Source organism: Electrophorus electricus, chromosome 9 (genome assembly GCF_041902795.1).
Source record: "Electrophorus electricus isolate QZ-2024a chromosome 9, ASM4190279v1, whole genome shotgun sequence".
NCBI lineage: Eukaryota > Metazoa > Chordata > Actinopteri > Gymnotiformes > Gymnotidae > Electrophorus > Electrophorus electricus.
In genome coordinates, this window is record NC_137505.1 from 23,674,163 (window position 1) to 23,817,049 (window position 142,887).

The window sequence follows — 142,887 nt, forward strand, 5'->3', positions numbered from 1 at the left end:
AATGGCCTGTAAAACGACAGCAGTTGTGTCGAAATTATTACAGACTAAACCAGGTGTGTAGGATCTCAAAGTCATGATATACGGTATTTCAGTATTCTCATAGGCTACATATTTTTCAGCTGCCAGCCAAAACCTTTTGATTTCTTGCTGATGGAAATGTGAACGCTTAGTTAATAGTCTGTTTGTGTGCTTGTGTGTGAGTGTGTGTGTGTGTGTGTGTGTGTGTGTCAGATGTAAAGTAACGAAAGTCAATTCCTAGTCACTTTGAATTATTTAATTTGATTGTGTGTCTGCCCAGGACGTCTGCTGCAGTATGTTTTGTTTTAGTTTTTTAGTCTCACATGCAGCGTTGCAGCAGTAGCAAGCCTGCGTGCCAGCAAATCTCTAGGACGAGAAACAGCGGTTTTACTTCCTAATTTGTGGTTGCAGCGGCGCAACATTCACCCTTCAAAGTTAAATTCTAGCACGAATCACAGCACAGACCACTGCAAGGGCATCTCATGTTTATATCAGTATATTATTCAAATATACTAATATAAGACTAAGTAGTGCAAATCGGAACCAATTTTGATGAATGAACCTGCTCCCCTATCGCATAACATAACCAACAGGGGGCAGTGTTTGCGCTCACATACTTATGCTGTGAAATTAACCATTTCAATAATCATCACTAGATAATCAAAGGTTCTATGAATTTTTAATTTCTTTAATGACTTTTGAACAGATGTCTGGTCTTATTTTGCAATTCAAGTGTTTTTATGCACCGTGTTTTATGCAAAACCTTGTAACCTTGGCACCAGAAGATATGGGGAGGTGTTCTCATTATTTTCCATGATTGGTCAGCGTGACTGGCTACAGAAATGGGAAGAAGGTTAACTTTTATTAGACACTGTCAGGACAAGGGAGGCGAGAATGATTTAACTAGGCTCAACTGCTTTTCCTTCTTATAGGTGCATTTAGGTCTAAAGAGGGTCTAAAAACTGTAGAGGTTTTCAGCTGTGTACCACTACTTCAGAATGAAGATTGATATCCATAATCATATTTTGCCCAAGGAATGGCCAGATTTGAAAGAGGTAGGGTTCGGGAAAGCTCCACATTCCGTAAATAGATTATAAAGGAAGGCATTAAATAATGTGAGCTGTACTTATTTGCACGGTTAAATTAGCTATTGTATGAAATCTAGTGTCATGCATGTTTACAAGCCTGCAAATTCTACCATGGCATACAAGACAGAAAAATCAAAAGTCAAAAATTAAAAGGGATACAGCCGTTTTTATTTGTATTCTTGCACTTCACATTTTGTTATGAAATACAAAATAGGCAATTTCCATTTTCTTTTACAAATCATAAGCAAGTAATATTCAATGGAACATTGACCTACAGTAACACACAGTAAGACCAAACTCACTAGGAAACAAACTCAAATGTGCTTCTAAATCTGTGCTCTGGTAAAATATTAATCAGGACTTTGGTTTCTTTTGCTTGCATTAACAGAGCAGACTTAATAGTAATGATTCCCCACATGTGTATGTTGTGGAGATAATCACTCAGTTTATTTTAAAAGCCAGGAGAGCAACTTACCCAAGAATCAGAATCTTTGGATCCATTGGCTCCATAAAATGATTATTTTAATGAGTATATATAAATTAATATATGTATAAATATGTATGAATAAATAAATAAATAGCACAGTTCTGACCAGTGTGCTATCATGTTGGCTTGTATATTTACTAAAAGCCTGTAAATTTTAAAGAAAAAATTCCTTAGATGCCAAACTTTTACTGAGTCCATATACCATGAATCAATTCTTTAGTATTTAGACATAGGTTTTGAATAAAAATAGTCATGAAGAAATCTTACCTTTGGGTCCATCTTATCACTAGTGACCTTTGGATATGAGAACTTACTCTGTATTCGTAATCTGTAACGGTTCTGTTAGCATGCAGTCCTATAGGATTAGATTCTCTTTTAATGTGATTTATACAGATATCCGTGCATGGAATGTAAGCGTGTTGAATTATGAATTTGGCAAATATCAAAACTCTGAATATTGTGAAAGTCAAGTCAAAGACTGAGTTATTTTTATTCTCATACATTAATGTAAGATGTGTCTTGCCTGTTTTTGGCTACATTTGTTTAGCTCTCTCAGAGTGGACAGTTTTGTTTTAAAAAATCGATGTACATAACCCTAAAATGTAAAGTCATATATGCTTTCCTTACTGTAAATCTCATTAATTGATGTCCTTGCTTCTTGTACATTTCTAGAGGTATGGATATGATGGGTTTGTCCAGCTGCACCACCACTGTAAAGTAAGTCAACATAATAGCTAACACACAACAATTTTATTTTTATTTTTTTGCCAGAGACTTTATTTTCATCCTTAATTCTCACACACACACACACACACACACACACACACACACACACACATACACACACATGCAACATATTGCAGTAAGTTGATCTCCTGATCAGGAGGGAAAGACGGAAGGCTCCCTGTGCAGTTGGACTGGCAATGTTTTGGCCCTGCCCAGTGTGGCTTCCTAATAGAACACGCACACAGGAGTCCCTGTGGAGAATGTGTGGGCTACACAGGAAAAGTAGGATCTGAGAGAGGACAGCTAGCCTGCCACAAATGCCACTGGGCCAGATGATGGCACAAGACAAAGGGACAGAAAGGTCATCCATTTACCCACAATGCTCTGGAGAAGGAATGTCCCATTCAGATGTTGAATGGGTGAAGCACTCTGCAGTTTGACGTGCACCTTACCCTAGCAGTTCCCTGCTCACCTCTTGAAAGGCTGGGTAATTAGATGCATGGTGATTCTATGTCATGTGAGGGAAAGCTTTTAGACTCTGTTATGCCACTACTGGACATCTCTGTAGAGCAACTACATCATGTTAGCCTTGTCTCGTATCTCTGAGATGTCACTAAATGATGGCCTAACCTTTGCACTGAGCTTCTGGGCTTTCTTGGCTCACAGTCAGCATGTAGCTGGCAGACAGCACCATTCAGGAAACTGGCTCAGAAAGATACTATTTCCGCCATCTGATCTTATAATAAGTAAGTGAAACAGAATCATCTCTGCCATGGAAGGTCTGTCCACAAGTCAGAAAAGAAAACCATCCAAATGGAGATGTGTCAGTGAAGAAATTTGGTAAAGTTACAGCTGAATTCCAAACCACTTTTTCATTAAATGGCCCATCATTAGAATTCCACCTCCACACACACACACACACACACACACACACACACACACACACACACACACACACACATTGGGAATCATCTGTAACAAAATTACTGATACATCTCCATTTGGACTGATTCTCCTTTCTGAAATGCAGGCAGACCTTTCATATGGGAGATAATATGCTCAGTGTCAGCACAGTTTACTTGGCATGGGGGGGGGGGCTTTCACAAATTACACATAATTACACTGTAATTACAAATGTATTTATTTTTATTTAATTGTTTTAAAACCTAGTAGTAGTTGTTAATAGAAAGCAGTTAATATAGTTAGGAAATTGCATGTATTAACACATACTGGTATATTACAATTGGTAACTTATAGTCTTTCTTTAATTATATAATTATGCTTCTAGTGTCACGTCTAGTACAGTGTTATGCCCATAAATATGTTTATTTCGAACTAATTTTATAGCGTGTTATTGGAAATTAAATCCCACTCACATACTACAGTCGAGTAGGGTGCCGTCAACTGCCCTCTGGTGGTTATAAGTACAAAGTACAGCCTAAACGTTATAAATTCTGGTCATTTCCAGTTTTTTGGCCGAAGTCAGTTTCGCTATAACCCTATGTGGGATTTGGTATAAATTGCCATGCTGTTAACTGTGCAGTCACATGTATGATGCCATAAATATATGTATTCTAGGGAGAGGCCAAAATGATGAAGGATGGGAAAGTGTTCCGTGTCATTCAGGAGAACTGTTGGGATGCAGAAGCCCGGATTCGGGACATGGATAAGCACGGTAAAGGCTCTTTATTAAATGCATTACATTATTAACCTACATGGCTAGTGCTACTAATAATTTATTAGTGCCTGGTGGTAATATTAGTGATTTGCTGGTTAATTGTCTTTCTGTCAGGTGTAACAGTACAAGCACTTTCTACAGTTCCTGTTATGTTCAGCTACTGGGTAAGAGGCACCTGTCTCTTCAGTTAATTGCCAACCTACCTCTGACCAAACAAATTAACCACCATGCCCCATGCAATCACTGTCCATGCCTGAACAGGCCAAGCCTGCCGACACGCTGGACCTGTGTAGGATGCTGAATGATGACCTGGCAGCAACCGTTCGGTGCCACCCCAAGCGCTTTGTGGGCCTGGGCACACTACCCATGCAGGCTCCTGGGCTGGCTGTGCAGGAAATGAGACGCTGCGTGAGGGAGCTAGGCTTCCCTGGAGTGCAGATCGGCTCTCACGTGAACGCATGGGACCTGAACACGCCTGATCTCTACCCTTTCTATGCTGTGAGTCAAGGTTTAGAATGAAGGCTGAGAGCTGGAGCTCAAGTCCCTTTGGTAATTGAATACAATCTTTATAAAGGGTGCCTAGCTAAAGACCTTCTAGCCAGGGAGGAGCTATCTAGAAAAGATACAATTAACTGGTGTTAATTGTGAATTGTTTTTTCAGGTTTTTCCCAGACAGTGTATATGTGGTTCTCAGTTCCAGTGCAGGAGGTGCACTGTTTTGCGCATTTTCTTGCATTACTTTACACCTAATTTCAAATCACACTTTTATTATAATACACAATTGGCCAGTGAGGTGAATGTGACTTATTGAATGAAATTAGCTAAAAAGCAAAGTGAATGGGGTCTGAGTCCCAGGACTGAGAGTGAGAGACACTGCAGTAAAACAAGGAACAATGATACTGACCATCAGCTACTGTAACCTTTTAATACTTGTTGCTGGTGAAATGTAAGGATTAATTTGTAAAGAATGTTTCTGTGTTCTGTGATACAGGCTGCTGAGGAATTAAATTGTGCAATATTTGTACATCCATGGGACATGCAAACAGATGGCAGAATGGCCAAGTACTGGTTGCCATGGCTCGTTGGTCAGTATTTCACTAATTAAGAAACAAAAATAGTCTAATACAAGGTAATACAAGACAATACAATGTAATTCAATGAATACAACATGTTTCCAAGAACTGATGTTTTGAAGCAAATTTATTCTAATTTCAGTCTAAAGAAGAGAGAGCAGAATTGTTTCCTTGCTAGTTCAGAAACTCAGCTGAAGTACTGAGGTCATCTTACCTGTTCGAAGGAGTGATCAAATTGAAAGTGGCAATAATTACTTAAGAAACTCATCCCTCAGTAAAATATCTGTCAATAATACATTCATATATACTACAAGATTATCCAATGATCCGAAGTTATTCATTTTTGAATTATAGTCATTATAGTGTCAAAAGTCCATCGCTCCTGGATTGGTCTGTTTTTTTTAATTACCTATAGGTATGCCCTCAGAAACTACAATGGCAATATGTTCTATGAGCTTTGGGGGTATTTTTGAGAGATATCCAAAGCTAAAGGTCTGCTTTGCCCATGGAGGTATGTTATGAAACAAGAAAAAACATGCTTACTCCAAAATGGACTTTGGTGGTAATAACTGCTATATGAATTAAACCATTTCATATTATTCTATTTAAGGAGGTGCTTTTCCCTATACAGTTGGACGAATTGAGCATGGTTTTAAGGTGCGGCCAGACCTGTGTGCTACAGACAACAAGAATAACCCACGTAAATATATAGGATCCTTTTACACGGATTCTCTGGTCCATGACCCCCTTGCACTTCAGTTACTCATTGATGTAATAGGAAAGGTAGGATTGGTTTTTTATAGATATTTTATTTATCATCTGACTTTTGGCTAATATTTAACTTCACCTTTCTTTGCAATGCATGCATATTAAGAGGGAAAATTATTTTCTAACATATCATGCAATAGTAAAGGAAAGCCAGTCTGTTGTTACAACATGCACTCTGTCCTCTACTACTACAGGATAAGGTGATGTTGGGAACAGACTACCCATTTCCACTGGGAGAGCTGGAGCCAGGGACATTGATAGAGTCAATGGATACATTTGATGACATGCTAAAGGTAACTTCAATCATGAGGCTCATAGAAATTATTAGAAAACCCATATGAAGCCTTCAATGGACCAAATATCAAAATGCTTGCTATATACTTGGATTGTAATGCTCCAGGTTTTGTGTTGCTAAACTGTGTTTTCCCCCCTCTTTTCCAGGATAAACTCCTGGCAAGAAACGCTCTTGAATTTTTAGGCCTTCAGAGGGAACAGTTTGAGTGACATGGTAGAAAATCTGTTGCCTATTTCATGTAAAAATTACATGTGGTCAGAACAAAAAAACAAAAGTGGGATTTTACTACTTTTACCCTTTCAATTAAATAACTTTATGAACATGTGTTTTTGAAAAGATGTTGCATATTAAAAAAAAAAATCAGCTCATGTCTTTAACACATCCACATGTCCACACACACACCCTTTCATGTACACATTTACATAACATTTACATTATACATTTGTTGAATAAAACGTATTTGAGTACAGGGTAGGGTTAGGGTCAGGGAGCAATGCAATGAATAGAATAAAAATAGAATACAATAAAATAAAATATATCTGTTCAGTATATGTGTGTGAGGTAGAACAGTAGTGTTTATGTGCTGTAATTGTTTATGAGTGTGATGGCAAGAGGTAAGGAGCTGAAGTGTTGGGCTTAGCTGGAACAGGTGATAGACAAGGTAATGGTTGACATAATTATTTTCTCTGCACGCTTCCTGGTTCTGGATCAATCATGGTGCACCAGTTTCTGCAGCCCTGATGATGAGCTGTAGTCTGTGTATGCCATGTTTGGCGGAGCAGGGTGTATGTCATTGTGATGGAGGAGGTGATGACAGACTCAGTGATGGCTGTGTAGAACCAGCTGCTGAGGTGGTTGAATTTCTTCAGCTAACACAGGAAGTATATCCTTTACTGGGCTTTCTTTGTGATGGTGTCTAACTTCAAATCTCTTGTATTTGTAGACTTGAAGTACTTTCCATCACACACACTTTTCTAATGAATAACCTACATTTATGTAAATTAAGATGAAGCTTTTATCCAAAGTAGTTTACAATTATGATCAAGTACCACTTCAGCAATTGAGGATTAATGGCATTGCTCAAGAGAACAATAGTGACAACTTGGCATTGGTGGGGCTTGAATCAGCAACCTTCTGATTACAAATCAAGCACCTTAACCACTGAGCCCATCATCTTTTGTTCACATTCAGGTCCAGGTTGCTGTAACTGCTCCAGAGTTCAACCACACTTCTGTAAGCAGATCCATCACCATCTTGGATGAGATTAATGACTGTAATGTCATGGATGAGCAGTTATTAGTGTAAGGAGTAGAGCACTCGGGAAAGCACATCCTTGGGGGGGGGGGGGGGGGCAGTACTAACTGTCTGAGTAATTTTCTCAGACACGCTGAGTTGGGTGAGTTTATTTTGGAGCAGTTATAGGATGATGGCATTGAATGCTGAGCTGTAGTCCAAGAACAGAACTCTCGCATAGGTCCTTGGGTGTTTCCTGTCTAGGTTTGAGCTGCCTGGCAGTATCCTAGTCCACACCCATCGCTGGCGTTGATGGTGTGGCAGTCAGCAGTGGTATTCTGTACCTCTGTTCTACTGTATATATATATCTCTTTCTCATGTTCACTCCATCAAACATGAACCTTTTGGCCCAATATGCAAATGGAAATGCGTTCAACGTGGGGTTTTATTGTCCTTCAGGTGTGCTAATACTAATATCTCAAAGGATTTCATGACCACAGAGGGGATGGGTCTAAAGTAATTTAGTTCCTTTAAAGGTTGTTATTTTTGGGCATGGGAAACAGACAGGTACTCACACAGCTCCGATGATCTGTTGAAGATCTATGTGAAGATAGGTGCATGTTGGTCAGTCAGGAAGGTGAATCACATCTGATGCCTTCCTAACCTACTGTCTCCGGAAGAGTCCACACAGATGCTCTTCATAAATCTTCAGAGTAGGATGAGTGGCTGACTGGATGGCAGTCAGAGTTGGGGGAAGAGGTGCTAATGGCTCTGCTGTGGTTTGAATAAGGAATTAAGCTCATCAGGCAGTTGATGATTACCCATTGTCTGGGAGCATGGCTTAATGCAGCTGGTGATGTATTTCAGGTTTCTCCAGTTGATTGGTCCTTGTCTGACTGCTTACTGCTCATCTTACTGGAGTACCTCCTGTTCATTGGCTGTTTCTGTTTCTTAATTTAAAGTGTTCCATGCCTGATTGTCTATGGCTCTGTCCTACATCTGTATACCCTTTCTTTGGCCAGATGAAGGTGTTTGAGTTTCCATGAAACCAGGGCTTGTCATTATTGTATTTTGTCTGAGTGCTTGTGTGAATAAAACTGTCCTCATGGAAACTGATAATAGATGTCACAATATCCGTGTGATCATTCAGGTTGCTGATTGCATTCTCAAACACACTCCAATCAGTATCTTCCATTTAATCAGTAGGGGAGGTTGACAGCACTATGTATCCATTTTACCTGATAGCAAAAGTAATATTGCAGTTCCAGCTTGAGCATTTGTGTCTTTAGAAACTAGGCTAGTTTATCAAATCGCCTATTTGTTTTTTCCCGTGTAGTGGTCTGTATTTTGTTTTTCTGAACTGTGGATTGTGATACACCTAAATGGTAAGTATTAAATATCCATACATTCAAAGGTCTTTCCATGGCAGCTATTTAAAACGGTGTAAAGTAAATAGAAGAGAGAGAAATAAATATTTTATACCATCTGCTATCGCGAATCTCAGTGAAAAAAACTACAGTTCCCTTCTCGGACATCGCTCACCGGATGACGTATAAGCAAACGCGTCCATCTGTGCGTGCTTACGACATTACGTTCATTGCGTTTCTGGACGACTGCTGGAGTGCAATGGCGGCGCACCGGGGATCGTCGATGAAGTGGTTTTTTACCCGGGAGCAGCTGGAAACGACGCCGTCACGCCGATGCGGAGTAGAGCCGGACAGGGAGTTGTCTTATCGACAACAGGCTGCAAATCTCATTCAGGACATGGGACAGAGGCTGAACGTGTATCCTTCCAGAAGCCAGTGGCTAGTCGATGGAGGATGGACAGACATGGCGGTGCTGTAGGCCACAGTTTCTCTCGCGTATGTCTGCTTAGCTAGTCACGTCTGCTTTATAAATGTCTGCTTTATAAATGTGGTCTCGGCGCTGCGCATGCGATTGTGCTGTGGCCATTTACCCTGCTGGAGACTCCTGATAAACACGTTGGCTGCAGTTTTAGTCATTGGTACCTAACCAGCTACACAACCTCCCTAACTGTGCTAGTAATTGGATAACCTAGCCGCCAATTTCCAGCCTTGCTCGGATGTTAAAACAGCGGGGTTTGTGGCTAGATTTTGACTTGTAACAACTATTGGCTTTAGTGGCGTAGCTAATGTCGGCCTGTGTTAGTTGGTGGACATCTAATTCGTCAGAGCTTTTGTAACAGACTGCTGGGCTAGTCTCTTAGGTTAGCTGGCTCCCTTTCTTTGACTGTTCGTATAATTTCCACGCACAGGGCTTTCATGGTATATACTTAATTAATACTTACTGCTATCTATCTTATGTGTTTTGCCACCAGGGTGTATAGTAACAGTATTCGACCACACTTGAACTGGTCGTGCACATCGGCAACAGAAATAATGTCATAGCAAATTGTGGTTGAAGTTAGGTAACCCCAGGTAAGCAGCTGACTAAGCGTTAGCCACATTTACCCTTTTTGGGAAACAGATTCGTGCTCACGCATGTTAACTAGATTAGGCAACGCTAATTTGCGAAAGTGAAAGTAAATTCATTCCTAATGAAATAACGATTTAAGAATAAGACAAACATGAGACGTTGCTGGTGTGCTAGTTAATGAGTATTTTAAAGCGTGCTCTAATATTAACTAGCAAGCTAGCATTTCAGTTGTTAACTATTTTACATTTGTGTGTTTTGCTAATCTGCTTTACACAGTTAGCCAGCTTTAGTCAAAGAAAAAATGTCTCTTTAATCATCTGAATGCAAGATCCTTAACTCTTGTCCCAGCTCTCAACTCACGATAAATACTGCAATTGTTTACATGCACAGATTTTATATGTACCACTCATTCACCAAATTTCACAGAAATGTAAGTATTGCAAATCTAAACTGCTTAAATTCCCTGCAATCATTTCCCCATAGCTTCTCACATTCCGACTGATTACCTTGTGTTAGGTGATATAAACTGTCCATCTTTTTCCTTTTTCCCCCCCTTCTTCTTTACACAAGATCATCTCTCCAACTACATTATTCCTGGCTGCAAAAGTTGAGGAGCAACCACGAAAACTTGAACATGTCATTAAAGTGGCACATGCCTGTCTAAACCCTCAAGAGCCTCCATTAGATACAAAGAGTAATGTAAGTCTGGGTAATTCTGGGTATTGTACTTTTTTCCCCTCATCACATATTTTAAAACATTTTCCACATACACTCAAATAGTAACTCACTTTGTGTAATGGTAGTCCTCATGGCAACCAAAGCTCAAAATACAGAGAGCTGTGCAATGCACTAAAAAGCAAAATTATTGTTGAATTAGTAGAAAGACAGTGGGGTATAAATAAAAACTAAACACTAAAACTAGCATTTGTATATGTCAACCATACTTAATTGCTGATGCCAAAGCTTTTGGCCCATGAACGGAGCAGTCAGTGGCACTGTCGGTTACAGGAAAGACACATTACAATGATCATGTAATGATTGTCTATTGAACTTTAGGCGTACCTCCAGCAAGCCCAAGAGCTGGTGATACTTGAAACCATAGTGCTACAGACTTTAGGTAAGTGTAAATCTGTCACAGGGTCTGAAGTATGATGGAAAAAAAACCACCACTACCATCTGAAGAGTGAGAGCTTTGTGAGCTCTTTAAGATGCTAAACCCCACACTCAGAGCATTGGATTGAACCATCTGTGTTCAGACTGTCATGGGTGCATGGTCAATAACTTATGTCCTCATGAGCAGGAGGAAATGATGATGCAGATCCCAGTCTAATCTTTTGAGCTTTCAGAAAATTCTACTGTAAGGCTATTGAGTATACTACTATTCCTTAGCCTTAGATTTCGGAGCGTATTCTTTAGGTGTTTTAATTCTCTCTGTTGTCTGAGGCCCTAGCAAGTATTGTATTGCATTCACTGGGAACCATGTATATGATGCTAATGTACTTTCTGTTACAGGCTTTGAAATAACTATTGAGCATCCTCATACTGATGTTGTGAAATGTTCCCAGCTAGTGCGAGGTAGAGACTTCATTCATTAACCCCTTTTTTACAGTCTCTACACCATCCCAATAATGGTAGATATAAGAATGCAGGCTATGTTTGTGTGACAAACCGTTGATATTTGTGCTATGGCTAAGAATGAAGTATAATACAAGGAGAGGTCACCCCTGTATAAAACTACTCAGCATTCATTGAAGTCTTCATTTTAAAACCTAATTCATTCTTCTTTCTCTCTTTCCCCCCCCAACTGTCCCTCCACAGCAAGCAAGGATCTGGCACAGACTTCCTATTTCATGGCTACCAACAGGTTGTTATCCTGAACCTCATTTGTTGCACTGTGACTGCACACTATAGCTTCCTTTACTGCAGGTTCCCCTCATGGTGCCCAGTGCCCTCTTCGCGCCGGTGGCTCCTGGGACGCCTCTCCCTCTCCATGCCCCACCCCAATCCAGGGCCGGGCCAGGGGAGCGGGGCTTCGGCGGTACCGGCCCCGGTCGCGGTGCGGTGTATTGTACGAGGGATCAGTGCTGGCGCAGAGGGGTTGAATGCACAATGCGAAGTGTAGTGGTGCTCTTGAACCTCACGTTTGCTTGGTTACAGAAGTGCATTTGTCTAAAAAAGACACTTTGGTAGCCTGAATAGCAGCTAAAGATTACACAGATGTAAACATTACATAGACGTCCTCAAGGTAAGTGTCTAGACCCCTTTTTGGTTTTTTTTAATATTAATTAATTTTTTTATATATATATATATATATATATATATGTGTATATGTATATATATATGTGTGTATATGTATATATATATGTGTATATATGTGTATATGTATATATATATGTATGTATATATATATGTATATATGTATGTATATATATATATGTATATATATATGTATATATGTATATATGTATATATATATGTATGTATATATATATGTATATATGTATGTATGTATATATATATGTATATATGTATGTATATATATATATATATATGTATATATGTATGTATATATGTATGTATATATATATGTATATATGTATATATGTATGTATATATGTATGTATATATGTATGTATATATATATGTATATATGTATATATGTATGTATATATATATGTATATATATATATATATATATATATATATATATGTATGTATATATATATATATATATATATATATATATATATATATATATATATATATATATGTATGTATATATATATATATGTATATGTATATATATATATATATATGTATATATATATATATATATATATATATATATATATATATATATATGTATGTATATATGTATATATATATATATATATATATATGTATATATGTATGTATATATGTATGTATATATGTATGTATATATATATATATATATATATATATATATATATATGTATGTATATATATATGTATGTATATATATATATATATATATATATATATGTATATATGTATGTATATATATATATATATATATATATATATGTAAAATGATATGAAATTGATATTTTATATACAGTCTGTTTTCCAAAAAACATTAAATATCATTAGTCAGTTGAGGGTAGATTTTGAACCTTTTAAGGACCTCTTTTTTACAAGTCATGGAATATAAATAATTGAAAAGTTAGTAATACATATGCAATTACAATTGGATTTAGATATAGTTCTATCACTACAAACATACTAAATTAATATAATAAAGTATCCTGGGGGTCCCCTGCTAAAGTGAAAAGGTCCTCAAAGGGTTAGTCATAGTGTTTCCTCTGTTTCACAGGAAACTTGTTTTTTTTTTTGTTCAGGATGGCCCTCATATTAGGCTACATTTAGTTGTGGACATCGTGCGGTTTCTAGGCAAATCAATGTTTGGATGCGAGACTTGTTGACATTGGCATGTTCTTATCAGTAATAAGTGTCCCCCCCCCCCCCACCTGATTGTACCATTATTAATTATACACACATTCCCATCCAAAATTCCTTTTGTTGGAACAAAGGTCTGATTAAAATGGTTTAATCTGAAGACCTTTGGATCATTGCTCGTGCCACTGTGAATTGAGTAGCCATGAACAGCTTCATACAGCCAGACTCACTGCCAACACCAGTACAAAAGGTCCCACTGTGACATACACCATTTTAAGTAAAGATTGAATTTAAAATTTAAAAATCAGGTTTAGACCTGTGATTTTTGTAATCAGACTGTATAATCCTGGGGCTTTTACAGTGTTCCTCAATTTTTAGTTTTTGGGGAAAATTACAAGTGTTTTTTTGGGAACACGCAAAAGGTTTTTGTGAAAACATTTGAGAGTTTCTGTAGTCCCTTATCCAAACATTAATGTTATAGGGCACAAGGTTACCATCCAGCTTCTACCATGTTTCTGTATTGTTTTCAGTATTTAGTTGCATTTTTGGGCAGCATTTCAGCCCTCTGTTGTATTTGGTGAGTTAAGAAATATATGGGGGGTTTTTTTACATTTAAATATGCTGATACAAAGAGAAACAACAATGAACCATTTGTATTTGGATTATTACATTTTATAAGAAGCATACTAACTTCATGGAAATTAACTTGTTCAATTTATGATTTGTGGTAAATATATGGATGGTAACTGTATGCTCTCCATACCACCTAGTGTCCTAACCTATGATCTTTTGTCACTTTCAGGGTGTTAATTGCATGACACTGGGAAATTTTATAGAGCATTGTAGTGTTTGACTGTATTTTATACTGTCTTATATAGACTTGATTTTTATATTACAAACCTGTTACTTTCCTTGTGTACTGTTGAAATGACCAAACTGGTTATCCACCTATGGTTTTGTGTATTTCTCCAGCTAATCCCAGATGGCAGTTTTCAGTAACCCGCTGGAGCTTAGTTGCTCATTCCTCTTTTGAATCAGTATTGGATGTATACTATTAAATTGATCAGTGTAAAATTGATTCTGGTCATGTGACGTTAGTTTGGTCAGAAAGCATAGTCACATGCATCTCAGCACGAGTAAGCCGTAAAGTGGCTCCTGCCAGCCGAGCAGTGTCTGTGTTGGCTCTGTAGAGCATCTGGTGCTACAGTATGTGGAAATGTGTTGCTGTGGCCATGTGTTCTCGTTGGCTCATGATGGCCCGCCCTTTCTTTGTCCCCCCTCTTCTTTCCACACAGTCTCCACCTCACCACCTTCTGTCTGCAGTACAAGCCCACCGTCATCGCCTGCGTCTGCATCCACCTGGCATGCAAATGGTCAAACTGGGAGATCCCTGTGTCCACCGATGGCAAACACTGGTGGGAGTATGTGGATAGCTCAGTCACCCTCGAGCTGCTGGATGGTGAGTTGTGTTCTCTATAGTAACCATAAGACCTACTGGTGGTGCTTTGAGTGCAGCCTTTACTGATGCTGCAGTTCTGCACACTTGTGTTGGGTACCTGTGGTCTGTTTGTTAGCACTGCGCAGTGCAAGTCTATAACTCTCGTGCAGTGCTGGTATGACAGCAAGACACAGTCTGCAGATGAGCCTGCCAACCAACTTTGCTATCACCATCCTAAATAATCCCACACCTTGCCTATGAGATTTCCCAGGCTGGTTAGAATAATGCTATTTCATGCTATCTATTTATAGTTAAAATTGCGGTTTCAAAAATGCAAGCTAGTGATGTAACCATGTCACATCAAGCATTCACCACTGTGCTTGTTGCAAAGCTTCTGTCACATAGCAATATTAATTGCAATAAGGTATGAAAGGCCCTTCATTAGCTGTCTGAAATGTCTTGTCTGGGAGCTTTGTGTACTTTACATACATATATGTACATTTTCAAAATGTAGTAAAGTATTATCACGGTGTTGTTTTATTCTTGTAGAACTGACACATGAGTTTCTTCAGATTTTGGAAAAGACACCTAGTAGATTGAAGAGGATTCGGAATTGGAGGGTATTGTCATAGCACAAACGTGCACATTCTTCCTATATGGCGTGGGGGTGTTTTTATAAAAGTTTTCCTTTTTAATTTAAACCTGTGTTTTGGCTGTTGCTAGGCAACGCAAGCCGCCAAGAAACCAAAAGGTGATGGTCAGCCATCGGATAACAGCTCCTTGGGGTGCCCTTCGGCCATAATCCATGACCAGTCCATGATGGACGCCATTCCTGGCATGTCTGCCAACGCCACCTTCCTCAAAGCCTCTGCGTCATTCCCAGTCACCCTGCCTGGCAACCTGGGTGGCTCCCTTTGCCTTGACTCCGTAGCCAATTTGCAGGGCACCTCCTATGCCCTCAGTGGCCCCGGTGACTGGCCCCAGGATCAAGGGCAGCGCTTGGACCCGTACTCCTCCAAGCAGCTGCCCTCGCTGCATGCACTTCGGCCGGACAGAGGCATCGAGTTCAATCCGGTCAAACATGAACAGAAAGGTAACAGCGGTGGGAAGCACACGGCTCCCTCCTGTCTACCGCCGCCTACGCCTGCATCTGCACCTCCCACCCAGAAGATGTCACTGGAGAGGTACAAGGAGAAGCATGCAGCAGAGCTGGCAGCACAGAAGCGCAGACAGGAGCAGCAGCAGCAGGGCACAGACGCCCTCGACATGCATGCAGGCTCTGCACAGGCTGAGCATCGCAAGCACCCCCAGGCCCACACTTATGGGCAGCAGGGCTCCAGCAGTGCCGGACCCTCCTCCACCGCCTCTCCTCTTAAGGTGAAGCTACCCCTGCTGGCCCAGGACAAGCCCCAGGGGGAAAAGCGGGACAAGGGGAGCTCGTTAAAACTCCGCCTCCCCATCCCCGCCCCAGGCGAGAAAGGTTCATCCAGTAGAGAGGAGCTGAAGATGAAGATCAAGGTGTCCTCCGAGCGACATGGCTCATCCGATGAGAGCGGTGGCAAGAGCAAGCGTCCGAGTCTGCCGCTGAGCAAGGAGCGGCACAGGGACCACTCAGCCCACCGACACTTCCACGCACACGGTGGCAACGGGCGCAGCGCACCTGAAGCGCCCTCGCCCGCCGCTGCCCTCCGCAGCCCACCAGGCCTCAGTGGAGAGGGGCCATCTGGATCATCACGCAAGAGGACACACGGCGACTCGGGTCATAACCACCACTCGAAAAAGAGCAAAAGCTCCCGGAACAGTGCAGGTAGTCCCTCTCATTGTTCCTCTGTACAGCAGTGTGTGTCGTCTCCCAGCTCTGATCTTAATCCTCCCTTCCCCTCTCCTCCCCCTGTCACACACCAGGTGGGCTTCGGACAGCTCAGCACCCTGGCGAGACTGGGCAGGAGGCCAGTGGGGAGTCGCGGGCCTGAGGAGGCCGCTTGGACCCCTGGTACTATTGGCCTGCGCACAGACTACAAAGACTCTTTTGATATGCTTGATTCGCTGTTAAGTGCCCAAGGAATAAACTTATAGAACCTACAGACAAGAAAATGGGAGAGAAGCAAAACGTAAATCAATAAATAAAAGAATTCTTGGGTCTCATCCTCACAAAGAAGGAAAAAAAATGAATGTGAGCGAGAGATTAAGAGGACACGAAAAAACAATAATAAAATGCTTCCCGATCTTCTGATCTCTTGGCAGTTCAGTTCAGTCCTGCCCATTTCTGTATGTGTAAAATTGCTGCTTAGTCCTCCATATTTCCAAATGGATTGTGTGTGTGTGTGTGTGTGTGTGTGTGTGTGTGTGTGTGTGTGTGTGTGTGTGTGTGTGTGTGTGTGTGTGTGTGTGTGTGTGTGTGTGTGTGTGTGTGTGTGTGTGTGTGTGAGAGAGAGAGATGTGGCTATCCTAGTGCAAATAAGAATCTTTAATTCTCCACAAGCTAAAAGTATTATGAATGCTGTATGGCATGACATGTGCAATTTCTTTTGTTTTCCCTTCTTTGTAATTTAAGTGATATTTACTTAAACTGTAAGACACTGAAGAAATGCTTCAAATCTGATACATACCCTTTCATTTTGTTTGGATGTGGTCATTAGTGAGGTGCGGATGGGGAGATTTTTAGATATGTAGTTCTGAACACGCTTGCGTATGGATGATGTGCATGTTTCAACTATCAAAGGGATGAAAGAATGCTGTTTACAGAAAGTGGAGATAAATGTACATACATTTTTGTATGTTAAAAGCTATACCATAAATACTCAGGTTTGGAGCTGCTTGTATTACTCTCTCTCTCTCTCTCTCTCTCTCTCTCTCTCTCTCTCTAATTAATATATATATATATATATATATATATATTTGGGTGGGGTAACATTTGTGAATCGCTACAAGAATCAATGGGGATTCTAACTGCAGCATTCCAGTAATGTTTCAGAGCCTGAATTCTGCATGGCTGCCAGGAGAGGACGCCATCCCCCTTCATCTGGGGTAGTCCTGTCCCCATGTCACCTGGCATGTTGTCAGAGGCCATGCACTTTGTACTTTATTATTGTTTATTATCATAAGTTTCATTATTTTTGTTTTGGGGTTTGTTTGTTTTTGTTTTTTTTAAGACCTTGAAGACGACCTTAAGCTGGATGCCAAAGGCTGTGCCTCAAAAAAGGAAAAAAAAAAGTCTAGTACTTTGAAGTTTACATAACCTTTGCTGTGAAGTGCATTTAAAACTTTTCTTGGCTTGATGCTGTAGCCTACATCTACAAAGTTGTAAATCAAAAATGTTCGATCATTACTGATTGTGACTACATTTTTTCCTTCAGTGTTGGAAGCAGATGGTCTAACACAGATTTGTGGTGTCAAGGAAAAAAGTAGATATTGGCTGTCTCACTTTTACATGTTTGGTTCTTAATTTTTCTATGTTGGATTTTCCAGTTTGAGCTAAATGATGGCCAACATTCTGTTCTGACTCATTTTCTTGGACACGCATACAGTTGTTCAAGGAAGGCACGTGCAAATCTGCAAACTAGATTTTTTTGCCCCTTCCAAGTTTAATTTAGATTCTAACAATAAATCCCATGGTTTCCAGTACCTTGACCTACCTTTTGTCTGTCTTGTTACTGACTGTTGTTTTCCTGTCTTACTCAGTGTTAGAATATTAATTTTAGAATGGCATCTTGCTTATTTTTTAAGTTAAACATTTTAAAAGAAACCATGCAGTCAACAAGTGTTTACATGTTTTAATGTAGTACAAGTAAGATTGGTTCAAAATTAGAGGAAAAAAAAGAATGATCATGTCCATTTACTATACTCACTTGTGAGAAATTCAATTCCAGTCATTCATTGAGGTACATACATAGGAAAAAAATCAGTTGACACATTACATTAAAGTAGCTGGAACATTTTTCTGTTTTAACAGCAGTTGGCAAGACGAGCTAAATTGTGTAGCTTGTTCCTTCTGGGCTGTCTGAGGTGAAAGATGAAGGGATGCTTTAATAAATCTGCTGCTGATGGTCGCTGTTTTTGGTCACTGCAAAAAGGAAAGCAAAGGAATAATTGTTTTACGGTTTACAAGTGAGCAGTCCTAAATAGAAAGCTGACCATAAAAAAATTTATTGAAGTATAATTTTTACTTATGCAGACTCTTAAATTACTATTGATGTTTCTTGTAGATTAAGTAAAAGATTCAATATTCCACTGCTTTAGGAAATTCATGAAGGAAGACTATCCAAAAACAGGATCGTAACCTGATTAGGCATGCTTGCACGAAGCCCTTTGCTTCCTCGGAGAAGTCATCAGGCAGTGGGGGCATTAGTCCCTTACGGGCCCCAATGTAGAAAAGAGCTGCCATTTTCCCCATGTGTGCCAGTGGGGGCTTTCCAGTAGCCATCTCAAACACTGTGCATCCAAGGCTCCAGATGTCTGATTTCCTTCCATGGCCAGTCTCATTAATCACCTCCGGGGCCATCCAGTAAGGGGTGCCGTGCACAGACTTGAGATCGCTGCAGCCACCTCCGCTGTGTGACATGCAGTTGAGGCGGCGAGCACAGCCAAAGTCAATCAGCTTGACAACACCGGTGGGCATAAGCATGACATTGTTTCCTTTCAAGTCCCTATGGATCACTCTGTTGGAATGAAGATAAGTGATGCCATCCAATATCTGTACGGTGTAGAGGGTAAACACCTTTTCTGGCAAAGGTCCGAAACGGTTGAGAACACTGGCAATGGATCCTCCTGGGATGAATTCCATGAAGATGCTGACTATGTGTTTGGAAAGACTTGTGCCCAGGAACCCCACTATGTTGGGATGATGGAGGTTCTTCAGGAGATCCACTTCCCTCTCCAGCCGATCATACTCTTTCTCTATGCTCTCTGAATTTGAGATGTCCAGTGTCACCTGTTTAACTGCAATGAGCTGGCCTTGACTAGTAAGGCCACAGTACACCTGCATTTTAGAAATATGGTGCGAAGTGTCATTCCTAATGGACACTAATTCCTTAAAACTGCTCATTAATTAAATTATGTAGACCGGTAAATAAAAATAAGAATTGTGCTAAATTTCTTGATTACATGCTGAAAGTTAGTTTCACAGTCTCTTATAGAGGGTTATACAATACCATGAATATTTATTTTAGGATTTAATTTTCTTTGTTTGTGATCAAATGGATCAGCAACAGTACTTACGGTTCCATAGGCTCCTCTTCCCAGAACCTCACCTTTTGTCCATGTGATCGTATCATCTGCATTGAACTTCTCAGTGCAAGGCAGTTCATCAGAACATGGTGTGCCCTAAGAAAGAACATTAAAAAAAAGACCTTGTATATGCAGCATGTGCAACTTGGTATCTATAAATTCCCAGTATTTTGTTAAGTTGAATATTATTTTATTACAACTGTAAGATTACTTCATTCATGTTTTGATTGAATATCTTTTACCTCACTGAGAACTTTGTTGAATTTCAGTGGAAGGTCAGTTAAGATCCCTTTGCTCTCTGTATTTTCAGTCTTTAGTGTCTCTACATCTTTCTCCTCCAGTGAAATTAATTCTTCTGCCAGGCATCTAAGCAAATCATCTGTTACAGGCCCCTCACCCACTTCATCCATAAATGTCTGGTACACAGGCGACCTTGTCCTATCACTCGTCCATGTGTTCATCATGCCTTGTGCTGGGAACGTATCTGCTACAGATTCCACACCTTCACTTGAGACATCTACCTTATCTTTACAAGCTTCTGTTTTTACTGGAATGATTTGCCTGCTGAGACCAGCTGGCACGACTGAATGAGATGAAGTGGGTAAATCTCTCTGCTTATGATGAATGGTTGTCCGAGTTGCAGAATCAGAAAGAGCTTCTTCAATGGGTGACAGCATAGCACTCTCCACATTCCCCACTCTCATTTGAAAGTCCTTCTTGTAATCCTCAGTGGTAAGAATATCATGTCTACTCAACTGTCTATAACCATCAAGGCCAGAGACGACAACTGCATCCTCTTTATTTATCTGAGCCTGATTGTGGCTTTGTGTTCCACTTGATCGGGTTTCCCTCCTTTTGCGTTGCTTCCCCTTAGCTTGGCTGCATTTCTGTGGATGTTTCTTTCTGTTACATTGTATGGATTTTTGAGCTCTGCGTTGGCCATTTAATTGTTGATTAACTGGGGGAGTTAATGTGACCTGTTCAGTCCTTTCTGCTGAACTGCCTACTCTGAGATTTTCATATATTGGAGTAGCAAACATCTCAAATATGGCTGGTCCTTCCTTCCCTTGATGGATTGCCTGAAACATGTCATTGTAACTGACATAGTCCAGAGCAGACTTTGCTCGATATGACCCTAAAATCCCTGGCTTTTTCATCTGTCTTGCTGTCTTCAGCTCCCGATTGAGAAGTTGCTTTTGACTTTGCGATTTATTTAACATCTTCTTGTCTCCATTAAATCTTACATGATGCAGAGGCTCAGAGGGCCTCCTTCGGTTCAAGGGATCTTTCTGTTTTTGACTTTGCTTTGGGGATACTGTCTTCGGCCAGTCCAATTTGTTGGTCTCCTTACTAATACAACCAAGTACAGGGCCCAGCTCTCCAGTTTTAACTTGAGATAAAATGGATGAATTCCTTTTACTCTTTGTAGGCTTAAGAGTACTCTGTACTGTGCTTCTGTGGGCCAAGATGTTAAAAGATTGATTGGTGAGAAAAGGTCCACATCTTTTTTCCTTGATTTTGGTTGTCATAGTGGGTCTGCCTTTCTCCAGTGAAGTGGGGCGTAACACTGTGATGTTCACAGGAGATAGGTGTTCAGGCTCAGCAGCACCTAAAAAGATGGAGCATTCCTTTCTAACTACAGGTCTGACCAGTGTGGCTAAACCTTCATGTCCATCAAGGGTATTTAAAGACCCTGTTAATTCAACATTTTTGTCCATTTTTGTTAGGTCTGCTGAATGCCTTGTGCCACTGTTACAGTCATTCACAGCTTCACATTGATGCTGCAGGGATGAAGCCCTCTCAGTATTTTTCAACGTTTTGGAAAATTCAATTCTAGAGTCAGTCCTCATTTGTTCTTGAACTTGTCCGCTGCTCTTGATTTGAGATGTGACAGGCATATCAGTATTACTTGGATTTATTTCTTTGACATCCATTATTTCTGAATTCACCAAATGTTGAAAAGAGGATGAGGAGCTGAGGGATCCCTGCAACTCACTCTCTATGTTCCTGAACCTCTGCTGTGTCATACTGCCACTATCATCTTCTTTATCTTCCTCCTCCTCATCCAAGGAGCTTTGACTGCCACAGCTTTCCTCACTGCACCCCCCTGTGCTCCTGGATCCTCTCAAGCTCTCCCTCCTTTGCCTGGACACTGAGCCAAATGTCAAGTGTCTCATGGGCATGTGTGGCAGGTGCAGTGAACTGTGGTGGTTTGAAAGCACAGGGCCACTGCTGGATCCTCTGTCAAGTGGAGCTAAGCGTTTTGGAGTTCGTGTGCACAGAACAGAAGGTGTATCCTAAAGATTAAAGTCCAGAATATAAGTCTTCTAAGATGCAAAAAAAGAGATCATGAGAATGAACTGTAAGACATCAGAGCACTACGTACAATAGAATTACCTTTTGTCCAGAAACATCACTGTCTGTTTCACCACTACTTAGTCCTGTAATTTATTGAAAAGTTAAGTGATTTATACGTAACAAATATTTCGGTTAAAACTGGCAGTTTTTGCCACTTCCCCTGTACTGAATTTGTACTCACGGTTGTGTATGTTTGCCCGTACTTGTAATAGTTCGTTTGCATCCAAGAGGGCCAGGCATGGATCAGACTGGCTCAGTTGAGGAAATTGTGGGGCTGGAGGATCTATTATGATTGTGCTCTTCTCTATGAGCCTTGGAGGTAAAGGTATCAGGGAGGCTTTAATGGCAATAGCAGAAGTGGAATGCAGAGCACCAAGTTGATCCCAGCATTTATTTCCATCCCTCAGGCTTGGCAATGATGATGTCCAACTAGGGAAAAAATACCTTAATGTTATATTCTAAATTGCATTGTTACGTATATATTAAATGTTTATTTATATCTGTTTATATATATATATATATATATATATATATATATATATATATATATATATATATACACACACACACACACACACACACACACACAAGTTATTTAACCCTAACTCATGCAGTGAGTAGCTTCTCATTTGTTAAACAACCATGTCGAAAGACACATCCTATGGTCATGGAAAAGATGTTAATCTGTTTCAGAAGGGTCAGATTATTGGCATGCATCAAGCAGAGAAAATATCTAAGGAGATTGCTGAAACTACTAAAATCAGGTTAAGAACTGTACAACGCATTATTAAAAAGTGGAAGGACAGTGGGGAAACAACATCTTCGAGGAAAGAATGTGGTCGGAAAAAAAATCTTGAATGATCGTGATCGGCGATCACTTAAACGTGTGGTGAAATCAAATCGTAGAAAAACAACAATAGAAATCAGGGATATGTTTAATAGTGAAAGTAAGAGCATTTCCACATGCACAATGTGAAGGGAACTCAAGGGATTGGGACTAAACAGCTGTGTAGCCTTAAGAAAACCACTTGTCAGTGAGGATAACCGGCAAAAACGGCTTCAGTTTGCTAGGGTGCATAAAGATTGGATTCTGGAGCAATGGAATAAGACATAATTTTCACACATGGATTGGCCACCACAGAGTCCAGACCTGAACCCCATTGAGAATCTTTGGGATGTGCTGGAGAAGACTTTGCGCAGTGGTGCAAATCTCCCATCATCAATACAAGATCTTGGGGAAAAATGAATGCAACTCTGGACAGAAATAAATGTGACATTGCAACATTGACGAAGGACCTCTGTCCAAAACATCCCATTTCCCTGCAAACCTTGTGCACCTTACTATCAAGTACAATAAACAAATATATACCTTTATTTTATGTATATATATATATATATATATATATATATATATATATGTATAGATAGATAGATAGATAGATAGATAGATAGATAGATAGATAGATAGATAGATAGATAGATAGATAGATAGATAGATAGATCGATTGATCGATTCAGGAGTACACCAGAATGATGGCCCCAAGTAAATACTGAGTACCTCAGTCAACAGAAACCTGAGGAGTATTGGAATGAGGAGAAGCAGGAACCATCATGGGAGGACAAACCTATGCACGGTATATACCCACCAGCAAATAGTGGAAATGACTGATATGGAGAAATCCTACCAATGGCTGGAAAAGGCTGGACTGAAAGACAGCACAGGAGCAAGCTCGGAATATGAGATCAATAGAGACTGGGATCTACCACACCAGGCAGGACCCCAGATGCAGGCTGTGCAAAGATGCCCCTGAGACAATCCTGCACATAACAGCAGAGCATACATGGGATGTATAGAGCATACATGGAATGCCATAACCAACTGGCTGGCATAGTATACAAAACATTCCAGGATTTACACGTGGTTTCATGTCAAGGATGGAGTATGGGGTTCACTGCACCAAGAGTACAGGAGACCTCCAGATAGGTTTAGAAGCTCAATTTATTGGTAAAAAGGTTTTTAAAGTAAACAGCAGTTCAGCAGGACTCTAATGCTCCTCAGACATTAATCAACAATCCTATTAATTAACACTGGACTAAGCTTCAGTACCAGGCTAAAACAGAATTAGATGAAGCTCATTCAGCAGACAATCATGAAAGGAGTAATGCTCATATCACCTATATCTCCAACCTCCACCTGTGCACAGTTCAATGATCATTATATCAATACGTTTATGGGTTAATATGAACATTTGTTGACTCACTCCTTTTTTATCCACAGGTGTTCTTGTTCGGCAGCTCCCCCTACCCTCGTATGGTCACCTGTACCTGACCTGACTGGTACAAAGGTTGGAGCTGCTCCAGCTTCCAGTTTTTTGGAACAAGGATCTCAGGTAAATCTACTTCTTTGGTTCACTACATGAGGCATCAGGTATCACTAATGTCCAGCAGGTGACATAGTGATTGGACAGGTCTCTGATTTCATCACATGGTGGAAAATGGCCATGCTTGTAGAGCTTCCAGATACAGACTTACAAAATGGTAATAGCTAATCAACTGGAAATAGTAGTGGTGGATGAACAGCAGAAGAGGGCTGTAGTGATAGATGTAGAAATCCCAAGTGAGATCAACATCAGGAACAAGGAACATGAAAAGCTCGAGAAATACTAAAGGCTGAAAGAAGTGATTCCAGCAGCAATTGGAGCACTAGGGGCTGCAACCCCCAAACTGGAAGAATGGCTCCAGCAGATCCAAAAAACAACATCCGAGATCCCTATCCAGAAGTGTGGTGTCCTAGGAACAGCTAAAATAATATGCAGGACCCTTAAGCTCCCAGGCCTCTGGGACCTGATCTTGTAGGCAAAAGACCAGCCAGAGGAGGGTGAGTGGGGGATTTTTTAAATATATGTATATGAATATTCAAATATATAGCTTTATTTTTATAAACTATACCTAAGGTTTACATCAGTTTTTTAAACTTTTATTTCTTTCTTTACTTCCTTAGATTTAACATTAGAATTCAATTCTGGATTATGTTTGATAATTATGTCTGGATTATTTTATTTCAAAATAATTTCAATATCAACAATTAAATGGGAAATTAACAGGTATTCTCAGATCAATTCCGACTGCTGCACACTCAATGTCCCTAGAGTTTCATCTCTTCCTCTCCCTGTCCATTCTGGGATAATAGCATGTGCTGAAAAACATGGAGTTATGCTGACAGTTTGTTGATGCTGTAACTGTATTCCTCTGTGTAGTCTTTGTGTGAACAAGTGCTAGTCACTGAACATAGAGGGGCCAGTATGGCTTATTTTCTTGAGCACACAGTGGGTCTGTTTGTATTTGTGGCTCTCTGTATGCACGCATGCGCTGCTGCTCTTTGGAAAGTATTTGTGCAACTGTGCAGCTGTTTGCTAACTAGTGGATGGCAAGTAAACTTGGTTTATTTGAATGCTAATTGAGTCTAATTAGCTGAGTTAGTGTATGTGTGGTCAGCTGCCTTACCCATTTCCTTTACTAAGCTGTGGGAAGCTTCGTCTAGGGTTCTGTTTGGGCTCCATGGCAGTCTGGAAGCAAGGGGTGGTGATCTTATCTGCAGACAGACCGACACATTAAATTATTAGGTCACAGTGGGTGAGCAGATCAGGGACATAGTTATAACACTGGTTTGTTCCAGGAGCCCTATTCACCTGATGGTGTTGTCAAAAGACAACTTAGGCCTTTTCTTATAAATAAAATTATGTAGCTGTTACTGATGCAGGCAAGACAAAATAGTGACATAGTTAAATCTGCATACCAACTTATTTGCCCATTTCAGTCTCACACCAGAGTATTATGTATAGACTTAGCATCCATATCAATGTCTAAAATGCTACTTTAAATGGCATAATCGTAACAAGCAAATCTATTGTTGGCAAAAAGTAAAATGCATTTAAAGCAAAGAAAATCTCACTCCTGCCTCTTTAGATGACAGATATCAGGTTGTCCATTCAGAAAGACCTGTTTGTTCCTTCAAGCTTCTTTGTTCATGACAATTGTTTCTGTAGAGTTCAGCCGTATTCCAGTAATGTGCTCCTAGGTGACTGCATGTGTACTTTTTTGTAGTCACTTAGTACAAAATAGGCTAGTCAGCTCGGCGAGTCCCACCTCTTCCATTGTCATTGCTCCTTTGTGGGATGGGCTGCCTCTGATTATCAGTGTGTGTGTGGACAGGGTGAGCTTGTGTGTTTAATTCAGCTGAAAGGGTTGCCTCAAGGGGCACACAAAGTACAGAGAGGTACTGTATTTCTGGAAACAGAGTGCAGGTGTATCTCTGGCACAGTCTTTTTGACTCAGAGAGATTGAATGTTCTGAAGTTATCTTACCTTTGGTAAAATCTTTGTGGCCCTCTCGGACAGCAACATCCTTATATGATTTTGCTATGTTCTGTGAAAAAGGAATTTCTCTGTTTTGCATTTTTAAAAGCAATGTCATGTACAGATACCTCAACTCTTCGACTTCATATGGGAGGATCCCATGTCTACAGTATCATAATGGATATTATTTGCGGTGAAAACCCAGCTAAATGCTGGCCAGCCTTGATTAAGTGTCCATGAAACTGGTGATCTTTGGGTTATGCATGCTAAGCAATGACCATCTGGAGTTCACCTGTTCAATCAGTGTGATTGTTTAATACAAGTCATCTGGGATGCCTGAATGTTACCTTTAAACTGTGGCTAAGGGCCATTCAGGTAGAAACTACTAATCAAACTCAAATACTCGAGTCACGTTTCATGATTCAGTCTGCCTTAAAAGATTATTCAATATTTCTCAAAGGTGTCATCAAATTTGACAAGGAATTAGGTTTTTCTGTATTTAAAAATCTGTATTTAGATGATTACCATTGTTTTAAGATTAGATGAAATTTAACTTTTACCACACAGAGTGTGAATGGTCAGTGGCATTTTTGCCATAAGTAACATTCTTGAGTGAATCCTGCAGCTCACTCTGTCACTGGCTGGAGTTGTCAAACCACATGGTGCAGGGCAGTCTGAGGGGAAGTCACCAGCTGACTCCACATGTGGAGGTGCTGTGGTTCAAAACACATGAAACAAGAAAAACGTGAGTCATGTATTATGTCACATTTTGCTTTCAAGAGACTTTGAATCATTAGAGGGCAATCTGCAGGAGAAAAGGGAATTTGATCATATCTGAAATTTTACTGGATATATTAACGGTTTTCAAAGGAAATAGTCTAATCTCACCTGACTGGGATAGGGATTCCAGAATAATCTGGAGCAGTTTCTCCTTAAGAGAGCTCTTGATCTGAGAGACGTAGTGAAGAGCAGTGTAGCCCTTTTTATCCGGCACTTCAGTGTTTCTGGAGAGCAGAAGAGCAAGATGAGTAAGGACTCATCATGTGCTGCTCAGGTACACAGTTGTTCTCTACATGGGTTTTTTCTCCAATTCTGTGAATGTCAAGCCCTTCAAATGAGATGATATGGCCTGAGTCAGGTGTAACAAAGCAGTGAAAACAAACAAATGTTCTGTCCATGGGCTCCCCAAGACAAAGGCTGAGAACTAATGGTTTAGTTCAGTCTCTTTCGCTGTGCCGCAACTGATTTCATTGAGAATAAGGCCTTACTGCAAAAGTTCAGAAAATAAAGTATCTATGCAAAATGGATTATAGACTGAGTGAGACGAGGCGAGGCCGGTTGGCATACGCAGACAGAGCCAGCAGTGCCTTCACTACTTCAGCAGGGCAGTAGTCCCAGAGAATGGTGCCCTGCAGCTCCGTAAACAGGTCCACATCCCTCACCACCAACATGAGTGGTGTCAACCCATCCCGGTTCTTCACATCCACCAAGTCTGTATGCATCTGAAACAGACGTTCACAGTGAAAAATTCTGTTAACCAGAATTTCACTTTTTATTTTTATATGTTAACTTTTATTACCCATACAAAATCAATTTGCAGCACCAAGAGGCTGGTTTTACTTTCCTCTGGCTATGGTAGGTGCCCTACCCTGGAAAGTGATTTCAGATGGCTGGTGTTAGAAGTTTCCAGTCATCCTGTGCTTTTTTTTCTATGTTAGTGTCTAAAAGCATATTGCAGTCATATCGTGTTTCCTGTCTGACACATGGTAAGGGTAGGTTACATGCTGGCCCGCTTACCAGCAGGTGCTGCAGGGAGCGAATGTCACCTTTCCAGGCGGCCTCTAAGAGCTGAGCTGGGTGGGACAGTGGTCTCGAAATGGCTGCCAACAGCTCCCTCTGCAGGCCTGGCTGACTGGCATGCAGAGCTGTCTGGTTGTTGTGGTTGCACAGTGTTACATCTACGCCCCTGTCCAAAAGGAAATGCATTACCTGCATCCAAAAACAAAATATGAGGAGAGGTGTGTATGCTGACCAAAATCAACCACCACATATATCCTTACCAGGCTTCCTAGCAGCACATATGTAGTATGTGTATACATCTTTGTAGTATGTGTATGTTAGTATGCATGTTTGCAGACTTAAACTGATGTCTGTGAGATTTTAAGGGAAGCAGGACCTTGGGGAAAGTCACCATTCCCATTGGAACCCACACACTTGCAGAAAGTCATGTGCTTATTGTGAATATCATGCGTGAGAGACTGTTCATTACATAAACACATGACCAAATCGTAATTATGCCTCAAAGTAACTGCCAAGTTAGATGTTTTCATGCTAGAACCGCTAGTTATTTATGTGCTCAGCCTGCATTAACTAGCAATATTAATTACTTCATGGACCAATTTCCAAACAAAGTGCAGTGTTGTGCACCATCGCTTTTGACTTAAAGCCTCCTAAATCTGTGCATGAGAACCTTTCCTGTAGTGTAAGAATATTGCAAACATGAAAATATCATTTTAGTGTGACCACAAGCTCCTGCCCTTTGACTGTGGTAATAGTTATTCACAATTAATAAATAATTTTTAAAAATAGCTTTTAAAAGATAACTGGTATAAAGAAATAACTATGACAAATCAAACTGTGTATTACTAAATCCTCTCTTTTTCTAGATTGCTAAGGCAGTTTGTCAAAGTTGGATTCTCTGAGTAGTCTGCTTTGAATGATGCTTTTGAAATCAGTACAGAGGATAAAATGTTATTTTTTTAACTATAAACAATCCTCTTTTTTATTTAAATTGAGTGAACAACTGATCTGAATACAGTTGTAGGACAGGTGACATAAGGGTGGAATTTGGTTAGCAAAACATATAACTTGCAAAGAACAGTTATATTATCTTGCTTTTTGATATGGCTACATTAAACACCACTATCTAATGTATTGCTACTTAACTGCTAGATATTTATCTGCTGCAAAATATCTAAAGACAAATAAGTAAACAATACTTTTGCGAAAATGAAAGTCATTACAAATGACCTGATATCCAAATGCTACAGATTGAGTTCTCCGTTGGTGACAACAGGCATTAAACTTGTCATGGTGTACCTTTATGTACGTTTTATATTGCTACAGAATTACTGCAGTGCCTCTTACCTTAGTGAGGCCCATCTGGCAAGCACTGATAAGGGGAGTGGAGCCGTTGGAGTCGTGAGGCTCGTCCAGTTCCTCCAGTGTGTAAAGCCTTTGCTCCAGCCCCACACTCACAGCCTCCAGCTCCTCCTTCAACAGGAGCTCCACCATCCTCCACCCCTGCTTCTCCATGGTGCACAGAACCTTGATGCAAGCGTGATCGCAGGATCTGAAGCCGCAGGAGCAACCCCGGTCAACACATCATAGCGGCCGTGCTGTTGTCTTCGGCCTGGCTGTGATTTCCACTCTAGGTCACCCAGCTCTTGGGTGCGGTTGCTGCTTGGTCCTGGAGATCGCAGGTCTCCTGTAGGTCCTGTAGAGCAGGAGAGAGCTGTTTGTGATTTTCCACCATATAAGGTCACTGGCTGCCTTAAGGCATCAGGTGCCAGGCTAGTAAGTCAGCTTTAATGGATTAATGGATAACTCTGCCAGATCATGCTCTCCTTAAAAGCTACAAAAACAAAGTCAGTAAACCAGGATTGGTATTTGGTCCCTACTCACACAATCTGAATCTGTATTTATTACAGAAGCATAATTCAATGTTGATCCACTTGTCAAAGTCGCATAAAAACTCCAAGCCTCTTCAGGTTAGAACAATGATGTATTTCTCTGTTTGCAGCAAAATAATCAGCATTTGAAGCAAATTAATGGCAGTGGCATCCCATGAACTTGAATATGTTTTATCTGTTAATATTCCTCATTGCTGCACTGCACATGCAGTCCTCAGCACAGAGCAGCATTGAGTTTACAGCCTGTTACCTAGGAGACAGTGGAGCTGGGGGACCAACAGTGAACTGAACACTAATCTTTGTTTCAGTCTCATAACAACCCATGTGTGTAGTGAAAGGAAGGTTTGGGGGCATTTTTTAAAATTTTCTTCTCAGTTACCTAATTTGTTTTGTTTATATGTGTGTGTGTGTGTGTGTGTGTGTGTGTGTGTGTGTGTGTGTGTGTGTGTGTGTGTATGTATATATATATAATTTGCAAATATTCTGAACAACAGTAGAGTTTGAACCCAACATTATCTTGTGCTGTGCTTCAAAGGGTTTAAAGCAACAACCATACAAACTGCATATCTGCATAAAATAAAAACAAGACTATGAGCCAAACAAGACGTTGAACCATGAAAATTAAATTCTCATTTCTGCCTCCTGCTGGTAGAAGAGGTGAAGTGCGTATCATGTGATGTAACAACTGTACCCAGCACCTGAAGCATGACACATCACTTATTATGTACTATGTACATGCTATGAATATATGTTTTAGTCAAAATATTTAGTAAGGCAAAAGAAAAACGTTTAGACTAGGTCTACCTCAGCCCAGTAATTATAGATTTGCCATTCTTCAGAAGGCACTGCAGTTACCACTTTTTACTACAAATTGTGTCTTATTTCACATTTGGTATAATTATCTTTGTTCTATAATTACTGGGTCAAAGGACGTAATCAGGACGCTATCAGTCCATCCTTCTTAAACCCAGTCATTAGTGTGTATATATAGCTTCAGACTTGCATGTTTATGGGTTTACTGGGTAGTTTTCTTTTCCGGTTAATGTTGGTACATATCTCAAGAAAGGTTAAAAAATGATTTGTGTGTGTTCCCTCTGGCTAAAATGTGTGTGCGTGTGTGTGTGTGTGTGTGTGGGGGGGGGGGGGCGCTGTTGGACAGTGCGTTTCTACCCTGGAAACGGAGTATGTGCGCTGTAGGTAGTTGCTGCGCGTTGCTGATGGTGCTCGAAGGGCGATCCAGCGTATGTGCTCCTTGGATTCTATATATAACACTGTTTGCCTTTACAGTTAAAATAAGAATTTGCTTAATCTCACTGCATTTAACTGAACCGACGTCATTTTTAGGCTGACAGCCTTTTACAGGTGGAAACCCGAATTTATCGCGTTTAATTGCAGTGGGTTGAAATTTTCGCATTAGCAGAAAACTGGCAGCAATGGAGATTTGTGGTTGATCCGTTGCCTCTGCGAACTACTGGGCGCCAAGTTTCTACCGACTTGAAGTTTTCTCAGGATAAATCTGTTTTCTCTGGATAAGAGTGGTTTTCAGTCCAGCTTGTCATGGTGGATGCAGCTGAATGCGGTGTTAAAGTGATGTGCCGATTCAGGCCATTGAATGAATCGGAAATCACTAGAGGAGACAAATTTATACCGAAATTTAAGGGGGAAGACACGGTCATTATAACGGTAAGTTGCCTTACTTTTGTAAAACGTCAACTGTGAAAAAAGTATATGTAGTCATCCTAACTTAGTTCTCAGCTCAACACTTTTTCTGTTACGAGGATATGAAGGTAGAGAAGGTCACGTCAAATTTAAAGCACTGAGATGCAGACCACTCTTGATTACTATAAACGCTATAAGCTTATTTCTGGGGTCTGTTCCACACCCCTCTTCACACGAGCCTCATTTATACCCGCAACCAACAACTTTTTTCCCCATTCATCAAGTATTTGCCATGCTGACTGTAACAATGTCGATATGTGTTACAGGCGTAGCGTGTTGTTTTCATCTTTGGGATGTAGTTGATTTGAATATTATTCTGACTATTATTATACTATTATATTATTCTTCGGGTGGCTCGGTAAAAGAAATGTCCAATTAAAATTTCCACTACAATGATAGCTTGATATTCAGACAATAGCCTACGATTTTCTATAGGCTACATATGGATTGTATTTGTGGACTCCCTATAGACCATGTACACATTCAAAAATAGCTGAATAGCCTACAGAATGACAGATGTGCATTGATGGGGTAGAAATGCTAATTCCAGTAGAGTGATATTTTACATATGGATGTCTCACTAATAAAGGGTTTGCTACCTTTTGTCTGAACAAATGCTCTTGGGCAAATTATGGGCCATTTTTTTAAGATGGAAACTGGTCCAAAAATACAACCCCTGCTATAATGCAGAAAATCGACATAATTAAAAACAAATAGGGCTATATTAAAAATCAAAATATATATAGTGTAGTTTAGGTCTAAATGTTTGTGTGCACTGTGTTTGCATTCATTTCTTGAAGACAGCTGCTTTTCAATTTAGCCTATAATTTCCAAATTTCATAGAGAAATACAGTTTTATAAAGTGATACCTTTATAGAGTATTATACATTTAATTTCACTCTTTTCCTTTGGTTTTATAATAAATAAGCTATGGCTCACCACAGTTTTGTTCTAGAAGCACACAAATTGCATGTACATATCACCTAGTTCAGTGTAGCCCTCTACTACTGGTAGACCTATTAGTAATAAATTATTAGGAAATCTGTATAGTCATTAATTATTGAAATATAGCCATGTTAATATATGAACACCTTTTAACTTAAAATAAATACATTGTAATTTGACCTGTAGTTCTGTGTCTGTATGTCAAAACACTGCAGATATCACCTATTGTGCTGACAGTTTCCCTGATTTATTTGTTCAAATGGGTAATTTAATAAGTACTCCTAAAATTAACCCTTAAATTAAGCATATTATCGTTCACATAAATTCTCAATCTAATCTTGCCTATTTTGTTTTCTGGAAGTACACAGTATAATCTAATTTTAAGACCAACAAAGTGAATTTCCTGCTTAATTAGGAACAGTGTTATTGCACACCATAAAACTATCACAGTATGATTCCTTTAGCACAATATTAAAAGCAATCTGAGTAAAAATCTGAAGTAACTGGAAGACACCAGAACAGAAGTACCACCTTGAATAAAAGAGTATCATATCTATTTTTACATCCTTAAACTGTAGGTATTATGGCATGAAGTAGCAACACATGATTATTAGATGTGGTGATTATCTGCTGCTTTATGTCGAAGTGTGGTGTTCTGTTGTTCTTCCCACCACTCTTCCATATTTTCCCTAAATAGGTGTGTGTGTGTGTGTGTGTGTGTGTGTGCGCGTGTGTGTGTGAGGGAGTGAGGGAGAGTGAGAAAGAAGGAGAACATCATGCCTGCATCACAGATTAGACATATGAAACAGAGGCTTACATTTCATCAACATTTTTCCGCTGATGCTTTGAGAGGACATTCTCTCTCTCACTCAATTTAAAAAGCATCATGGTGTCAGTGGTCCCTTGTGCAGACTTCACATTCTTCATGTTCCTTCGAGCAGCATTATCTTGTGTCCACTTTGGTCACTGTGCTTTAAAGGAAACCGGTCATAACTACAGAGAGAAGGAGAAGGATTACATGTTGAAGTGTCTGCTGGTCTGCAGCAGTAGGTCATGCTTGTTTAGTGCTGGGCCTTGTGCAAACACACCCTGATTATGCACAGGGAGTCAGCCGCTCCCTCCCAGTAGTGTGTGAAGGAAAAAAGGCTTGGAATGGATTGATTCCATGATATCATTTATACAGTTATATTAGTACTATTACTATTATTTGATTTTCACATATTTGTACACCAAGATAATTCCCAATGACATTTGTATATATATATGAGAGAGAGAGAATGTGAGTTTGAGCCATCAGATAAATCGACAGATCATATAACAAATGTGCTTTTGATCAGTCTGACATTGAAGCTCTTTTTGAAAGTAACTACACATTCCTGACTTTGCTTCCTTAGCACTTTTCAGCTGTTATATATGATATTAAGGCATCCTACTGTATGCTATTAGTAGTTACATCTCTGATTATAGTATATGTGTGTGTGTGTGTGTGTGTGTGTGTGTGTGTGTGTGTGTGTACTACTCACTGTGAACAGATCACATGTTGAAACTTGTACAGTGAAATTTCACACAGTGCAGCACCTGTTCCCTTGCTCGCTCTCTGCTGGGTGTGTGTAGCTGAGCTAATTTCGACTACTAGCTTGTTGTATTTAAGTCTTTCCAAAATCTCAATGTTTTAAAGTCGTGTTACTTTTGCACACAGAACTGATGCTCTATATCTCAGATAAGCGTAATCCATGTAGCATTGATTAGGTGATGTTTGGTTTTGTCACCACCAGTGAAGATGTGGTTTATTTTTAATTATTTCTTTTTAGAAGTAAACTAGGTGCTAAATAACTGTCTCCCTAGATTGTAGCTGAAACTCTGTGGTAGCTTCACACTGTCCCCTGATGAGTACCTAGTAGTCTACTAGGTCACATTTTTCAAGCAGCTGCCGTCCTGACACTGACAATAGAGGATATTTGTAATACCCCAAGTTCACCTTCCCCCAAAACTCTTTTCCAGCATCAAGCTTATTCATATGGTAATCACCATACTCATGCACAAATTGACCGCTACATCCATTAGACAACCAAATCCTGTCCCCAAGGTTTAGAAACATTTCTGAGACATTTACATGGCTCTTTGCCAAGCATGGCTCATCCCCAGGTGTAGTTCCGGACCCTTGGCCCTGAGATTTAGCTGATCCTCTCTGAACTCAATCTGTCCCATTATATTTTGATATATGCACATATATTACTGTCATTGCTTAACTGCACCTTATTAATAACTTTTATTAGGTGGCAAAGCTTTCTTTGTACTGTCACGTTTAACCTGTCAGCATGTATTCTCTAGAGGTTTCCTGATGTGGGGTGTAACAACATAGTATATTTAACATACATACTTGGAATGGGAGAGGGGTTTTGGCCTTAGCTCCTTTCCTCTTTTCAGACATGAGCAATAGATTTTAGGATTTAATGTTGTAAAACACCCATCTACACATTTGTCCATCTATCTATCTATCTATCTATCTATCTATCTATCTATCTATCTATCTATCTATCTATCTATCTATCTATCTATCTATCTATCTATCTATCTATCTATCTATCTATCTATCTATCTATCTCTGTTTGCTTAGGCTGTGCTCTGTTTGTCTCTAATCTGTATCTCTCTTACTCTCTCATTCTCTGTCTGATCTGTCTTTCTCTCTCTCTTTTTAATCTTGTCTTTCTCTCTCACTTCTCTCTCTCTCTCTCTCTCTCTCTCTCTCTCTCTCTCTCTCTCTCTCTCTCTCTATATATATATATATATATATATATATATATATATATATATATATATAAGTTAAAGCATTAGTACATTAGTATAGTGAGTGTTTCTTTTGTGTGTGCGAATTATTTTATTTGCAATATTCAAGGCCTGAAAATCTTTTTTGTTATTTTGATCAGTTGTCATAAATGCTATAAATTATATTTTCATTTGGAAATTTGTAGAAGTGTTGTCAGTAGTTCATGAAATAAAACAAAAATGGTCATTTTACTCGCACATGTTCGTATACTGTGGCCAGTCCGTTAGAGTGGCCTGTTAATTTATGTCTTTCTAGCTTATTGTTCTCCACTTAAGATTATTAATCAATGTATTGCGACATTCTATTTATTTAGGCCAGCCTTGATGTTCGAATTCTATGTACAAGGCTGCATAGAAACCCACTCAGAATCCTTAGGAGTAATTTATGTTTCTATCGTGACATGGGGTAGGGGTTCTAGAGGCATGATTCATGGAGCAATACTGGGACTTGTGGAATATTTATGCATTGCCAATGCAGGCACACGTTCAAGCTAAACACCCACCCACCTCTACACATACATAAAGATTCACGTAGTATAATTTCTATGTAAAGGTGCCATCTGAGTACTGGTGTTTTGCTCCTTGTTTTTCACATTCAATCTATTTCTGTCACAATAACATTGCAAATGTTGCTCAGTATACCACAGTCAATCATGAGTTGGCTTCTGGTACCATTATAGTGGATGTTTCAGCCAAAGTGTTGACATGTATATGTGTCACAGCCCTGTGTTAGTAGATCGTACATCATGTGACAGAAATTTATTTGTGTTATAAGTAATGTTGGATTGGTTGGTGAGAGAGTCTGCTCAGGCGTGGAACACTTAACAGTATTGGTGGCTTTAAGCCTTGATCTGGCTGGAACACAGACTTCCCCCACACATCTGCCCACCTATGGAGGCCTTGACCGCCCCTAGAGAATCTGCATTAATTATTGACCAAAGGAAGATCCCATTTTGAGCCTGCATCTTTATGTTCCTGACCACTTGCGTGTGTGTGCATGTGTGTGTGTGTGTGTGTGTGTGTGTGTGTGTGTGTGTGTGTGTGTGTGTTTGTGTGTGCGTGTGCGTGTGTGTGTGTTTGTGTGTGCGAGTATGTGTTTGCTCATGTAAGCTCTCCTTTGTTTTCTTTATAGAATGTGAAGTATAGGTCTCAGTTCTGGAGCTCTGTATTTTACAGAAATATATTTTATTCACAGGGCCTTTTAAGCAGGAATGAAAATAATAAATTATCTGTTAATATAGTTCATAGCCTGATAATGCTGCTCTTTTTGTGACTAGCCACAGAGTATTACCCCATAAATGTGTACCAATTCATAGTGTATGTGTAGTTTGGGAACCATCAAAAATCTTTTTTCCAACTGTTCTTCAGCTCTAGGATATTTAGCACTGGTTATGACTTTTGTATGGTGGCTCCTGCACCCCTCACTGGTATATATCCTGCCCCTGTGTGACACCATTAACAGATACAGAGTGAGAGTAGGACAGAGTGCAATGACTGGAAATAAAGACAGACATTCCTCCTGACCAGCAATCATGTTTCCATCTTTCCTCAGTACGCCAAGGGACACCTGGCTTTGTGTCTCAGCCAATCAGTGCAGGGCTCCCCTGCTTGGGCTGTAGTTTCCGTGGCGACAGGGTCTGTTCAGGAGCGTAGGCTTTTGTGCCCACACCCGTGGGGTCCCTTACCCCTGCCTGTCTAATCAGACACTGAGTGAAGTAGCACCGGCCAATCGGCCAGTGGCAAGAGGCAGCGGGTTTAAGAACACACGCACACACATATACACATACTGCACCTAATAGGTAATGCAAATTGATTTCACTAATTTGTACAGATTGTGTTTTTAAATGACAATGTTGGCTCAGTGTGTTGAATTAATGACTGCGTGGATGAACGAATGGATGTGTGAATGAATAAATCAATTAATAAATAAGATATAGAGTATATAGATACTAATATGTGGGCTCTCCCCAAATCCTTACATGCATGAAGATCATCTTGGTATGCTACAGACAATGTTTCAATATGCAGATGATATGCATACAGACCTTTACTTGCAAAGGCATAGGGCTCTGTGGATGTACTGAAGACCTGCAGCTCCTTATGTCCATTCAGTCGCGCCCATCCTTGGAGAAAACAAGAGAAATGGTGCAACACTTTCCTTTATGTGTGTGTTTCGCAGTACGCAGACGTTAACTGTCTCTCTCTTTATGCCCATTCTGATCTGGTTTTTAGTTTTCTCACCCTTTAGTGTGGTCTGAGAAATCTTCCAACTACTCCACTGTGTAGTCAATATGGATTGATGCTCAGCTCTTTCCCAGCTCAGTGACTACTTAGTTTGTCCTGTGAAATTTGTCCTACATCTTAAAAAATTAATTACATATAATGAATTGCATGATGCTTGTTCAGAGTGAAAAACTAAACATGACAATTTTTTAGGGTGATTGATGACACATGACTTACCAGTGATTCAGTTAAGTAATATATATTTTAGTAATATACAGGATATGTAGCCAGGTAAACAACAGTTCCAACCTCACAGTCTGACTGATTGAGAAGCGCTCTAACTCTATTCACTTTTTCACACTGAAACTGTATGATTCCTCTAACACGTTGCTAAGTAACAACTAGCTTTATGCACCCAACCCTTAGTTGTTTTGTGCATACACAAAATGAGGAAAACAGTGCATGACTTTATAAGATAAGATTTGATCTGCAGGCTGTTTGGATAATGTGACCGCAGACGTACATCAAATACTACATCCACCATTAACATTTAGTTCGACTGCTGTGTGGACAGAACAAAACACACGAGGCTGTTTGATAGCGATGCATGTCTTACAGAGCAACCTTTTTATTTTCTAACTGCACAATGAATGGGTGTGCATAGATTAACATTACAAATAACAAATAACACAAAACACAATTACAAATATTACAAATTACAAATAACACAATAACCCTAATAAATAACTCAGTTCTATCTTTTAATTCTTAGTTTTTGTTATTTGTGATGAAACCCCCCCCCCCCCCATGATCTATTGCTTATTTGAGATATACGTCAACCACACAGCTCTGCCATAAATAAAGGTAAAGAAAGAGTGTGCAAAACTGTTTGTTCTCTAGGGAAATGCAGATTGATAGTCATGGGTGAGCATTTGTCTTTTCTACTTAAATGATGTGTACTCCTTTAAAATAAATATGTTTTATCTAGGAAATGTTATAGGCATATGTTGGTGTTTATTGTCATTTGCATTTAATTAAAATGTACTTCATTAGTATGATCTTATATAGGTTTTAAGATTGAAAACAATCCAAATTGTTCTAAACATATTCTTGCATTTTCTTTCCACATTTCCATTCCGCATTGCTTCTGCTTCATGATATGCAATGACACCTGCCGAGAAAATGATAACAGCTGTGGACTGAGATATCTTCCACTGTACTGGTTACAGCAATAACAGCAGTGGACTGAGATATCTTCCACTGCACTGGTTACAGCAATAACAGCAGTGGACTGAGATAACTTCCACTGCACTGGTTACAGCAATAACAGCAGTGGTCTGAGATAACTTCCACTGCACTGGTTACAGTGATAACAGCAGTGGTCTGAGATAATCTCCACTGCACTGGTTACAGTGATAACAGCAGTGGACTGAGATAATCTCCACCGCACTGGTTACAGTGATAACAGCAGTGGTCTGAGATAATCTCCACTGCACTGGTTACAGCAATAACAGCAGTGGACTGAGATATCTTCCACTGCACTGGTTACAGCAATAACAGCAGTGGACTGAGATAACTTCCACTGCATTGGTTACAGCAATAACAGCAGTGGTCTGAGATAACTTCCACTGCACTGGTTACAGCAATAACAGCAGTGGTCTGAGATAATCTCCACTGCACTGGTTACAGTGATTACAGCAGTGGACTGAAATAATCTCCACAGCACTGGTTACAGCAATAACATTTTTGGACTGAGATAATCTCCATGCACTGATTATACTAGTGGCTGGAACTGCTTAAGTAATTAGCTCATTTTAAAGAGGCTAAAACATTAGTACGTGCCATTGTAGAGGAAGTGTTCCAAAAAATGATTTTTTAAAAATAATTGTATGTGTAGGTTCTAAGAATGATAAATAAATAGATAAATACATAAATAAAAAGTCTTTATCTAACTCAGCAGCTTTTTGGATGAGTATGAAAAAACATAAATATTTCATATGTGACTACCTAAAAGGGCTCTGTGGGATGGACTTGGCTTCCTGGTTTCTTTCCTTTGTTCTGACGTAACTCTGTTGTCTTTTCTAGGGCAAACCTTACATATTTGACAGCGTTCTTCCTCCTAATGCAACACAAGAGTTGGTTTACGATGCCTGTGCTAAACAGATTGTTAAAGGTAAGATCGCCTGAAAATTCTCTACTCTCTACTCTCTACTCTTCACCATTCTCTACTCTGATTATTGTATTCTGTTTCTGTGATAAGACTTGACATTTGTAGCTCACATACAATGCACTAACAAATAATGAAGATTAGCTGCAATTTCTTCTCTACAGATGTGCTTGAAGGGTACAATGGAACCATATTTGCCTATGGACAAACCTCATCAGGGAAGACGCATACCATGGAGGTATGCTAATAAAGCCTCTATTATTACCTGGCCCCTGGAGAAATTTGGTTTAATTTAGCCTTATACAGTTGGAGTCAATATATTTGCAGCTGAAATAAGCATCAGAATAAAACACATTCCTAAATTGGTTTTGTAGCTTGTAGACTAATCTCCAAGACAAGTTCCAGTAAAAAGATGGTCATGGGAGAATTCTTCCTCATGGTTGTTTGCCTCATGAAGGCAGGATGGAGTAGACTACCACTGCTGGATAATCAGGGGATTTTTTTTTACTGTGTTCATCAATCCAGCCATCTGTCCTGGTGAGCATAATAAGGCAGGAAATTGCAAATTGCAGTTTTTGTAGCGCCAGAAGCGTTAAGGGGATATGTGCTCTGTGGAGCAGTACCAGGGTCCTGGTGATGTCTGTGAGTGAAGGTGAGAGTCCTGCAAAACAACCCATCCTAGTCCTCTCACCTTCCCCTCCTACCAAATAGCATCCTTTATGGGGATTGGGTTTGGACCTTTGGGCCAGAGTTATACACATGCATAATGATGTTTTATTTCCCAACTGCATGGGTGCTGTTATTGGCATACATAATTATGCCTTAACCCCAAAATGCACAGGTGATGTGATATACATGCATTGCAATGTCTTAATCCACAAATGCACAGGTGTTTCACTGGCAATTTGTAGATGGTTCAGGTCTTCATCAACTCACCACTGTGATATGAATGAATCCACAAATTGCCATGATAGTGTAAAACTATCAAAACATTTTACTGATATTAACAATTTAAAAAATCATATTTTAGTATTTTTGTCACTTATCTAGAGTATACTATTAGAATCTCTCTCTCTTTCTATATATATAAGAAATTATGTGCATTAGAGGGAAAATGAGGGCACAGGTAGCCCAACCCAAGGATTGCATTTGAGGGATAAAAGTGTAGGTATTGTTAAAAACATTTATTTCCCTTAGGAAAGATTTAGACAATGAGATACAGAACAAATCAGCAAATGGAAATAAAAAAGATGCTGCAAAATCAGGAAATGTCATTCATTTTGTCAGTTTTGCATGTTCACTAGTCACACTGGGAACCTGTGTGTTGTGAAGGTTCAGACAAATCTCCACGACTCACGCATTCAAACAAATACAGACCATTTCATAGAAATTGCTTAAGACCACACGTCTAATATGTGATAACAGTCGTGCCCTAAATACATAACACAAAACAGTATGTCTGTTGCAATTGCAATGTGATATTTTGTCTGTATAGTGCAGCCCTAAGTTTTAAAAAAAATCCTGAAGGTTCTCTGACATTGCTGTGGTCTATGGGCAATACGGGCTTTAACGCCAGGACTAAAATGGCGATAAGGTGTGAGTACACCAAGGCACTCGCAATATGCCAGACGATAAGTGCCTGTTGCCTGCCAATTGGCTGCAGCTGTTTCCCTGGAAACAGACAATATCTTTCAGTGAGCTGAATATGAAGTCTAATAATTGCAGTGGTAGTGTCTCATAATTGGAGTCCTAAGACAAATGGCTTTAAAAAGAGATCGTTAACTTTGATATGCTATACCTGCAAACAATCCTATTATGCTTAAGGTGTTATAATCTAATTGTCTGGAGTGTTATTTTGTTTTATTTTTAATTTTGGTTTTTATTATTCTGCATTCACACGACTTCACATAAAGTGAAGATGATATACAATGATATTAAAGATATTCAATCACTTGCAAATACAACCCCCATCTCTCTCTCTCTCTCTCTCTCTCTCTCTCTCTCTCTCTCTCTCTCTCTCTCTCTCTCTCTCCCTCTCTCAGACTTTTATATCATATGAAGTAGTGTTCAGTATGAGAAGGAATATGAGCCTCCTGCAGTCAAATACATATCTCATGTCCATCTAGAATCACAGGCATTCAACGTGAAACCACACTATGGAAGGGTGTTGAAGCATCCTGCACTCTAAGTGCTGCAGATGACCCAAGTGTTTTGCCTTTGTTCTGAAAACATCATCCTGCCTGATCATAAATGCCCCATCTCTTCAAATGACATCTGTCCTGTCCCTCTTTCCATTCTTCTCACCCAGGGAAAACTCCATGACCTGGAACATATGGGCATAATTCCACGTATTGCTCAGGACATCTTTGACCACATCTACTCCATGGACGAGAACCTGGAGTTCCACATCAAGGTAAAATGAAAAAAAAAACAAAAACAGCTCAGAAAGGCTAAGTGTCTTTTGCTGGCCTCTTTAAAACCCACAACATTTACATTGCTATTCCTCCGTATGTATAACACGTCAGCGGTTGATCTAATAAATTTCTTGCTCTAGGGTTTTCAGATCATTTGTGGATACCTCTAGGGACCAAGGCACACTCTGGTGTGACAGCAGGAGTTTTACCTGTGCCATATGAGTGTGGTTCACATCCATTAACCTTCCCTGTTGCTGTTATGCTGCCTCTGTCTATTGAACCAAAACCTTTTAAAATGTGTCTGTACTTCCCTCTGTCACCCATTGACAGCCATAGATTTGGTTTGGTAATCGCTCTAAAATTAGCTGACAGCATGATAAATAGCTTAGGGCCTGGCTAAGGGTTCAAAAATTATTTCTCTAGTGCAAACACATTATAATGTATTTCTGTGTCTTGATAATTTGTTACTCTGTCTATTCAGGTGTCTTATTTTGAGATTTACTTGGACAAAATCAGAGACCTATTGGATGGTGAGAATTAGCTTTTTATAACTGAAATAAGAGGTTTTTGCTTATGTGACATAATACTAAAGAAGAAGCAGTGTGAGTGTTTATCTGGTTTGAATGTTAAATTTCATAAGATAAATAGTCTGTCATTCAACTTCTTACCTCTTTTTGCCTTTTAGTGTCCAAGACAAACCTGGCAGTACATGAAGATAAGAATAGGGTACCATATGTCAAGGTAGGCAGAAATGATTTCACTGTTAAATTGATCAGATAGAGTTTAAACAAGACAGAATTCCTCAAGTAAACATTCTGCCACTTTGATTAAACAGAAATAAAAAGTCTAGCATAATACTGTTGTTATGTGCATATAACAAAATCATACAAGAGGGCCAGTGACAAAGGGTCCAGAATCCACAATTTTCTTGTAAATTAGATTATTTGTAATTTAAATAATGAAATTTATATAGCAATTAGGGAATGGATAGATATAGTAAATAAGCAACAAAAACATGTTTGTAAACAGCAAGAATGAGCACTGCATTTGAATATTTATGAATAAATAGAATGTGTTTAAATGTGTGGATCGTTCTGTGGAAAGGGCTGTACGGAGCGCTTCGTGTCCAGCCCTGAGGAGGTCATGGACGTTATTGACGAAGGCAAAGCCAATCGTCATGTGGCCGTCACCAGTGAGTAGCTAAGATCACCAGGACTTTCATTCTATAATAAAAGTCACATAGAGCATTCTGCCGATCACAGCTGAACTCATGTTTCATTGTTTCATTATGCGTGTTGCACTAAAGCATTCTTCATTAGTCATGTCTGAAACATAATCCCACTGGGCTGTCATACGTTTCACCACTCCCAGTTTTTCTCAGACTGTAGGTTACTCGTACCTTGCACTAACACCAACACATTATCATAACGTTGTGTACATTGTGCATACGCTGCAATAACATTGTTTAGGTTGTGCGTACGTTGCCCTAATGTTGTGCTGATGTGTCTTCTCAGACATGAATGAGCACAGCTCACGCAGCCACAGCATTTTCCTGATCAACATCAAGCAGGAGAATGTGGAGACAGAGAAGAAGCTGAGTGGAAAGCTCTACCTGGTGGACCTGGCTGGGAGCGAGAAGGTGCAGCACCTCTCAGACATCATAGTGCAGGGCTGATGATGTGTCATGGGACAGGGCTGATAATACCTGATAGGAGAGGATTGATAATACCTGATAGGAGAGGATTGATAATACCTGATAGGAGAGGGCTGATAATACCTGATAGGAGAGGATTGATAATACCTGATAGGAGAGGATTGATAATACCTGATAGGAGAGGGTTGATAATACCTGATAAGAGAGGATTGATAATACCTGATAGGAGAGGATTGATAATACCTGATAGGAGAGGGTTGATAGTACCTGATAGGAGAGGATTGATAATACCTGATAGGAGAGGGCTGATAATACCTGATAGGAGAGGATTGATAATACCTGATAGGAGAGGGTTGATAGTACCTGATAGGAGAGGGTTGATAGTACCTGATAGGAGAGGGTTGATAATACCTGATAGGAGAGGGTTGATAATACCTGATAGGAGAGGATTGATAATACCTGATAGGAGAGGGCTGATAATACCTGATAGGAGAGGGTTGATAATACCTGATAGGAGAGGGTTGATAATACCTGATAGGAGAGGGCTGATAGTACCTGATAGGAGAGGGCTGATAATACCTGATAGGAGAGGGTTGATAATACCTGATAGGAGAGGGTTGATAATACCTGATAGGAGAGGGCTGATAGTACCTGATAGGAGAGGGCTGATAATACCTGATAGCTGGTAGGGCCAAGTTAGCATTATGTAGATGCTGGCTCGTTCTCCACCATTATTTAAATATGTTAGGAGAAATATTCTTGAAAACACACACACGCAAACACACACATACTCATCATACACATACCTTTGAATAGATCAGAACAGAATAGAACATCATTGTGTGTGTGTGTGTGTGTGTGTGTGTGTGTGTGTGTGTGTGTGTGTGTGTGTGTGTGTGTGTGTGCATTCTCTCACCTCTTCCTTTAAGGTCAGTAAAACTGGAGCAGAAGGAGCTGTCTTAGATGAAGCTAAAAATATCAATAAATCTCTCTCTGCTCTGGGGAATGTTATCTCAGCGCTGGCTGAAGGAACTGTAAGTACTGTGTGTGTCTTTTTCTCCTTCATTTTCTCCCTCCCTCTCTGTGTCTGTTCTCAAATTCTCTCTTGTTTCTTCCTTTTCTTTCATCCCTCTCTTTCTCCTCTTTCCCTGCTCTTCTATGTATCAGTCTATGTATCAGTCTATCTGGTGTTTTACCTATTCAGTGTTATATACTTTTCTAAAAAGTGCATAATCACATTAAACACAACAAAGCTATATGAGGGTTTTTTTCACCTGAAAAGCCTTGCATTTTACATTTACATTTGCTAGTCACTTTCTAGCCAACCATAACCTATAATCGATTATTACGCATCCAAACATTACAACATACACATATAACTATACCCCCATAATATATGACTATACTGCCATGTCAACATTAACCGTCATCAGCTGTGTGTAACCCGGTATCTGTGAGTGTGGTCAATGGCACTACAACATGATGCTGCCATGGCATGCTTTTACTCCTGCAGAAGACCCACGTCCCATACAGGGACAGCAAGATGACCCGAATCCTGCAGGACTCACTAGGCGGCAACTGCAGGACCACCATCATCATCTGCTGCTCGCCGTCCGTCTTTAACGAGGCTGAGACCAAGTCCACGCTCATGTTCGGCCAGAGGTCAGAGCGCGATGCCGTGAGCACCACATTTACACTGGCGTTTGCAGTACTTAACAGACGCTCCTGTCAAGAGGTACTTATGGTAGTGCTTTGTTGTGTTCAATAAAAAAAGACTCATGCTAGGACATCAGGCCAAGGGATCTCCTTTAGGATTCATTTTTATTTGTAGTGTCCTCTTTAAAGTGTATGTGCGGAGACATGTAAATGTTCCCATGTATACTAACATAGGAAAAATACAGTTGGGGTGTCTCAATGAGGAAAGGAGACCATGGAAAGTGTGAAAATTGAATTTTTTCCCAAACAGCAGGTTCTAAAAAATAACAGTTGAAAGATGAGCAGGTTTAATATTAGGTGTACAGATAGCATTATTAATCTACAATAGTATACAAGTAAATGGAAGTATCCCACAATGGTTGTCACTGTGTGTGTGTGTGTGTGTGTGTGTGTGTGTGTGTGTGTGTGTGTGTGTGTCACTCACTCTAGATCATCAGCAAGTGTTGTAAATATTAATAAACATAAATATTCATGGCGGGTTCTCTAGCAGGCTGTGATCCCCTAGGTCATTCTCTGTCTTAAAGTGCAGTCTATGCCCTGCAAACCTCAGCAGCCTGTCTGTATTCCCCAAGCCCTGCCCCTCCCCTCAGCAAGATGCTGAAAGTTAATTATTATAAAATCCAAAATGCACTGATACTTTCTATCTTCTAATGCCTTTCACACAAACTCTGCAAATTGTGAATGATACAACAGCGGTCTTATTGTGAAGATTTAATGCACCTAAAATATTTGTACCTACAGATATATACATAATGTTGTATTTGGAAATAGGTTTTAAAAGAATATTGCATGGTGGTTTTGGTTAGCAATAAAGCCTTACATGGTGTCACGGTACGGCCCCTCCCCCAAACGTCTACGTGTGTGTGTCCGTGTGGCTACGCGCCCATGTGTTTCACACCTGCTCCTCGCTGTGTTGTTAATGTGAGTATATGTAAGTCCTTAGTGGAAACGTTAGCATTGTCCGTGTTTGATTCCCCGATGGCCTTAGAGCTACGTTGTCTACCATGTGTCTAAAGAAACATCGTTGTGTGTATCACGGCTCCTCTTCGCATCCTGCTAAGCCTCCCCGAGTCACAGAGACACTGACTGCCAAAGGATGCCAGGGAAGAGGAGCAAGAAGAAGGGGAAGAAGGCGTGTAATTGTTCCTCCCCAGCCCTTGCGGGGAAACTCTCTGCACTGGTTCAACAGGGGAGAGTGCTCCTGGGAAATTTTGGGGGGCCCTGAGTGTAGTACGGGGTCAGACTTGGCGGAGTACTACAGACCCGTGACGGAGTACCAGAATGGGGATGATGGCGATAAGTTTCCGGGGTCGGACTCCACGGGGTCCTACGATCCATACTAGGACTACCGGGAGGACTACCGGAGACATCAGTCTCCAGTCAGACTCGGAGGTCGACCGTTTGGAGAATCCCGTAATGGAGGTAGAGGAGGCCCTCCATGAGGATTCCCCGTCTGTGATGGACACATGGTCAGCAGATTCGGAGAGCGACGAGCCTCCAGTGCCCAAGTTTCCACCCAAGGCACGTCGCACTCAAATCAGCAAGCTGCCCAGCGTGACTCACAGAGGCGGTGCCGTCATCATCGGAGCACACTCCCTCACCTGGGGCACACAGCACACAGCAAAACCACTGGTGCTCTTCCTAAGACATGTGCCCCAAAGCCAGAGAAGCTACCCAACTCGGTGAAGGGCAATCCCCCACAGCAGAGTCGGACTCCGAGCCAGCCGACAACTGGGGGACAGGCTGGGGCTCCTGCCAGCTTCCCCATACTTATTTAAAACCTGTTGTTTAATTATGTGCATGTACCTGTCCCGGTCACTGTCAGTCCCAGTCCCAGTGCCTGTGCCCGTCAGTGTGTCCATCCCTGTGTCTGTTATTATTCGGCATGGGTTTCAGAGCCGTAGCCCGATAGGCTGGCACGCCAGGAGTCGCGCCATTGGGGAGGGGCTCTGTCACGGTATGGCTACGGGTAAACGTTAGCATTGTCCATGTTTGATTCCCCGATGTTTGATTAGGCTTCCAAATACAATGCAGAATTGCAGAATTTACATTCATATTACATTTCAATAACCATAGAAAAAACAACCACTGAAACAGTTTTGCCAGTATCCATTGCTATTATCAACATCATTATGTATAAGAGGACATAGCACGTGTCGCTTCTTCATAGTCGGAGTCTATATAGCCCTGATAGTTACAGTAATGGCTTAAGACCTGTTTGCAGTGAAGGTAGTGTGTGGGAGTCAGAAAAGCTCCAGCCATGTCAGACTGTCAGTGAGCTCGACTGTGGCAGGCAGATAAGTTGGGTTTGGAACCGAAGCAGGATAGCTCAGTGTCACGAGAAGGTCTCTGTTTTGGTGTAATAGCCTGTGGTAGTCCACCTGTGCTAAAAGCAAATAGTCCACCTGTGCTTAAAGCGGATAGTCCACCTGTGCTTAAAGCAGATAGTCCACCTGTGCTTAAAGCAGAGCACAGTGCTAAAGTGATTACAAATCAATTTCCCTTATCCTCTCAGTGTCATGAAGACTGATTCCCCCCCTATGTGGACTGTTGGTCAGGGAAAGTTCTGATAATGCATATGGCTGTTAGCTTGACTATGACTAGGAATGGTGTGTGTGTGTGTGTCTGAGTGTGTGTATTCAGTTCAGTTATACTTTACTACTCATATGAATTATAGTCAGGGTTCGCCACCAGCCAGAGCAATGCTTAATTAAAAACAAGGAGCCCAGAGAGACCGTGATCATTATCATAAGCGACTCCTTTACAGATCAAAAACCTTTTTTTTGTCACCACGATCATGACTACTTTAGCGTTAATGAAGAGCAGTAAAAAGCACTCTGCCATATGCACACAATTGATGGAGATCCCCACATGTCTCTCTACAGGGCGAAGACCATTAAGAACACAGTGTCGGTTAACATGGAGCTGACGGCCGAGGAGTGGAAGAAGAAGTATGACAAGGAGAAAGAGAAGAGCCGAGGTCTGAAAATCATCATTCAGCGTCTGGAGAATGAGCTCAAGCGCTGGAGAAAAGGTAGAAAGAGAAACATGAACAAGAGCAGCATAAGAAACATGTCTGATTTCAAAATAAGCCATATATGGTGCCCACATCTTGTGTCATATTCTCTGCTGAATATGGCAGTAGTGCACATGATGGATACGATGTGGCACATGATGGATACGATCCAAACACTTAAGACCCTCCCGCCTCAATCTCTGAACTTCAAAGCCCGCAAAGCCCTTGAAGCTTCTTAGCTACACATCTGATGTTTCAGGCCGAGTCTCCTCCCCGTGTCAACTGGGCTGCCCTGAGGTCTCAGTGCCGCTTTTTAGTCTGAATTAAAAGGATCATCACTTTGGAGGCTAATCTGGTCTACTGGCATTTAACAGACTTAAAGCACCTCATCACCTGTTAGTTTAGGATGAAAATCCATATTCATATCTTCTGTTGTGAGAATGTGCTTTATTATTGATTTAAGCTGCTGCTTTGCTGTTAGCTGGACTGATAGTTGGGCAAACAGACATGTTTCCAGCTGTACCTGAAGAGGGGTTCATATCTGCTTTATAAATGTATAATTATATACAGATAATCTTGAAATATAACTATATACCCACAATAATTAGTTTGTTGCCTGACATACAAACTGTATGTCTGTTAATTACACTGATGCACTTTCTTATTCGTTACAAAAGATATAGATATTTTTGATACATTTCATCCCTTTAATTAAATAAGCCCCCAAATTAAGAGTATTAAATTATAGTGTTCTGTAATACTGGCAAATATACAATAAAGTAAAGCTTTTAGCAGCCAGTCAGATAAGCTATTTAAATTAAGTCTTCAGAAAGAACTTGACACCATCCAAAGGGTTCGCAATCAATCGCCTATTTCCATCACCTCTCTTTCTATGTCTTTGTCTGTTTTTTCCTCTCTATCTCAGGCGAGACAGTTCCAATTGAAGAACAGCATAACAGGAAGGAATCAAAGAATGCAGAAGCCACACCCATAATAGACACTCTGGCTCCACCTCCCCAGCCTCTTTCTGACCCAGAGAAAACCCAGTATGAGGAACTGATCAACAGTCTCTACCAGCAACTAGATGACAAGGTGCACAACATTGAAAAGCAATACTTCATGGCAGCATACAGTCAGAGAAGGGATTTCAGGTCAGGATTCATGGTAAGAGCAGCACCGTGAAGCCTGATTGCACAGGGGATGCTAAAGGCAGCCAATCAACAGCCGTCCCTTCCTCCAGAAGTTTCATGCCCTCAAACGACACACCATGCTAAGAGATAATAAGCCACATTTGAGCACATGAAAAGGTTTCAGGAAGTAAAACCAAAACGATGTGTAGGTTGGTGTGCTTTTTTACGTGGAAAAGTAAGATCAGATCTCACCTGGTGACACTGGGGATGCATTTTAGTGAAAAGTATACAAGGAATCTGGCCAGTAAATCCAGAAACACTCCAGATATGAATCACGTTAGGTGCAAGGTGTAAACAGGCTATCAGATCACTGGCTTTCTCTCTCTCTCTGTTTGTCTCTCTAATCTGTATCTCTCTTACTCTCTCATTCTCTGTCTGTTCTGTCTTTGTCTCTGTCTCTCTTTTTAATCTCACTCACTTGTCTCTCTCTCTCTCTCTCTCTCTCTCTCTCTCTCTCTCTCTCTCTCTCTCTCTCTCTCTCTCTCTTTCTCCAGGATGATGAGATCAACCAGCAGAGTCAGCTGGCAGAGTCACTGAAACAGCAGATGGTGGATCAGGACGAGGTGAACCTGCTCCCCTATGTGGTGCCCCAGTGCATCTGCAAGCACTTTCCTTTCTCTCACAGCTCATTCATGAAACTCAGCACTGCATGTCATAGAACATTTGTAACGCATACAAAATTCCATACGTATAACACACCTACTCTACTATACAAAACCTATATACTTCTTTATGAAATCTTGTGATAGTAGATAGTAGGCACCGCTGGCCATATACATGAATAACTACATTTCATAATTAATTATGTAAGTGTTATATAACTGCTCTATCAACTTAATGTCCAAACTACTAAAAAATATTATGGAACCACAGAGATTTTGCTGTATACATGATAAATAGCAATAGTCAAACAGAATCATTCATCTTTTTTTCCAAAACAGATGTAATCTGGTGTAATCTGCACAGACATATAAACAGCCTATATGAAATGACTCCTTTTTGTATAGACCTTCAAAGGTTAAAATGTTCCAGCTGTGAGTGAGAAATTATCATTTTGTGTGAGCTGATAAAAGCTACTATAACAGCAACTTGATTTATCGCCACCTGGTGGATATAGATTGTCACTACATTATTACTTCCCATCCCAAGTCATGCTTATAAGCAACACTGTAAACGCCCAAATTGGGAATTCTCATCAGATGAACTCAAGGTCGTTCCACCATGAATTAAAGCTTAATCCTACTGAGCTATGCAGGTATAAGTTAGAAATTCATTTGAATAATGTTGTTTCCATGGAAACTGCTTTAGTCCACCCACCAGCTTGTCACACATTTTCCACATTTTGACAGCTTGAGGTATCTAATGAGCAGAAACTTTTGTTGTTTAAACTTTTAATTATAATGTAAATTACAATACCTTTTTTTGAACATGCTTAAACCTTAGACCTACTTTAATGCCATTCTTGAATCCATTACAATAATATCATGGTTGTCAAAAGGTAAAGATTTAATGTACAGATTTAAAATTTCTCATTCTGTTGTTTAGATTTTAGATTGATGGACTGTGGCTGTTTTTGCCATTGTTCGTATCAATGTGCAGATGTCAGGATGATTTCAGTATCATCAAAAAGTTCCTGAGTAAACTTTCCCAGACTTGCCATTGTTTTCTGGTTGCACCTTTTCACCAGCTGGTCTGGGTTTTCTTATCTACCTGTCCAAGTCCAAATAGCGTGAAATCTTCTGCCCCACCTTTATCATGTGACTAAGACACTAGACATGTGCCTTTTCATGGCTGCAGCTAATACTGTCAGTGCGGCGGGACTATGAGAAAGCCCAGGAGGAGGTGGCTCGGCTGCTGCGTGAGCACGAGGCAGCCAAGGAGGAGGTGAAGGAGGTGCTGCAGGCCTTGGAGGAGCTGGCTGTCAACTACGACCAGAAGAGCCACGAGCTGGAGCAGAAAGGGAAGTGCAACGAACAGCTGTCCGACGAGCTTGCACAGAAGAGCGTGAGTGGGAGGGGCAGGCGAGGGCGGGAGGGAGGGTCTTGTCTGAAACGATGCCTGGATCCGTGGGAAGGCAGAGGTGAGAGGATGAGACAGGGTCTGAGTATAGTGGAGATAAAAGAATGACCCTAATTGTTTGGAGGAGAATTATTGGGAAAGAATGAGAGAAGAAGAGAGGAGAGGAGAGGATTGCTGGTATAATACCCTACCTACAAACTAAGTAGTGACCCTGTGTGTATTTGTGTGTTGTAGACGCTTCTGTCCACTGTGGAGCAGGATCTGGCAACACTGCAGGAGATGAGTGGCCATCATAAGAAGAGATCTGGAGAGATACTGGGTATGCTGCTACGAGACCTCAGTGACATCGGAGGCATAATCGGCACCAGTGACCTTAAGGCTGTAAGAACATCAGATATGATATACCTTACACACACACACACACACACACACACACACACACACACACACACACACGCACGCCTACACACACACACACACACACACACACACACGCGCACGTGCACACACGTGTACACACACACACACACGCACACGCACACACACATGCACACACTCATCTTTGCCTGGTGTCCCATGTCATGTTCAAGTTCTAGTATTCCCTTACCATCAGAAACTACAAATAGAACAGTTTTATTGATATTGTAATAAGGACCTTTTGTTTAACCTATTCGTATTTCTTAATTGATGTGTTGATTGTGTCAATGAATGTCTTTTTTTTTTCTCTCTCCATCTTGGCATTGTAAACTGACCTTGAGTCTGTGAAAGCCACTATATAAATGAAACTTATTATTATCATTATATTTATTATTGTTGTAGGCTATTACACCAAAACAGAGACCTTCTCGTGACACTGAGCTGTCCTGACCATGTCCTGTTCCAAACCCAACTGTCCCTAACACTCAGATGCACTCAAAGTGTTGACTATGCAACCGTTTACAATGACAAGCACTGTTGTTTTCACTCAGATGACGGAGGCGCATGGTGCGATGGAGGAAGAGTTCACCATGGCGCGCCTGTACATCAGCAAGATGAAGTCGGAGGTGAAGTCACTGGTGAACCGCAGCAAGCAGCTGGAGGTCTCTCAGGCTGACACCATGCACAAGATGCAGGCCAGCGAGAAAGAGCTAGCCTCGTGTCAGCTCCTCATCTCACAGGTGCCAACACACACTGCTCAGGACTGACTCGTCAGAGCCCTCTAGTGGGGGAGACGATAGAAATATGTTCTCTTTTTATGTAACAAAAGCAAGTCCTCTACAGGGTGAGGGAGGGAGGCGTTCCAGCCCCTGTCCCAGCTCCTGAGGGTTACTTTGTCCCTGTATGATGCAGCTTCAGGCCAAGATAAAGTCCCTGACAGACTACATGCAGAATGTGGAGCAAAAGAAGAGGCAACTAGAGGAGAGCCAAGATTCACTGATGGAAGAACTGGCTAAACTGCATGCTCAGGGTGCGTAATACACACACACACACACACACACACACACACACATGTGAGAGCGCATACACACACACACACACACACACACACACACACACACACACACAAACAAAAATATATCCAAGAGTGAACTTTCCCACCACTGCAATACATTCTCATAGATTGTCTGGCTGTCCTTAAAATGCTAACTCTGTGTTCTAGAGGAAAGCTGTGATGGTGTGATTTAACCGTAGCACATGTCTGATTATTAATATAGGAAAGATGCAGGAGGTGTCTGCAATTGACAAGGAGAAGGAGCATATGAGTAAGATGAAGGATGCTGAAGAGATGAAGGTACAAAATTGTCATCTCTCTGCCTCCCTCCCCACCCCAGACACACACCCCAGCAATGCCACTGTCCCAGCGCACCTCCTCAGTACACTATTTACTAGTTTTCTCACTAAACACAAAAGTTTAGTGCTTTGTGACCTAAAGGTGCTTTTCACCCACCCACTACTTCATGCTAATGAAAAACCTGATTGGCTTACATGATTGGCTGTAGCATATTTGGTTGAAGGTTTGTTTAAGGGAGGAAAATTAATGGTGTGAAGTAAAGGCAGGACCTTTGGGAGTATCTGCACGTGTCTCACCTGTGCAGTTTAACAACTCACCTGTGCAGTGTGCACGTATCACCAGTGCAATGTGCATGGTTCACCTTTGCAGTGTGCTCTGTGCAGAAAGCTCTGGAGGAGCAGATGGAGACTCACAGAGAGGCTCACCAGAAGCAGCTCTCCCGCCTCCGAGATGAAATCGAAGAGAAACAGAGGATCCTGGACGAGCTGAAAGAGTTAGTGCTCTCTCTTCAGGAAGTTGTCACACAAAGGAAAACAGCAACCCAAAGTCTTTGCATCACTAAGAATTTGGGAAAGTAGCAGAAGAGGCCAGTTAGGGCACACTTACTGTTCACATCTACCTTTCATTCAGTGTTTGCAGTGTCACACAATGTCAGTGTCAAACAGAAAGATTTTTCATTCACTTTTTTGCTGTTGTCATAAAGCTGGGTACTTTGAAACTCATGAAGTGAATTATTACCCACATCCCCAGCTGACTAAGTTTGTTGTGTAAATGTGTCTGAGAAATAGCTTGCCCTCACTTAAATGACCCGAGGCCTATTGGTTTGCACTCAGCCTGAACCAGGCTCTTCAGCTGGAGCAGAAAAAGCTCCTGTCCGATTACGACAAACTCAAGGAGGAGGAACAGGAGAAGACTGAGAAGCTCCAGAAACTGGTGTAAGTGGGCAGCATTCAACAAGGCCTTGCTGACTTGTATGAACCGATCACAGTGGTCATTGTTCGTATTCAATTCAAACTTGGACAAAAGTCCAAAAGGGTAAATGTGTTCGGTGAGAAGTTTCAGATGTGGAATGTGCATGAAACATTTTTGTTTTGCCCACATTAGTTTGCTGAATGAGAAAAGGGAGCAGGCCAGGGAGGATCTGAAGGGCCTTGAGGAGACTGTGGTAAGTAAACTGCAGTTTCTGATGTGACTCCAGGGCATGGCAATGAACCTTCACTTTTATTTCATTAGTCATTCAAAAGAGTTTATTTTTTACAAGAATATTTTCACATCCTTTTAAAAACGTAAAAGCATTTTTTTCCCATTGACTCATAGGCAAAGGAGCTGCAGACTCTTCATAATCTGCGTAAAATCTTTATTGAGGACCTTTACACACGAGTCAGCAGAGTAAGTGTCCTTCGCTGTTATTTTAGCCTTATGCTTTACCGCATTTCCCAGCATCCCCTTGAGTGCCTGGGCCGTACCCAGCACTGACTCATCCACTCACAGATGTCCCTTGGCTTCAAGGCTTCATTCTGTGGCCAGTAGCTGAAGGAATAATGTGCATGTATGCTCTCTAATAGGAAGAGGAGGGAACACACTTAGCCTATTTGAGATATTTCCAGTTTAGTTAGAAAACAGGTTTTTTGGCTGCTTTAAGCGTGAATGTGTCTTTACCTCATTGGAGTGATGGTTAAACAAACTCTAAAAGGAATCAGAGGCCCAATTCCCCTCCCAGTAATGGATGTTTCCTGACTTCACCTACCCTCTTTTCCCTTTGGGCCATGCTGTTTAAAAAAACAACAGAAATGTTTTTGCAGCTTGAGTAGTCAGAATGACAGCTTCTGTCCTGATATTCTGAACTGAGATTCAGGTGTTTGTGCTTGTGACATATATTTAGTGTTAGGATCACACATAATCTAAGTACTTCTTTCACATGTGCTAGTTAAATGATTTATGTTGTTTAGGACACAGATTACAGTGTTGGGCAGAATAGGGCAGAGACAATAATTTATGGCCCAAGAGTAGAATCAGGCCACAGTCATATTCACTTTGCTACATCAGATTACAACACCTTTTCCCAAGGGGATGAGCCATCGTTTATTCATGTTGCACCTTCTCTGTTGTTTCTTTTATATGCCTGTATTCTGTGTCTGCCATTACATCTCAGAGTTCTGTTGTTCAGCTGTATCAGCAGACACATTAATGTTGGTGAACAGACTTGAGTGAACGTAAACCATAGTAATTACAATGTATATCTTTGTTTTTTTGATAGAGTGTAGAGTTGGATTCAGATGAGTCTGGAGGAAGCCTGGCTCAGAAACAGAAAATCATTTTCCTGGAGAACAATCTGGAGCAGCTGACGAAGGTCCACAAGCAGGTCTGCTGTGTCACGCTCGATGTTCTTCACCTGTTGCACAAAGAAGATCAAAAATAAAAAAATAATGTTACTTATCAGCCTGCGTCTCCGTTCTCTTTCTAAACCTTCTCCTCATCTTCTGGGGCACTTCACATAGCCTAGTTTCTTTCTTTCCTCCCTAAAAGCTGGTGCGCGATAATGCTGAGCTGCGCTGTGAGCTGCCCAAGCTGGAGAAGCGTCTGCGGGCCACGGTGGAACGTGTAAAAGCCCTGGAGGCGGCGCTCAGGGAAGCCAAGGAGAACAGCATGAAGGACCGCAAACGCTACCAGCAGGAAGTGGACCGCATCAAAGAGGCCGTCAGGGCAAAAAACCAGGCCCGTAGGAGCCACGTCGCACAGATCGGTGAGTGTCAGCACTGGGGCCCTGGCACGGACCCGATGCCCACATGCACATGCAGGCTCCAGTACTCTCTGTTCCTGTCTCTCACAGTGATACTGAGCTGGATGTCTTCATCTTGTATGACATTGCAGTCAGGATGCAACAGGATACGTGCATAAAATACACACTGAAAATTTCTTTTGTTCTTGAGGGATCTAGTCAAATCAAAGGAAAAAAAGATATTTTTACAAAAATTTGAGTAAATTAGCATCTTTGGCTGTGTGTGGCACTCCTGCTAGAGGGGGTGGCCCATATCTCCTGATGCTGGTGATTATGAAAAATTGAAAGATGAAGATAAAAACTTGCTCTGTGTTTCTGCTGTATTGTTTCAAGTTTCAAGTTTCAAGTTTGGTTAATTTGTCACATACATAGTCATACACAGTATAACTCGCAGTGAAATGGTTGAGTGCTCTGTCCAAACTGAGGAAAAAGCAAACAGGGGTGCATAGAGAAATATATATTCTATATATATACAAAAATATATTACAGTGTATGTACAATATATGTATATTATGTTTATATACACAATGTACAATGTATATATGGATATTTAAATATGTATGTACACAATGTACAGAATGTACAGTCCCATCTTGCAATTGACATATTTACAATTATGTTGTGCACTTGGTGATAAGATGCACATGAAACCTGTATAATACAGTTAGACAGTAAAAGCTTGTACAGTAACTGTTACATTGTCAAAGCCTTCTCCGTATAATAAGTTTATACAGGAGTTTTCATTTCTTACTATAAAGTGCTAAGATTGAAATGGTATGGTTAGATTAGAGTTTGGAGGTTTGGATTTAGCCTTTATAAGTGTTTATGTGGATTTATATTAGCTGTTATAAAGGCTTAGTGTAGGGGCCATGCAGCATTATAATCACCTTCTTGAGCACTTCTCAAGTTTAAATTCCAATATGATAATATTTTTAACAAAACGTTTGCAGGCCTGTTTCTTAAAGAAACACACACACGCACACACACACACACACACACACACACACACACACACACACATATATATATATATATATATACACACACACACATACTAAAAAATGACATGGTCTGATTGATTAATCATTTGGCTTTCATCTGTGTTCTGTAGCCAAACCCATTCGTGCTGGACACCATCATCCAGCTACCTCTGCTTCGCCAAACCATGCCAATAGAGGTGGGGTAGCATCCAGCCCACGCCATCATCACCACCATCAGATGCAGCCAGTTCAACAGCACCACCACAGCAGCAAGTGAATGACACAGAGATGGTACAGTCAAGTCTATGCACTACATGAGCACATATCCACAGAAACACATGTTCATCTTATTTATTTCCCCCCATCTCTTCCAACCACAGTCTGTGGCATAGATCCACCTGTAGGGCCCCGTTACACAACACATTTTGGTACTGCCATTGTTTATTTCTTTGATTTTGATTGGTCATGGGAGTCACTGGAAACCACTCCAGTGAACAGGACAGTGTACTGACCTCTACTGTCTGCGGAGATCTCGTTAAGATGTATTCATTGCAAGTGCAGCTCTACGTTACTGATTGATGTTCCAGCTTTGGAGGTATGAGATGACACAGCTCAATTTATGTCTTTCGACAGTCCTAGGTCACAAAAACCAACGTCTGGTCCTTATTTTTAGATTGAACATTCCTTCAATCCCTATTTCTGGACTTTTTGATCAGGATGTTGTAAAACCTACTTCCATCAAAGTCAGATTGACCAGATTAAATCACCAGACAATTTAGCAAATCTCCATCAGAAATCCTTTTAAGAAAGCAGAAGTCCACCTCCTGGCTTAGAAAAGAGAGTCCTAATTGATTGAATTTGATGTAACATCCTACTAAATAGACCTTTATTTTAAGAAGAAGAAAAAAGTCTTGTCTGTTTACCTCAGTGTTGTGTTTTAGGCCTGCCTAATTGGATCTGGTTTCACCAGCGCCAAAGCTTTTTGGCCCGTTTATGTTAAACTGTGATTAATGGCACTCTACTAATTACGTTTCAGGAGAATGTGACATGTCTGGAACCATGAGTGGCTGTGAAGTTGCGGTCAAACAGTGCCAGCATCTTGACTAAGATGGAGCAATTCCTTTATAAATTGCACAAAAAGGTTTATGTCTGTAAAGGCATGAAAGCCTTGGGAAAGCGGCTCAGAGCAGGACGTTTACATAAACCATTTGGCATTTACTTAGGGATGGTGGGCATATATGGATTGAGGCTTGGGTTCAGAGAAGTTGGTCTTACATAAGGGAACTATTTGTAACTGTAAGCAACAACCCCTGAGAAACAAAGTTGACTTTCCTCAAAGTTTCCTCAAAATAGTTTTGCCTATGTCCACTAGGGGGTGCTATATATTAACCAGTTTCTTACAGAAGTTTTTTTTCTCACCATGAAAAATGCATGTTAAGTTATTAAAGTTTTCATGACATGACTTTAGTCCTGTTCTCTCTGTTTCTGTTTCAGCTTGAAGAGAAATGGCTTTTCCTTGGGCATTCTGTCCTCCATCTGTCCACAGGATCACTCACCATGGAGGGCCTTTCTGTTTCAGGAAAACCAGCACAACTGCTTTCACCTCTGAACCTCTAAACATGTTGAGAACATTCTGTCTTCAACAATACCTCTTCTTCCTCATCCTCTGGAGGACAGATTCACTGGATGTTTGACTTCGTGTTATATTAAACTGATTCAAAGACAGCCACACGCAAATATACACTGACATAGAAATGACTAATTGCCCATTACAGAAAAGCAGTATTCTTATTCTGCTTCTCTTCTTCTTTCTTTCTCTCTCTGCCTCTCTCTTTTTCTCTCCCTCACTCTTTCTCTCTCCATCTGTCTGTCTCTCTGTTGTGACTCCTTCAGTGATCCAACAGTTAAAGCTGTTTTAAAAAGTATTAATACAATTATTTAAAAAACAACCCAAATGTTCTGGTAGTTATTGGCAGGCTGAGGTGATATAGCCATGTGATGAACACATCCTTCCCCTTAGGTGTAACTTCAGGGATATTCTGAACTTCTTGTTATTGGCAGCAACTCAGCTTGCTTTTATTGCCTACTTAGGACAGGTAGAGACATGACAAGTTTGTTTCAGAACTCAAACTTTGTTCCTTTAAGGTATGTATGTATTACATTTTTTATACAGTGAGAAATGTCAGTACTGAATTTTGTACTTGGATTTATTTATATTTCTAATACTTTAAGGATTATTTGTTTAAATGTTTTTTTTATTTTTTTTATTTTTTTTCATATGCTTTGTCTACTGTACTTATGAATTCCCTTTGTCAGCAATATCTGCAGGCCTAGTTATTTGTTTCTTTGTTTATTACCAGTGTTCAGTATTTAGGCAGTAAAACACGTGACGGATCATACACAAATAAAGATGCCTGAACTACATGTTATGGTGACCAAAACATTAATAATGTATAGTTTAAAGGTAATAGTCAACATGCTAATATGTGCTCATGGCTAGATTTTGGGTTGGTAGTGTTTTATGGAAAATAATGTTTTTTGAATGCTTCCTTGGAGATGTTGTTGCTTTGATGCTGACCGTTCACTCAGTTCATCAAGCAATGATCCAGGAGTCCAGGATAAAGAGTAAAAAGTTTAGTTATAATATTCTGTGTCATATTTCCATTAGATTTTCAGATTTATTATCTTCCTCACAATGGCATGCTGACTAGTCACTCAGCATCTGACCGAAGGGAAGATCAGATAAAGCCATTCTGTTGTATTAAAACATTATGTTGTGTTTGAACTTTTCTTTTTAAACTTTTTTTTTTTTTTACATTGTCCATTTTGGCAGTTGTCATACTGACTACCAGTTGTCTCACTACCAAATGAGGCTAATGCACAGAAACCTGTTTTCTGAACTGGCACATAGTTCTTGATTTTCTTCCTTTGACTGTGTTTACTGAGTTCAGGAGTGACATACTTCTGCCTATCTTAGAAAACATTACAAAAATACTTTTTTGTATGTTGTACCCATGCGTTTTATACTCATGAGCTGAGTACCTCAAGTAAAAAACAAACCTTATTAACAAGGTTAATTCTTTCAACTGAAGCACCTAGAGGCACCTAGTGAGTGGTGCAACACACATATGATAGTGGTGTTCCTGTATAATGGTGTAAAGTGTTACATGCTGTCTCTCTCTAATAATATGTTTTTATATTTCTCTGCTGTATCCATGGTCTTTCTATGGCAAATCTGTGGTTATGACTCTGCACACACAGGTCTGCTAATTTGTGTGATATCACATTCCTCTGCCTCCAGTGTTTCATTGCTGTAATGTGATGTTGTTTTTAATGCTAACCTAGTGCATTTCAGAGCCATGAACTGAGCATCTGATACACATTTAGCTGAAAAGTATGTAATCTTTTGACAAACCTCTCTGATTTATAAGGGGAGACCACGTGATTTGCAATGTATTTAACTACATAATGCAAATTCAGCGATGAGGGATCAATTATGGAAATAAATGTTAGCAACTTTTACAGGTGTCCTTTTTTGTAGCTGGAAAATTGTGAAGTTTGCCTAATATCCCGAGACAAAATGATAAGCAAATTTATTCAAGACCGTTATATCCAAACTGCAAACTGGATAGCAAAGTTCGCAAAGTGACACAGAACTCTTATTTCGAGGTTATAGCTTGCTCGGTATTCAACGCCATACAACGGTGTGCTTTTTATTTGAAAAGCGTCCGTTGGCCGGGAACTTTACCTGCCCTTCAGCCACGCCTGCGAGTGTGTGAGCCGCCTCGCTGCTGATTTGGGAAGTGTCGAGAAGTTCTGTAGGTTACCGAATGTGTTTGATCTCTACACTAAGGGAGAGTTATCAAAGCAGGCGAACAGACGCGCGCATTCCCGAGGTAAGGATGCTTTACACTTTATGCCTTTCAGTGATAACGCTGCGTGATGAAAATGTCATTTTAGACTCTTTTTTTTTTACGATATTATCCCGAAATTCGATGATTTCTTAATCTAGGAAAGTAATAATAAAGCAAGTGCATTACCTTTTAATAAGAGTAAGCAGCAACTCAACTAGAAGAGTAACTAAATTTCGCTGTAGTTTTTGTAATCGTACTTATCGGTGGATCAATCGATGTGATGAAGCGAGACTGTTGTCGGGCGTGTAAAGGAATCCGAATTGGCTTCCTAACCAAGTGGGGGAAAACGCAGTAAACTAGAGAGATTTTTCGAAAGAGAGCAAACATTACTGTAACTCAGTAGGTTTTAGAAAGTACATGGCAGATTCAGCTGCCTGATTGAAGGGCAACCCCCACCTTTCTGAGCCACGTATGACAGTTGTAGGGTCCCATATGGTTGTGTGTGTGTGTGTGTGTGTGGGTGTGCGCACGAAAAGAGAGGCCTTTAAGTGACCCCTGCCACTGAATGCCTTAAAGTTTTGAGTTAGCTGATGTTAAAAATAGCAGTGTCCCCTGTTTGCCCTGTTTTGTTCTAATACACTTGTTTTTAAAGCAGCTGTTGCACAGGTGCACAATGCGTATGGAAATTGTTAAAGACCAAGAGGACATGGTCTCATAGCTTAGTGGGGTGTTCCTTCCAGATTTGAAATTGGAATGGTTGTGTATTTGTCACATATCTCTTATAACGGATACTTTTCTAAGGCTAAAACCTTCTGAAATTTGTCACATAATAAAATTATTTATCTTTTGAGACTTCATATCTTAAATGTGTATTATTAATGATATTAATAATCATTTCTAATAACTTTGTTTCATTTGTTTATTGTAATAATGGATAGTGTTATTTGTGTCTTGCTGAAAGAAGATGCACAACTTGCCAGTCCATCAAACTGAAAGGAATGTTAGCTAATTTTTCATAATTTGCTGTATATTTACCAGGAAGTACCAGGAAGTGATTTAGTATGCAAATCATTCATAGGTGTGTTCTCTTTCAGAATGTTAACACAAGAGCATTATATTTGAACAGTCCTCCACATGTACACTCACCTGTCACTATATTTCAAACACCTACCTTGTTCCTATACTTACTGGTAACTTTTTAATAGGTTTACCTGTCTTATAGGTGTAATTGTATGATGTGTTTGATAAATATCAGAGCATGCTAGCCTTATAATAGGATTTGTTATTAAACACCTTTCCTTTAAGGTTACAAGGTTATTGACACACAGTAGTGAATTATTATATTTAATTTTAGTTGTTACTCAAGATTCTGTTGTTTAGTTACTTCACTTTAGGATGTTTGTGTCCTCTTCTGTGTTCCAAAAACTGAAATGAATCTGAATAAAAACTGAAGGAATCCCAGCTCTTTTATATCAGTGTATGATTGCATACATAAAACCACAAACACGATGCATTACCTGAAGGCTAATTATTACGAATACCAATATTATTGGTCTAGCAATATATATCAACAGCTGGCAAGCTTAAATACACCAGTATTACATATACCTCTCCAGCTGCCACAGATCACCACCATTGCTATTTCTCTTTTCATCACTTTGACATCAACCATCTTGCTACTTCCCTGGTCCAGTCTTTACCTCTTGCCTCTGTCTTCATCCATCAGTTGCTTTCCGTGTCATGAGAAAGGAAGGAAAGTGCCTCCTCTCCTCTTACCCCAGCTGTCAGTCTGGAGTCACTCCATGCAGTTGGAGCACGGGTGGAGATCACAGGCGGCCTTGTTCACTTTGAAGTTCCCCCCTCTCTGCTTGAAGAGATAGCCAGAGCTAGGGAGCCTCCGATATGAGGGTGCTTCCATTAGCCTGTCAGAGTGGGCTCTCCCACACCGAGCCATCCCTAGAGTCAGGTTTCCCTGTCAGGAGCCATGTATCTTGATAACGTGAAGTGCAACTCGCATTGCCTCCTCAAATATACAAAGTTATAGTGGGCGCAAGACGGCAATGAATTACGAGTGTGCTCTGAGCTAAACCTATGCCATTTAAGCACTTTAAAGTAAGTCCATAGTTACTCTAAGCCAACATAATGTAATTAGAGCTTTTATCTGTGTTAATTCCACAACTACTTAAATGGTAATTATCATTTGCTTGTAAGACTGTGTTTAATCAGCCCTGAACAAGGCCATGGACCCTTTTCTTACCAAAAATAACAATGTTGCTCAACATTCTTAATAAAAAAAATTTGGATCAGTGCCAAAAGACTAGGCTTTTATCCTTGTTTCATTCATTTTACACTTCACCCTCCAGTGAGGTCATTAACTGCCTTTGCCGCACACTTAAGTCAGTTTGAGCCCAATGCTGTGGAATGTAAAGACTGGTCATGTTGTGCCAATTAACTTTTTATCACTTGCTTACAAAAAAGCAGCATAATTATGTTGGAAGGCTGGTTTGGGGAAAAAATGCAGCTGATGAAAGACCCAGGGAGACAGATGGATAGAGAGGGAATTCTGTGTGGATGTGGTGGGGAAAACGGAGGCCCCTGGAGAGAGAAACACAGCGGCAGTAACACCATACACCATAGAAACATCACTATTCTCTGGGGGAGTGTTTACCAAACCCGGTCCTAGAGTAGCTGTTGGTCCCGTTTTAAACATGTGAGGCTCTTTTTATTAGCTGAAATCCTGGTAACGAGAAACACTTAAATATTCAGTGCAGTGATCCACCAGGATCTTCGGTGGAAAGTGCTGCTTTGAGATAGAGCCAATGGCCTAGAAAGGCAAATTCAGAGTAGGTCTGCTGTTATGTTATGTTATTTTATCCAGTATTAGAGTTTAAAAATGATTACTGGTGTCAAAGCCTCTGCCATTCATAGAAGAAGGCATGATTTATTGTAGCAAATCTCATGGCGGATCTTCCTTTTTCCGTTTTGGAAGTGAGAAGCCCGCAAGTTTTGTTAGGGTTCTTTCCCTTGCTGCCTGCTTGGATGCTGTGCAAAAGCTTTTGCTAAATAGATGTTTGGATTCTCTTTAAGTAGAGGTTTGCTCCATGCCTTGAGGTGCCCTGAACAATACCCATGTCCCTCAGCTATTTGAGCTGATCTGAATGTAGTCTATCATTATACTGAAGCCACGGCTCCTACTTTTGAAATGCTATGACATCATTGTTTTGAAGGGACATTATTTAGACCATGGAACTGGGTCATTTCCTAGGGCAGCGTTTCTGTTTAGCGGTGACTTGTGAGCCTACATCTGGTGTGCTCAGGTTGTTGCATAAGTGTGGTGATATAAAACATTTTGGAGTTTGTGAAAACCAAAAACAACAAGGGTTATGTAGTGGTTTCTCTTCTTTTTTCCACACAACTCCATATTTCACAGCTGTCTTCCATGCTCAAAGCAGAGATGGATACTGCTTAAGTGCCATATTTCACTGCTAGGGCCCTCTCGGCCTAAAGTGCACATTCCGGTTTCCTCGTGCTCATAAAAGAAGACCTCTAACAGTAACATTTTATAAAAATTTTCCTTTCTCCACACTGAAAGAGATGATTCACTATACAGGTTGTAATTGTTTGTATTTTACAATCATTAAGATTTTCCTACAACTATACTTTGAAATCTGGTACTTGATCATAGCGATTTTATCATGACTGTCGCATGTACTGGATAGCATGTTACTCAAATAACTCAAAAAGAGGTCACTAGTGTATTAAATTTAGTAGGAAGAGTATTTAAAATTGTTTTATGAATGAATGTGTTTGTTCAAGGCTGGTGCACAGGTCACTGGGGGCAGGTGATAACCTGTGACTGTGGATGGCCAACCAAAGAGATAAGAGCTGACCCAAGGCTCCTGTCCATCACAGGAGTGCCACGGTGTCATTATATGGGACCACAGCCCTCACCACCAGGATCACAAATGGCCCAAAGACATTGCAGGTCACTTCAGTTGATGATAAGAAGCACATCGCTTTGCCTTATGTAAATGTGAAAATGTTGCCTGGCCTCGTTGTCTCATTTCGCTCTATCGCTCTATCGGAGTTTTGCAGATTTGCTCTGGTACAAACATGTATCTATATTTCAGTGATAATTCAGTTCAATTGAACTCAGTTCAGTTAAATTCAGTTCAACTTTATTGTCATTATATCAGTACAGGGCTGAACAGTATAATGAAACACTGACAGGCAGCTGTGTAAGTATAGTGTAAACGTAGTGGAACAGTTACTCATGTATTTACTGCAAGTTGGAGGCAATAGCAAAGGATGATGCTAGAAATCCACTAACATTGCAAATCCGGTCATTGTCTCGACACCTTTGAATAAGGAACGTGCTGCCTAAAAGTTTTAATTCTGTCTGTTTGAATGCTGTCGAGAAGTTTTAACTCAGAAATGATTTGTTCATTTCAGAAGTTAAGCAGTATTTGAAGTTGATAGCCTATTGTCACCTCTGTCACGTACTAAGCCCCCCACCCCTGCCATTTGGTTATCAGATAAAGGCATGTGACGCTCATCAATTGCACAATCAACACTGCTGGCTCTTGTCCTGCGACACCTGAGAGTGGACTGCAAGGATAAGGGGTTACTGTACTCGCCCACACGAGAGGGATGTCCAGGTATCTCGGCTGAATTACCTTGGCCCTGATCCCAGGTGAGACAGCTAAGGGATTTTATTTAATCTTAAATTAACAAGGGATAGAGCCCAATCTCTCATCATCTAAGGAGATTAGATCGGTGCAGCCCTAAATCGGCATCGACAAAAGCCCTGGCTGAGGTAATGGCCACTTCGGGTTTGTGCTTAAGGCTCCCAGAAACAGCATTGTGCCAAGTTAATTAAAGACCATCACAAGATCCCTGGAAGAGGATCAGGCAACTCCAGAGTAAATGAAAATAATCAAACCCCTATTCCACCCAGTTATACACCCAATTAAGCCTTTATTTCAGCGCATAATAGCAAGTTGCCTCTTTTTACACTGTCATATTACATTTTAAAGTTTAAAGTTTACAGATAAGTCAGGCACTGAGTGATTGTGTGAATGCTGAATAAATGGCACCTGATGTTTCTGAAAAATGCAGACAAGTATTAAGTAGAACATTTTTCGTACACAAAGAACATCTCTTAGCAAAAGACACCACTTGTACCTTTGTCACCTGATATTTTCAGATGCCTTGTGCTGTCCATCTGTGAAATGGTACATGAACAGTTTAATATCCGAAGTATAATCCTAGTTCAGTAAATGACTAATTTAAGCATATCTTAGTTGTGCACAATGAGCTCTCCATTAAATCACATTCATTTTTCTTGTGTGCTGTGTGGGAACTGACACTTTGGATTGTGAATAGCCTGATAGATGATTGTCGTGAGTCTGCCTTCCACGCTAGTAGCATCACTCACATGCAGTGACTCATCATACTGTGAATAACGTTGCTGAAAACAGCAGGTGAGACCTTAGCCTTTCAACATTCATTCCTGGTTCACTACTATGTTTTACTACAGACATATCACTATTATAGTATATAGCAATATGCTAAAAACACTCAGTGTAGTGCATGATGTAGCTGAAGGTACTACTTTTTCAAGGACAGATCTGTTAGTAAAATGAATTGGTACTATTTTCATGCCAAGCACAAACTTAGGAATATGCTGTGCAGAACCCATTTTGAATGAATCTTGAATTGTGAAGGCAGGCGTCATCTCCTCAGAACTGATGCTGGTGATACCTAAGCCACGGTTCTCCCGTGGCCTCGTCCAGACCATGGAGGCAATGGACAAACTCATCTCTATTTCCTGCTCAGGCAAACTGCACAAAGAGAGGCTTTGTTCTGGGACCGTGATCCCTCTGAACCCACAGGCCAGTGAACAGGAGGGCCTCTCAGAGGCTGATGGAGAACGGGGTGGGTAACTAGAGGTTGTATAGTGTGTAATCAGTTGGCCAATTAAACAGACCTTGGTCTCTCACCCTCATGTAATGAGAGAGCCAGGCACTGAAGGGTTACTTTCTCATAAGAAAGCGATGAAGTATCTAGGCTGGGGAGCCAACTAATTGCACTGACTGTTTCCTAGCTATTATGTGTTACCATCATTTCAGTGCTGTTATTATAGTTACAATTATGTCATACCATATAAAAAAAACTAGTAATGAAAGTGTTGTGTTTTGTTTTTTAATCAATAGACAGCCAGGGTTTGATACAATGGGATTTGAAAACCTTTTTCCCCATTCAGCTCCTTCCAGCAGTGAATGCATTCTCCTACACTGAATAAATGTTGAGTGAAGACCTCAGTTTAAAGGAAGAGGTTTTCATTTATAATCTATGAAAATATAATTAGGAGAAACAGCCATGTGTTCTCTGGAGCACCATTTGAGGTTTCATGTAGTGAGAGCTAATCTGTACAAATGTTATGCAAACAACTCTGGAACAGGTATAAATGAGAAATTAATATAATTTTATAAAAATATTTTTTGACATAATACTTTTTAAGTTGTTATGGGAGGGGATCCTAAACACTTCCTGATAAGTCAGCCCTTTTTCTGGTTTGTTACAGAGGCCAGTTTGAGTCGCATTATGCCATTATCTCCAGATTTCAGCTCAGTTGGTCTGTTTTTCCATTGCATCTTGACCAGTGTGTTACATGCAGTCATATTGTAAATTCCTTTGATCAAATCTGATCTTTTTGAAGCTGTAAAAATCCTTTGGAATATGATCCAGTAGAGTGTGAAACAGTCATGCCTTCGAAAGGCTGGCCAGTGCTAGAGCATTTAGTATTCAGTTCAGGGCACATTCATGTAGATCTTCTAGTCTCAGCTTCAGAGTTCCCTGACACAGCACCTTCTGGAGTGTCTCCTGCTCCCAGCACATGCATGATTCAGCTCACTAGCTCGTTAACCAGCCCTTGGTGAGTTTAGTGTTTCCACTGCTTTGGCCAAAGCATTTTAAAGTATGTATTTTCCAGCAAAAGGGCTGCAAATGCAGGTCTAGTTATTAAAGTGGTTTGACATTGAAGAAATCAAAAAGGTCTATTATCCTAAACTCTGAAAAGGACAATAGGTTTTAGTGTGCCAGAGCTTGTGTTTCATCTCAGAAAGAAGGGAAGTATGCAAAAGACCAACCCTACTAAACCCTTGGCATTGACGGGGCTCGTTAGCAAGCCCACTCTCTTTTGTGGCTTCTGCTACTTGGAGTTTGCTTCAGGCAGTCGAATTTTGTCCCTTGGAAAGTCTAGAATGCTGCCTTACTTATGTCAGATTTATTATTACTTATGACAGCCAGTCTGGAGGAACTGCAGAGGCCTTGTTGCAACTTGCTTGTATGTAGTGCTGACGCAGTTTGTGCAATGTTCTGGGAGGTCTGCTATGAGAAACCACTGGAAATGACAGCAGGTCTTGTTTGATGATGCCAGTGGTGTTCATCTCACTCCTTCCTTTTGAATAACACCGGTTTAGTGTGACACTGCTTCTTCTATCAGCTTTCCAGGAGTATAGAAGCCTGTAGAGATGACTGTACTGCATGGCCACATTCTGAAGCAGTTGACTGTCATTAGATATGCAAATTCAAGTGTTAGATTCCTCTTGTTAACTGCTGGTCACACGTAATGTTTCTGGAGAGCTGAGGTCCAGCTCCAGATAAGGGTGATTGTTGCTTTGGGTTTTTTGGTGGTTTTTGTTTGTTTGTTTGTTTTTTGGAGCCTTGATTTTACCTTTTGATCCCCAGATCAAGTGGATCATTTTATACTTTGGCCTATTAATAATTAACTTCCTGAGAAATCCTGAGGAAGCGTACAATGACTCGAGCTGTGGTTTAATAGCCGTGTCATAGGCCAATTTGTACTCTGTTCTGAGCCATGACACAATTACTTGATCCAATCAGAGATGATCTATGATGGGTTGCTCTCACGATCGTAATTCACGATGGCCTTACGCTCTAAACACAAGTGCCTGAAGGAAGGTAAGTCGTCAGCATTTCTCCAGTCAACCAAATGATGCATGGCATGCTGACACAAATTCTTTCATTTTCTTTAGTTTCAGTACAGCTTTTAGAATGTTTTAGGTTGCTGTTAGCTAAACTCATCTTTTAATATTTTGTTAAATTGTTAACCATTTATACATTAATACACACCTTGACATTAAGTCAACTGAACACTTATAGGTTGCAACAAATCTGTTTTAGAAATGTCCTTTACATATTTTCTGACTTATGAGTTCACCTGCCTATTACCTTAACTTGAGAAATAACCTTTTTTTCCCATTTGCTTTGAGAATGGAAACTCTGAGTTTTCAGTACAGCATTCATCTCTTAAATTGCACCTAACCATCCTTAGCTGCATTCAAAGGCTTCCAGCAAGTATGTATCAAAAGCTTCATCTATGTCCTCAGCTGTGGTTCTCGTCCTGTCCAGACTATGGGAGGACAAACATCAACACAGGCCCCCAAGCCCTTCACAACAGGGAGACTACTATAGCTCTTACAGTCCCTTTGCATGTTCTTTCATTCCTGTCAGATTGTCCTGGGGGGGTCTTGGTGCTTTACAACCTAAACGTCTACCCTCAGACCTCCTCACTTGGTCAACGCTGATAAATGAGAGAGAATGGCCATCCTTGGAGAGGAGTCGTAAAAGAGATCCCAGGAGCACCTGTGGGTTTTATGTCCTTGGCTTGTTTGTTAAGCTCTTGCTACCTCTTCTCGGTCAGTGGGTGAGTGGGTAGCATTAACAGAGCAAGAAGGAAAAATACAGTAGTTTAAGTACAACAGGTGGCAACAGTTTTGTTGGATTTTCCTCTGAATCAAGTGATAAGATCAGCTGTTGGCACTGAACCTGCAGGCACGACTTGAAACATTTGTGATTCATAAGGGCTAGCACACACAAATGCCTAAGAATTCCTTTGAGAAACTTTGAGATTTTAACTTTTTTGTAAAAATGAGAAATTGTTTTCATGGTTTATTCATATTTCTTTTGGAGGCTCATCAGGAACAGTAGAGGGCATCTCAATATCTTTATATCTGTCTGTCTGTCTGTCTGTCTGTCTGTCTCTGTCTGTCCTTTTATATTGCTAAAGTTTATAAAGACTTAAGATTTGCAAATTCTATGGTGAATACACACATTTACACACATGCTAAAGCATGGTGAGTCATTAATCCATATCTTCCTACCTTAAAATGGCAAGTCCGGGAGATGATGATCTTGGTGACAACTCTTTGTTTTTGTTTTGTTTTTTGTTTTTATTTTATTTAAATGTCATTGCAAACAGTAATGTGATCTGGTGCATCTCTCCCTTGATAGGGGCTTCCCATAACAAGTGTAATTGAGGGTCCCATGCTCGTCTGTTATATCTGATGCTGTTTAACTGATCGGCTCTCTGGCTGCCAAAGCGGTTAGAGGAGTAAGCGTGCCATGCAGACCGATGCACCGATCTACCGAGCTGCTAAATACGAGCAGCCGCCCTGTGGGTGCATTCTCTCCTCACTTCCTCATATGGAGTGTGTGTCGTCATTCATTTATAAGCTATATTCTTTAAGATGTTTGCTGTGCTCTGTTTAAAAGGGCAGAAGGGTGATCAGCAGTGTTTCAGTGTTTTAGATCTGGATAAAGCTGGTTGAAGGTATACGCAACAACCATGCAGAGACAGAAACAAAACAAAAGCTACAAATCCATCTTAGCATGGGCACCAGAGGAACCTCAATGCCAGAGGGTGAAACTGTGATGATCTGGTGTTGTGTTGGCATCATAAATGCAGCTTGAATCTTTCTGTTCACCAAAGACCACAGAAAGCCAAAAATAGCTCAACGTGTCAGGTAGTAAAACATGCCCAGTGAAGTCCCTGAGGTTTGTATGCATCAGTGAGCAGCTCATGGAGTGCATGGCTACTTGAAAAATGCATCTTCCATGTTGGTCTCAGCAAAGGAGAGTAGCAGAGTTCTATCAAAACAAAGTTGTAAATCTGCTACCTGTGTCACAGCTGATGAAGCAAGCTGGAGGGGCCGATTAATGTTATCCCATCACTAGAACTTTCTCCACTGATGAAATGTGGTCTTTTGCGAATGCCCACTGTTTCAGTGCACCTTATGTGACTGCTAACCTGAAGTGGTCACATTTATATTGCATTTTGTTAAGGCCTTTAATCTGCATCAAATTTTTTCCCTTTTTTTTTTTTTTTTTTTACTGAGCCAACACTGTTTGGGTAAATGGGTTCTACCATAAGCAGTGCGTGGGTCTGATCTAGTGTCTCACTCTGTCAGCAAAAAGTAGTGAGAGTGAACGCAGCCACATCAGCTTCCAATAATTGTACTGTGACTGGTTTGGGGGGGATATTTTGCTACTGCTTTATAACCTCAGTGCCAGACTTATGTTAATAAATTAAGTGCTGTAATTTTATAGGCTTCTATAAATAATGCCAGTCAAGAACAGCAGTTAATCAGAATGGCATCTTCTCTTTCTTTCTCTGTTTCTTCTGTGTTTGGTTATTGTGGAGTGCTATCATACAAAACATTTAGTTCACTGTCATGTTCCTGGGGTTCTGTTGTCCTAATTCAACACTGATTGTAAACCTATAAAGTGCTAAAAGTGTTAGTATTGTTAAAATTGATGAGTTCACTCCATATGATGGATTTGGAAAGCACAAAATGTGTAGTCCAGGCCAGGCTAGAGAAACATTGTAGCCTACTAGAATATTCCAAGCTCGGTACTTTAGTCACAGTAGTTTGTGACAGGTGCAGGGAGAGTGTGAGATGCAAGTACAAGTTTGGAGTGTCTTTAAGACAACCGAGAAAGCACAGTGGTGAGCTAGTTAAGCGCCAAACAAACGCAACAGCACTAGTAGTAAAACTCAGGGTGATGAGACACAGCAGAGTGGCGGTAACATTGAGGATATCCTGTACACACAGCAGTAAGGAACAACGCACAGCACTGGATGAGCATCCCTGCTTTAAATAAAGCAGAAACAAAAGGGCAAACAAGAAACGGGTGTGAACAATCAATAATCAGGGGATTGGGAGCAGAAAAGGTGCTGCATGTATGTTTGTGCGCGAGCACACATGAGCATGTATGTGTGTGAGCCGAGGGCACCGTGATTGTGGTTATGAGTGATATATATTTGTTTTGTTTTGTTTTTTTGTTTTTTTTGTTTTTTAAATCTGCATTTGTGCTTGCTCTTACATTGTTGTATTAGCATGACAGGTATTTAATATTCAGCTGCAGAGTTTGTGTTGTGAGAGAATACCTCTTTGATGCCGCCCTGTTTCAAAGGAAGAAGGAGAGAAGGTTGACTGTGTGCGTGCATTTCTGCGTTGACAGAAAGGCCCCCACAGGCGAAGCATATCAATTGGAGGGCAAGTTTGACTATTCAGTCATTAATGAGTTCAGGGAGCCATTTTCTCAGCCATGGACATAGAAAAAAGCCCTCAGTCATCATTTTTATTTATTTATTTTTTTGAGGGAAGATGCATCCCAAAGCTTTCAATTACTCGCATGTGGTCTGTTTGATGTTCAGTAAAGTTGTTTTATCTTTCACATTTTTACAATTCAAAAGACTGACATGCTTGAATGTAGTATGTCACCCAGTGAAAATGTAAATGGCTGTTCAGGAATACTGTGCAGTGATGGTTGGAAGGAAGCTGGGGAGTATTTATATGTGGAAACTGATTTTTTTAAAAGATGCCTCACCATTTGGTATGGTCCTTTTTAAATGCTTAGGATCATTCTGTAATTCAGATCACACAATTGACAAGTTTATCAGCATGTCAGATGTGTGGGAACCTCCAAGGAAGCAATAAAGGTCATTTGAGTGTACTGTAGATGGGTTGGAGATGCACGTTCATATATTTACTGTGAGAACCTTGAAGGACAGAGAAGCCATCACTGCTCAGCATCCTGGGAAGCTGCTTCCAGCTGTACCTCATCGGATTTCCTAAATTACAACAGGGAGTGTGTGTTGAACAAAACACTTTTAACATAACCTGGAATGAAACAGATAAGATAGGAGCTGCCATCATGATGAGAAAGCAAGCGTGCTAGTGTAAAAAGCAGGAAGTGTGCTCGCATGCAGAGTTGGCAGCCATACAGATCAGTAACCAAACTAACAAAGAGCATAGCAGCATGAAAACAAGTCATTAGTGCTTTCATGCAATGTGCTGCTGATGGAAGCCAGATGGCATGTGAAGTGTGCAGTCAGGTGCTCATTCCAAACAAGCCCCTCCGGAACTCTCCGGAGCTGGAAGCTGTTAAACCTCGCAAAAATGTCTGCCCTCCTGCTCAGTGCGTGCTTGGAAGCAACTGTCAGCCTGGCGACACTTCTCCTCACGCATCAAGGGAACTGGAGTGTCTGCTGATTCCAGAACCACAGACAGAATCCTGGGAAAAATGCTAACCTCCTGGTTTGGAAGAGTGGATTTCTGTTTGTACTAATCAGTAGCAACATGCTGATTATTTCTTGGGCATAAAAGAGCAGCTTATCTGAATGTGTTAGTAGATGTGCACTTGTGCACCTTTTGGTGATAGAATGTGATTTGTATGTTGTAATATGAAGATATGCTTACTCAGTTTTGCTTCTACTCCACATTCATTTAGAGCTACCGAAACGAGAGAGAGAGAGAGAATGATTACCTAGGCCATACATGCTGGCTTTACACATCCCTGCTGAATTGACACAGTGGTCCCAGGCTCCCCCCAAAATGCCTCAGCTGTCCAGTCAACCAATGGAAACCCTGTATTCTCAGGAAGTTGTGGGGTCACTGATTCCTTTGCAGCCCTACAGGGCAGACGCTGAAAAGGGAAATTGGCTCTTAGCCTTTTTTCCCCCCCCTTCATTTGAAAATCTCAGTCAAGGCTGTCTTACTTATCCAAGAGCTGTATCCTCTGAGTCAGACTTAAACTTCACTTGTTGCATGAACATTTAATTCCACTGCATTAAGGTAAGGCTCTGTTTCACATGATCTGGAAATTGATATATTTCTGATTTGAAGTGTTTATACTTTTGGCTTTATTTCCATTTAAAGTGCTCGTGTGCTTATGTGAGCTATAAAGCTAGCAAATCTTGTTAATTTCCATCATTTAAGGAGGGTTATTTTTTTTCGTAAAGTATTATCATTGGAAGTGCAGGCTTTGTTTTTAAATATTTCCTGTTTTGCAAAGAACTGACACTGTACATGCTCATAGAAAAAGATAAGCAGTAAAGCCCTTGTTTTACCACGTCCACGAAGAGTGACTATTATTCGGGTGTCAGTCTGGGCAGCTGAAGTGGAATGATCCTCACCAAAGATCATAGTGTTTCTACAGCATACAGAGGAGAGGTCTCCCACTCAGCCTTCAAACCTGTCAGGCAACAACACATCTCAGACCAATTTACATGCTGCTCAATTCCAGTGCCAGCTTGACAAAGCAATTAGAGCCATGTTCGAAACATCAGTGTCCGGTTTCCTTTGTTACTGGTGTCTCTTTTGTATTCAGAAACACTAATGCAGTAAATGCTTTATATGACGCCATTCTACGATGGCCGTGGTCCTCTTCACAGCTTAAAGGCCACACTTCTAACATGCTTGAGCTTGGCTTGTGTCCTCTGAGAGCTTGTGTGCGGTAGAAGGACAGCCGAAGAGCCTGTGAGAGGGGCCTGTCTCAGCATGTGGCTCTGCGCTGCTCTCAGTAGCACTCTGGCCCACTGTCCTGTCGGGGCTAAGTGGCCTCTGTTTACTTTGTCAGGGCTCTCGAGCAAATGCTGTCACTGACAATTTTAATCGCACTTCTGTGTTTGCACAGAAGCACTCGTTTTGAGGGATAAGGCATGCGTCTCTGAGGCAAGTGTGTCCAAGGCATGCATGTTTAAGGCATGCATGTCGAAGATGTGCATGTCCAAGACATGTGTGTCCTACTTTTTATGCTAAGGTCAGCATTTGTATGCATTTGATTTGAAATGGCAAAACAAGATTGACTGAATACAGATCTAGGGAGAGTTGCACTGCTCTTCTCACAGCATGCTGGTCCTGCAAACACCAGCCTTGTTTAAAGAAGTTCTCAGAGAGAGCTCAGATGTGGCATGTGTGCTTAGTCAAAACTGCAGACCATAGCAAAGCAATATGTATGAGCAGCAGGTTCCCCAGAGCTCTCCCTTGGGCCAGGCTGTGAGTGGGCATTATAGCGTGGCAGTCCTCTCCACGCTGCTGCTGTTTCCAGCCTTAACTATTAGCCCCAGGGCTTGCCATGCCACGCTGCTCCTCACAGAGAGCAGGTGGAGGGCAGGGCTGGAGGAGCCCGTCTTGGCTCTGACGCCACAGGCCGAGGACCAGCCTCCACCCCCACGTGCACACATCCGCCTCCTCACAGGGCGAGCCTGCTTTTAGCTTTGAGTTTGTTTAAGAGTTTATTTATGCCCATGATGATTAGAGACTTTTTCCTTGTGTACTTTCACACAACCTCGTAGAGCCGGTGTGGTTTTTCACTTTATTTGAACACGACAAAATCAGAAGTCTTGATGTTTTTACGATATGTTATCAGGTCAGTTTTACCATAATGTTTGCCCAGCAAATTTAATTTTAACTAGCAGGAATCAAAAGGACTGATGTAATCCATGGCAACGGCACTGTTAATAGCAAAACATGGTCTCAACAGTGAATTCACTAGACTTAAGCGCTGAGTATGAATGGACGTCATCAGCACAGATGTGGATTATATGATGAGATCCACGATGAGGCCAATTAAATACCAACAGAGGGTAATGTAGCCTAAAATTATGAGCTATTCCAGTGTTGAGCCCTGAAATGCATGCTGGTGAACAAACATGGGATTCACATCTAATTTTCTAAACTGAAGCAGGGGAAAGATCACTCATATACTCATATACAAAAGAGACGTTCTGCTTACTGCATTTGCTGGTCAGATGCATTAATGTTAAACAGAATTCCAAACGCGGACCACCTAATACGATGGTGCAGTGCTACGTTTGCTTCAGTCACTCAGTGGATTTATTTGCATACATTTGTCATTCTTCTGCCATCCGTATTCTAATAGCTGTAGTTCTGTCTTGATTTCTGTCACTCAGTTTCATTTTGCCTGTTATATTTTGATATTTCAAGAAAACCAAGAGGTACAAACCTGACTGAGAGTGCAGAAGTGCTTATATGTGAATCAGTGCTGCAATTTCTTACACAGTAGTAAAAATTAGGGGAGTTTCTGCTTTGTAGCCACGAATAGGTTAAATTAATAGTAAAGAAGCACTCTTTCCATCTCTGTCTCGGTCAGGCCAAACCAAGGAATCATTCCTAAACTCTAAATGGTGCTCAGATAAAAACATCAAAAAGCGTATACTACTGTGATCATATTCAGAGGCACTTTTTGACCTTTCTCTAAATTTTTCAAAAAAACAAAGTGACCTTTTCTTAGCCTTAAGCCATTTTTTGTTTCCCTTTCTAGTTTGATGTACATGTTGCAGCTTATCTGAGCTGTCAACCAAGGCAAGTGAACTGTTACCTGTTGCTTTCAAAGCCTAAATTAGAAGTGGCATCAAGTGTGCATATGGTCATCTTTTGCCCAAAGGGCACGCTTGATGATCATTTGGGGCAAACTTTTTGTTTGACATCTAGTGTGTCTTTCATTTCAATTAAGCATTTTGTTTTGGGACCTTTTGTATCTTCTGATCCCATTGAATCAGCGCTGTGCTTTCTGCTGAACCCTAGGATGCCTAGATTAGGCCAAACAGCCGTTTCTCAGGCTTTGAAAGGGTCATGTTGCTGATCCCACTGTGGACTTGAGTGATGCCCAGTTTATCCATTAAAGGGCTTTTTACCTAAATGGAGATTTTTACTGCCGTGTGAGCTTTTTGCCTGAATCAGCATGTGGAAAGCATTAAACAGCTTGTGAATGTCAGGCACTGGAAGACAGTGTTTTTTTGTCTTTACCTGTTTTTCATCTTTTCAGAGGTGGCCCCTCAGTAGCCTTCCCAAGCATGGCTATAGCCACAGCTGTGTCTCTCCTTGTCACCTGCAGCCTGCTTTCTGCTGCGGTCAGAAGCGACAGCATAAACTTCTACAATATCAGGCCTCCGCAGGGTGGTGAGTGGGTGTCATTGTCTTTTGGACACAGAAGTTATGTCAGTCTAATTTAGTTTCAAATAAGCTTGCACACTGTAATGTTTGAATATTAAGTCTTTACCATTAGCCATTAACACCATGTAAACTATACGTGGGCGGTAGTATTTTCTTTGCTTTTACACCGTGCCCCGGCATGGTCTAACCTGTGTCTGGAGAGACACTAATGTTTCTCCAACACACACACACAACATGTCTGTGCAGCGACTCCATATCCCAGAAGCTTCAAGTGCTTCACGTGCGAGCAGGCCTCGGACAACTACAGCTGCAATCGCTGGGCTGAAGACAAGTGGTGTCCACAGAGTAAGTGACCCCCTACATCATACAGGACAAATCACATTCCCCACAGTGCAGTCACTGTCCCTGCTGGTCCACACGGCACATCTACAAAGAGCTCAGGTGTGTAATGAAGAAACACTCATCTGCCAGTGAGTCTCACATTTAGTGCTCATTTGTTTGTGAAATTTGAGCTGTATTTTATAATCTGTGAACTTTCCAGGCTTTCTTTTTTCCTTTAGATGTTTGTACATTCACAACACAGATTCAGACACTGAGTATTGCATTTATGTTTATATATAAGTTTCTGTACTGCATTTCCTACAGATACAAAGTACTGTATGACAATACACCACTTTGGGCATCATGGAAAAACCAAGTTTGTGAGTAAAAGGTGTGCAACGTTGGAGGACTGCAATACATCAGGCTGCCGGCATCACGGAAACACACATCACACAGTGAGTTAAGTCACACACACACAAACGTGCATTCTCGCACACACAAACATGCATTCTCACACACTCACACGCACGTGCAGATATGAAGTCTCTACTTTATAATCATTGTTGGCTTATGTGTCTTTGTCTCTCATTCTCTGTCAGGAGTGTGTTTCATGCTGTGAAGGTATGGCGTGTAATGTCGAGCTCCCCACTAATCACACCAACGCGGTGTTTGTGTGGAGTCAGGCCTACGGCTCTGCTGCTCTGGGTGGTGGCAGATGGAATTATATGCTCCTCATCGTTTCAGGTCTCACAGCACTATTAGTCTTATGCCAGTGACCGTAAGGACCTGCACATACTACACCTAGTGAAGTGGGGCTTCTAGCCCCTTGCAGAGGGTCCTTACCATGGACAGAGCTCCCAGGTTGGTATAAAGGCAGTGCTGACAGTGGAGAGCTTGTCAAGCTGCTCATGAGGACAAACTCTGTCAAGGAGACAGCAGAATCGTCATGCGGCTTTGGGTCGGACCAATAGCGGCAGCTGGTGGGAAAAGAGAGGCGGTCTCACTGACCTGACAGTTCTGAAAATGGACGCTGGGGTCCAAACCAAGAAATCAATGAGACTTTGTCAGTGGAATGGCGAACTTTGCCAATGACAACTCCTTGCCAATGACAAGCTAAACAGAACAGAAGAAAGGAAGCGAATTATTTAGCTGTGAGGGGAGTGATTCCCCTCAGTAATGCTTCATTGGGTTTGTATCAGCCATACTGAAGCCCACATCCTGGACTAAGGGTTCCTGGGAGGATGAAATGGCGTCATCTATGCCCAGAGCCCCAAACAGTCCAAGCACTACAGCACGAAGACACTGAGCATGTCATCATAGCTTTAGAAGCAATGCAGCCAGAAGAGACCGGGTGTGAGGGGTGTGGAAGGAGTTGGGCAGCTTCACATACTGACTGAAAGCAGCCTCTCTGTCTATATGTCAATAGATGTTTTTAGCATTTATTGATAACAGTCTACTTCAAAGGTACAACAGAAATAATCAAGTTAGATTGATATTTAACTTTCATTGTGCACTGAATGTCTGCATTTTTTTTTTACCAGTAATATGAAACAGTAACAAAACATTAATTTAATGAATGTCTGTATTTTTAAATAATGAAATAAATACAGTTTTAAGAACACGATGGCTCCATCTTTAATTATAAGAATATTATATGATATACTGATATCTATTGAGATAATGAACATATTATTATTATTATTATTATTTAATATTATTACTTCATTTCCTTGCATAATTTCTGTGGTGAAGCTTTCATACATGGTATTTAGATCCAAGCAGCAGGGCTTTACCTCCAATACAAATTACTCTGTGTATATAACTTGCATATAATATCATTCATTTCTTTGGAAAGTTTCGATTAAAATAATTCCGTTCCCAGAGGATTTAGAGAATGTCATAAAGTACCTCATGTTCAGTTTCAGAGTCTGTGAATAAAATTGCTGTGACCGTTTGATAGAGGGTTGCCAAACATAACAGATTCATTCAGAAAATGAAAACTGCGGTATAGCGTACAATCAGCTGAGGAATGTTTTTAATAAATGTGGGCATGGTGGGTGTATTGGACCTCTCCTGACCAGCTGAAGCTCATGGCATTCACTACAATTACAGGATGCTGAAAGAGGAGGCTGGAAGTAGAGCACTGAATTCAACTTTTTATACTTTTATAAATACAATCAAATACATGTATTAATTGGTAAGGTTAGACTTCAATACCCTGAGTTTCCATAATGTATTTCTCCTACATTTAGCAATCATATGATTTTTATTGTTTTCATAATTTGGTATTACTTTTCTTAGACCAGCCTGTTTCAGCCCCACCTGAATTTATCATTATTTCAGCCCTCTTTTAAAACATCAGATTTTTGTTTTGAAACATTTTTGTTGGTTTCATGTCATTTATAATGTAAGTACCATGCTAACAGCAGTCCTTTGGGAATCTCCATAATGTGGTGAATGTTTTGTCCAGAAAATGTCCCTTATATTGGGAAGAGCAGTTCTGAGACCAGGGAAAAGTCATCTTCTAGGCAAAACACTCACCACATTAAGTGTCCCAAAGGACAGTTGGCATGGCGCACAAAGTCAGGTCCATTTGTAAATGTTCTGTCTAGACAATGGGGATGGGGGTTTGTCTGACTAAACATGACATATGGTTTTTCCTTCTACAGTAGTTTCAGGAGGAAATTAAATTGGTCTACATGTTTCAAGGTAGCTTTTGTTGACTGATGGTGTTTGTGTGTGGATTAGATGTTGTCTTTTTTTTTTTTTTTTTTAAGTGAGCATTCAGTATTAAAGAGTCTGTGGGCATTTGTGTTACTGTCTGGCTGCCTGAGTGGAACAGTCCTTGTAACAAAAGAGTGTGTGTGTGTGGGGGGGTGGGGGGTGCTGGATCTTTGTTCTGCTTCTATTGGGCGTGGGGCTGTAGTCTGTCACCCGCAGGCCTTGTCCGAGTCATCGTCACTCTCGCAGAGGCTGCTGCTGTTTGACCTCATTCTGGACCCCCCCCCCCCACACACACACACACACACACACACATGCTTATCCGCACTGAGGCACCTGCCTGCAGATCACAGCCTGCCTCGCCCTGGTATTTTGCTTCAACAAGGAAGCATGACAAATCTTTGAGACCAGAACCAAATGTATAATCTGTCCCTTTGCTAGTAACACACAATGGGCCACATGGCTTTCCTTACATAGGCTAGGCTATGCCAAACAATTTTACAGAAAGGTAGTTATAACAATGAGATTTGTTTAGCACTGTTAAAACTAATGACTTCTCATGTTCAAAGCACATATTATGCATCACTCGTGTGTTATACAATAATGTTACATATTAACTAGAAATTTGAATTGTTAGACTATCTCAAATCTTGTAATCATGTGAAACCTCCACTATGACATAATACCTACTCCTTTTATTATTCTTATATTGATACAATTGATATCAGGATACAATTTCTATCAGGATCCATTTGATTGAATTAAAGAATTATTAGATTATGATGTAAAACAATGACATTCACTACCCTACAAAGCTATCTTTTCAAGACATTGCTATTCATTTCTATGGTGGCGCCAAGCATATTTAAGATTCATTGAAGTCGATGGTGCCTTGACTACAGAAGGCATTCTCCATAATGGACTTCCACTCTGTAGAGGAAGTGAGTGATGCTTGTTCACACTGAGCTATGAGCTGCATTCCACATCCACCACGTAGCCAAAGCCCAGAGATTCTGTGACTCTGATCAATCATCTGACCACTGCAAACTTTCCTCTTGTGTCTATATGACAGCAGTGGAAACTGCAATCTCCAAAGGAAACCATATTCTTGTGATTTTACATGTTGGGTAGAAATTAATGCAAACAAAGAAAACAGCTGATCCTGTTCCTGATTGATCCAGATGATTTTTTAAAATTTAAATTAAATATGTTTATTTATATATTTATATGTTATTTTTTTGTATCCTTGTTATGTTGTATATTTTGGTACAATACTTCTGTAAGCTGCCACAATATAGTGTGACCAGTGACCCTTTGTGGTTGGTTCCATGCTGTGTTAGTTTGATAGACCTGGTAGCTCAAAATGCTTTAGTCATTCCTCCCTAAAAACAAACAGAGAGGTAGCAGTGTGTGTGCGGTTCAGTGGCCCGTTCTGTTCTTCCATGTTTCCCGACAGGCTGTGATTTAAACCAATATACCATGCTGAACATAAAGTGGTGCCTTTCAGTCTAATTCTCTTTCAGCCCTGACCACAACCTCTGTTTCAACCTTATTCAATAATTAGATCTTGTCAGCTCCATAATCAAAATGTGTTGCCCCGGCTACATTTGTATATTCGTGTTTGCTGTGTGACAGCAAGTGGAGCTCAACATTCCACTAAGGGGGCAGAGTTCACTATGCTAATTGGCTGCGTGCAGCATTTCGGAAAGATCCAGCCGCTTTGTTCTGCTACGAGGACCTCTGAGTCGTGGCTAAGCCTGTCCTCAAAGCAGCCCCGCCTCTCTCACCGGCTCTTAGTAACGGAATGACAAATACACTAATGACTGGGAGACTCACCTGATGGATTGAAAAGGGAGTGGCTGGCAGGAACCCTCTCCATTTACGGCTCTGGGCAGCAAAAATGAATGAATGGGTGCAGATTGGTTTTAACTCTCTTGAAGTTAGTCCATTTCACATTTAAAAGAGAACTGTGGTTGATGACACTTTGACATGGTTATGGATAAAGAACACCTGACCCTAAATGTCTCTCCTTATGTCACTCTTTTCATCACAGCTTTGCTAACATTGTTGCACTCAAGAAAGCACTGACCGCATATTCAGTGACAGTATATGCCATGTAAGTCTCTAACTGGTGCGTCTGCAACTGTCTGGTTATGGGTTTCTGCATTCCTGCTGCAGCTACTACCACTAAAAAAAAATTCTGTCATTGCTGCTTTTTTCAAGCAACACCTTAAAATGTACAATACCTGTATAACAGGTATGTTTACATGGCCACATTACAGCATTAGCACTCAGCTGGCATTGATGCACACTGTTTGGAATTTGTCAGTAACATGGCTTTCATACGTTGGTCCTCAAAGTTTTTTCTTTTCCATCAAAAAAACCTTTCATGCCTTTGCTGTCCGTCTGAGTGGCAGGTGATGGCTTATAGTCCAACATATGTTACACTCATCGAGGGTCATCAAAGACCCCAAAGAGGTCCACCAGGGAGGTTCGAGCCTCTCTGACCCACCTTCAAGACCTTCGAGTCCTGCAGGCATTTGCAAATGGAGCCGGTCTGGGTCGGAGCTCTGAGTCAGGGTAGCACCCCTGTGGTGCTGTGTAAACATGAAGGAAGCTCAAAGAAGAGGGTCATGCATGTCCAACGAGCTCTGTGATCTTTCACCACACCTCACACCATGAGTTACCTCTGGGGAAAGAGGAAGTGCTGGGATCTCACACCTCCTTATGGATGCAAGGAATCTTTCAATGACACCTTAACTGTGGCCACAGCTACCCATTACACTATTATCTGGGGCTCTTTATAGGGTGAAAAGTGTAATCAGAACTAAACGAGGGAGTATAAATGTGGACCTGTCAAAGCCGTTTCTCACTAAATAGGCAGCAATAACAAGGCTTCATTCAGTTTAAAGTGGTTGAAACCTTTATCTCCTTGAAAGGTTATAATCTGACATGGATTATTTTCCTGTCATTAAAATAATAATGATCAACACTGGCCTTTTTTTTTTTGAAAGATCGATCATTGTTTATAATTGTATCATCAATTGTTAATTGTTCATCAAGTGGCAAATCACAAATAGCCTCCAGTAAATTTTTGGTGTAGGACTGAAGATAGAAACAGAGTAAAGATTTTGGAGTAATGAGGAAGAGGAAAAAGACATTGAAGGGATGATTGACACATAATGGACAGAGACACAAGTCCAGATCACAGGTGGACATGACAGCATGCTTCCTTCAGGCGGAAAGACTAACCAATCTGAGCAGTACCATACAGTGCCTAAAGACACTAGTGTTAATGGATGAATTGAACCCCTGAGGCCACCGTAACTCTGTGAAATCAGTGCAATCAGCCGTGAGCTGGTAGCCCCTGCATGCAGGGCTTGTCCACAGAGTGAGCGGTGCCGTAAGGGTCCAGGTGCTTCAGCGCCCTCCTGGAGCAAATAGCATGAAGCAGCCATGAGTGTGTCGGAACCTAAGCATGTTGTTTCCTACAGCTTGCTCATGATGTGTGACGTGTGCTCAGCATTTGCGCCATAGTATTATTATTATTATTATTATTATTTATCATTTATATAGTGCCTTTCTCAAACTCAAGGTGGCTTTACACATGATGCTTTTTTTTTCTTCTTTTTTTTTTTTTACACACACACACCTGATGAGAAGCGGCAGCCAATTTGCGCACAGCGTACTCTCAATCAGAAACCACAAGCCCCCTGGGTGGAGGAGGGGATTAAAACCAGGGCAGCGAACCATCCATCGCTGGACATGCATGTACACATTTTATATATCTATATCTATATCTATATCTATATCTATATATATATATATCACACACACACCCACAGGACAATTTAGTAACCAATGAACCTAACCTCCATGTTTTTGGACTGTCTGACATATGACCTGTCTGTATTTCTGTTTTTAACAGCATGCCAAGAGAGGAATGAAAATTTGCCTCGTAGAAATGTAACCAGGTATGACAAAGTCTTAAAGGTTATCTTGGGTCATTGTTACACTCAGGACATTGTTTCAGTAAGCAGATGCTCATACTCATAGCCAAATACAGTAAATACAGTAAAAAATAAGAAATGCATTTAATCTTAAATTGTGTCTTTCTTTAAGTTAAGGACATAGAACGTTTCTTTTCTCCTTATGCATATATTTTGTCATCAAAAGGCTACAAGTAAAAAGGCTACACCTAAAAAACAAGATACATTTAACAACCTATAGCTCATGTAAATTCTGTTAAATAAGTTTCTCTTTCCACCTGAGGGTCCATGATATATAAACAGTTTATCGCCAGGTTTGAGAGGCTCCGCCCACCAAAGATCAAATGACTCTGATTCATATACTTGCTTTTGTGGATCGCTGAGACAATGCAGAATGACTGCAGAAACCCAATGCTATCATTTGATGGGTGTTTGATGGGCTAAATTGTGTGCGATGCCATGTGAATCCCTGCTTAATACACTTGGCGTCCTGCCATGGGTCAATGCATGCACAGGCAGGCTGCTGGCTGTGCGCTGGCCTGTTCTAGCTGAGACGAGGAATGTCAACCTCACACTCTTAGTCTTGTTTCTTTCTTAGTATGTTTGTCATCACTTTACTTTTCTTCTTTCTCGCCCCCTGATTCATCAGAACATATAAACACAGAAATACAAATACACACACACAAACACACATAAATAATGTGTTGTTGTATTCAGGCCACATGACAGATTCCCATAACAGACCTGTAAAGTAATGCACCATGTAATGATTTATAAACAAGTCATAACCCTTTAAATTCAACCCAGTAGCTGAGAGCTGATGTACAAACCTGACAGTCGGTGTAATGCCTTCACTCATCTTCGTCTATGTTAGGATTCTACAGTGCACAGTCACTCTCCCCATGCTGCAGACAGTCATTTTAAGAAGAGCAGTAAAATGCTAGCTTCTTTCATCTCTCAGAGTGCTTAATATCAGAAATTGTCTGATATGTCAGACCTTGCTCTAGATTAAACTGCTCTAAGTGAAATGTAATATGTGAGCAGATTCTTTGTTTATCTGTGTATGTAAACACGCAGGGAATGCTCTTAGACTCCTCTTTTCCCTTTAATGGTCGGAAAGATTTGGTGTCCGTCTTGTTCTCCTGAAAGGGCCTCTGTCCTCACCTTTGTGCTCATCACTGTTACTATTGTCTCCTGCGATGGACAGACCTTCCACTGATAACAGAGCTGACAGCAGCCCACGGTGCACACAGCCCTTTTGGATCCCAGCTGGTTGTGAACTTATGCAGACGTTGCCTTCCATAACCGCGCAGATATTAGACCACGGGAGGACAGTTCTGTCGCATTGGTCCTGTGCTGCATTGCATTTCTGTATTCAGATAAATATTATTTCATAAAGAGATCGATGCTGTGATCACTTTAGTGGCTGTGCAGTGAATGGACGCTTCCTGCATCCTGAACCATTATTCACTGTATAAATCTGTGTTCCAGAGTAACTTGAGATACTTTGCCTTGTGATGGTCAAACTCTTTCCAGCTGTTTGATGTAACAGGTATATTAAGGCTAAATCGTTTAAAGTTTGTTTTTTTTTTCTTTTTGTACACTCATACATGTTTGGTCAGTACAAACTAGTTCATTTAAAGTGCAATAAAGGGAAAATAAAAGGAAATCTCTGTTAGTTAAATCTTTTTTTCAACATTATCTATTGTTCAATCTCTCTCCACTCCTCTCCTCTCCCTGATCCTGATGCCTTCTTCCTCCCTTTCTCTCTCTCCTTGTTTCATCCTGGGGTAAAGTTATCCTTATCTAGTGACTGGCTTTGCCAGTGAGCCCTCTTCCTTCCATTACATGAAACCTGACCTTGCCATGGGAGGTTGTAATTATGTGGAAAACCACAGATTTTAGGTCTACACTTTAAGCGGAGCTCAGCTGTGCGTGAAATTTGTACATAACTCCGAGGTTCCTTTTTGTGCAGGAAAAGGAAGGTTGATCCAGGGGTGTTTATGGGTAGGTTTTAGATAATGTGGACTCTATTTTCATTTGATAAGTAGTGTGCAGACCTGTCAACTACACTGTGCTGAGATGGTTGAGCATAGGATGCGTGGGTAGAAATACCTGCTCATCATCATGAGAGTGCAGAGCTCAGGGATCACTACTCGCAGGTTCAGGCACAGACACAGAGGAGCTAAAATTAATGCTTTTACATGACTTTGGACAATATGAGTTGATAACAGGTTACTATCTCTTTGTTACACTTGATTAAAAGTTACCTTGATAAAGTATGATGATGTGTTTATGCACTATATCAGAGCTGAAACATCAATATATCAAAAATGTTGTTTTTTAGAAACACATCTGTTAAAGGAATGAAAAATGGATTTTTGCTTTAAAATGATGAAATATTAAGGGACATATTAAGTGATGCTACTTGTATATGGAAAGTTGACATTGTAACTTATCTTGGCCTATTCAAAACGTTCTTCATTGTAGCCTATCATGACATTCTCACAATGTACCAGAACGAGTAAAACAGCACAGCCCGAGAACCTGAGAACAAGTGCCACACATCCTGTCAGAAAGTAAGCACAGCACACCAGAGCTATGGAGCACTCATAGCCATGCACTTTAATGTGTTGGTGATAGATTCATTCACTCTGTATGTTAATGTGTGCATCTTATTTTTATTTTCTGTTTTTATTCTCCAATGTATTTTTTAAATACCCCAGCCCCATGCTCTCAATGTTTAGGAAAGACTGATGCTTTTGTAGTTTGGGCTAAAACACTGACAGTGTTTTAGCCATATCATATTTCCATGGTACATATTTTAGTACACCACACACATCATTTACCCCCTAGTAGGACGAGAAAATAAGTGGTTCCATTTTTTAAATTGTACACTCCAGCCTCAGGGAAATCACCTTGAAGTTTCTTGGACTAAAAGCTCTAGACCGCATTCATTATTTCAGTGTCTGAAAAGTATGCAGTTAAATGTGGAATACAATAGAGAGAAAAACAACACATAATATAGAAATACATGAATTTGATCTATTTTCTTGACAACAGATGGACAGAGGACAGAGAGCAGCATTTGTGCAGAGACATTGCACCTCTAACCCATACAGCTGCCTGCCACAGGAACCTTTAAAACACATGCCTGGAAGCACTACGTTAAACTGTGGTGATGATATGATCTCTTTAATTTACTGGTACACAGAAGGGGATAGTTAAAAGAGCATTCCTAGCATTTCATTTTTTTTTTTGTTTGATTTGCTCATTGAAAGATTTATTCAAATCCCTACTAAAAAAACAACATTAAATATGTTATCTTGAGACTGATAATTAAGTTACGGCTAAATTAACTCCCTTCTGCTCATTCAATGAAAATTGCACTGAGTCTGTGTGTGCAGTTCATCTAGCTATTAATTTAATGAATTAAGGATATTTGAAATACATGATAAATCAGAGCATGACAAACACTGTTGAGAATTTGCACTGCAACTTTTATTTGAGTTTAAATAATTGCTAGGTGAGTATTTCAAAGCTACATACATATCATACTCGTGGCAGGAATGCCTTACAGTCTTTTGAGAGTTCATATCGTCCAGTTTTTTTTCACTGCAGTGAAAGAATGTAACGATAGCCCACCTCGTGTTTAATTCGCATGCAGAAAAGGCCCATCTGAAGCACATGATGGTGCAAGCTGCCAATGTTTTCCTCTCACGAGGTCAGTTATTATTACGCCATGGCGTTAGGGTTAGGGTTAACCCTAATACTAACCCTAACCCTAACCCTAACTAACCCTAACCCTAAACCCTAACCTACCCTTAACCCTAACACTTACCCTAATCCTAAACTAACCCTAACCCTAAACCCTAGCACTAACCTAACCCTAACGCTAACCTAACCCTAAACCCTAACCCTAAACCCTAACACTAACCCAAACCTAACCCTAACCCTGACACTAATCTAACCTAACCCTAACCCAAACCTAACCCTAACGCTAACCTAACCCTAAACCCTAAACCCTAACCCTAAACCCTAACACTAACCTAAACCTAACCCTAACACTAACACTAACACTAACCCTAACCTTAAACCCTGACCCTAAACCCTAACCCTAACCCAACCTATAGAGGACTCCAAACCTGAGAACCCTTAGTATTCAAATGTCAAAACGTTAGTTGTACCAAAAAACAGATGAAGCCGATCTTACATGTGTATGTATTTAAAAATCAGATGCAAGCGCTAATGAGAATGATCTTTTTGTAGAGAATGTTTAGACAGTAAAAATAATATGTACTGTAAACATTTACATTATTTATGGTGACGTGAAAGGCTCCGAAACCTTAGTAGGTGTGCAGCTTTCTGGGATGGTCCTGTAGCGCAGATAAACCCGCCTACCGCTAGTCTGCGGCAGTTCACAACGAGCGAGTGCGCAACGTTTGGGTGCTTCGACACACATTTGACAGACATAAAGCACAAAGTGAAAGGAAGAGATGCAAATATGGATGTAAGCTTTTGATACGTCTTGTTAAACGAAAAGCAGTGCAAAGGTTTGATAGAAGCGAGTCTCGGAGGTAAGTAGGCACAGACAGGCAACATTCTCGTTTAGATTTCACATTTGCTGCGTCAATGTTTGAATCTGTAGGTAATGTAAAAAACAACTCGCTGGTCCACCACACGTGTCTGGCTAAATCCAACAAAAAAGTGTAAACTATTATACGTTTATGTTTTATTGAAAAGCTTATTAAGTAAACTTGATCTAGTTTACCCGGGACATCTTTGGAAGAGATTGACAGTTCTTTATACTTTTTTCCACGTCTCTCTAGGGTGAGTGTTAACTAGCAGTTGTATTGTACCATGCATTGTGTAGTGGCCTAACAGTTAATCTGTTGTTACTGAATACCACATTGTGCTAAATATTACTTTCATCACGCTGACAATTGCATAAACGTGGACGTGAACAACCCATGAGAGCTGAAAATATCAGAAACAGTGTTTCAGTTATGGAACAATACTGAGGTCTGACCCTCCCTCCCTATAAATATGTGTCAAGTACATGCTATGCTTATATATTCTGGTTCGATTTCAAACATTTGGTCACTGATACATTGAACTAATGAAACCGGACTATTAAATCTAGAAGTGTGAATAAATCGGTAAGCAGGTGCACGGATGAGTTTCAGACATACTGGAGCATGTTTTCAGGACGCAAAGGCAGATGTTTGAAATTGTGTGGGCTCGCAATCTTTGTGTGCACTCTGGCAAGCATGAGGTTATTTTTGATTTGGTAAAACATTTTTAGTAATTTTAGTAAATATTTACACACACACACACACACACACACACACACACACACACACACACACACACACACCTATACCTCAGTCCTGTATCTGTATAACTAGTTTTGAATGCTAGTTTGAATTTTATATCTGCTAGTAAGTGAGGAGTGAAGATACAGCTTATCTCCATGATGATAAACAACAATATTATTATTAATAATATTATTAATACTATTATTATTAATAATAACTATTATTAGAATACTTAGTTATTATTAATCATTATTATTATTATGTAAAACATTGTAATCATATAATGATAATAATTACACTGCTATTACATAATAATAATAATAATAATAATAATAATAATAATAATAATAATAATAATAATAATAATAATAATAGCAGCATAGCTTGCTTTTGAGAGTTAGCTTTATTATTATTGTGTCTAATTAGTTTTATTATTATTGTGTCTAATCAACATTTCATGTTAAATCAAAGTGTTACTTTTTCTGGCTTGACCATGTAAACTCTTGTTTTGTTTAAGTGTACAAACACCGTGGCTTGCTTTTCCTTTAGCTTTTCATCATTTCCATCACAGCTCAGAGTGAATGTTTGGAATTTTGTATAGAGAGGTTATAGTATTACTTTACAGTGGATTAGAGTATTTCTTTACAGTAGATTACTTTGATAACAGCATTCATTTACAGTAGATTACAGTGATTATTGTAGTCCTTGACAGTAGATTGCAGTATTCCTTTACAGAAGATTATAGTGTACCTTTTTACCTTACAGTATAACTTTAATGTAGGCTTCAGTATTTCTTTCCATTGGAAAATAAATGGTTTTAAAGGTTTTAATTTAATGTATATGAGGACAGCAAGATATATCTCATATCAGATAACAAACTATCACATATCAATATCAGATTATCTGTTTGTTTTTTTTATATACTCACAATTTTTCCTTAAACAGCTCCTTTTAAACTGCAGGTATAATTTCTTTTTTAAAAGAGTGGTGATTATTAAACCAAACTGGGTTCACTGGGATGTGTACACTCAATGGACTCAAGTGCACGAAGAGTCAGAATGTGTGTTTATATATTTGAAGTGCTGCTGTCGCCCATCTGAGGGGGTGTGAGGTAGGAAAAGTGCAAATGTCTTTGGCTCTGTGTGAGGACGCTGGAGCTCTTCTGTTGCTGGTTTAGAGTGTGAGGTAGGCAAATGTCTCTGGCTCTGTGTGAGGTAGCTTGACCCCCTCTGTCACTGGTCTTAGGGTGTGTGAGGTGGGAGACCATGCATGCTCTCAGGGACATGGGGGGAAGGAGATATGCTCGCTGGCTGCGAAGAGGAAATCCACAGCCCTGGAGACAAACTTCCTTTGATGTGTGATCTGAGACAGAGAGAAACAGCCCTTGCCTTGAGGAGAGGAGCTGGCTTCCAACAGAGACTGGGGCGCGGCGTGGTTGTGGCCTGGTGACTGTAACAGTGATGCGGTCAGCTGACTGCACCAGCCTCACCTCCCCAGCACATTTTCAGCCTTACGCCTTCACATGTGCACCTCTCTGCTACTATATGCAGTTGGAAGAATTTTTTATTTATTTTTTGTCAGACACGGGAAGACACGGCTTGCACTCGTTAATAAACAAGCTCTTTTGAGCTTTCTGAGACTTACTGCTATAGGTACAGTAAGGCAGTAATGCATTCCTAGCCGCTTAAAGAGCAAGGGAATCACATTATATGAAGGCGACATGCAATAAAAGAATATAATTACTGAGTTACATCCAAGCCCGTGTGTGATTTCGATAGCAGGTTTGCAGTGGAGCAGTGCTTTCAGTAGCTGGGGTGTTGGCTAAACAATAGGAGCAGTGCAGGGAATATCTGAAAGGCTCTTTGGCATAAAAAATTAGCATGTTCATGCTTTGGTCTTTAGGAGCCCAGTAACCATGCAGAACCCCTAACAGGCATGGAGTCCGCTGTGTTTGCGTTCACCTGGGAAGGCAGGGGTGTTGAGAACTCCTTCGTACCCCAAAGTAAACCGAGGACTTTACACCATCACTTGCTGTGTGTTTTCTTAGATACGCTTAAGTATCTGTGGATAGAAAATGAACTGATGTCAGTTATGCAAACAGTACTGCTAAGAAATAATTGAGAAGAAATAAGGTAATTTACTGTGACAGCATGGTTGTACAATATGAGTATCATCAGAGTTTAGTCAAAGGGAAGTGCTGACCTTTTTAGGTCTATTCTGTCTGTGTTACATATTACTGTGCTCTTTGCTTTATGCTGTTGGTGACCTATGTGCTGTCATGCACATAATCCTGCACCGCCTCTTCAGTAATACTGACAGACAGCGCTAACATCTGGCTGGCACCTGGATGGAATAGCCTACTCCTCTCCCCCATACCCTATTAGCCCAGACAGATTTGAGAAATGGGCGTGCAGAAACCAGATTTTGTGGCCATTTGTAGAGACCTTTTACATCAGGCCTCCTGACAATCAGCAGTCCCACATGTCTGTGTGACAGGTGACGCTCAGTGACATTAGTTGAATGCCCCTATGATAGCGGTACACAACTCAGGCAGGTGTGCCTTCTGCATCAGCCTATACGCTTGCCAGAGACACAGAAGGGTGTCATTTGAAACCTGCTAATGACAAGTTTGGAGTTGGCCTGAAGGTATGCATAAGGGTTGTTATGTAGCATGAGTTGTAGGCTGGCATGAGGGTCATAAGTACGTGGTATGATGCAGGTGTGAGGAATGTTCTGTTTGTGTGCTCTCAGGTGCGTAGATCGTTCCACCACAGCCCCCTTCACACAAGCTGACAGAGGGAGACTCAAGTTACAGATGCTAGTGTTCTTGCCACTTACCTAACCCTTTTATGGACAAGAGTGGTTGACAAACGTGGCCTGTTTAAGCGCTCAGTGTTCACTTAAAGAATGCTGCGTTTCTTTTTTTTGTGCTGTTTTTTTCATGATTTTCAGCCATTTCAAAAAGGCACAAGACTCTAGACAGCCCCAGCTCTTTAACAATTTTATGCTAAGCCTTGCATCTTCCTTTAGGATGGTGTACTATTAAAGAAATGTTTTGGGTTTTTTTTACACCAGCGCTGTCTCTTGGCTTCCCTCCTTTCCCACTCAGATTTAGCACAAACTCTGGCTTCTTTGTAATTTTGCTGTTATCTTTCATTTTTCTCTCACTCATTTTTTTTTTTTCCATTTTCCAAAGGCTCTCCTTACTGCCTTTGCTATGGAAATCTTACCTTTAATGGGTTGTGGGTTTTTTTTGGTTTTTTGTTTTTTTTTGGGGGGGGGGGGGTGTACAGTTAGTGCCCCTTTCCGTGACTCCAGGGTTTCCATAAAACCCATCCCAGTTTATCACAGTACAGTGGCATGGTGGGGGAGGCTGGCTCGGCACAGACAAAGAGGAGCAAGCCCTGTAAAAGCTGCTTGCTGGTCAGAGCTCCATGCGCTGATCTGCCCCTCCATTAGTCAGAGTGCCAGCTCAAAGAGGAGACAGCAGGACACTGCATCTTCATCCGCCTGCTTTGTTTGCCTCTGGTTACTGAGCTGGGGAAGCTGACAATGGCAGAAGGGCTTCGGAAAATAACACATGTGGTCCTCACACATACCTCAAGAGTGTGCAGCGGAGCATGTGAAAGGATCCCTCTACACTCTCCAGTACTTATGCTCTTTTTGAATTATTTAGTTAAGTTTATTTTGCATGTTAGATGCATGGCTGACTTGCACACAATCTTTGCCTGGCCAATGTATCTGCCTCTGTGATTTGTGCTGCTTTTATCGGTATTTGCCTAGTATGTTCAATTTAAACTTTACACTAATCAGCAAGCATATTCTTTATATATTCTTTAATATTTCAAATATTTAAATCAAAATATGAATTTAAAATAAATAGTTTTTTTGTCCTATAGAAACATAAAGCCAGTTTTCATAAGCACAGACATGCAAAGGGACATGGTTTTCATAAGCAGAGACGGGGAATTCAGTGTCAGATTTGGATGCTAATTAGCTCCTCTTGTGCCTCATTTCAATACTTTGCTGAGCAGATGTATTCAGTCTGTCTGTTGAGGGGGCCTCCTTTGCACCCTGTTGTGCACCTATTGCCGTTCTTTGTGAGTATATCACAATTTCTCCAGCATGTTATCTGGCCTGTTGTCAAAGCCTGCTGTGGTGTTTTTAGTTTTGCTTGGCACAACAAATCAAAGCAAATGTACAAGCGCTCTAGAGGTTTTTTTTCCCTTTTGGAATCAATTTGGAAATATGATGCACTACATCTAATCCTCTGCAAATTTTGTAGGAAATACAGAAATACAGGAAGTACATGCTGCTGGTATACTAGGCTGCTGGTTTATGAGGCTGCTGTTTACTTTGTCACTTCATCATTTCTTCCCTCTCAGACAATCCTTCAAATTCTGCTTGAATCTGTGCTTGGAACCAAGACTTTGGAACAAAAGGAAATTGCAGAAATGTTCTGAACCAAACATGTTTGATGCTCTTTGATTCACATCTGTATGCACAGTCACTCGTCACACTGCTTTCCCAGTGCGCCTCTAAATTCCCCTTATAGATGAAGCTTGATGTGAAGGAGCAGCCACGTGTTCCTCTATTTCTCTAGAGATGCGTCTTTTGATCATTCCTTTGAAGTTGAACACTTTCTGTGCATGGATGCAATTGATAGAGTTCTGGTACATAAATCATGCTTGGAATTCTAGATATTTTTGTGCTAAATTTTTCAAAAATTTAATTTTGAAAATCTCCATGCTCTGATTGGAAGACTCGCTTGGAAGATCCCCTCTGGTAGATAAATTGCACTGGAATGTAATTGCTGGCTGAAACTGAGGCAATATTTGATTTTAGGTTCTGTGGTAAGTGAACACTTAAAGCTGTTTTTCCACTAAACATTGGAATGGCCCAATTATTCTTAGGTGGCAAGGTAATTCTCCTTTAGAGGCAACCAGCCTACCCTACTTTGATGTGTGGGGTTCACTAATTATGGATTTAAATCTTTATGCCCCATGCCTAATGCTTTCTCTCTTTCTTTCTGGTATTTCAGGATATTAGTAGCTTGCAGATTTATTGAAAATTAGCTGCACATTGGCCTTCTTATCTCTAGTTTTAGGACTTTCCGTCCAGTATTGTATGTTGCCAGTCCCTTATTGACAACTATGATTTACCCAACTGCTATCTCCCCTACTATGTATTGCCTCTATTCTTGTGTGTTATCATCTTGCAGTATTGGCAGTAAAAATCAACAAAAGGCAGAGGCTATGCTTTTCAGGATGTATCTATTCAACCTTGTTTTCACTTACATACCTCTGTAGTGCAAACCATAGAAAGTGAGCATTTCCACAGACTGCATATAGGCATAAATATCTAGATAACTGTGTACAGTGTACTAATGTATCTCAGTGTGAAAAAGCTTGGTCTGGAGACTGCAAGGTTTCATCATCCTTGGATGCCCCAAAGGCAGAGAAGAGAAGGCAAATCCATCGCCTCCAAAATCCTAATTAGCACATCGTGCCTTTTCACTGTGCCGTGACTGGTTGCCTGAATTCAAGAGAGTAAAAATTTAAGCCCACTCCCCCCCCCCCCCCCCCATCCCCAAGTTTTCTGCAGCTGCTGCTGAGATATTTTACCTTTCCCCCGATCCCCCAACTCAGTTCTCATCTCTCATATACACCCCACCCTGCCCCCTGCACCAAAAAAGTGTATCTTAGCCACCCTTCAAAGGGACTTGCTCTCTCCCCCTCAGAGCCCTCCGGAGGGGCTTAACTTCTCACAGAACAATTGTAGAAGGTAAAGATACCCTGGTGGCACAGGCTAGCTTGCTAACGTTTCCTAAATCATCTATAATAAGGCAGCAGGACTCAAGTAAGGCTCCAGGTGGACTGTTCAGAGAGATAACATTCAGAGAGGGGTATAGACAGAATCAAATGGCAGGCAGGGTGACGGTGGGTGAAGAGGGAGGAAGAGAGGGTGGACCACTTTTAAAGTCAAATAAGGGTCCTGTAGTGTCATCGTGAAAGTCAAGCAGCATCTAACTTTCCTGCTTGATAGGAGGAAACTGCGGTGATAGGACCTAACTTGGGTTTATGTTCTGTTGGCTGTGCTCACACTCCCATGTTGCTCAGCCTTATCCAGAAAAAGCCAACGGCGGTTCGTGCTTTTGCTCCAACCTGACAGCTATTGTCTGAGCTATTGTATTGATTCAGGTTTACTCTTAGTAAGGCAAACAAACAAAACTAGGACTGGCAGAAAAACTGCCTCTGCATATGAGATATAATGGGACATATAATCAAACACACCAGGACTGTACCCAGAATGGACCAGCACTTCTACCACACTCAGTTTAAATATCTTTTGTTTTAAAGATCTACTATCTTAACTTTGGGGATTTAAATCACTAGATCACTGTAATGCATACAGGTCATGTAAAGACATTATTTTACTTATTAATAGCTTTTATATCATTTATTCTTTAAGCATTGTAATGCATGTGTAAAATCTTTAAAATGTTAACTAGCAAGTTATGCTAATAGTATCATATGTTAACCATATTCCTTTTCCTTTTTTTATGCCAGTGTAAATAAGATCATTATCTAATAATGCTACCAAACACCCCAAATACACTTTTTCATACATTGCAGTCTTCAAATTGGCATGTACTTATAATGCACTGTATTGTATATTTTCCTGCAGTTCTGAAGTTTTTGAAGGACAGGTAATTCTTCTACAACTCTTCCTGATACTTATATCACATATTCCAGTTTCCCACTGTGTGATTGTGAGGTACAGGCCTGATTCCTTCAATCTTCAGATGTGCTGAGGGGCTGAGAAGAGGATTAAGAAATTCTACATCTGATCTGGAGCACTTCAAAAGAATAGTGCTGGATTAGAGTGCATGTGCTCACAGGATTTCAATTAGCTGGCCCATGACGTTGACCTGATCTGACTCCTTTGGATTTAGCTGGCTGCGCTGTGAGCTAGTAACAGTAGTTCATTGCCATATGGCATGTGATGAGAGGCCAGGGGCATTCCAGAAATGCATTGTTCTGTCTCCCCCTCTCTGATATCAGTAGAGACCCTCACCTTCATCTACAGTTGTCTAATCTGCGATTATGGGAATATGAATCCTTGCTTAGAGGGTTACAGTTGATGTTCGTGAGAACTCCTGAGCATTCTATCCCTGCTCATTTTGGTGAGCCGTGGACATTTGGGCGCCTATATTGAGCTTGAGAAAAAAAACACCAGAGAGCTCTAGCTTCTGGTACCAGTCATCGCCGTACAGTACTCTAACTACAGTGAAATCTGGTCTGACGGGTTTGAGGAGTCACAGGTGAGGATTTGCATTTCGCTCCCTCCAGTGGGAGAGCCTGCCATTCACAAGCTGCTTCACGACCTAGAATATCACGTTGCTGACCTGAGCTAGTTTTACCCACCTGGCAGTGTCTCGGAAAGGAACTCCTGGGCCTTTGACCTAGAGGGAACTGCAGGCCGCCAATAGCCACTTTTCTTCACTCAGCCCTTTCTGCCCATGACCTCAAGTAATAAGATGACATGGATGTTATCCAACAATATGATTGCATGTTTTGTACTGTTCAGGGAGGAAGTTCGGGTTTCAGTGCAGTTCTTGAGTAATGTAGGAAATCTAACTTCGTACACGAGAGACTCATGGGCAGAAGCAGGTCACATTTGACTTCTGCACTTAAATGTGATGCAGGTCTAGTAGGTTGAAATTGTTTTCAAGGTTGAAATTGTTTTTGCATAATAATTCTATATTGGAGATCTGTCCTTAGTTCCTTTCAGTTCATTTTTATCTTTAACATTTTTAAATAGACTTTGCTGTGAAGCAACTTCACAAAGATCTAGACTCAAATATGTTGCACTTACCCACCTTAATAATTCACTTCCCACCATAATGCACCTGATCCAACTAATGAAGAGCTCAAAAGCTGTCACATTGATACGTGATAACTTATATGATAAAACTAACTCACTTCTGGTTTATTTAGAGCAGTGAAATTGCTCTAAAACAGAGGCTTGGCAGGAACAGGATTGACAAGTATTGCTTGTCTATGGATGTTCATGGTACAGTCATCATGCATTTACTGTCACTTTGATATGTCAAATTCTATAGGCATTGTAGAATTCTCTTTGGGCAGAGCAACAACAAATAGATAGCATTATGGATTTACTCAGGTGATATTATCTAGTGTATGGAGGAAAATGTCTTTTGTTGGTGATACTTTAAAAGGCAGTTATTTTGGGTGCCATAGTGTTATTTTATTGATCTTAATATTTTTTGATTGAGTAATATGAAACACAATGAATTCTCCAGATTGCTTCTTCACTCAGAATAAATGCATCCTTAGTTAAACAGTAGTACCTTTTTCCTTTGTGCTCTCCAGTTTAGAAACTATATAGTCCAGAACTTTGGAAAAGGGGACATAAGATAAACTGTTGATGGAATCTGTCTTCAGTCTAGGAGAACAAACAAGTGTGAGGGCAAATACAGAAAGCATGATGGGACACATGCCCTTGCCTGGTACATGGTGGAATATTTGCTTAGTAATTACCTTCTCTGATACCACATGATCCTTGCTAAGGCTCTTCAAACAAAAAGGAAGATTCTTTGACATACAAGCAAGCTTCCTCTTTTTTTGTGATGACTGCTTGCAGGCTGTGATGACAGGTAGAGTTCTCTGCACATACTTCTGCTTAAGAGCAGAAAAGCCATTGTAGCTTCACCCTATATGTTGTTTTGGACTCAAAGATTGAAAGTATCATGTTACCTAATAAGAATGTGCTTCATTTAGAAATGAAGAGACATTTTAATTCCGTTTTCATTCTATGTTGGCAGCAAGGCACATATTTTGCTTTTATGTCTCAATGTGAGATTGTATTAAGAGGTTTCTTCTCCTGTCAGCACCGTCCAAGACTAAGCGAACTGGACCTCCCATGATTATTTTAACTTTAGTTTAAGGTGAACCTCTTTACATTTCTTTTTCAGTAACTGTAACTTTACTTTTTCGGTAAGTAAGAGTCAGTAACTGACTATAACTTCTAACTTCAAAACAATGCACATTAGCTCTACATGATATATAATTTGTAAATCACAATTGCAGAACTGACCCTTTCAATACCGATATTGGAATGCAGTATACACATGCATCCTCTAACAAATCACAAATCAAACCTACCTGATAAGCCTACCTGCTGTGAGAGTCCGGACACTGTGTACTGTGAGAGTCCTGATACTGTGTTGTGAGAGTCCTGACATGTTGTGTTGTGAGAGTCCTGACCAGTCTTGGAATGCATGTGGTTAGCAGAGGAAGCATAAATACTAGTGTGTTAGAGTGACATGATCAGCACAGGAGGGGAAAGAAAGTTTTTGTCTTCTTCATTGAGGGGCAGATCCACCCCCTTCAATCACACCCTCTGTTAGCGATAGGACAAAAATGCACATTTACTGTATCTTTAATTTAATGTACTTTCATCTGTACTTGGACTATGAGTGGGGGATGGTTTTTGGTACATTGCAAATGAAATCACATGTCACTCTGAGCTTGTCTTGAAGTTAGAGAGTACACTTGGTGTACTGTTTGTATTCATGGCTATAGGAGTCAAGTAAATCCTACAGTGATGTCGAAATCATCTACTTTGAATATGCACTTACTGGTCACTATATTTGTAGACCACAACCTACTCCATTAATCTCTGGTCAGTTTCTGAACACTGCTGACCAGATATTAATTGGGCATTGATGGTAATGGCATGATGGTAATGGCATTAAGGTTTTGAGCCTTTGTCAGTCACATGTCAGGAAGCCTAACAAAAATCACAGACAGTGCATGGCAACAAACCCTAAAGCATTGGGGAAAATCCTAGGCATGAGATAATATTAAAGCTTTCTTTAAATAAGTGGATTATTTTTATAGTTTGTCTCAATAAAAGAACAAAAGATAAAAGGCCTGATTCCTGACTTTATTTCCTTTATTCTTATGTGCTTTATTCTTCCCTTAGTGTGTTGTGTAGTAGCTCTGTGCTCTTTCCTTTGGAAAGGTTATATCACACATTGCACCTGCTATAGAGGTCCTGATGTTATCCTCAAACAAATAGCCTGGGCAGAGGACACTGCACAGCCTAGCAGGGTAAAGTTGGACTCCTTAAGAGGAGATATTTCAGCACAAGATGCCTCTATGAGGACACCTGGAGCATTGAAACCAAATCCATGTACCGTTGTCTGTAGGATGTCTTGGTTACATGCGGCTTTGCACCGATGCATTTCCTTACCGTACCCTCATGAGCCTGCAAGATTGTAGCCCTGGCTGGGTTTAGACTTCATCAGCTCCTTATCTCAGCCTGTTTGTATGACATGCTGGAGGTTTGTGGTTTTTTGCAATAGCCCATTGTAAGATCTTGAATCCCTCTTAATTTAATTTGCTCTAAAGAAAATGCTGGATAATCTGGGTAAAGAATCACAAATTGTTACTTAAACCTGGTGGTTTCTGAAATGCTGGAAATTTAAGCTTGTTCTAAATATCATCTTGTGACAAATAAGGTTTGTTTGTGTGTAGGACTGTACATTTCTTATATAGAATTCCTCTGGTTAAATAAATGCATCTGATCATGGTGAACTTTGCATTTAAACAATGTTTTTTTTCCCCTTTTTCTATATTATTGGTAAGATAAGATCAGATCAGATAATAAGATCAGGTGAATATAAAGAAAACTATTATACGTTATGTTACTGTTGATTTAAGAATATTGAGAAAAAAAAATCAGTCATAGCCAAACATACAGGTGGTTGATCTCTTGCTCAACCACCAGCTCCTTGGCTGGTTTTCAGTGAGGAATGGGAAATTGAAATGTACACCTTGTATTTTGGTCCTCTTTATGAATGCAACTACTGGACCTACAGTAGTGATAACAATCTTTTTTAGGAAACCGAAAGCAGTCCAACGTGTTTCAGGTGTGCTGTATTGTCTGAGAAGTCAAGAGCTAAACTGCAACAAGAACTAAGGGCTGGGTGGGACTGCAGTGTCTTCTGAACCCACACATGTTCAGGCCAGTCAACAATGGAGGAGGTCCACTTCTCAGTCTCCTCGCTGCACATTCAACTTTGTCCTCCTGGACATCCTGCTGGATAACCAACAATATCACAATATCCAACCTGTCAAAACTGAGATGGAATGAGATTGGACTGCATCCCGATCATCTTGGCTTGATCTGCTTTCTTGTATTGGATGTATTTTTGCCCAGCTTGCCCTGATTAATATCTCTCATTTAACTGAGAGTCTTATTATAACCCATAACAATCCACACTTGTCCTCCCAGGCCTGTGCTTGGTACTGATAAACCTGCAGAGGTTTGAAAGCAAAGCAGTAGGCTAACCTTTCATGAAGTGGAGCATTAGCTCAGACTATGAGGGGCTAAATAGAGTGGATTGATAAAAAAGAACGTATATAAGTAAAGATCTATAAAATCTAGATCTTTAAAACCTGAAATAGCTAGTTTTTAGTCAGTGATGTAATTAAAAAAGATATACATATCAATGGTTGACATATTAGATAATTGGTTAACCAATTATCTGGCTAATTAAATGCCTTTTGTGATAATTGCCATTGGCCATTTTTATTTGGCATTGACTGAAGTTTTTTGTTTTGTTTTGTTTTTGCAAAGTTTAGTTTTTTGATTACCTGAGAACATTTAGCTGATTATTTTTTTATTTAGTTGATTCATTTTTTTTAGTTTAAATAAGTGCACTACAGAGTGCAGACCTGCCTAAGTAAACCAAGACAACACAGACAACACAAACAGTTGTAAACAAATGTTTACCATTTGTTCATTTGTTGTTATTATAAATGTTGTTATTATGTTATCTTTTATAAGAGGCCTGCTATCTATTGCCATTGGCATCAGCAATTGTTGACCACTAATTCATATTGTACCTTGCTATATGATGATGGCTGATTACATTTACTTTAAATTAAGCAGTATTTAATACACTTTTAAATGCAAAATACAAATACAGAATACAAAAATATGAATGCATGTGGCTAACAGTAGAAGTCTAGATGCTTTTGTGTGTGTGTGGGTGTGTGTGTGGGTGTGTGTGTGTGGCTAACAGTGGAAGTCTTGATGCTTGTATGTGTGTGTGTGTGTGTGGCTAACAGTGGAAGTGTAAATTCTAATCTGTGTGGCTAACAATGAAAGCTTCAATGCTAGTCTTTAGCAAACAGTTGAAACGTACACACACACACACACACACACACACACACACACACACACACACACACACACACACACACAAACGCATCTAGACTGTTTAGTTCTACTATTTATCTTTAGATCTACGTCACTCGTGCTTCAGTTACAAGAAAAGAAAAAAAATCCATATCTCTTATATCATATGCTGTCTGTACATTGCCTGTGAACTGGAGAGGTGTTTTGTTTCGGCACAGTGCACGTGAAATGTGTCACATAGACCTCCTGTTGGAGAGTAGGCACTTAGCATGCTGTTTCTACTTGTGGCTAGAACAGTCAAGCAAATCTTACAAAGAGATAGTAAATTAAAGACTTTGCCAAAACGAACCAACACAGATACATTTCAGGGCATGTCAGAGTTGCCTTGTGTATTGTCCTGTGATGTGATGATGTTTGCTCAGACGATGTGTGACTTAAAATAATGAGAGCCTTGTGCAGTTGTCCCTAGTGACTCTAATTCTAGAATAATGACACAATGAGCCACACTAAAAGTTTGGACGACACTGAATGCAGTGTTATTTGCTATTGTGCTTAGCGATACAGTTTTGAGTCAGCCAACACAGTTTTGGAGTAATGCTAAAATTACTCAAACTCACAAATTAAATCCTTCAACTGAGCCTATCAATATATACCCTATACCTGTAATTGTAAAGTAAGATGTAAATCAAACTAAAAAGAATTGGAGAAAAGGATTTGCATAACCTGATCTGCCCTCCGTTTCTAGTTGTACTCCAAGAAAACCTTCAGGGGTCTTAAGTCAAGCGTTCTGACAAATGTGCAATTTGACCCAGCTTTAGTTTCACTAATGTAACCCACAGAAGTGTGCACAGACCAGCTGCTCATCCAGGACTTTTATTTATCAGGCAATTGCATGCTTTTCTTGTAGAACAGTGCTGTACTAAAAAGCATTAGTGAGTTTTTGAATTAAACAAAACTTTGTTAACCTCAAGGAAGTTTTGGCTTTAAAGATAAATTATAGGGTGTCCCATTAATTATGGCACAAATACTACATTTCCCCTGAGATAACAAGATATTAATTCGATTTTTATGCAGTGTTTCAAGTCATAGTGATATGAAATGTAATGGGCAACAGTATTGAACCAAGAAGGGCATATCACAACCCTCACGCAATGTATGGGAATGTTTGCGTGGGACATAATTGCTGTAATAACAAGAATCTTGTTGAAATACTTTATTTCCGTTCTTTAATCCAATAGCGAGATTACCATGGTCACTGCTTAGGTGACCTATATATAAGAGAAGGCATACCTGAGTCAGTAAAATAAAAACACTTTAAAATATACACCTTTGTAGAATATTGAATGCAGAATTTTCATTAAATTAGACAAATCCGGGGTCAGAGAAGAGGTGCCATGATTTTAATGTAGTATATGTGACTTTTATGATGATAATAAAAAAAATACAATGACCATTTAAGAAATTCAAAGCAGATATTGGAGTACACTGTGTATCAAAGGCTTGCGGTGCTTTTTCAGTCCTTGATTTTGCTTTTGTTCTCCTTTACAGGTGCCGTTTTTGGACTCGACCAGTCAAAGAACTGCATGTGTGAGTCTCCACCCAGCAATGGAACCCTGGCCTATAGTGGCCTGGGTCCTGATGCTGACATTTATCATTGATTGGCTGAAAACTGTTCAATCAAGAGACTTTACAGAAAAAGACATTATTTTCCTTTATCCTTCAAGTAAGTACATATACTTCTGTCTAAAACTCACCTTTAAAGGCATAGATATACAAGTTTATGCTGAAAAGGTTGGCTGCTGTTGGGATTACTTTCAAGCCAGTGTGTTTTACTTGAACAGGGGCAGCTAGCAGATGAACCTGGTCCTTTGTCCCTTTACCAGGTGTGCGGGCAGTGAATGTTTCGACATTGTTCTTGATGATTTTCTCCTACAGTGCAAACACTCTGAAGCTCACTTTGGGTCACTCAGATTGCATGCCTTTTTTTCCATGGCTCACACTACTTAGTGGACAAATGGTCATTGCAACTCAATTCTGCAGAAATTCTGCATAACTGCTTATATGTGTAACATTGCTGTTTTTCATTGTCATTACTATGTCAGCTGAAGGGAGGGGGTGTGGTTGACTTCCACATGGAGCTCTGCTTGTTACCAGATTCAGCTGTTGTCCATTTAGTCAGAGAGTATGAAGGACCTGTCTTGCCAGGGGTCAGAACTAAGCTTTCTTTTTTTGCCCCACAAAACAAAAGCTTGTATTGAACAAGTGAAAGTGTGTAAACAAGCAGGGTAAAAAAGTGAAATAAAGCAGAGAAATAACACGAAAGTCCTGAAGAAAGGTAGATTTATTATTTCGTGTGAAGAAAAGCGAACAAACCACATTTTTACCTGAAGGGGAAATGATGCACACTCTTTTGGGACAATTCTTTTTTAAGGTTTGGTATGTTAAAATGGAAATATAAATGTTACTGCAGCTACAAACATCCAGAATGGGAAGAGAATAGGGATGGGAATGGAACATATGGGATGGGAATGGAACATATTGGATGGGAATGGAATATATGGGATGGGAATGGAACATATGGGATGGGAATGAAATATATGGGATGGGAATGCCAGACAGATACAGCAGTTATACAGTAGAAGCTTATGCATTTTTGAGGTGGTTCTGTGAGGTTGTAAGTTGTGTACTCAATGTATTAGCAGTTCACATGAAGGAGCATGTTCTCTGGGATCTTTCAAGTAAGATGATTGTAATTTCCACACTGGCTACCTGGCAATTTATTCGGTCATCTTTTACAGTTCTTTGATCTTTTAGGTTTCTGTGAAAAAAACAAGCATGTGTTTTAGATGAGAAAGGAAATCTAACTCCCAGCTGTTGCTGAGATCACACCACAGCTAGCACCAGGCATGTGCTGTGGGATATTCTTGTGGCACAAGCTGGACATCGCATAAATATGCTTGCCGCCTCTCACTTTATAATCTTGGCTGTTAATCTTATTTGACTGGTAACAGAAGAGGCCTGTTTCTAGTTGGTTAGGGCAACCAGACCCTCTGTCTCATGTACAACATGCTTGATCGGCTTGGAGTTTTAATACAGGACAGCCGTGAGGCCCTCACATAGGATCCTGAAGAATGTCACATATCTCCCTCATTCCCCCACTTGTGGTGCTTGTAGTAATCATCATTAGTGACAGAAAACAGTTGCTACTGCTCCTGTTTCTTCATACTCTTTATACTCCCTAATCAAGTTTGACCAGAACAGTCTGAAAATGTTTGATCCATTTACAACACAAAAAGTATTCTCATGAACATTGGCATGTTGGTCCTTGCTTTGTAGTGACCTGCTATCTGTAATGGACTGTACAAGCATAATCTGTCCTGACCAGCGATATTTCACAGTGCAGCCTTCGTTACCAGTGATTCTGTGAGCCTCTGATCCCAGGCCAAGCTCAGGGACACAGCTGGTATAGCAACTGTTTTAGGACTCCTCTGCACCCGGCTGTATTCTCCCCACCAGGATATTTGATAGGAAGAGAAAAGTTAAGAGCCCATTATGGTGGACCCTGAGCGCTGATCACTGTAGCGTCCACTGCCTGTGGCTTAGAATTAATACTTCTGCTAACATACTGCTTCAGGGACCATGAAGAAGGCAGTAGTCTGTAGTCTGTTATGCTACTTGGATATCTGCTTTCATGCATGCCATTTCCCAAGGGCAGCAATTGGCTTTTGGAATATAAAGGTCATAATTACTTTCACATGCAAGAAATTGTTCCAAGGTCTTTCCAAAAGAATTACACCAGGCCACTAGATTTTTTGCTGTCAACGTATTTGTACCATCACCAGCTCTCAAAGCAGATGTGAAACACTTGAAATAGGAGTGTTTCAAAACTTCACATGAAGGCACTGCAGAAATTACTTCTGTTGCAGTGTAAATCAGTGCCTTTTAGAAGATCAGGGAATAAGCATTTAAGATCTCAGTCTCTTATCCCACAAACAGCCAGACCTCCCAAGATTAGTTTAGCAATGTGCCTGCTTTTTGGGATGCAGCTGGAGACATCCGTGTAAGCTAGATGCCACCCTTCTGGCCTCAGTGGGGAATGTGTGTGTGTGTGGGGGGGGGGGGGGGGGGTTTGACTGGAGGGGATTTGGTTGGAAGGAGAGATGCGTATCAGGGAGAAGAGAGAGAAGCCCAACTGTAGAGTTGGTGAGAGTATGTCATTTGTGACTTTACAATTTTTGCGTAAACTCCGTACCTGCAGCTGATGCATCTAAAGTAAAAAAAGCCCACAATTGTGCAAATTAATGTGACCCCAATGTTGTGACCCCTGCCCCCCTCTCATCACAACAGATGGGAAGCATCAACATTTTCTCCACTGGAGACCATTTAACAAATAAGCCACACTCCTCCTTGAGCTTTCAATTCAGCACATTATGTATTAACAGATGAAGTACAGTAGATGGCACTGGTAATCTAAAGAGGGTCACTACTAAATATTTTTATTTAAGCAAATAGAATTTTTCTATTCCCTGCAGGTTTTGATGGAAATTAATTTATCCTTTTTTATATGAAATAATTCATATATATAAGAATTTGAGAACGATGCCCTTCTAATCTGGTGTCATTATTCAATGTGGGCACCAAAAGTCCACATAAAAAATTTTAGGGAGTTCTGGAGCTAAAAGATAACAGTAATGAATTCAGCCAAGCTACTCATGGGTTTCAGGACTGTGTGTGCAGTGTCAAAAAAGTTGTGTCCATCTCTCTAGTCTCAGAGTGAAATACAGCCCAGTGCTGCAGAATTGGTTTTAACTGGTGCAGGACTCATATTTATCAGGAGTGATAAGAAAACAGTCAGTGCAGAAGAACTCTTTGGAGCACTCACAAGTCTGATAAGATTAAAATATATTAAGATATTTACAGAAGTGTTCTTCTAGGCTAATAGTTTTTCCTTTGCTCGCAGCATTGATAGCATTAAAAGACTGTTAAAAGTGGCAAAAGTGGCAAAATGGCATTGAACTAAATATTAATTGCTATTCTTTCTTTTTTTAAAATACAAGAGTTTTTGTATGGCTTTACACAAAATAATTCTCCAGAGATGTAAGAAACAAACACCTAGTACTCCTAATTCATTTTTCTAATACACAGACTGGATATTTATTTTAAATCATTGCTCCATTCACAGCTACTCCATACCCAGGAGGGTTCAAGTGTTTCACATGTGAAGAAGCAGCCGACAATTACCAGTGCAATCGCTGGGCACCCGACCTCTACTGCCCCAAGGGTATGACCATCCGCCTCACAGAACATGGCCTTTTATCAGAACACTGGCTGGCTGCCCTGGAAACCACGGGAGCAAAGCCTGTCATCTGCATTGAGAAAGATGCTTCTGTTTAGCTGCTCCCTCAAGATCAACACTCATCAAGGAGCAGCAATGTAACTAACAAGCTAACGTCAATCACAACATTTATCTGATTATAATTATTCCACTCTACTCCCTCATGGAGGATTTATTTCTGAGTAGCGTGTATACAACTTGGCTTACAAATTGTATATATACAAGTTATTATCTCTAATTTGACACTTAAGTGTAATATCATATTTGGAGAGAGTAGTCAACTTTTCTTTTGCTCCAAATGATAGTGGGTTCAAAGAAATCTCCTTGTATCCATTTATTACCCAACATGCTGTGTTCATTCACAAGTGGCATGCCCTGTGAGAGGGGCTGAGCATCTCTGGATCTGATTAGCAGCACTCCGGTAATGACTCACAACCCCCCTTTAAAACACCCTTCTGTAGGCGTCACAGACTGTGCCCTCTTCCTGTCACGCTTTTTAGTGAAATTCATTAAAATGCTGTAAGTGGGAGTGAACTTCATGAACGTTATCTTGAAATATGGCCAACCGTTTTAGATAAGAGCAGGTCAGAATAAAAAATACTTGCAAACGAAAGAAGCACCATTTCAGTTTAAGCCACTAGTCTGTGGTTGTTTTGTTTTTGTATTTTGACATTCTCAAGGTTTTGGCATCTGATTCCTTTGCACCTGCAGAGAGTAAGTACTGCTACACACGTCACGTGCTGGACGGGGATGAGGCCAGCATATCCGTGACAAAGCGATGCGCGACGCTGCAGGACTGTCTCACCACAGGCTGCATGGACATGGAACATGAAGGAAACCGAGTGAGTGCGTGTTTTCGTCTGAACACAGCCAGTGTGTAGTATGGGAATACTCCATTTTAAACACACACTGTTGTTGTTATTGTTGTTGTTGTTGTTGTTGTCTCATAGGTTCTTGACCTGACGTAAAATGTCCAATAGAGATGATCATACAGGAAGCTAGCAGGATGATAGTAAACATTCTTGTCCAACCCCACAGCCTGGAGGACTAGGCACAGCCCACGGCACTTTCTGTTAATCCATAACCCCCCCAAATGACTTCATTGCAGGTGGGAGTGAGATGCAAGTTAGACCGCTTTCCCATGGCAGGCAACCTGCCTAATCTTCGCTGAAATGCACATTTCTCTATGCTGCCTGAGGTCATTGTCTGGCTTATGTCTTAGCTCTCAGTGCAACGCAGGGCTTTTCAACAAGGCGCTAAGAGGGAAGCCACAGGAGAATGGGAGATAGAAGTGGGGAAACAGAACATTGGGAAAGGGATAAACCCTTTGAAGAATGACAGAACAAACAGAAGGCCCTTTCAATCTTTAGAATTTCAGATATTATTGTTTACGGCCATTTCCACTCTGATGTCTGGAATTCAGTCAGTTGTTTGTTATGCCCTTGACTGCAGGTAATCTTTTAAACCTTTGGGTTATGTCTAACAAAGCTTGTGTTGAAAAAGCCACTGGCCCCATGCTCTCTTTGTGCCTTTTTGCTCTGTGCAGGTGTGTGTTTCCTGCTGCGAGGGGAACATCTGTAACATGCTTCTTCCCTGGAATGAGACAGATGCAGTCTTTGCCACCACGTCCCCCCTCAGCGGAGGCCAACAAGTCGCCATGCATAACGCGTTGGTGCTCTCCCTCTTCGTCGATTTCGTCATCATCCTCAGCTACGCATAAGGACACAGACTGAAGTCACGGGTTACACTATTATTAGGACTGGACCGACTACAACCACCCATGAGTTGATTAATGTAATCATAGGCCTTATCTCCCACAACGGAAGTGTTACTTTTGAACTTTTTGATCAACACCTGTCAAATTTGTCTCATGATATATCCAGGATCTAAGAAATCAGTTATCTTTTTAAGAAGACATTTCTTTAAGTAACAGCTCTTGTTGTTTTCCAGGGGCAATGGTTAAGCCAAGGTGATGTTTCCCTCAGCATGTGCTGACCTGTTGAAAGGGCCATGACACCTGTTGAAAGGGCCATGGCGTATTTATAGTTCAAACAAAACTGTACAGGTATGTTGTGTATTGTAATTTAGATGTATGATATTTATTTTTGTACCATATGTTTATTGTGGAAAACTGATGAGTGAATGGCTTTCCTGATGAGCAATGACTGTAGCCACAGCAGGAGTGTGGGCCACATTTATTCTCCTCCCATCAAGAGCTAATACCCCATGATTTTTTTTTTTTTTTTATTGATGAGAAAAGTATTTTATCAGCACAGAAAGAGGGCCTGTGTGTCATGAAGGAGCAGCAGGTTGTTTTTTAAATACATGATTATATTCCCTCATTTTTATTCCAGAAGATCTTCCATGTCACAAACCTTTTGAAGCACTTGTGTACAGATGTGAGAGGTGTGTCTTGTTTAAGCATGAGGAGTTGTGAAGTATTTGTAATGAGCTTTGTTTTATTTGTAACCACTAGCAGTGTGTATGTTACTGTGTGCAGTAAAAGGGCCATGTGTCACCCTTGACTTTTTGTGTTTGTTTAGCTCTGTTATGCATTCTGCTCAAGGCTATTATGTATACTGTGACATATTTTCAATTATTTTTCTTTGTTGGTAGTGCAGCCATCAAAAAGTGCAGCGTTTGCAACTACAGTGTTATTTTTCTTTGGGTTTTATGATTTGTTTAGGAGACCTGCCCACAGCTCAAAAGATAAATTATTTCCTCTCTCACTCTCTCTCCCTCATGCTCTCAAATAAATGCCATGACATATCTGGTTCCTTGAACTTCTGTTAAAACTAAAGGGCATACGAGTTATTGAGTAGTAACAAAAGGGCTAATAATAATCTGTTTTATCCTATGTGTCACTCAGGTAATTATACTCCACACAAGACAGTGCCAGTTAGAAAATGCTCTATACAAGACAGTGCCAGTTAGACACATTCCCAACAAGAACACCTTCAGGGACAACCAGTGGAGGTTGGCATAACTGACCTATTTACTGACCAAGCAAGCGTGCTGCATCCCAGCCAATGCCAAGTTTTCATAAAACATAAATCATTTTTTGTTAGATTTTTTTGTATAATTTCTGTAAATTAATGCCTGTAATACTGGATATCCTCAGTGTCTTTGACCAGTAATATTTACATATTATGTACAGTTGAGTGTGTTGAGTCTTGTGTCTTCTGCAAAAATATCTCCTTTAAATGTGCCAGACTGTATTTACATCATTGTACATGACTGACTATAAACACTAATCCAACATACTTTTAAGAATAAAAATATTTGATAACTGAATGGCTGAATTATTATTTTTTGTGTGAGTTGGTATGGATACAAGAGATTAATCCCTACACAAAATGTCTGAGTTTGTGAATACCTGGAAACGGTCAGACTGTAAATGAATGTCTCTCTCATCCTGTCTGCTGTCGGCTCCTTGCCACTTTCCATTCAGCCTTTCCGCATGCTGCTAATTTTCCATCCATGCAGCTCAACTTGGAGTCCATAAATCTGCTCAACCATTTCACTGCGAGTTATACTGTGTATGACTATGTATGTGACAAATAAACCAAACTTGAACTTGAACTTGCTGTGGGATTTAAAAAAAAAAATTTTAGCACTTCAGTCCAAACAGTCAAGCTCTCCTGCAGTGCATAAATATAACCCCAGACTCAGTGGTGGGTGGTGACATGAATAGTGGCTCATCTTTGTGTGGCGGGTAGGCTACATCATCTGGTTTGATCGAGGCAATGGCCACCAAGACCCCGATAACCACAACAGCTATTTGTTTAGCAGTCTGTAGCTGCTTTATCTCCTGCTTCTTTGTCAGAAAGTTGTTCCTACTGTGCTTTTGCAGAATATGGATTAAGATGAAACCTGAGCACAAATCTGTGTTTATATTATTTTACTTGTGGCATTAAAACCACTAGAAAATAAATAACAAGGATGCTTGTCAGTACCAACAAGTCATTTATGTTAAGTACATTGATCCCACACAGAAAGGTTGAAATGGGGTAATGTGACCTCCATTGAGCCTTATGCCAGGGGTCAAAGGTAACCACCTAGTGCTCCTTTGTCCATTTGTGTCACAGATGGACTTCAGAGTGAAAATTAAGTTGACTTTGTCCATTTATGGAGGATGTTTGGTTACAATCTGTTATTGTAAATTGAGATTTAGACTTAAAGTGATATGTTGATGAAGGTGTTCCTCCATAAAAGTGGAGGCAGACAATAAGCTGTTTATTTAAGCTCCTTAAAGGCTGTAAGATAAGAAATTGAATTTCATGTGTCGTGTCACAGAAGGGTGGAGAGGTAGAAAATCCTGGAAGTCCAGTGTATTCATGATATGTCAGTTTAAGGACCATTTCTTCTCACAATATAAATGACATTTACTGATATAACTAAATTAAGGTTCCTTTTAATAAAGCACAAACTTCAGCATTAATTAACCACCAGTAATGCTGGAAGATCTCAAGCTTCATTGCTCTTTCAGCAGGACAGTGATCCAGTAATGCTGTTAAGTACTTTTATGTATTTATTGATTTACTTATTTTGTCCTCCTAAAAGGGATTATTGTTTAGATAAATAGTGCAAAATAACACAACCCTCTTTTTGTTCTCTCTTCACTGTAGAAGTTTAAAGTTGCTCTGCAGTCTTGTCCTGTGTGTGGCAGAACTAATCCAGTTTCTCACATCAGTGTATTCAATAAAAAGTTCTTCCCATCTGTAAGTCACTTTCCAAATGAGCAGTAACACGTTTTTAATGATCTCTGACCATTGCCTCCTGGGTTTCAGGTACCTTGTCTGGAGGTCCAATATAGTTAGGGGTCACAACTGCAAATCCTGTTGAATATGGCCATGCTGCGCTTTTCATAACCCTTATAGAAGAGTTTCAGGAGAGGTCAAACAGTGCTGGAAACAAAAGCAGGACTTCTTCACGGTGGGAAAGAAACAACTACCAGCATTTTGAGTGCTACCAAGCAGACCCAGTCACCATAATACATGAGCAGTGACTGCGAAAACGGTCACACAAGAAGCAAGCAGCCTTTCTTTCAGAATCTTTTAAGATCAGTGTGTGAGTGATTGTAAAAGCTGATATCTGTAAAGCATCCTTGAGTCTGAGAAAGGCACTATATAAATGTAAATAATAATAATAATAATAATAATAACAACAACAAGATAAGCACTAGCACTTGTAGTAACTTTAATGCTACCCAATAATTAGCTAGTGGGATGAACTTATTACAGTACATTATGCACACAGATCCAATGCACATTACAGTAGGTACCCAGGATCCCCATAGAAAGCCTCTGTCCTTTTGACCCAATGTTTGTGAGCACCTGCAAATATCTGCTTTTATCCTATATTCAAAGTACATGCGATGAAACTGCAAGGATATCACAATGTATATGTTGTTCTTAATGGCAATTTAGTGCATCCAAAAATCACAAAATCAGAATCTTAATTAAGGGGTGTTGACATGATCCAGTGTTGCTATATGACTTGACAGAGAAACAAATCACAGAGGAAGGGAAAAACAGACATCTCATCATCCTGAGAATTTAAGGGGATGAGGCAGTATGACTGCTACAGAGTGTAATGGCAGTCCATGACGGAAGTGTGCAAATAGCCTTCAAAGGAAAAACGTGATTAGGAGTGTTCCAGTGGAAGGACCTCAAGGACAGTCTAAAGTCATCTGCAGTGTTCTGGGAACATTGCAGAAAGACTGGGATTGAGAGGCACTAAGATATTTAAAGTCAGAGCTGACCAGTACTGGTATTCATGGTTCTGTTTTCCCCAAAATAAAATTATGGATGCATTTCCACAATCCAGTAACAAGAAAAAATAATACTGCACATAACATCTCACACAGCCTCTTAGCATCTCAGTCTCTATTTTTTGCTTTGTTTTGAAATTCAAATGAAATCAATTACTCAGTATAAGTAGGAAAAGTTACAATTGGGCCTGAGAATAGGCAAATTAGTAAATGCACATTCAAGGACTACTCCGCAGTTCAGCCCTGACCTCTGTGTAATTCTTCTCCCCGGTGTTTTCAGTATTTGGAAGCAGCTCCAGCCTTCCCCACCACACTTCTCCCCCTGTGCTTTACAAATCCACACTTTAATTGAACGAGATTCTTGCAATGAGAACCTTAACAGGATTACGAAGCAGATTACATAAAGATGAATAAAAGGAGAGCACAGGCGACCTAACAGACCTGGATTACACTGGCTACTGCTGGTCAGGAAACAGTGGCTGGCTTTGTGATCACTGTGAAAACAAGCCCAAACAAACCCTATCCCAAATCCAAACGATCCAAACGCATACACAAACCAATGTGCATGGCCCCCTTCTGCACCATTACACTGACTAACTAGTAAATGGCAATGTTATAAATAATATATAAAGTTTATATACATATATACAAACTGTGAGAGACAGAGAGAGAGAGAGAGAGAGAGAGAGAGTGAGTATAGTATAGTAGTATAGTACCGATTTGGACACAGGTTTGGACACACCTGACTAAATGTTGTTTTCATAGTCTTAAAGCCAAAAAAAGGAATCTAATGGTGTAAGGGTCGGTGCCAGGTCAAGGCCCCCTCCGGCCACCAAGCGCAAGTCAGGCACACCACTAATCAGCCTTACAGCTGGGCTAGGCCTATATAAGCCCAGTAACCCAGTCACTCACTGCTGGGTCTTTGCCAAAGATCTGAGCCAAGCTCCTAGCTGGTAACTTTGGGTATTGAGGTGTGTGAGCCCTCGTGCTACACTTCACTTCTGTACTGCGAGGGTGTCTGTGTTTTTACATGTCCCCTCCCCTCCCCTCTCCAGTTTTCTTCCTAAAATCTTGTTTATCTTTTAAGGCTCCCCTTAGCCATTACAGTTACTCCCAGTTTTCTGGTTTTGTTTTGGAAGTTTTAGTTTAGTTTTCCCCAGGGCATCAGGGAAAATTATATATCTATATATCTATATCTATATATATCATATATCAAAAATATGAACGGCTAACGAAATACAAGTTGAAGAAAAAGAACAGCAACAAAACAAACTGAATCACAAGTAGAAGGTTTTATCAATGTATTGTACAGAGGTTATCATTTACAAATAATCTTACTGGTATAAATTCCTTCACGAGTGACGCAGGCCAAAATAATAACCAAAACCCACACTAATGAAATAAAACTACACACCAACTAATCCTAACAACACAAGAAACATACAACAGATTTTCCTAACTCCCTAACACAGAAACAAAACCCACACCCAACAAAAATGGAAGTCACTCCCTACCACCAGTGTCTAAGACCAAAGTACCAAACAAACAATTTATACACTCTTTACAAAATCTATTTATGTATATAGACACAGCTACCAAAGCAGGAGGGGCAAAGCCAAAGTCAAAGTCCAAAAATGGGGAAAAACAAGGTCATACAAATTTTCAATCACAGCTAAACAAACTCAAAACTAACAAACAATCCCCTTTTTTTTCTCTCTTGCTACTGGGAGGGGCCATTAAATAGCTGACACAGTTGGCTTGAAAACCCGGCGAGGAACAGGGCAGAGTCTCAAACAGGGTGGAAATCCTGGCAGTGGACCTGAAGCACATGCACCAAATGAACACAGCACATAACACCCACCCCCATCAGAGTGAACTTCTTAGAATTCACAAAACAAAAACAAAAAACCCCCACTAAATTAGCACCATGACAGAGCATCAGCTACCACATTGTCAATGCCCTTCTTATGCGCTATGTTTAATTTAAAACCCTGGATGATCAAAGCCCAGCACATCAAATGCTGGTTTGCATTAGCCATGCGCTGGAGGAACACTAAGGGGTTGTGATCAGTGTATACAGTAACTGGTTCAATATTGTCACCAAGGTACACTTCAAAATGTTGTAAAGCAAACAGTAGTGCAAGGGCCTCTTTCTCTATTGCACTGTATGCTATCTGGTGCTTGTTAAACTTGTGTGAAAAATAACAAAGGGTGTGATCAATCCCACCAGAATCCTCTTGTAGGAGGACCACACCTGCGCCAGTCCCGCTGGCATCCACCTCCAACTTAAATGGTCAACTGAAATCAGGAGCAGCAAGAACAGGTGTACTAATTAATAGACACTTTACAGACCCAAAGGCCGCTTGACACGCTTGTGACCACACAAAGGGAACATTTTTATTGGGCAAATTTGTAAGAGGTGACACAACATCAGAAAAGTTCTTAAAGAAACAGCAGTAGTAGCCTGCTATACCTAAAACACATCTAAGTTGCCTTTTTGTTAAGGGAGGAGGAAAGGAACATATGGCTTGCACTTTGGCATTTAGAGGGAACACCATACCATGACCGACAACTTTTCCAAGATAGGTGATCTCACCTTTACCAAATTCACATTTTTCCAAATTTAGAACAAGAGAAGCTTCTTGCAGTTTCCTAAAAACTTTAGTATCTTCATATGATCCCAGGTTTGAGTATACACTACCACATCATCCAAGTAAGCTTCACAGTTGGGCAAATCGCCCAGTAGCAATGTCATTAGCCACCGAAAGGTGGACGGAGCATTTCTGAGCCCAAAAGGCATGATGGTATATTGAATAAATGAATCAGGTGTGGCGAAAGCAGATATTTCTGACACACGAGGGGTGAGTGGCACCTGCCAATAACCCTTCTATAGGTCAAGTTTACTAACTAAAACAGCTGACCCAATACGATCAAGGCAATCTTCCATTCTAGGCATTGAAAACAAGTCTGGGACAGTAACAGTATTACGATAATCTGTACAGAGACGAAAAGTACCATCAGGTTTTGGCACCAGCAGACATGGAGAACAAAAAGGACTACAAATAGGGACAGCAAGACTATGTTCTAAAAGATATTCTGTTTCTTTTTGCATTATAGAGCATTTATGGGGGTTTAGGTGGTATATTGTGTGATGGGTGGATGGGATCCTACCTCTATATCATGTTGTAGCACAGAAGTGCGAATGGGGACATCAGAAAACAGAGGGGAATTTATCTGCAAGAGCCATTAAGTCAGCCTGGGCTGCAAGGGGAAAGCCAGACAACTTTTGCGGTAGGGCTTGCAAGGGAATTGGGGAGACTGGCACAAGGTAAGCAATTCCAGCCAAGATGCAGGTCATCTTGTTTGGGTGAATATTCACTGGACACTGTGGTGGTAACTACTGGAACAGACACAGGAGAACAGGTCTATACAGTAGCAAAGTGATCTGAGTTAGGTGAGTTTTGGCGGTCTACATATGGCTTTAACAGGTTTATGTGACATAGATATGATTTACGTCAACAATCTGGGGTAGCTAATACATAATTACTGGGAGATAACTTCGATTTCACAACATACGGACCAGAACATCGTGTATTAAGAGAACCTAAAAGGGCAAAAGAGCTTGCACAGGATCTCCTATCTCAAAAGAATGCTAGACCGTTTTCTGATCAAACTGAGATTTCATAGCTCCTTGGGCTGAACATAGGTTTTTGCTAGCCAAATCACGAATGGCGCACAACCTCTTTCGAAGTTTATCAACAAAGTCACTTGCAGGTGAACTCAAAACCAAGGGAGGAACAGACAACCACTGTTCGTACAGTATCTTAAGGGGACCTCGCACTGATAGACCAAAAAGTAGGGTGTTTGGACTAAAGCCAGTAGATTCCTGCACTGTATCCTGATTGGCAAACAACAACAAGGGCACTCCCTCATCCCAATCCTTATCAAAATCATGACCGTATGTTTTTAACATATTTTTGAACGTCTGGTGGAACCTTTCTAGGGCTCCTTGGGATTCTGGATGGTAGGCGCTAGACACCTGAAGCTGAATCTTCAGTTTGCTAACTACTTGTGCAAACAGGGTTGACATGAAATTAGAACCTTGATCTGTCTGTATGCATTTAGGTAAACCAAATGTGTTGCAGAACTTAATTAATGCTTTCACTATAGCCTTACATTTAATGGAATGCAGGGGAATGGCCTCAGGGAACCTGGTAGCAGCACACAGAAGTGTAAGGAGGTAGCTGTTTCCAGTGCGGGTCTTGGGCAAGGGACCAACACAATCTACTAACAATCTCTCAACAGGCTTAGCAACAACTGGTATGGAGCAAAGTGGAGCAGAAGAGATCACTTGGTTAGGTTTTCCAACCATTTGACAAGTGTGACAAGAACGACAGTAATTAACTATTTACAGAGGGTCAAAAGAAATGTGACAAAGTTTTCCTAACCCCTAGATGTCCAGAAAGTGGGTGTTCATGAGCGAAATACAAAAAATAAGACCTAAATGGTGTCGGGACGACTATTTGGTGGACAGTCTCCCACCCTTCACTTGCAGTAGATGGAGACCTCATTAATACACCATCTTGAATGGAGTAGCGCTGTTGCTGAGCAGGAGTGCCTGTTTTTCCTTCAGCCAAGTCAAAGCAGTGCGTAAGGGATTGGGCTGCCTTTTGTGCAGACATTAACACAGCTCAAGATCTATAGGCTCTGTTGAAATGGGGCTAGACAGAACAGGCTTATCAATAGCGCTACACACATTGTCCGATGGCAGGCTTAAGGACAGAGGGATCACTCATATAAACGTGTCAGTTAAGGACACAGTATTCCCAAATTTGCGAGCTTGATGGGATATGTAACTGTCAAGTCTAATTGAAAGTTGCACATTTACTTTACATTTATGGAATTTGGCAGACGCTCTTATCCACAGTGACTTACATATTTTTTAGCATGACAGTATGTGTGCTCCCTGGGAACCACACAATTAGTTTTGGCTCACAAAAGGCAACACCTTAAAGCGAAGGAATTATTCCCCAGGGCCATGTAGTCATGCCCTGAACACATCTGAGATACTGGCTTGGTCTGTTTCCCAGATGTCAGGTGAACGTGGTTTGCCGAGCTACGTTGGTGAGCTGCCCTTCTGTGCCTATAAAACATCTTGTGGCTTTTGCCAGATAACCCTGAAAGGCAGACGCAAAACTCACCCACCTCGGAAAAACAACATGCCTGGCACTTCAATGTCTGCCTGTGACTGCCTGCCTTATCTGCCCCAATACTAGCTGATCTTCACGAACAGGAAAAAGCTTGCAGATACGTGCATGTTCCATTGTTCAGAGCAGACCTGTGTTCCTATGCTCTCCTGGTCACTGCAGTGCAGTGTGCTTACTGTGAAGTTTGTGTAAATCACCAGGAACAGTTCGCAAAGATGTGTCACCTACCACAGTTTCTGATGTACCTAACTACATTTATTTAATCAGGATTATAATTTATCCTTGCTTCTTGGCCTTAATTAGTCATTATTTGCAGTTTTTCCATAATTTTGAATATTACATATGTTAGGGGACTGTGATTTTATAGCTTTTCATTGTCATAGCAGCAATATTTTATCTAACAATATTTTAAAATTCTGAAAAGGGGAAAAAAATTCAGTGTATGCACTGTGCTGGCTCTAATACCCTCCCAGGCAGCAGCTTGACAATAATGGAATGTAAAGCATCTTGACAGAAAATGTGGTTATAATCAAAACCGTAGTTGCAATGACAGGTAAAATACAACTCTGAACACACAGCGAAAGGATATGAATCTGCAAGTAATAAAACATGCACATCTGGCTGCTTTTGATGCCACCGCTGATAGTATTCCCAGATGGGCACAGGATCTAGCACAGGAATTCCTGCAGGCACCTCAAGTCACTGATCTTAGAGGAAATGTTTATATTAAAAGTGTAATATAAGATTCTTCATCACAGATTAATAAATGTTCTCATTTACAGTATTTATAGGTTTTCACATTTATTGCATATAAATTGCTGCTAGTATGTTATTTTGTAAATTTATTTATATGCACGTGGGTGTGTATGTGTGTGAATTGTACATGAATATATATTTTTTAACATTTATCATTGATGATGTATACCTAAACCCCCCTTTAAACCATAACCAAACACAAAAAAGCAAAACAAACAAATAATAAATGAATAAATATTAAAAAAGTGTATAAAAAAAAAAAAGTACATTTCTAAAATTAAGGCCAGTGGTATTCACCATGTCTTCACCAAAATTCTTAATAAATTAATAAATGGGCTTTTTAGGGAAAAACTGGCCTTTTCACACAGAGTTCCTTCATTAGCTGTTGCACATCTTGGTTGAAAACGCCACCCAGATAATGAATGCTCAGTCTATCAGAATAAGGAAAGCTTGTACTTTCAACATATACTTATATATACAGTAAAATTGAAGGTTTGTGGTGTTACTATTTACGATTGTTTGAAATTTGTGCATTTATTTCATTAGCCACCTTTTATCACCCTGTACTAATTACCTGAAGGAAATGTCCTAAGGAGGGCTTTTGAATTATTCCTATGTCAGTAAACGAGCAGAATGTCTGACCTAGATATCTAACCTCAATTAAAAATTAATGTCTCCCATTTCACGTGTGCACTGAATTATTTAATCCAATGAGAGAATGTGTTTTTTCAGCAAAAATAATAATCAGATCATATTTATTCCATGTCCTCCTTTTGTTTAACGCTAATAGAGAGAACAGTTTCTTCTGTAGCTAGATAAGTTGTTCATTCCATCAGGATAATTGGTTCCAAGACAGCTCGTTTCCTTAGGTAAGTCAACAATTTATCCTCCTCAGAGAGACTGAGGCCTTTGCTATTTAAAAGGGAAATACAGTTTTAATCCCTGACACCACTGTGAGCAGGAGTTCCCCGTGCCACAGCACAAGCATTTCAAAGCATAAATGTCCTGTATGTTTATGCAAACGACTAATAAACTTGACTTGACTTGACTTGACTTTTGACCAGACTTGAAAGTAAGCTATACAACACCGCTACTTAAATTTAGGTAACAGTTTAGTGCATAAGAATCCATAATGTACCTTCTCTGATATCTGGTAAGGGCCTGCAATAAGTCAGATGAAATTTGTTTTTGTTTTTATTTAAAGCCACAAACAAATATTTATAAAAACAACCTTCATTTATTTTTGAACATTTGCTTTCTTTTTTACTCCCCAAAGTAAAAAAAAAAACAAAAAACCAACTATTCAACCATCACACCTGTTCTTATTTATTTTAGCAGCATATGTACAAAAATATTCCCATATTCTCCCAGTACATGTTGGAACCATGACACCTAGTATTTGAATGACGAGTGAAGAGCGCCTTTGTGCTTGCTTAAGCAGGCAACAGAGGAAATACTTAGAGGCTTAGAGCTAAAATATTGCTGGTACAGCTAACATGAATGAAAGTACATAACTAGACGAATGTCTTCTCTGTTGTTGTCATCACATTTCAGTTCTTTCACCAAAAAGGATGTTGGCTAATTTCTGAGTGGCCTAAGGATTTGTCAGTCAACAGGAGTACCTACATAACCCATAGTTAGTAGTGATGGCTTTTGGATGAAATCATTACTGAATCCATTAGATGTCCACCCGTGGCACGGTTTATGGGTGAAGCTTAAAAACGGAATCTTTCCAGTATAAATATGTATGTGTACTGTGCGACACCCCATGCAAGATGTATATACACAACTTGTAAAACATGGTGTTCAGGGATGATCACTGGTTTATGGTAAAAACCACTTGGGCAGTGTTGGCTGTAGGTTGCTGACTCCCATAACATTGACAAGAGTCCATTTTCCAAACAATAATATGGAATCTAGGTGGTTGTTATTGTAGAGCAACCTTGTGACCTTGGCTGATGGACCAGGCTGGTTTTACCTAGAACACGATGTCACATCTAGATTAACGTGCCCTTATTCTGCTCATCACGTCTGTGGTGCCACAGTATGAATCTGAATAAACATGCCTTGTGCATACAGACAATTCAAGACAGGCATCCCATAATTTTTCAAACCAGGTTATTCAAAAGGAATTAACTGTTCATATGATCTGAGACCATGTTCTGCAAATTCTTCATCTGGCCAGAGGCACTATAAAGAGAGACTAAGAAATTAAAAGAGCCAGCTCATGAGTCTGTTCTTTGTGACAACAATGCTTTGATTGATGCTTCATTTAAGTGCTGTGACCTCTGGCCACATACCAAAAAACGCAGGACTCTACTGGCTAAGAAAAAGGAAATAAATTCCCATAATTTACAAAATTTATACTGAGTAAATAAAACAGCATATAATTAGTATGGAAAGCAAGAGGCTACTATGTGAATTCAGCTGGGAACTAGGCAGGATAAATGAAAAAAACTGCTCATTTCTTAGCTGAACAATTCTTGTCAGTTCTGGAGACTGATTGAAGCCCATCTGCTATGATGAGTTAGTGAATGCTAATGAGGCCCCAGCCACTGTGACCTCAGCAGCTGCTGCTCCCTGACAACGGGGACGACCTCCGTGAGCCCTAGGTTAAGAGCTAAAAAATAAAAAAGGTTCTTAATATGTTGATTTGTAGGAGACGTGAACAGTCTGATTGGTTGGGACATTTCGAGGATGAACTGGCTGGAGGGTTTAAAGACTTGGCTGCACACGAGTCTCAGAAGGCACATGAAAATGACATTTTATATCATGCTAGTGTATACAAGTGCTGGAGGCTGCAACTATGAATTCTCTGACTGTCTTCATGATCCAAGCCTCCAGAACATTCCTGTAGCAGGCAGAAATTGTGAATACCAAAAATATCTATTTATTGTTTCTAGCATGGATCTTCAGATCTACAATTTTTGTCTAATTGAAAGCTTAGATATAACTCTTCTAATAAATAATCTATGTTCAAATGCCATCTGAATTTACAATGACTGAGATTCTACTGTTCAGTGGAAACAAGTCCCAGCAGCAATGCTAAAACGGAAAGGAAATAGAGATACATTTTTCAAGTTGATTGAAGTTTTCCAATACAAAAAGTAGCTGTGTCACTGATACATAAATATACCATTCAAGCAGCACATTTACCAGTCACTTCATTTTCTCTCACAAATAATCACACCTTTGAAAAAATAAATATAGTTCCAATTCTCATAACGTAAGTGCCTCATAGGGACTACAACAAATCAGACAGAGAGCCTTTGAGAGATGAACTGACTTTCAGTCACTGTGCTTGTGCACACTGAGCACACTTGCTCCTGTGTTGCATATGATTAATTAGTTCCCTTGCAGCTTCTTCATTATAAGGCTGTTGGGTGGTGCATCGGTGAAAACTGTCCCCACAAACACGTGCGTCCCCCACAGGGCGTGGCGAATCACTTTGCAGCAGCCAAGGTCTTCAATTTGAAAACCCAAGTGGCGGTATCGTTCATCCGTCTCAAAAAGGGTGCTGTTTGTGTAGGAGCCAAAAAACTGCAACAAAAAAACAACAACAAAAAAACAAAGGTTTTAAAAAAGAAAGAAAAAGCTTTGCCCTCACTTGGCATGTTGCAACTCACTGAATAAATGAAAACATCGTCACACTTCTCATATAATGTTCACTGTGAACTTACTGCTAGTCCAGATGATGGGTCAATAAAATCAGCCCAAAAGCCCTCAGAGTGAAGGGCGTAGCAGATCTCCTTTGCCCCTGCAATGAACTGTACAACCACACATTACACCAATTAGTGCAACAATTAGTGTAGGAATAATAAGACTGACATCAATCAAGAAAAGATGTAATTACAAGTCGATCAAAACCATGGAAAAAAACAAAACAATTTCACTAGTAAGGTCTGAGTTGATCCCAATTAAAGCAAAAGCTAAGCTGACACCATGCGAACCAGACAGTAAATAACACAGACTGTCAGGGAAGTGTACCACTGAATCACACACTTTTCTCTCACATACACAGACACACAAACACACAAACACATGCATGCATGCATGCATACAGAATAAGACCCTTCTCACAAGAACGGTAGCAAACAGGCTCCTCCCACTAATGTAAACCCAAAACTCTGGCTGTTTTTTGGGCGCTCTCAGAGGTCAGAACCATTCTCTCTGGTTCATAAATAAAACAAGGTTAAGAACAAGGCCATTTAGAACTAAGCCCTAGCAAAACCTTAACTATAATCTGTTGAAAGCTTTATGTGTTTTGGAGAGAAAGGCAAACCCCTTTTCCTTGTCTATGTAGATAGCATTCTGCTTATAAACCATATCTGATGCTATACATTATTCATCATTATATGTACATCATTGTATATGCCAAATGGTGCAACTGGAGTGGGGGTGGAGTGATGCATCTCTTACTAAAAAGTGATGCATCAAAATAAAATGCATAATATATATGAATGCATATTTGACAAATTCTTTCAATTTTTTCACACTCCACAATGTTATGCATGGTTTGGTAAACAAATCTCTGAAGAAAAAGCCCGAGTCAAAGTCTTGCAATGGGGACTTTCTGCAGCTTTGCTGACCATCCAGGGGAACAGTATGCAACTCACTTTAGCCAGCAGCTCCTCCCTCTCCTGGTCCACGTCGGCGGACCAGGCAGTCATGTCGTTCTCTGTTCTCTGAGTCACAGTAACTACCATCATACCACTGGACGGAGCTTCAGGGAACATCATCTCAAAGTCTGGTTTTTGTAGAATATTTAACAAGCAAATTTATACATTCATACGTAGCAGGCATGTATAATAAATACCATTTATTATGTATATAGATTTACATATAATGCTCTGTGGATTTTTATTTATTATATATCTATATCTATATCTATATATCTATATCTATATATCTATATATATATATATATATATATATCTATATCTATATATATATATATATATATATATATATATATATATATATATATATATATATATATATATATATATATATATATATGAATGAAACACACACACACGGGGGTGTGTGTGTAATCCATATAGTTTTCTTAATGAGTGCCAAGTTAAAGTGCTAAGATAAAGAGACCGTTAGAGAGGGGCTTGTGTAGATATTATGCTACCATCTAGTGGCCAAATTTGAAACTACATTAATCTAAAAAATATTAAGAATACATTTTCCCTCCGATTGTATACTACTCTATTAAGGATCTCACTGAAGAATTTAAATAACTTGTTTACATGCAATTTTTAGGAAGTATAAATGGTTAGACACAGCACACACACCTTTCTTTAGCAGTTCGGGGCATGACTGTACTGCACATTCCACACTGGAATGGCCAAAATACTGCTCTACTCTGTTGAAATCCTGCAGTGAAGAAACCTCCTCTTTCCCCTGTGGATAAATGAGGAAAATCAGGCTTGTCTAACAGAAATGTGAGATGTGAATAATGCATTTAGTAAATACAGAACTGTAAGTAGTCTAAATGATTTGCCAACAGTCATAACAACTACACCTTACAAACAATAAACTATTCATATTAGTCTGAAACTACTGTATCCATCTCATATGAAAATAAAATATTGCAAATTGCAGTCAATATATTATTTTTATATTTAAGAACATATGTTCAATATATTTCACACACATGGGATTGAAAGGTGTTTTTAAGTACATTATATGCACGATATGCAATTCATTTCATATTAAATACTAGAACTCTTTACATGAGTAGAGACTGGATTTAACCATACATGGAACTCGTTGACAAACTGGGCCAGGACAAACTCGTGCCTCTCGCTGCTGGACTGGGCTGTGAGGACGTCTGGTACGGTCCGGGGGAGCCGGGCCATATTCTGCCCCACAGTGTCCCCCAGTTGGCAGGCGAAACCTACATTGCCAGGCAACTGGAAACGCTTGTCCTGAGGGCCAAAGGGGCCCATAGTCTCATCTGGCCACACCGTCCTTGGCCCTGTTCCAGAGGAACACCAAGCACTGAATAGCAAGGCCAAACCACACATAAATACAAACCTTTCACGTGGACAGGGCTTTTCCACTTTGACGTTCAAAATGTCAAATATGTACAGTTCATTAAAAGGGACGGGATGCATGCTAATTTCTGGTTTTCATTGGGACACCACTGCCATAATGCTCAACCTACATGTGTTTCCTTAACCTCATACTTCACAACTTTGCAGGACAAGCAATAAGACAAATATACCAATACATAATAAACTTTTTTTTAATTTGGCTATTTCTCAGAATCCATGAGTCAATGACAGTCATCTTACCCATATCAGGGGGTGTAGTGTTGATGTGGGGCTCATCAGAACCAGACGCCCCAGAGAAAGTTCTGGCTCCTGTGATACGTTGCACCAGAAGGTGAAGCCCTGGGAGGTAGGTGACCAGCCTGGCTCTACTGCAGAGCACCTAGGTGTCAAAGGCACATAGGTGTGTGGCATATACATAACACACCCTATACACCTCAGTAGTTGTTAAAATCTGTTGTGATACTGTGCTTTACATTTAAAATCTTATTGTTCACAAATGGATTAGATTCAACTTTTTATATTCTGTACTATGTAAACCCATTACAAAAACTCTAGTGGCTGAAGAAAAAATATTCAATCTCAAATACGATTTTACAACAGTCACCCCAAGTTTTCAGAATTTAGTATTAAGCACCTCAGTGTAAGAGGTGAAAAGGCAAAGGTTATAAGGGTCGTCTGATGCACTTTAACTTACATTGGCCATCCTGATGGGCGTTTCTTGTTTATAGTCCCCCTGTGTATCAAACAGCTCAATTATAATTGGTTAACCGAGGAGAAGACCATCAGGAACAGCACATGGTCTTAAATACTTCACACGAGAGAAACGGAGATTCATATTAATCCATATGCCATGTGTCTAGCTAGCTATATACCTAGCTGCGAATAGCACAGTACAGCAGAACTTGCAGCGTTAAAAGGTCAGACTTGGCTGAAGATTCTGAATGAAATATGAAGGAAGCTGCTGTTCACTGACTAGTTACATTCTGTAAGCGAGATCATGTTAGCTAAACATATGAAAGTTAGCTAGCCTAGCTACCCTGCGATCAAGGTTAGACTTTAAAAACATAAGTCAACGACATTCATTAGGAATAGTGTGTAATTTATCACTTAAATCTATGTATATAAACAAATTTGTTTAATACGCGGTATAGTCCTTTATTCTTACCTGTATTATTTCTTTATAGTTAGCAAGCTCGATTTCTAAGATAACTCCTCAGTGTTGTATTAGCGCAGCGGTTAACCTTCTGATTACGTAACGACGGTAGCCTCCACGGGCCAAAGGCGTCCCTTAACACAGAAAAGAGGTATTTGTCAATGCACATATTAACTTCACTTTTATTGTTAGGCGAAATAATAACAATATTAATTGTTAAATTAATAAACATAATTTAACAAAATTCACGTTTTAGTTTTGATGGTAATTTTCATATTTTATCTTTGGTTACTGAGCCTACCATAAAGCACTGTTAAATCTTGAAGTATTGTAGAAGTATCGTGCAGCAAGTGTGTGAATGTATATGTATGCATGTGGTGAACAGCAGAGGGACTGAACTACCACAAGACTATATAACAGACATGGAAGACAGCTATAAATACCTGGGAATTCTAAAATCACACAGGAACCATGAGGCAGAAATGAGAATGATACCAACATCCTACTACCTCCATGGGGTAAAGAAAATACTCAAGAATGGGAATAATAAGATCAAAAAACCTATTCCCTTCCAATCATCAGGTCTATATTTACAGAATTTAGTGACACTTTTATACAAAGCAATTTACAATTATGACTGAGTACAACTTCTGCAATTGAGGGTTAAGGGTCTTGCTCATGGGCCCAACAGTGGCAGCTTGAACCAACAACCTTCCGATTAATAGACCAGTACCTTAACCACTGAGTCACCACTGCCCATTGACAATTTGCAAGGTGCAACAACTTCAGGCAAAGAGACATGCGAACCCAGCCACTGTACTGCAGAGCAAATATCTTAGCCATCTGTACCACTTGATAGCTGTGAACAGTTAATCCTACAGAGTAGAGAGAATACATGTACTTTAAACCTGTACTTTAAACCTGTTGTTTTCTCTCTCTCTCTCTCTCTGTGTAAATTACATTTTCACTCTGTTTTGTTTTTTGTACATAGAAGACTAAAATATGCAACAGAGGTCACTGGAACAAGCTTTTAAAGTAAACATACCCACTCACATATTCACTTTAGAAGGGTAAACACATTGTGATTATTTAAGTAAATTGTGTGTGACATGAACATATGCCAACAATTATGCTAAATATATAAAAACTGTACACAAAAGAATGAGTGACAAAATACAGAAAAAGAGCAGAGACAAACTCTCACCCTTAAACAGGAATGTACATTTTCAAATGACTTTTTTTTGATGATTTACTTTAAATCCAATTAAATTATATATAATCTTTACATGACAAACCTTTACATTTGTGGAGTTTTGGTGTTTTGCACCATTGCTGACAAATTACAGCTGCAACCTAGTCTATGTTAAGGGCATGGTTTCATTCGTCCTTTTCTTCAACTGGCATGTATACTAAAACAAGCTACTTTATTTTAAACATGGTGGATATGGTGGTATATAGCAATATAGGGATATAGCGGTAACTGAAATTTGTAGAGGTATAATTTTAATTTCCAGATAAGAAGCCTGCGTGCTTTGAGCGATCTTTTCTTTAACAATGTTGGGTCACATATGCAAATATACATACAACTAAAAGGGAGGCTCAGAGGGTGACCACAGTCCTGAGGGGTCTGTGAGACATTGCATTAGTGGTAGACCCAATTAATCAGCCAGCCAACTAATAAATAAATAAATAAGTAAAATATTGCTATTTTGAGGTAATCTATTGTGCTTTGGTTTTCTTGTTGGATTATCCTCTGGTTGGTTAAGGTAGGCTCTGAGTTCATTTATTTTGCCTTAGATTCTGTTAAATTCAAGGCTTATTGTCTGAACCGCTAACAGAAACATGGATCACCCCTGAGAACTCGGTGACTCCGGCTGCTCTGTCCTCTGGCTTTTCATTCACCCATTCTCCGAGGCATCTCGGCAGGGGTGGTGGCACAGGTTTACTATTGTCTCAAGAGTGCCGTTTCACTCCACTTTCCTTCTCTGTTCAAACAGCGAATATGGATAACAGCACTATTGGTTTTGGAGTATCCCTGTTTTGTACACTTGTGTTCTTTCTCCAAGTCTAGCACTGGGACCCCCTGTCTCTCAAAGTTTCAAGAACTGCCTGGTCACAAAGCTTTGAAGTTTATTTGGTTATTTATTCAAATTTGAGCAGTGTCTGTCTTGAAATGGGAGCTACTGAGTATTCCCAGCTTAGAAGATGGCTAGTAAGAAATAGCCTTGTTCTTTAAAAACTACAGATTTTAAGAGGAAAAAAAAATCTTAATTGTAGTTATATTAAAATTAAATTATTGGCACAGGCCTTGTTACGTTTGTTGAGAGAATCTATATAAAATGTCCTTTTCACATTCATTCTAGTCCATTTGGCTTGTCTGTTCTTTTTCTGAATTATAAAACATTAGACTGGATTTTTTTAAAAGAATGTTTGTTTGGTGTGCCCTGATTTGTTTTTGTTTGTCTCCCATTATATGTGCTGTTCACGTGTGTGTTCTTGGTCAGGTTAGTCCCTACCACAGTGGAGTCACCTGCATGTCAGAGACACTCCTGCTGTGCTTGAAAACAAAGGCCTCACCTGTATGATCACCCACTCTGCTGAAGAAACTGAAAGATTGGGCTGGAGATTTTACTAATTAGACCACCAGCAACATTATTCTGTCTGGTTTGGTGACTTTGTGTCCTCTGCAGTCCAACTACAACAGTTTCACCCTCTGACAGCTGTGATGGACTTCATTCTCATTGTCACTCTTTTTAGGTCACCTCACATTACTAGATGCTCACAAATTACTCATTGGTCTCTTCTGATTAATCGTAAGATTTCTGTTTAATGTCTAAGCTTGATATCTATCTGTCTGTCTGTCTGTCTGTCTGTCATATGTAAACACATATGTAAATCCCAAAAATAAACAAACTTGAACACTGGTTCATCGGCCGATTAAGATCTGTAGTGAACTGGTCTGCTCTGACCTTGTTCATGAGTGATTGGGTGAAGAAAGTTCAAGTCTATTGGCTGTCAAACCCAGTAGGCAGAGCTCATTATCATACTATAAAATGGTGTTTTAAACGCTGTTTTGTTTTTGCAGTATATTTTATGGCGTAGTGAAAAATAAACGTCCAAAACGCCGCTTTTTTCGGCATTTTACAAATACAACGCGTTTCGTTTGAGGAGAATTCTGAACACTTTGACTTTGCATACCGTGCAATGGGAGTTCATCGTCTTGTCTGTAACCACATCCTCCTTGTTATCGTGCATCTTGTAATAATTCTTGTAATAACCGCTGTGGGGGTGTACATATTTGTCGGTCTTTGTTCTTGTTCACGGTAGTGTTCGACATTTTGTAAACTGTAAAAGTTACAGACAGAACATAAGGGTAAAGCAGGTGAGTTTTTAATCCGCACAATTATGTCGAAACTGAGCGTCGTACGCCATCTAATCAAACCGAATTAAAATTCGCAATGCCTTTTCTTACTCAAAAGGACTTGTTGAAAAAGTTAGTAATGGTTGTTTCCGCACATGCTGAGCTGCACAATGCTCGAAACATAGATGAGCACAATCTTTCTTTCAGTCTAGGTTTGCTAGGCTCTTTCCCTCCAGCATTATCCGCTCGGACTTTACCGAAAAAGAAGTTTAGGTCTGCAATGGGAGTCGATGTATTTTGAATAACATACACTAAATGACAGGTAAGATTTTGATATTAACCCTATGAGGTTGAGTTATTCTTTACAGCTGTAATTATTAGAATAGTTCTCTGTATATAGCATTATATCTTCAGTTTTAATTACTAGAGTATTACAGCATGCCCTTTTATAATAATAATAAGAAAAAGAAGCAGCAGCTTTAATTTATGTTTTTTTTTTTCAGTTTGAGTACAAAATGTTGAATTGCTTTATATGGAAAACGGATTAGAGATTTCATGATAAAACTGCAAATGTTAATACTACAAATTTCATATAAAATGAAAAGTTTAAATAAGTAAACTACATATTGTTCAGACGGAACATATAAATCCTTGTACAGAACTTGTAATTAAAACAAAAGAGCAAGGCAAAAGCAATACAGGTTAGACCAGAAACAAACAGGAAGAGGGAAGAAGCGAATGGAGATAGCACTCCTCTCCATCTCAGTGTAAGAGCAATAAACTACACCATATTGAACTGCACAACATCCACACTATGTAGTTTATTGTTTCTCACTTTCAATGCAGTGTAGCATTTGCTTGTGATGGCATCTGCTCAAAGAAGAGAACTTGCTGATGCCAGCACACAGGTAAGAAATGTTGGTTATTTTTGAACAGATACACTGGGAAATTATACTAAATACTACAATTATAGGTCATTTTTGTAATATGTAATATACATAGAGAGAAAATATGTCACCAGTCATCTAATTGTGAAAATGTATTGCTGCTTCTTCAATTAAAATAAATAAACAAATATATATATATATATATATATATATATATATATATATATATATATATATATATATATATATATATATCTCACTCACACACACACACACACACACACACACACACAGTATAGGACAGCAGGACTGTTGTGTTCTCTAGACTAGGCAAGTTTGAACACGTGGAAGGGTTGGCACCAGGCTGAGGCCCCCTCCGGCCACCAGAAGGAGGCCTTGAGTCAACCACGCCACTAATCAGGCTTAACACCCAACAGCTGGGCTAGACCTTATATAAGCCCAGTGACCCAGACATTTGGTGTTGGGTCTTTGCTAGAGTTTTGAGCCAAGCGCCCAGCCGGTAGCTCTGGGTATTGAGGTCTGTGAGCCCTTGTGCTATGCCTCTTTTCTGCTCTACAAGGGTGTTAGTGTTTTTACATGTTCCCTCCCTTCTCTAGTTTTCCTCTCTCCCGAGGCTTCCCTTAGCCATTCAAGTTCCTCCCTGTTTTCTGGTTTTATTTGGGAAGGTTTAGTTTGAGTTTTCCCCAGTGCGTCAGGGTTGCCACTTCTTCCCATGGCATCCGTTGTTCTCTCTTTTTCCCATGCTCAGCATGGTGTTTAGTTTTTTTCCTTTTGTTTTACTTGATCCAGGCTCTAACTGCACACATCTAGCTGACCTGGGTTCAAGCGCACTTTACAATGAGAGGAAGTATGTTATAGTTGCATGTGCTATGGTTAAATATGTTTTGATATTGACACTTCCTTCTGCCAATTGGTTAAATGCAGAAGGAATGTGTGACCACAATCATAAGCTTTTTCTGTAGACCTTCAAAGTACCATTGTCCAACCACAAAGGTCATGATTTATTATTTTGTCAGTCAGTTGAGTTGAAGTTTAATTTGTTGTTTTTCATTGAAATAAATTCAGATCAGTATAAAATGAAATTGCTATCTAGGCTAACTTTTATTTAAAGGTCATAACAGACACATCAACAACAAAAAGCTGTTAAAATATTTGTCTTAAATTTAAATACCTTTTGAATTATTAATACCAGTGTAAATAGGGGTACTTCATCACTTTCACTTAACCCTACATGCATGTCCTCTTTTAACTGAGCAAAAAAACCAAAAAAAATCATACAAGCTTCCGCATTAAGAACTTAATCACAAACAAAGCACACTGCAGTTCATAGATGTTCAGTTTTTAAATAATATTAAATGCTCAATTAACTTTAGTTAATGATATGAATAATTTAATGGATACAACTCCTTCATCCATGTGAAGGGACTTTTCATGTGGTTGTTTCCTTTGGTTCAGCATGTGTCCACGTGTCCTTTGATTTCTTCTCGTTTTCAACGTTGCTGTTTCCCGTTTCAACTGCACCTCGTTCTCTCCCCTAATCAGTCTACGGATTTATACTCCTGTAACAGCCCGAGTGCCGCAGGGCGAGGAGTGGGACACAGACTCTCTAGAAGGACACATATGTTTATTAGACAAACACTAATAACAAACACAGTGGCACTCATACGAAACAGGCAAGGTGAACACGTGCAACCTTGAATACAGCGTACAAACATAACATGTAATGAACGTGAACAGGCTCAAAGACCGCCAAAGATGCACACTCCCACATAATTGCACACAGACGTTACAACAGTAACCCGGCACAGGTGTGCGCTGACTACATAGGCGTGGTTACTAACGAGATGACGTGTGAACGCCCACTGCGCCCACTACCAGTGGGAAGGGGAGTGTTCAATGACAACACCTTTGTTAAACATGCATGGTAATTAAGCTAAAGTTAAAGAACATAATTAAAAACTTTTTTTTTTGTTTTTAGTCACAGAGAAAAGTATTAGACATAGATATTGATTGTGCACATTTTGTCCATTTTTGTGAATTCACTGAAATGTACATGATTTTTTTTTTAAAATACAAAATAATTGAGTTTGTTGAGAGATGCTTTACTTGTAGATGTTCATAATATCATTCCACAAATACTTTGACTGATATTTCTCTTTCTTTTAGAACAATGCTACCAGGGCTGACTACAACCATCTTCCAATTACAAAATGGACAAAAGAGACTGTTCACATGTGGCTTTGTGATGTGGTAAACATTAACCAAAAACATGCAGACAAGTTTGTTGAGGAGGAAGTATCAGGTGAAGATCTAGCATGCTTTGAAAAGAAAGACCTACTCGATATGGGAGTAGAACATGGTCCAGCTGTTAGGATCATGTCAAGATTAAAGAAACACATAGCACAATCTGAAATAGCAGCATCTCACCAACATGACAAGGAAATAACACAGATAAACAGACTGAAAACTGTTACACCTCAAATGGAAACTTGTACAAAGGACAAATCTGAGAACCAAAGACACTATGTTCAGGAAACAGAGACAGGCCATGAGGTATGTCTGTTCCGTTTGTTTGACTGGGTGAATGTTATGATCTAATATGACAAATATCAGGTACTTTGTTTAATCTCCTTGTAGCATAATGAAGTATAATCATTTTGAATCTGTAGTTCGTAATATTTGCTTGACATCACACCTGTCACTGTGACCGTATTGCTGACATATATCAGTTAAGACAAGTGGCCCCACGCAAATTTTTAATAAAGAATAGTAAATTAATTTCTGTGAGGTAGTGTTGTAGTCAAGACCACTAGAGCAGAGTCCAAGTCAAAACCAAACCATATTGGTAGTCGAATCTGAGTCAAGACTGAGACCAGGAGTGACCAAGACCTGATTAAGATTTTTTTTTTTTCATAATATAAAAGTAAAAAGAAGAAAATGAGTTTATAATTCATTGAAAATTCATTATACATATGTATTAAATAAATTACATTATTGTCATATATTTTGTGAGCTATCACTTTTAAGTAATGCCTGCTACCCATGTTCTCTCAGGTCAGCCACCAAGTCTGCGTAGTTATCCTCTATGTGCTTATAATGGACTAAACATGCTAATAAGCTAAACACAACATTCCATGTATGTTGTCCCTGTGACAAACTAACTTTGCATGCAGATAAAGTAAGCTTCAATGTCCAAACCTCCACACATAATTTGCAACTAGGATATTTACCTAACCACTGTCCAAAGTTTTGTGGAGTTAGGACATCGTAAGTCACTCCAAGCAAATATTTTATGATTTACATCCATTGCCCACAACTCTTACCAAGTGATTCTCTGCTTCTCTAAATTTTTCAGACAAAGCCTTGTTTTCCCTGCAAATCTGTTGGTGCATACCCTGCATCCTCTTCCTGTTCACAAATAAACTAGTAATCATTCAATCATTCACCTTGTCTATGGCGATATGGCCTTATTAACATTTCCATGAATCATCTGACCCAAGCCATGCGCTTCTGTTTTACACACGTCCTACCACATCCCTATGCTATTATGTGCACTTAGATAAGTGCACCACTGCTCGCAGATTCCACTTTCTCATTGCTTTTATGACGGTTGTAGTCACTTTTAGCACTGCGTTCTTAGACCCTAACAATATCTCATGACTTACCTTAGCACGTTTTAAATTCCTCAACTAAACTTGTCAGTAGCAGCACCCTTCTTCCATACCATGCCACACTACTTAAACAACATGACACTTCTAGCCACTTCCTTATATCCTTGGTCGTAATCCTGTCTGACCTCTCTGCTTTGGTAATTGAAACCTCATAAACCATCAGTGGCCATCTAATCCGATGCAACAAGTCAAACTACAGGCACCACAATCTACCTGGTAAAAAATTATTTCTCAGTGCTATTAATAGCCTTCACCAGTTCCATCTTCAACCCCACCACTTGCTCTTTATTGTTTAATGCTGCACCATCTACCTATATGCTTAACTATTGTTTCCAGTATAGAAGGTATTGAGAATCACATTGTTTCTCCTGACTAAAATGTTTAGAACCACCTACAGTCTTCCATAACATGGTGGTTATTTATTTTGTCCAAATTTGCAAAATTAGGCTGTATTATAATAATAAAATTGCTCCATTCCATCACATGTACTGGGAAACATTTCAAAGCACTAAACATTTTTTGTGCATAAAGTCCTGTACATGGAAACCTGACTAATGTTTGTGTGCTCTGGGAATTTATTGCATTTAAGACTTCTGAACTTCTTGGTAATGAAAGAGTGTACCCCACTCCCTTTAGTCACATACCCTTCATTAAACCTTTCTTCATAGCCTTATTTATGAGCATTTATTCTCCGTGAGTAAAACAAATGAAATTAATAAACAAAAAGACAAAAACACTCAGTAAGGCTCATAATATGGTGACAGGAGAGACTCAAGGAGAGTACCTTTGAGCTTTAAATAAGGCACAGGTGCTTGTGGTTAATAGTTGGGTGACTGGGAGCAGGGCAGGTTGGGAGTGTGTGTTTGTTTGTGTATCAGTGGCCATGCGTCTCCTGCTGGGTGACTGTGTCATTCACAGTGGCTGAGTTAGTGTCTCTGCAACCCAAAACAGCCTATGATTATCTTCTGAGTTTCAATTTTGCACCAAGAACTTGCATTGTAGCTGCTGCTATGACATACATCTAAAACAACCAATAGAGAGAGGCGTAGAATTACACACAACTTATGCCAACTGTAAATAAATGGCAGCATGGAGAAATGAAAAAGTATGTGGAGTTCAAAACAAGAATGTATTTCTCCTCAGAGATTTACTATGACAAAGTGAAAAATAATACAGCATAGAAATAGGCCATGAATTAATGTTTAAAGAAGATATGGATGACAAAAGGCTGCAGTTTTCTAGCATCATAAGTTTATCATCAGAAGATGTGTATAAGGTTTTTGTTGTTTTTTTGTGGGGGGTGCTACAGCTAATTTTCTTTCTTCTTTTTTACTTTACAGCTCAAAAGCATGCCTTTTACAGTGCTTCTTAAATATCTTAACGAACTGACAGAAGAAAACTTCAAAATGTTTAAAATATACCTAAATGAACCTGTGCTGGATGAATGCCGACCTATTCCTAAATATCAGTTGGAGAAGCAAGAAAGACCAGAAATTGCTCTCTTGATGATACATTATCATAGAGAAGAGGATGCTTTGAAAATAACCAAATCAATATTAAAGAAGATTCCACGAAATGACCTTGTGGAAAGGTTGATGGAGGATGTTGGTAAGACAAATCAATTAATGACCTTTAGGTTCTCAGGCACCTTGATGTTTGATAATTCAGTTACAGTTGTTCATGGAAGTTTACACACACTAATCATGACATGAATGGCATGATGACATGAAAGGCAATATTGGGCTTACAATGACATCCTCTAGCATTTCTTTTCCTGGAGCCGAATGAGTGTACAACATGCACCTTAAACGGAAAAAAAACAAGAATTTGGTGCACAATTTTAAAAAAATTATTTATTTATTTTTGGGTTGGGGGGGTGTTCTGAAATCACAACAGGAGCAAAAATATACATATAGTAAACCTCACATTTTGACCAGTTGCTTTTGGTAGCCATCAACAAGATTTTGGTAGAATTCTGGTTGGATATTTGACCACTCTGCTTGGCAGAATTGGTGAAGTTCAGTTACATTTGTTGGTTTCCTGGCACTTGACCAGACTTTTAAGCGCAGTCCTCATATTTTCAGTAAGGTTAAGGTGAGGTTGGCAACTCAATCTTTCTTATCTGAAAAAACATGTCTCCAGAAGGCTTTTTCTTTGTTTGTGTGGTCAGCTGCAAACTTTAGTAGAATGTGAAAATGTCATTTTTAGAGCAAGGGATTCTTTCTTGGACGCACTGCAATGAGCTGCAATGAGTCCTGTCACACAAAGCTTTTTTATGTGGGCACAAAGAAACTACCCACTGTAGTAAATCAGTATCACTAATAGGAAGTTAAGAGGTTTTGGCTTTGGCAAGTTGTAGACGTTTTGGAACTTTCAGCAGCACTGAATGAATAATCTAAGTGGATGTATGCATATATTTTTTGGATCCTGTATGTGTAATTTTGACTCTTTGTTGATTTCAGAAAACTAAAAAGACATGAGTTGTACACTTATTCTGCCCTAGAAAAAGAAAACTTTGAAGAAATCAATGAAAGCTCAATATTGCCATGATATTCATGTTCAATTAGATTTTTTTTTTTTGTTATGTATTTTTATTCATAGACGAACTACGAATTACAGCAACAGACATAAAGAGACCAGTGAAAAGGGAAATGAATCAGGGTGAAAAGCTCAAAAACCTGCTGACATGTGGAGGATCCACACTGGGTTACTACAGCTATTTTGTCATCATAATGAATGAAAGCAAGCCTGACCAACTTGAACAACTCCAGTTTCTTAGCAAATTGAACTTGTTTTGTGTTTTTGACTTTGATCCCAATTCAGTTTCTAAAGGTGCATGTAAAGTATACAGAGAATCCCGAATTGCAAATCTGCATTTTCCAAACCAGTTCCAGGGAGAGGCAAGTGAAGTGCTTAAAAATCTAAACCTCTACAAACAAACCAGTTGGGTGTTTTGCAATGGAAGACTTGACCTTGACTCTGAATCTAGTAGGAATCTAGACTACCAAAGGTGGTTAAGAGGAACTCACAGAGAAATAGAGCAAATGGTTTCATTTATCTTCAGACCTGAAATTCTTCCTGATAGAAAATGTCTTGTGATATTCCTTCTGTTTTCTGCTGTAGAGTCAGAGAAAGACCCCATTTTTGACACATTCATGACATTCCACAGGCAGTGTCGAGGGGAAGAGAACATTATTCATATTTGTGAAAATGAGGACTCATTTGAAAAATGGCATACTCTCATTCAAAAGAAGTACGAGTTTGACATCACCAAGCAGTCTATCTATAAACTGGATTTCAGCCAAATTAATGGAACTGTAATGAAACTGGGACCACACACACAGCCCTGTGGCATGTTGTTGCCATCAGCTGGATCTAGTTCGGTCACTCTGCGACAGAAGGATACAGATATAATGGATGCTTTAGACATCTTGTGTGAAAACGAATGTGAGAATGCTTATGATGTAAATAGCTCAGCCTTTCAAGATTTAAAACTCAAGGTTGAGGAAGAATTCTATAGAGGAGGGAAGGTCAAATGGTGGAACTTCTACTTCTCAGAGAAAGAAAAATCCAAGCCATTTATCAAACGAGACAAATATGAAGCTGTCAGATTAATTGTAACATCTCAGATTAAGGACCCTAAAAGTACATGTGTCATTGTGAATCTTTTTCATCATCCTGGATGTGGAGGGACAACATTAGCAATGCATGTAATGTGGGACCTTCGAAATCAATTAAGATGTGCAATTCTGAAAGACAGTTCTATTTCTGAAGAGACGGTATCTTCACAAGTTAAGTACCTGTTAAAGTACGGGAAAACTGATGAATCTCCCCAGGTACCAGTCCTTCTGTTGATTGATGATTCCAAAGATACAGAAGCTGCAGAAAAGCTAAGGAATTGCATTCGTCGGACCTTAGATGAAGATTGTGCTTTCAAAAATGAAAAAAGTACAAATTCGCTAGTCATCCTTTTGAACTGTGTTCGCACTCACTTCCCAGTAGATCAATTCAAGTGCTGTGAGACAGAAAGACAATACATAACAAACGAACTAACAAAGAAAGAGAAAGATGACTTTGAAGAAAAATTGCAAGAACTCAAGGAAAATCATAAGAGACCTGAAAATTTCTATAGTTTCATGATCATGAAATCAAACTTCAGTAAGAAGTATGTTAGAAACGTGGTTTGTAATACCCTAAAGGATCTCAACAGGGACACCAAAGAAGCACAGCTCTTCTCAGTAATGGCACTGCTAAACTCATATGTTGCTGAGTCAGACATTTCTCAGTCAATCTGTGAAGACTTTCTTGGGATGAAGCAGTTCCATTGGGGGGAAGAATATGTTCTTGAAAGGATGAAGCCTTACTCAAATTTACTTATTGGATTTAAGGTTGATCATTGTGGGGAATACTCTGCCATCCGTATCCTACATCATGACATAGCGTGTGCTTGCCTAGACGAGCTGGATTTGACATATAACATAAAGAGAAGTGATATTACCATGGATCTGCTGCATTGCAATTTGTTTTTCAAAACTGCACTCGGTAAAGATGCTTTAACACTCTCCATTCAGCGTATGCTGATTGAGAGACAACGCAATGTGGACAATGATAGGGGCACTCAGTTTTCTCCGTTGATTGAAACAATCCACACAGATGAGGGAAGACAAAAAGTTCAAGAAATTTTTACAAAAGCATTAAGAAGATATGAGACAAGTGCTTCTATACCCCAAGCCTTGGCAAGATACCTGTATCTTTACAGCAGAGATTTCTCTCAGGCCCTGGAATGGGCTGAAATTGCAAGACAAATCACAGAAAATTGTTTCACTGTTGATACGATAGGACAAATCCATAAAAATCATCTGAAGTATGAGATTCAAAGAGACAAGGAGCAGGAGACTCCTGAAAATCTTGACAGATACATTGAGCTTGCTAAAAAAGCAATTAATGCCTTTCAGAAGGCACAGAAACTGGCAAAGACTGAATATAATCTTTATGAAGATTATAATCTAACACAAACCTACAACCAATATGCAGACATGGGTCTAATAGAAGTAGTGCTCACAGTCCTTGATATTATCAGCAGCCTCCCACTTTTTAATGGAACAGATACAATGGCACGAAGGTACATGCAGAGCTTCCTCAAAGGTAACATTTCCATGAGAAGCATTTATTTTAAAGACAATGGCATAAATCATAAATATGCAACTGTTCTAATGAATCATGAACCATTTCTTCATGAACTAAGGAAACAGGCAAAGACTAGCTTTGAATTATTTGATTGTTACTTTTCTTACTTGAAGAGCAGAAAATTTGAGGAGGAGCTAGACTATAAGTGTAGAAGAAAGATATCACAATACTTCAAGAAGTATATTTCATTTTTCTGCTCAGATGCAGAAAGGTCACAAGAGAAAGAAAGTAAGAAAATCCTTAGAGAGAGCATGGACATTGAGGCAAATGAAATTTTTCTGGAAGAACAGAAAGCTGACACTTTTCCTGGGCTGCTTCAACACTTGGAGGACAAGAGTGGAGAAACAATGGAAAAAATAACAGGATCCTATAATTTTTTACATGAGCACTTGAAGTCCAGAAATCCAAAATTTAAAACAAACCTCATACTGGCTAACATAACCTTGCACCTCATCAAACCCAACTCAAAGTGTGCAATTAGTGAAAGGGATCTCATCCATCTTTTGAAAGAAATGTTGCAAGAAATAGGAGTTCAGTACCCTTTTCCAGAGCCCTACTACTTGGCATTGCTCTTACTTTGGCCTTGTTCAACATCAGATTCTGCTGAAAATATAGGAATCTATGTTAACTCCATACGTAATTCTTCTCGTCGTCGGCTACCTACTTCATTACGTAAGAGAGGTGCTATTTCTCATTTTTTGCTGGGCAAAAAGTCAGGATTGAAAAGGCTTGTTCCTAAAGCAAAACTCTACTATACGGACGAACCAAAAGAAAGCAACAGGGCTTGGCAGAGTGGAAAAATCTTCAGTCAGAAGGATATTCAAGACTGTCTACTCCGTGTACATGGAACAGTTGAGCAAGGGGAAGTTTATACTGAGTATGGTAAACTGAAGGTCCCAGTGCACCCTGCCTTCCTTGATTCAGTGAGATCTGGATTCAGTACCGAAAAGGTGTCCTTCTACTTGGGCTTTGCTATGACTGGCCTACTTGCATATGACATTCGCTATGAAAGTTAAAAGGAGTTATTCACAATCAAAATGAAGAAAGTAAATGCTTATTAATGTAAGAGTTGGGGACATTGTACATTTATACAGCCTGTACACAAAAAAGGAATCTTTTGAGAGCAGATAGTTGAGGGAAAGGAAGCTATTTAGAAACTAAAAGAAAGGAACACAAATTGGATGCTCAGTACAGTAGATGGATGTGGAAAAATTTGATTGATTTCAAAAAAGGAAAAAGGCAATTAGACATAAATTTAATAAGAGGGACTGAAAATGAACTGTAGAATGCAAAGAGGTTATTTGGCAAGAACGCCTTCCTCTCTGTGGAGAAATGAAACAAACAAACACGACAAGGACTTCAAAGTTGCAAGATTTTGGTAAAGGTTTGCATAATCATTCTATAATAATGAAGCAACAAATATATTTACCTGAATGGACAAAAATGTCTCTTCTGTCAATATACTCAAGATAAAAGGGGGAGAAAAATTACAAAAGTATAACAAGTAGTCTAATTAGTTTAACAACTACAAATGTCTAAAGTTAATCAATGAAACAAAAATCATCACATGTTTTATTATGCTGTCTGAGTGTTAACTAATAAGAATATTCTGGATCTCTGCATTTTAAGCTTCATTTTGTTTCAAGCTGAGTGTGACATGATCTGAAGACCAGCAAACAAATCAAAGAATGAAAATAAAATAAAAAAAGGTTGTGTGGGGGTTAAAGCAGAATAGAATTAAATGAATTACAAATACTACCATGGAAACAAATGTAGGATAAAAGTCAGAGGCTTGTCCCTCAGGACACAAGTTTGCCAAATGTGTAAATGCGGACACGGGTGTGACCCTCTAAGGGTCAATCAGGTAATTATTAAAAATCACCTGCCATCAAACCATTACTATTTCTTTATCATTGATACTGGTGATACTGTACACTTGTATACCTTGTGTACATGTTTAAACATACATGTTCTTTTTTTTATTTTTATATTTATAATCAGAAGGTGTCCTTTGTTCTTGAAGTAATTAACAGATCTTACCTAAATGAACTCATCAGCCAAATAATGCAGTATTAGATTTGAGTTGTTTATCATCTAAGGCCATTGTAAGTAGATTGTAATTGTATTGTAAGTGCATTGTAATATAGGGCCACTGTATTCATGCCAGAGAATCTTACAAGAAAATGTCTATCCCAAGGTAAAAGTGTATTTCAGTCAATATGCATAGTAAGATAAATTAATGTTAATGGTGTGAAAATAGGTAACAGTTCATGTAAATGGTACTTCTCTCCTGTGCTAAGTCATAAATTGCTTTGTGTGTGTTTTTTATTAAACATTGCTCCTCACATGTATCCAGCTTTCTTGAGTGATTCTTTTTTTTTAAATTCATTTATATAAATCTGGAATGTGAAATGCAAAATTATAAAAAAATAATGAAAAGTCCTTATGTGTCCTCAAACATCTGGCAGGTGCTATATTCAGAAACATAGTTAATTACATTCATTGATTTAATATCCTTTTGGACAAATATCAATATATCATTGTAGATAGTAGATTGGAAAACTGCAAACAACTGATACAATGATACAATCATTTTTCAAATGGGACTAAAAAATTACATGCACAGACACGGATAAAAAGGGCTATTTTTATAAAGACTAAAATATTAAAAGCCAGATTTTTTTTATTGTTGTAAAAAAAAATTTCTTTAAGGAGGAATTTGAAAGCAACATATATTCATTCAATTTCCAAATAGAGACCGTATTGACTAATTGAAAACCAAAGTGAACACACGTCGTGTTTCCACTAGAGGTCAGTAGAGCACCGTGAGGCGTTCTGTGCATTGGCGAGTGTGTAGACATACAGTTCTTTCGTCGAGCTTTGTTTAGATTTTGAGCTAAACTGAGAGAATAGTAGTAATGGTGATTGTGGGAAACAGTCATATTGGCCATGGTGTACAGGAATTCTGGATACACAACGGTCAGGCAAGTCTTACAACCACTTAGTCAATAGACAACCAAGGACAAACCCATCACCCTGAGGTTAAGTTGACAAATATGTAACCAATGTTTGGTCACAGAGTCTTACTATAATATGTTGAAGCATTTTCTGAGTTGCTTCCTTCTACCAGCTTCCACTTTAACTGGCATGAAGCATGTGCTTGTGAACAAGTCATGCTGCACTCTGAAGAAGCAATAACATTCATTCTCAAATATCCTTATCAATTAGTAGGGTAG

The 142,887-nt window shown here is 39.9% G+C and overlaps 8 protein-coding genes across 39 annotated transcripts; 6 read left to right on the forward strand and 2 right to left on the reverse strand.

The window, feature by feature from the left end:
• Positions 1-897: 897 nt before the first annotated feature.
• Positions 898-8,482, forward strand: acmsd (aminocarboxymuconate semialdehyde decarboxylase). Of its 3 annotated transcripts, XM_081720725.1 has the most exons (11): positions 898-1,073; positions 2,266-2,310; positions 3,898-3,994; positions 4,112-4,161; positions 4,259-4,495; positions 4,989-5,082; positions 5,486-5,581; positions 5,681-5,853; positions 6,033-6,131; positions 6,280-6,346; positions 8,234-8,482. In XM_081720725.1, the coding sequence occupies exons 1-10, from the start codon at positions 1,017-1,019 to the stop codon at positions 6,340-6,342; spliced, it is 1,011 nt and encodes a 336-aa protein (XP_081576851.1). In that variant the 5' UTR covers positions 898-1,016; the 3' UTR covers positions 6,343-6,346; positions 8,234-8,482. The 3 variants fall into 3 exon arrangements, with proteins under 3 accessions (XP_081576851.1, XP_026865852.2, XP_081576852.1); XM_027010051.3 differs by lacking the exon at positions 8,234-8,482 and having other exon boundaries at positions 6,280-6,625; XM_081720726.1 differs by lacking the exons at positions 898-1,073; positions 8,234-8,482 and adding an exon at positions 1,949-2,003 and having other exon boundaries at positions 6,280-7,453.
• Positions 8,483-8,979: 497 nt separating this feature from the next.
• ccnt2a (cyclin T2a) lies at positions 8,980-18,308 on the forward strand. Of its 6 annotated transcripts, XM_027010047.3 has the most exons (10): positions 8,980-9,150; positions 10,151-10,232; positions 10,373-10,501; positions 10,859-10,919; positions 11,315-11,377; positions 11,621-11,666; positions 14,536-14,699; positions 15,228-15,298; positions 15,402-16,485; positions 16,584-18,308. In XM_027010047.3, the coding sequence occupies exons 1-10, from the start codon at positions 8,993-8,995 to the stop codon at positions 16,649-16,651; spliced, it is 1,926 nt and encodes a 641-aa protein (XP_026865848.2). In that variant the 5' UTR covers positions 8,980-8,992; the 3' UTR covers positions 16,652-18,308. The 6 variants fall into 6 exon arrangements, 5 of the variants coding, with proteins under 5 accessions (XP_026865848.2, XP_026865847.2, XP_081576730.1 ...); XM_027010046.3 differs by having other exon boundaries at positions 15,402-18,308; XR_003410627.2 differs by lacking the exons at positions 15,228-15,298; positions 15,402-16,485; positions 16,584-18,308 and adding an exon at positions 11,960-12,047 and having other exon boundaries at positions 14,536-14,675.
• A 128-nt stretch (positions 18,309-18,436) lies between these two features.
• Positions 18,437-30,547, reverse strand: map3k19 (mitogen-activated protein kinase kinase kinase 19). 7 transcript variants are annotated; one of them, XM_081720597.1, is made up of 14 exons: positions 30,302-30,547; positions 29,765-30,113; positions 28,415-28,606; positions 27,965-28,119; positions 27,506-27,621; positions 27,248-27,330; positions 26,627-26,687; positions 25,767-25,854; positions 22,444-22,691; positions 22,302-22,345; positions 20,147-22,201; positions 19,896-20,000; positions 18,959-19,656; positions 18,437-18,741 (listed from the first exon to the last, which is right to left on the reverse strand). In XM_081720597.1, the coding sequence occupies exons 2-14, from the start codon at positions 29,930-29,932 to the stop codon at positions 18,624-18,626; spliced, it is 4,131 nt and encodes a 1,376-aa protein (XP_081576723.1). In that variant the 5' UTR covers positions 29,933-30,113; positions 30,302-30,547; the 3' UTR covers positions 18,437-18,623. The 7 variants fall into 7 exon arrangements, with proteins under 7 accessions (XP_081576723.1, XP_081576724.1, XP_081576726.1 ...); XM_081720598.1 differs by lacking the exons at positions 29,765-30,113; positions 30,302-30,547 and having other exon boundaries at positions 28,444-28,578; XM_081720600.1 differs by lacking the exons at positions 27,248-27,330; positions 27,506-27,621; positions 27,965-28,119; ... (1 more) ...; positions 29,765-30,113; positions 30,302-30,547 and adding an exon at positions 27,143-27,223.
• A 972-nt stretch (positions 30,548-31,519) lies between these two features.
• kif5c (kinesin family member 5C) lies at positions 31,520-61,250 on the forward strand. Of its 3 annotated transcripts, XM_027010056.3 has the most exons (26): positions 31,520-31,992; positions 40,108-40,195; positions 40,354-40,427; positions 42,498-42,602; positions 43,085-43,133; positions 43,289-43,344; positions 43,708-43,795; positions 44,118-44,242; positions 45,187-45,291; positions 45,771-45,919; positions 48,859-49,007; positions 49,915-50,081; positions 50,674-50,742; positions 51,977-52,183; positions 52,433-52,579; positions 53,167-53,355; positions 53,528-53,645; positions 53,893-53,969; positions 54,353-54,462; positions 54,803-54,904; positions 55,074-55,134; positions 55,287-55,358; positions 56,227-56,331; positions 56,496-56,712; positions 57,860-58,019; positions 59,223-61,250. In XM_027010056.3, the coding sequence occupies exons 1-25, from the start codon at positions 31,867-31,869 to the stop codon at positions 58,003-58,005; spliced, it is 2,901 nt and encodes a 966-aa protein (XP_026865857.2). In that variant the 5' UTR covers positions 31,520-31,866; the 3' UTR covers positions 58,006-58,019; positions 59,223-61,250. The 3 variants fall into 3 exon arrangements, with proteins under 3 accessions (XP_026865857.2, XP_026865859.2, XP_081576977.1); XM_081720851.1 differs by lacking the exon at positions 40,354-40,427 and having other exon boundaries at positions 31,955-31,992; XM_027010058.3 differs by lacking the exons at positions 57,860-58,019; positions 59,223-61,250 and having other exon boundaries at positions 56,468-56,645.
• Positions 61,251-61,392: 142 nt separating this feature from the next.
• On the forward strand, positions 61,393-79,554 carry lypd6b (LY6/PLAUR domain containing 6B). Of its 2 annotated transcripts, XM_081720748.1 has the most exons (7): positions 61,393-61,624; positions 65,399-65,567; positions 66,118-66,275; positions 77,522-77,655; positions 77,896-77,994; positions 78,295-78,425; positions 78,570-79,554. In XM_081720748.1, the coding sequence occupies exons 4-7, from the start codon at positions 77,550-77,552 to the stop codon at positions 78,744-78,746; spliced, it is 513 nt and encodes a 170-aa protein (XP_081576874.1). In that variant the 5' UTR covers positions 61,393-61,624; positions 65,399-65,567; positions 66,118-66,275; positions 77,522-77,549; the 3' UTR covers positions 78,747-79,554. The 2 variants fall into 2 exon arrangements, with proteins under 2 accessions (XP_081576874.1, XP_026865853.1); XM_027010052.3 differs by lacking the exons at positions 65,399-65,567; positions 66,118-66,275 and having other exon boundaries at positions 61,395-61,624.
• Positions 79,555-89,120: 9,566 nt separating this feature from the next.
• lypd6 (LY6/PLAUR domain containing 6) lies at positions 89,121-110,861 on the forward strand. Of its 9 annotated transcripts, none has more exons than XR_014125370.1 (7): positions 89,121-89,257; positions 103,781-103,955; positions 107,415-107,513; positions 108,279-108,409; positions 109,114-109,361; positions 109,518-109,632; positions 109,922-110,861. XR_014125370.1 is itself a non-coding variant. In XM_027010034.3 (5 exons), the coding sequence occupies exons 2-5, from the start codon at positions 103,838-103,840 to the stop codon at positions 109,285-109,287; spliced, it is 522 nt and encodes a 173-aa protein (XP_026865835.2). In that variant the 5' UTR covers positions 89,121-89,257; positions 103,781-103,837; the 3' UTR covers positions 109,288-110,861. The 9 variants fall into 9 exon arrangements, 2 of the variants coding, with proteins under 2 accessions (XP_026865835.2, XP_081577064.1); XR_014125371.1 differs by having other exon boundaries at positions 109,925-110,861; XR_014125368.1 differs by having other exon boundaries at positions 109,114-109,632.
• An 11,182-nt stretch (positions 110,862-122,043) lies between these two features.
• mmadhcb (metabolism of cobalamin associated Db) lies at positions 122,044-126,643 on the reverse strand. Its single transcript, XM_027010062.3, has 8 exons — positions 126,537-126,643; positions 126,066-126,104; positions 125,612-125,750; positions 125,075-125,292; positions 124,607-124,715; positions 123,920-124,050; positions 122,984-123,070; positions 122,044-122,843 (listed from the first exon to the last, which is right to left on the reverse strand). Exons 2-8 carry the CDS (start codon positions 126,072-126,074, stop codon positions 122,649-122,651), a joined length of 888 nt encoding a protein of 295 aa, XP_026865863.2. The 5' UTR covers positions 126,075-126,104; positions 126,537-126,643; the 3' UTR covers positions 122,044-122,648.
• Positions 126,644-129,590: 2,947 nt separating this feature from the next.
• On the forward strand, positions 129,591-142,002 carry LOC113577404 (sterile alpha motif domain-containing protein 9-like). Of its 8 annotated transcripts, XM_027010033.3 has the most exons (6): positions 129,595-129,906; positions 130,093-130,207; positions 130,732-130,793; positions 132,960-133,346; positions 135,805-136,072; positions 137,066-142,002. In XM_027010033.3, exons 3-6 carry the CDS (start codon positions 130,749-130,751, stop codon positions 140,665-140,667), a joined length of 4,302 nt encoding a protein of 1,433 aa, XP_026865834.3. In that variant the 5' UTR covers positions 129,595-129,906; positions 130,093-130,207; positions 130,732-130,748; the 3' UTR covers positions 140,668-142,002. The 8 variants fall into 8 exon arrangements, with proteins under 8 accessions (XP_081577006.1, XP_081577003.1, XP_026865834.3 ...); XM_081720874.1 differs by having other exon boundaries at positions 129,595-130,207; XM_081720875.1 differs by having other exon boundaries at positions 129,595-130,207; positions 130,737-130,793.
• Positions 142,003-142,887: the final 885 nt, after the last annotated feature.

Bases quoted from the DNA above. Each gene is read 5' to 3' on its own strand.
- lypd6 (XM_027010034.3), top strand. From the start codon at position 103,838: ATGGAACCCTGGCCTATAGTGGCCTGGGTCCTGATGCTGACATTTATC. The intron at 103,956-107,414 runs GTAAGTACATAT...CTCCATTCACAG, and splicing joins TATTTTCCTTTATCCTTCAA to CTACTCCATACCCAGGAGGG. The intron at 108,410-109,113 runs GTGAGTGCGTGT...TGCTCTGTGCAG, and splicing joins TGGAACATGAAGGAAACCGA to GTGTGTGTTTCCTGCTGCGA.
- acmsd (XM_081720725.1), top strand. From the start codon at position 1,017: ATGAAGATTGATATCCATAATCATATTTTGCCCAAGGAATGGCCAGAT. The intron at 5,083-5,485 runs GTCAGTATTTCA...AATTACCTATAG, and splicing joins CTGGTTGCCATGGCTCGTTG to GTATGCCCTCAGAAACTACA. The intron at 5,582-5,680 runs GTATGTTATGAA...ATTCTATTTAAG, and splicing joins GGTCTGCTTTGCCCATGGAG to GAGGTGCTTTTCCCTATACA.
- lypd6b (XM_081720748.1), top strand. From the start codon at position 77,550: ATGGCTATAGCCACAGCTGTGTCTCTCCTTGTCACCTGCAGCCTGCTT. The intron at 77,656-77,895 runs GTGAGTGGGTGT...ATGTCTGTGCAG, and splicing joins TATCAGGCCTCCGCAGGGTG to CGACTCCATATCCCAGAAGC. The intron at 78,426-78,569 runs GTGAGTTAAGTC...ATTCTCTGTCAG, and splicing joins ACGGAAACACACATCACACA to GAGTGTGTTTCATGCTGTGA.
- ccnt2a (XM_027010046.3), top strand. From the start codon at position 8,993: ATGGCGGCGCACCGGGGATCGTCGATGAAGTGGTTTTTTACCCGGGAG. The intron at 11,667-14,535 runs GTTGTTATCCTG...CTTTCCACACAG, and splicing joins TATTTCATGGCTACCAACAG to TCTCCACCTCACCACCTTCT. The intron at 15,299-15,401 runs GTATTGTCATAG...GGCTGTTGCTAG, and splicing joins AGAGGATTCGGAATTGGAGG to GCAACGCAAGCCGCCAAGAA.
- mmadhcb (XM_027010062.3), bottom strand. The intron at 123,071-123,919 runs GTGAGTTGCATA...GTGGTTGTACAG, and splicing joins GGGAGGAGCTGCTGGCTAAA to TTCATTGCAGGGGCAAAGGA. The intron at 122,844-122,983 runs GTAAGTTCACAG...TTTTTGTTGCAG, and splicing joins ACCCATCATCTGGACTAGCA to TTTTTTGGCTCCTACACAAA.
- map3k19 (XM_081720597.1), bottom strand. From the start codon at position 29,932: ATGGAGAAGCAGGGGTGGAGGATGGTGGAGCTCCTGTTGAAGGAGGAG. The intron at 27,622-27,964 runs GTATGCCAACCG...TCTGCTCTCCAG, and splicing joins GCACTGCTGGCTCTGTCTGC to AAACACTGAAGTGCCGGATA. The intron at 26,688-27,247 runs GTGAGCTGCAGG...CCTTTTTCACAG, and splicing joins CAACTCCAGCCAGTGACAGA to AACATAGCAAAATCATATAA.
- LOC113577404 (XM_081720874.1), top strand. From the start codon at position 130,749: ATGGCATCTGCTCAAAGAAGAGAACTTGCTGATGCCAGCACACAG. The intron at 130,794-132,959 runs GTAAGAAATGTT...TCTTTCTTTTAG, and splicing joins TTGCTGATGCCAGCACACAG to AACAATGCTACCAGGGCTGA. The intron at 133,347-135,804 runs GTATGTCTGTTC...TTTACTTTACAG, and splicing joins AAACAGAGACAGGCCATGAG to CTCAAAAGCATGCCTTTTAC.
- kif5c (XM_027010056.3), top strand. From the start codon at position 31,867: ATGGTGGATGCAGCTGAATGCGGTGTTAAAGTGATGTGCCGATTCAGG. The intron at 42,603-43,084 runs GTAAAATGAAAA...CTGTCTATTCAG, and splicing joins ACCTGGAGTTCCACATCAAG to GTGTCTTATTTTGAGATTTA. The intron at 50,743-51,976 runs GTGAACCTGCTC...TCATGGCTGCAG, and splicing joins AGATGGTGGATCAGGACGAG to CTAATACTGTCAGTGCGGCG.